At 39.0% G+C, this 118,776-nt stretch overlaps 1 protein-coding gene across 1 annotated transcript; it reads left to right on the plus strand.

Annotated features, from left to right (window-relative positions):
• Positions 1 to 16,000: 16,000 nt before the first annotated feature.
• Positions 16,001 to 79,836, plus strand: LOC139737133 (L-fucose kinase-like). The gene is made up of 26 exons (XM_071647814.1): positions 16,001 to 16,064; positions 19,080 to 19,231; positions 20,208 to 20,258; positions 21,131 to 21,265; positions 28,638 to 28,814; positions 29,141 to 29,250; positions 31,699 to 31,789; positions 48,345 to 48,534; positions 51,397 to 51,533; positions 51,848 to 51,952; positions 53,094 to 53,153; positions 54,403 to 54,525; positions 56,713 to 56,814; positions 58,656 to 58,858; positions 59,419 to 59,555; positions 62,490 to 62,638; positions 63,687 to 63,833; positions 67,299 to 67,495; positions 68,128 to 68,231; positions 69,411 to 69,548; positions 73,266 to 73,360; positions 74,036 to 74,093; positions 75,028 to 75,175; positions 76,452 to 76,564; positions 77,771 to 77,994; positions 79,106 to 79,836. The coding sequence occupies exons 1-26, from the start codon at positions 16,001 to 16,003 to the stop codon at positions 79,175 to 79,177; spliced, it is 3,282 nt and encodes a 1,093-aa protein (XP_071503915.1). The 3' UTR covers positions 79,178 to 79,836.
• Positions 79,837 to 118,776: the final 38,940 nt, after the last annotated feature.

A 118,776-nucleotide genomic window follows, 5' to 3' on the forward strand; every position in this document is an offset into this window, starting at 1 on the left:
GAAGACGGTCTTCTACGAATTCCAAGGTACACACTTTGTCGTGCGACGAAGTGTAAAGCTGTCTATACTATATACGTTTTCTTTACTTTCTTTTCTTGAAGAGAAAATCTCTTACCATCTTGAACACCTGGGCCCCATTTCATAAAAGATGTTACGATGTCAACTCTTGCTGGAATGGCAACTTCCAATAACAACAGCCAATCAGAAAGCTGGATTCTCATCGTTACCATGACAATTGACATTCCAACAAGAGTTGACATCATATCAACTTTTTATGAAATGGGGCCCTGGTCCTTACTGGTGGGCGAGACCACAAGAGCTGTGTGTTCAGTGGTAATGACTTCCACTACATTAGAAATTAGAATCATGAACACAATTCCATCCATGGCCTTAAAGGGGCATTTCAGACGATTTTCATAATTTCATAACATGTAGTACATAAATCGACAGCTCCGTGTATAGATTTGTGGAATTTATTGTGGTCCTTTAGCACAGAAACAATACTCTGAAAAATCTTAAACTAATTACACTGAACAGTGTTGATGACAAAGGAGCCTCACATATTTCAGAAATGTAGCAGTGTAATTCCATTACAATACCAATTGCTTAACAAGGTCACCTGTGTAGAATGTATGCATGCCATCTTCTTTTATTCTGCTTCCCTGAGCACCAACTCATGTATTCTTGAGGTGAGACTGCCATGTCATCATCTTTTCGTGTTCATTGCAATCTTTTTTTTTTTAATTTTGAAAACATTCTTATTCCTCAACCCAATCACAAAATTCTAAAGCTCTAACACCGCAACAGAGCATTACTAGCTGATTAATCTATGTATCCGCTGTTCAAACATTGTATGGAAGGAAGAAGGCTGTGTTTCAAAGAGAAAATCATGTTAGCGTGAAGTTACTGAGCCTGAAAATGAAAGACGCATGAATAAACTGTTTGCAAAACGTGTGTATGGCTATACCTGCCCGTCCCTCATAAGGTGATAATGATTTTTTACCCCGCCAACTCAAACAAGATTCTTTGGGGTATCTTCCTTGATTCTTCCTTGATTAAAAAGAAATAATGACCGCATTCACAAGGCCGTTTGGACCTGGTGATAACGAGATTGAATCCCCTGGTTGTTGTTGTTGTTGTTGTTATCACATTATTTCCTTTCTTTTCCCATTTGTTGACGTGGACTCTGTACAAGCGATGAAAACTATGCGTATCTATATTTCAGTGACAGGCATATATGGTGAATAGAGTTGTCAACACGTTAAAGTCTCATTTATTGTGTGCATTGTTATACATGTATGCAGTCAGCTACATGAAGAAAGCAATATACATGTAACTTACAAAGCTACCAAGTCTCACACATTCTGCGTGAGACTCGAGCATTTAGGGGCCGTCTCACGATCTCACGCATGGCACCCATTTTTCTCACGCATCGGGCGGTCGGGAAGTCTGCAATTTGGGCCTGTAATAATGAGCAAAGCCCAAAAGATTAAAGTGATAGTTGCAATTGAAGGTATATTTTCCTTTTGTCTTTCAAAATAAGTAAAAAATAGTCACTTAAGTATGCACCTGATCGCACCATTAAGAGCTAAGAATTGAAAAAGCTCCCTACCGTGGAAGGCCACAGGGGGAAAAACCCCTCCCACACCCTCGCTCGCGCGCACATTCGCTCGCCGAGATGCCGAGTCATGAAAATCTCACTCATATTTTTTTTTTTTAACTTGGCATTATGCGGTACGCCATTATTTCTGGCTGCACAAGATTGTCCTGAAATCCTTGTAAAAATCTTTATCGAAGTAAACACCACTTTTTTCTCACATTTACCTCACCAGAGAGATAGCTCCATTCTCCGTTATTGGCCCATTAAACAAAATCAACTCCTATTGTTACATATAAACAGAAAAGGGGGAAATAAGATGCACTGATGCATTGGATTGATACCCCTTCGGAAAAAAAAATGAAACTTCGTGGGAAGTGCTAGAGGTGAAATGAGACAAACTCCGAGTTTACTGGTGTCTTATTCTCAATATGATTTCTACGACAAACAACCTTGACTTATCCGATGAATAGCTGATCACGAGGTTCTAATTGAATATAATATAAAAAAGATTTTCTGCAAATATGAACGTCATTCAAAATACTCGAGCGGAATAATTTTGTTAGCAACATAAAACATGAGTATTTCAAAGCGGCGACAAATTCATGCAGAATCGACGCTGGAGATCGATCTCCCAGAACTAATTTCATAATTTCCAGTCAATGAATACAACGTGAGTTTTTCCTCTAGTCAACACTTATTCCAAATCGCACGCGCCGCATTTACCCAACGCGTGCTGCTAACGCTATTCTTTCGATTATGAGCACGCGAATTCAATTACTGCTTTTAATTAACTTGTGGTCAAGGTTGACCCTGCCCTTCCTCGGAGACCAACAATAAGGCATATGACCCTCATCCATTCGCTTCATTCGCGACTTAAATGCCAATTAGTTGCCTTTATTTCTAATAACTCTCCCTATAGCACTCTAACAGCTGTCTTCCTTGGTCTGAAATGATAACGATCTTTATACAAGTTTGATATTAGAAAATGATGATAGAGAAACTCGCGTGGTTTTCACCAACGCTACACGCAACACAATGTGTTTGATTTCGCCTGGATGAATCAGCCACTTGCGATCAGGATGTGCATTAAAAAAAAGAAATTTCACCGTCTGAAATGTATGGATGATTTCTGCAAGATATCATAAAGATGTAGAAGTGAAGTAGGGATGCGGAAGGGGGGGGGGGGGGGAGTACCAACAAATACAGGGGAAAGTCCTGCAAACTGTTAGTAGAGGATGGGGGGGGGGACACTGAAGGCAATGAGATGAATGATGGCTCAGAGGATTATTATCGTTTGTCGGTAGTAGTGGTGACAGTAGTATAGAAGAACTTGAAACAAAAAGTTACAGTGGTAGGAGTAGGCCTTATAGTAGTATTAAACAGCAATAGTAGTAGTAGTAGTAGTAGTAGTAGTAGTATAGAGAGGTCCCTTGTTATAACGATCTGCTTGGGAATATGTACTAAAATGACCTCGCTGTATCGAATATATTGTTATATCCATAAATTAATATATAAACGGAATGTGGACCTACAAGCTTACCTTGTTATAATAGTTATCTTGGTTTTCTTTTTTTGTTGAAAGAAGTCTCACTATCAAAGTGTAATAACTAAAGAGGTATATAGCAGTGGCATGATAACTGGTAATGAAGTAATGTGCAGTTATACCAGGCTAAGAGGTGTTTAATAATCTATAAGCTGTTGTATATTAAAAAAAAATACTTGTAGAACTATATAGAATCAGAACTAACGGATAGTTGTGGTATTGTAAGTATACTTAGTAGTAGCAGGGTCGGCGCAATCGGGGGGGGGGGGGGAGCCCCCCCCCCCCCCCCCACACACACACACACTTTTGTCCAGAAGATATAGGGGTCTGATTCCTTCTTCCCCCTTTTTCTTCTCTTCTTCTTTTGCTGCTTCTCGGGCGATGTAACTAGAGATGTTGCAGCAAAGTGCCCCACCCCCATCCTCCTCCCAGTTCACAATAAAGTCGGCCCTCTATTTAAAAAAAAAAAAGCAAAACAAAACAAAACAAAAACAAAACACGTATTAGCCTCGTCCCTGAGTAGTTGCATAGTAATGGACCTTGTGATACAAATATTGAAAATACAAGTAGTAGCAGTAATTAGTAGTTGTGGTGGTGTAGAGTAGTAGTCAAGTAGTGATGTATAGTTTAGTAGCACTGTAGCAGCCGTAAATAGCAGTTGAAATAATGGCATTAGTTTGTGCAATAGAACAACTAAAGTATGATATCAGTATATGTGGTGGCAATACTAAATGCATAGCAGCAATGGTAGCATATGCAGGCAAGAGTGTAGTAGTAGTAGTAGTAGTAGTAGTAGTAGTAGTAGTAGTGGTAGTGGCCGACAATTGTAGTACATGATAATGGTAACAGTAACTGCATTGTATCTAACTGCAATACTCTATATACAGGGGGCATCATAGCAATGAAAGTTAACAGTATGTATACTGTACCTACTTTACCATCACTGCTGCTGAAGCGTGGTGGTGTGGTAAGTTACATGTAGTAGTAGTAGCAGTAGTAGTAGTAGTGGCAGATTATGTATGATAGTGGAAGTGCAGTGTTGTAACAGTAAATAGTATTTTCATTAGCAGTGATAAATAGTAGTGTAGTGCTAGTACTATGCAAAAAGAGTGTAATAATAGGAGTATTTAAAACTGTACTATAGCTGTACACAAGTCATTGAGTACGAAGTTTGAAGTTTGAAGTTCAAAGTTTATTAACAACAACAACACGCAAATGAGTATATGAATACACGAAAACATGAATGGTTCAAAATACACTTGCACATATAAGTGGATAGCTAGTCAAATACACATGCGTTATTATTACAACTAAACTGGTTTTCATTGGCAAGAACAAATAGAACAAATATTACATACAGAAAAATCAGGAAAAAGATAGAGAAAAATGAAAAGATAAAAAAAACTAATACAAGATCACTATCACAGATGTAGTTGTCAAAGCTATCAGATAGTATACTAAGTATATATAATGGATGTCAGCAATTGCTACTTTTCCGCAAATGGGAAAACCAGTATTGATTGATTGATTGATTAAAAGGTCTTTATTCAAATAAAATCTGAGTCGGCGACTAAAAGTCGAATTACACAGATATACAGAGATTATACAGCAAAACAGATGAAATAATAACATAATCATAATACATAAAAAATACATTACATTCAAACATTCTGTATACACAACTAATACATTTTTAACGCTACAGATTGTTATATAAATACAAAAAGGAAAAAAATGAATGGACATTTTATAAACAGTAGCGGTACACTCCTAATTTTTTTTTTCCACAGAAAAAAAAAAGAAAAGGAAGAAACACTCAGGGCTACTCAACTCATTGTCGAAAGAAGAAGAAAAAAAATGGTTCAAAATACACTTGCACATATAAGTGGATAGTATATACGTAGGCCTACTACTGCATGGAAACCCATTCTCTGATTATCTCCTTACCTTTTTTACATCATTCCTATATGCTGTGACATCAGAAGTTCTATCCTTGTTCAGCGATAACATGGATTTAAGGCATTATTCAACATTTGTATAGATGAAACAAAGGCCCAGCTCGAGTGCTTTAGAATAGTTATGAAATGTGAGTTAGGGATCGAAACAACCAGTGTTAAAAAAAAAAAAAAAAAAAAAAAAAAGATCCATCAGTATTATCAATGTTAAGTGTTGTTGAATATGCAAAATTTGAACAATAGTTAGTTTGTTTGTTTTTTAGAGAGAATTTTACCTAGAATGAACCGTCTGCAGTAATGATTTATTGAAAAAAAAATGATATCTCCTTATATTTCAGGCTTCATTGCGATTTTTTGTATATGGTATATAGGATGTTTTGTGGGGTCTAGGGCAATTACCCCCTGGGCAATTATCCCGCATCCTTCCCCTGGCCCTAATCCTAATCCTAATCCTGAACCTAATCCTATCCCCCCTAACTCATACTCCTAACCCTAACCCTAACCCTAATCTTTACTCTAAGCTTACCACTAACCAGTATTTAGCCAGGGGGTAATTGCCCTCTGGGGGTAATTGCCCTCGCGGATACGTGATATACAAATGATCTATACACAGGCATCAAAATAATGTGATAACTTGAATATTTTTAAAATTACTGTTCCCAATGGTAAATAATACCTTTGACCATAACTTTATGAATTCATGAGTTTTGAAAGAAATGTCCGAACTCCTTTGAACTTCACTGATGTTTTAATCTAATATTTCTGATTTCAGTGAACCCATGCATAAATTTGATTGGGGGTAAATTTTTCTCTGAAATTTCGTTATACCACTACACGACTGTCAAATCGCTTCTTGTACATCTGATGGAGCCATGTATGTATACAACATTCGCCTGCGGTGCTGGAACCAATATGGACGTCTAAATATACGCGATAACTCATTTCGATTATCGAATAAAGATATCTATCTGCGATTGCGGGTCAGCGACATTTCATTTTTTTTTCTTTTTTCGTGCACACTCAAAAAAAAAAAAAATGTTTTCGACGGATGCGGGTTTTGCCGAATACATTCCAATGCAAAGCATCATTCAATTTTAGATGTGACAGATAAGATTTTTAAAGGCACTGATGTTGGGTGAAGCCCGTGTCCAGTCTTCCGAAAAGGTACACCTCCGGTGACGGCGCATATTATAGTCAACTTGCAATACAACTGTGGTACAAGTAATCATCTGCAAGGGTGATCATAGAATGGAGAGCAGCACGAATAGTCGTGTCTTAGCATTGATTGAGCATAGTGCTTATAGTGAACATGCTGCGTATAGTGAGCATGCTACAGTAGCAGTCATATTGTGCACAGGTCCATGTGGGGTTGGGGTGTAACTCATGGAACATAAGCGCATTTGTCGGAACGTACAGATACTAAGTAAATCCTCATGATGAGAGGTGGATTTTTAAGAAAATCATACTTATCATAATGATAGAACTATCCATTTTCTCATGAAATAGCATGCAAGAGAGGTGATGAAATCTTGAAGAAAAAAATCTTACCAAAATGCTTCATCTCTAGGTTTCCCATGTTTTGATGACCAGGATCAATATATATATATATATATATATATATATATATATATATATATATATATATATATATATATATATATATATATATACATGTAAATATATATAGAGTGCACGCAGTTCGGGAATAACTCTGCTATACAGAAGGACTCGAACCTCATGCGATGTGCATGGAAGCTTACCACACGGTCTTAACTTTCCTGATCCTAACTACTCAGCCACGACAGTCCATAATGTGTGCTATTGTAAGATGTAAAGACAGAATAAACTGACCAGAAAGAATATAAATTATTAGTGGAAAAGTGAGCAAAGAAAATGGGATTCCATCGGGATTCGAACCCGAGACCTCCGGATTGCTAGACCGGTGCTCTACCGACTGAGCTATAGAAAGCCCTAGTACAGTGTTCGTCCCAGAAACCCTTAATTCTCAATGCTCGGGTGGTCAGAAGCTATAGCAGTGTGTTTGTGTGTAACACACACTAGTGTGTTTGTGTGTTACACACACGCACACACTAGTGTGTGTTACACACAAACACACTGCTATAGCTTCTGACCACCCGAGCATTGAGAATTAAGGGTTTCTGGGACGAACACTGTACTAGGGCTTTCTATAGCTCAGTCGGTAGAGCACCGGTCTAGCAATCCGGAGGTCTCGGGTTCGAATCCCGATGGAATCCCATTTTCTTTGCTCACTTTTCCACTATTGTAAGATGCTTAGAAATAATGTTTTGATGCAAATATTATAGAAGCCTAACAATGTTGTGCATGTATAGTTGCTATACATAACCAGATCAGCATCTAGGCAGAGTGGCGATAATGTCAAAGTCACAAACCTTGGATAAACTTGCTATACCTGATTATGAATCTTACTGGGATGTTTTACTCGTAGGTGTAGAGCTGGTTTGAAAACACGGAATTAATACAGTGCAGCAATGTTCAGGATGTAGACATTAATAATTAACACAATGGCCCTTCATAAGCATCGAGATAAGAACGGAAATGCCCAAAAGCAATTATTAAAGACTAACTGATGCCTCCATCTCCTTGACTCGTGAAACTAAAATATTCTGCAAGCTGCGGCCCCAATTAAGGTTGTTGATCTGAATTTCTCTTTCTTCTTGTACTGAGCCTCCCTCATTTCATATGAAGTACAATGTACATGTATTTCGGTCTACGGTGAAGCTGAAGTTACATAATAAAAGCTCTCCATGAAAAGATAATGAGGTCAAGTACGCCGGCTCTCTAACATGGAGCTATACATATCTGATATACTTTTTTTCAATTCAATTCAATTCAAATGTTATTTCATTTTTTTTTTTTTTGCAGTTTGCGTATTGTTATTTCATAGCACAGTTTTCATGACAATGTATAATTTTTATGAGGTTCCACATTTATTGATATCCTTCTCAGTTTTCCTTTGATCTGCTTATGAAACCTTATTCTCTGTTACCAAAGAAAGTAGAAAATAATATCTATGTTTTGCTTTGATCTGCTTATGAAACCTTATTCTCTGTTACCAAAGAAAGTAGAACATAATATCTATGTTCTACTTTCTTTGGTAACAGAGAATAAGGTTTCATAAGCAGATCGAAGCAAAACTGAGAAGGATATCAATAAATGTGGAACCTCATAAAAATTATACATTGTCATGAAAACTGTGCTATGAAATAACAATACGCAAACTGCAAAAAAAAAAATGGAGGGACCCACTAAAAGCTAGGTGCTTACTGTAAAACATAGATAGAGATGGTAAGTATAATCGCCAGATAATATCTGGCGTTTTCCCGAGCTAATGTGCTCAATGGAAATTGACGTAAAGCGCACTGACTACCATCATTATTGATACGGCAAAAAGCTGTAAGTGCTAGCCTGGTAAGTAACCTCATGAAAAATACATGCAAGTTGACCTCATTTCTTTGAGGAAATGGTTTGGGCTTCCGGAAGACAACAGAATTTACATGTGACTTCGTGAAGAGTGCTAACAGCCAGTCCATAAAATCTACTGTGGCGAGATTGCTATGAATCGGACATTATTGCAAAAGAAAGCCCTCCGTATCATTTCCAATTCTCCCACTCGTTCACATACAAATGTATTGTTTAACTGTAATAAGCTACTAAAAATTAACGAATTATTTTTATACAACTTAGGCCAATTTATGTATATGTATGATAACAGTTTACTGCCACCTATCTTTGGTTCTATGTTCCAAAAAAATCAATCATTCCATAATTACCCCACCCGACGCTCTAACGAGTTTCATTTACCACTTCTTCGAACGATTTTAGCAAAGAATACACTTATTTACACTGGACCTAATTATTGGAATTCCCTGAACCACGATATAAAATCTGCTCCCTCTATCTACTCCTTTAAAAGGAGATTGAAGTTTTTTCTTTTGCAATCCTATAATGACGACCCCCTGAATCAGATTAGTTCATAGGCTTATTTTGTTTCCCGTCCGCAAAATCTTTATTGCCGTTTTTTTCATTATTGTTACCTTTGCCTTAGCTTTGATTATGATAAGATCTTCTTTAACTTATACCTTGCAGTTGAAGGGTTTGTTGTATATTCTTCTTTTCTTCTTCTTCTCTTTCTTCCTCTAACCTCCGATGATCGTTGTCTCTGTTGCTTACTCCTGTCTATTTTGTTACCTCTTCGTCGCGCTGTAGTCTTGTTTCCTGTCGTGTCGTCGAGTCAGTTTTCTTCCCTATAAGTAGTCTTGTTGCTGTCCCAGTCTTGTCTCATGCTCATTATTTCGTTTGTTATTGTTTTGTGTGTAACTGTTTGTCCGTCTGTCTCTTAGTGGGCTGCTAAACTTTTTATGCCAAACTTTTCGTGCTGCTTTGTTGCTATATTTAGTCAAATTTTGCACCGAGTTTTTAATACAAGAGGGGCCCACACTCTACAAGCATTGTCTTTTTAGTGGGTCCCTCCGTTTTTTCACACAGTGCATATTGACAATTCTTTCATTTTCGTTACTTCTGCAACAATTGCAATGTATTGATACTATTAGTTTTTCTCATTATTGTTGGTTTCTTTGTACGAATTTACATACATTGTATCTGTCACTCAAGAAAGTGAGATTTATGTCTGTATGATTTTATTGTGGAAAAACGAATAAATTCGAACTTGAACTTGAACTTGAACATTACTCAATTCACTCACAAAATATTTTGTCATATAAGATAAACTCTCTCGGATCTTTTGAATAGTGTAGACGTTGTTCCCGATAGGGGTACAACAAATGAAACAGAACGTCTCCCCCCCCCCTTTTTTTTGGGGGGGGGGGGGAGGGGCGTGGGAGCCATTTCCTCTTCGTTTTCTGCTCATTATTTTCCTAATTAGAATATCTTGTTCTGAATGACAGCATTTATTTTGAAATCGGTCAATACGATACAATTATTGAAGAAACGATGATGATGTTGCGGTTCTGCAGAAGAAACGATAGAATTACTATACCGATGGAACGAGGAAATGATGCTTCAAAGTGTTATAACACATTTTATTCACGTTGTCACATGAACGATTTATAAATTCAAAAGCACATAATGTTCAGAAATATCTTCACCCTCCAAGAATGAAACAAACTCTTCATATTCAATACTCTTATATATAGTGCTCAATATCTACAAAAATGATCGTGATATTTAAAATATTGCGCGGATTAATTTGTGTTTACTTTAGGTTCGGTTCCATCTGGCTCGGATGCTGTCAACTTCTTGATGAGGCGTGAAGGTAGAGTTTCATAACTTATTGATATGACAAGTCAATTAAAAAGCTTCTGAAGACCCACATTGTCATCCATTCTTCATAATCTGTCTCTAATCGTTCCACACCGATATCATTATTTGCTCAGCTGCTGAGGTCGGTCCAATAGTTATGATCGTCCTCAATGTGAGAGTGTGCAAGATAGTTTGCTTTTACGGAAACCTGTTCCCCGATTTCTCGAGTTTTTTGTTTATCGGTTTCGATTCGATCGTATCAGCTTTAACATATGAATGTATGTAATTATATATATATATATATAATATGATATATATAATCTAAGTTTATAATAATAATAATGATAATAACAATGATGATAATAGTTATTATTATTATATATTATTATTATTATTGCCATTGTTATTATTATCATTAGCACAGGGAGAGGGGGAGTAGGTGGGGGCGATTAATTGTGTGGTGTTGATAGAATTAAACCTAAAGCTAACCACAGAAAACAATGAGAGACATATAAGTGTGTGTGTACGGATTCATGATATTTGCACTGGTATCATTAAAAAAAGATCGCAAGGAATAGATTAGATTATTTGATTTCATCTAGATGTATGCTCTTTTAAGTTTGTGTGATTTTTCAAAAAGGGTGTTGATCGTAGGACATAGTGGTAGAAAATAAAGCTTGAGTTGAGTTCCTCCTAATGCCCCAGTCACATATAAACACGGATCCTCAAGGATCTACATGATGAACCGGGGAGTTCCTGGATAGTTTCGACCTCGATGGAGCCTCGACGAGCGTTGATATGACTGTATACAGCATCAACACCGCAGCTACACGGATAAGGCCGGAAGAGCGCGTCGTCTATATACACACGGACCAACACGGCATCTACACGGATCAACACGGCAGCTATACACGGCAGCCACACAGACCATCCCGGATTGCTCTGCCAACACGACAGTCCCCGGATGACGCCGGATGTTTTTGACCTCCAAAAAGTTGCCGTGTTGGCCTCCCGGCGTCAACACGGATCTCTCCCCGCAATGAGGTCCCCGGATCACCCCGGATCGATCCGGGGTGGTCCGGGGTGTTCCGGGATGTCTATGTGACTGGGGCATAGGGGGTTTCCTCTCAAATCATTTTGGCCTATCGATCGTGGCCTGGAAGTCACGTTTGCCTTCTCAAATACTATTATTGAGGAAGTGCCCTATAATGATTATGGCTTCGTGTGAGCATCCTCCACGTGTTGTGCTGGGAAATACAAAGGTAAATACTACATTATTTGCATGATTCAATTTTATCGTATGTTATTGTGTTGTATGTATATATATAATTTTTACAGGTATTGAAAAGAAGCAAGTAAAGTGTCAGACTGTAAACCATAATGTTGATTTGGATTTGATCAATCGAAAATCCGTTTACATTGCATCAGACACTGTGTTAAACTATACCGTTACTCCAATTTTTGAAATTAAGCATTTTATTTTCAAATTAGATATTGCTGTTGAGCCAAAGAAATTCCTCGCCAATATTGCAACCCGCAACAAATCCATGTCAAGGATGATGTTTCATAATTTTACAAGAATTTACTGCCCAATATACAGAGCAGTAAAACCTTGTGAAATTATGGTAGGTGTGACAGGAACTTAATGAGGAGAAGTAGAAGAAGAAGAAGAAGGAGACGACGACGATGAAGAAGAAGAAGAAGAAGAAGAAAAAGAAGAAGAAGAAGAAGAAGAAGAAGAAGAAGAAGAAGAAAAAGAAAGAAAGAAAGAAAGAGAAAGGGAAAAATAGTTTGCATTCGAAGATGACAAGTTTGAACAGTAGGTATAGTGGTATTGTGATTAGTGCATTTGATTAGAAAGCGTTCATCATTATATCGAAGACGCTAGCTTAATGGACAGGTAATCCAATAATTAAGAAGGGACAGAAACTGCCTAATCGACTAACCCACGAATGTTACTCTCAGTAGAATTGTAATGGGTCCATTACGTCTCCCTCTCTCCATTACCTCTGACCTCTTGGTGTATGGTTTTGTTTTTGCTCAAAAGCCTGAAAAAAAAGCGCCTTTGTAATCTAGGGGATTGTCCTCTCTCAAATTCTGCTTTCAAATGAGTATTTGTAAGACATTCCACACATTATACATCATGAGACGGTGATGGAAGTTTTATCACGAATAAACAAAAAAGTCGTATGGGTACTAATTGTATTTTGATGGTAATGCTAGCCGCAAGCACTTCGTCTTTTTTTTTTAATCATTGTCTTTCAAGACGTGCAAACTTATACTCGCGCATCTTATCGGCTATCCCGCATACAAGATATCTTACGCATTTAATACTTCGCTGATCAACATGTTATTGTAAAGTATGTATTATTGTTATCAGTCTTATACGAATTTTGAAGGTAAAATAAAAAGAGGTCTTTTCATACTATGAACAGTAATGTACGGATATAGAGTCATAAGATTACTTGATGAAACACTGACATCAATTCTGTTTCAAAGCTCGAAATTGTATCTGAAAATCGACTTTTGTTAAGGAGAATAATCCAATCTACTGGGGGTGGAGGTTATAGTTCCTTTTCACATAATTTTCAGAATAATCATTGGTCTTGCGTTCGCTGCTATATTTTTTTTTCTTATTCATCATCATCAATAGACACGTTCCTAATGTATAGGCAACCGTGCACAACTACTTAACATAGTATGTTCTGTAAGTGTACACCGCGTGTGACAAGGAGCTATGAGTGAAAATGGGTTATGGTAATTTGCCAACTAGTTGGCGCTAAAGGCTATGAATTGGCCTATATCATGACACCACAACCAGAGAATTAAGAATAATAGATAATGGCTTACTTCAGGGAGGCGTATGTTCTCTTTCGAGCACCTCCTTGCTTACAACAATGACTGGATGATACGGTAGATATTAAAGACGTATACAACCTTCAAGAGTAAAGTCCTCATGAGTGGTGATGTGACACAATGGATAAATCTGTTGACTCATTTCACACAGGAGCCCCATTTTGAATCCTGCCAGACGCTTACATCCTTTGTCAAAATGCATGCTGCTTCACCCCAACCCCATAGATGACCCGGGGGGGGGGGGGGGTAACAGGACACATGAATGAGGACTTAATGTGGTAAAGAAATCTAACGGGATTTAGTCATACTAATTGTAGTCTGCAATCTTATATATGGAATCGACCCTCCTCCCGATCGGTAGCTATGTTTACGTATCAGATTTTCAAATAATGATCAATGAATTTAGTTTGTTTTTGGTGTTTTGTTTGAAATTTTGATCAGTAAACATCGTCTTAACTGTTTATTCAAATTTTTCAAGTGTTCTACCCGGAATAAATGTGCACCAGATCGTTTAATTACGATTCTACACAAATGCAAATTAAAGCTCCCTCTTCCGTTGGGAGGGGGATAGGTGCTAGGACCCAATTTAAGTAGTACATGAGAAAATAATGCATCAATTACAGAGTTTAGATTTTTTTTTTTTTTTAGATATAAGTTTGGAAAAAAAAGTGTCGTCTTTTATTTTTATTTATTGACATTTTCCCAAATATTATCGACCCAGAGTGTGAACAGATATGTCAATCTCGGTTCCAGAAATGCAAAAGCTCCCTTATTATGAGTATGTGTGTGTGTGTGTGGGGGGGGGGGGGGGGGGGGAGGAGATACTCCCCCTCCCCCCGCTCCATTGGTCGACTTAGATATCAGATTTCAAATAAAATCTGTAATTTGATCAGTGAATAATATGAGAATATCAGGGAACAATGATATTAGAATATAATTTGTGTAATTTTGGTTCGCCTAGCTATATCTAATAACGTATGTCTTCCTTTTTGATAGGAAATTTTCCAAATATAGGTCTAGGACCTACGCCATCGAAAATGTGCTCCAGATTGTTGAATTCCAATTTTGAAAATGAAAATGAAATGAAAAGATCTTTTTTTTGGGGGGGGGGGGATACGCTCCCTTCCCCAAAAATATTGAGAAAATATGAATATAGATGTTCTGCGCCCCTCTCTCAAGAAATTGCAACGGCCATGCCCCTGTCAGTGTCAGGACCATCCCCTCTGGTCTTCATCTCACTCCCTCTTGGGGTGGGGGTGGAGGTGGGGGTTCACTTTTTCCACGTTGCATCAGGTGTAACCTGTGCATGTGCTAGAGACTAGTAGAGTACTGGTACAATTAACTATATATAGGTACTGCTGGTAGGTGAGGTCCGTTTCACCTCGACTCGAGCTCCATGCACCCTGAGTGATTCCCTTTCAATGAATTTTATTTTATTGCATGTGAATAGTTATAGCACTTTCAAGCACCGTCGGCCGACGTCGTCATCGCTCAGTTCATCCCAGTTCAGCTTTCTCCAAGCTGCTGCAGGGATTACAGTTAATCGGTATCCTTTCAAGGTTCAAAGAACTGCCATAGCGCCACAGCTACCGCACCAAATACAGTACTCTGTACGACGTGCGGCGCCCAGGGCAGGTGCGTCGACAGAGAGTTCTGTTGTGTGATGTGTGGGATGGGCCTAGTGTGTCCGCCGTTTAAAGTCTCCCTGAAGTGCCCGTGGGTTTGACCTGAATATGTGAACTGTAAGTTGTAGGGCCTTATAGGGCCTTGTTGGTTTACGATTCGGTAAAGTGCACAATTGCCTACGATTCAACAAATATTGCATGTGATTGGTCAGCAATGGAATATTTAACTGGGTCAGTAGTGGGACTGGTCGCCGTCTCTAGTTTTGTCGTTTTGGCTAGTCCCATATATAGGATTTTTTTATGGTAGTTCTGCAAAGTTGACGATCACAACAATACGCATCGTGCAAATCGTGTACGCATTAGAGAATAACGCAAAACTTTGTTTTATTTTCTAAAATTTTGTGATTTTTAAAGGGATTGTACAGTATTGGTGGAGATGAGAATTGGGCTTTTAACTTTTTGCGAGATACCAAGAAAACACTTAGGACCTAAATGAAGTACCATTGGTACACTCAGAGTCAGTCAGAGCATACCAATTGCAATTAGACTCTAGAATTTCTACCATTTTAAGTGGAATTCGAAGTTTATTTGATGAAAATTGGGTTTGGAATGACTGAAACATCCAAAAACAAAGTAAAACAAAGCGGTCGTAATAAAATGTGGGTCCCACACTTTATCGGAATTGCTCTGTTTTGAATATCTCAGCCATTTCTCAACCAATTTTCATCAAAAAACATTGAATTCCTCATGGAATTACATGCTTTTTCATATTTCATAAGAGGTTTCTCATTATTTCACCGAAAAATGTGAGAAACCTGAAATTAGGTCTCAACCAAAACTATATAATCCCTTTAATGTGTAAGTATGTTTTTACTTCTGTTTTCTACTTGATGCTGCTACGCAGGCCTACCTGGAAGATCTCTATCAATAAACTATATAAGCCTAAATTTATAGGTTTCCAATCCAGTCAGTTGACAATCCATAGCACCCATACCAAGTCCACAAGGTTCAACCTCCCATGCCAAGGACCAAGGTTCGACCATCTGAATCTGCACAGTTAGTTTGAGTTTGGGAGGCATCAATAACTGCAGGGATCATTTGCGTGTGACAGTCAGCTGATATGGAGTGGACAGCCATTGTGGTAACATGTCGGGATAAGGCAAGTGCCCGAGCTGTACAAGAGGGTAAGGATCAATTTCCATTACTAGCAAGTATTAATATAATGTAGAATCTACAGTGTAGTTCTAAGCATTATGATGATTATTTATGTCTCTTATAGAGTCACAGATAAAATTGAATATATTGAAGGGTGATCTGTTAGTGTTAATCCTGTGCTTAGTTCGATATGATGCTAAGATACAGCTGAACTTTCATGAATAATGAAATCACCACAGATAAGTCACTGCATAAAAGCATTAATGTTTATGTCTTAGAATGTCTGTGGCAAAGAACTCACATGTGTGTGACGCAGTCACAAATCATGTCTGTTTGAAGGCAAAAAACTACACATCAGAAACCAGTGTTAATCATTCACGTTTGATCACTGATGAAATGCTGAGTTAGAGATCATTGTCAGATGCAAATCGCCGCTGGGGCGACAAGACCTCGTATAGAATAACAAAATGTCAAATGTTCAGGAGAGCCAAAAAACATGGCAGCCAAAGCACTATAGCGAATGGGATAGCCTTTCCTTTGACATGCTGTGGTGGCTTCATTTTTGGAGTAAGACAGTTGGGATTTGGACAGGACATCACTTTACCCATTATTTGACTATTAATCAAAAAAAAAAGTCATTTTCACCGAAATTGTCACCCCAGCAGCGAAATGTTACCTGTAGGGTCACTGTCAGTAATGAGGTAAATTGAACTTGAAATCATAATCAAAGTTTGGTCTCTCTGAGGCAAAGAAGAGATATGGTGATATGTCAGTTATATAATAGCTGCAAAAGGGCCTGCTTGTTCAAATGCAATTTTCTCAATTTGACTTGTGATATAAAATATTCAAAGTACAGCAGTGTGCAGTATCAAACATGGTGTGTATACATGTCAATAGAAATTAGAATATCAGGTTTGTGATCATTATTACTGATTCAGTTGCAAGACCAGCATGCCTTTGTTCTTCTCAGAGTATTGCATGTAGTAGTTTGTTGGCGGGCAAGTCCAAGATAACACGCACGTTACGTATGGGACATTCAGAGACTTTTATGCCCTGAAAAATAGTGTTAATGGCCTTTGATCATATTGAACTTTATCATGGCGATTGATATCTAGGAGAAGTATAATCATGTAAAAAATTGAGAAAAATGACCTTTACAATTATATTCTACAAGAGAAAATATGAGCCGTTACGTATGGGACCAGAAAAATTTTGTTTTTTTGAACATTTTGTTCAACCTTAAAACTCTCTGAAAGTATTTCATTCTACAACTTGTAACTCACTGTGATGAAAGTCACAACACTCAAGATTATCACAGGAAAGTTTCATGTCATTAGGCAAAAATCTCTAATTACAGGTTCTAATTAAAGACAGACATGACGTGTTACGTATGGGACAGTTACGTATGGGACACTTTGTCCCCCATTCATTTAGTGTGTGGAGAACCATGTTTATGGGTATTTTGCATAATTATTGAAGTAAAATCAGTTGAAACTACTCAAATACTGCTAATCCAGATTGTCAAGGAAACAATATGCCCCAAATATTCACCATCATAGTCATATTCAATCATATTCTTATATTTTTATGACCAACTTGAGTATGCATGCCCTTTGTCCCCCATTCGTTTAGTGTGTGGAGAACCATGTTTATGGGTGTTTTGCAAAATAATTTTGCAAAATACCCATAAACAAATTTTTGCATAATTATTGAGGTGGAATCAGTTGAAATTACTCAAATACTGATCCAGATTGTCAAGGGAACAATATCCCCCAGATATTAACCATCATAATCATATTCAATCATATTCTATATTTTTTATGACCAATCTGAGTATATGTATGTATGCCCTATTTTTATCAGGATAGTTACTACTAAAAAATTGAATAGTTTAAAGTGTTTACTTCCATTGATGAAGGGCAGTTTGCCATTTAGTTTCAATAAAAAACAACTTGACACAAGAAATATTAATTTCAATAGATGAGCAATACCTGATGCGTGGAATTCCAGTAATCGAGTAGATGTAGTCAGGTCATTGATTTGAGTCACACCTCAGTACTTGTATGTATACCCATGAATTTTGTTGTGGCTACTATTGAAAACTGAATAAGGACAATTTGTGTATCACTTGCAATAAAAAAAAAAAAATCATTTTACTTTTTTTTTAATTGTATGCTCTTTAGTAATTCATATTATTGGTTTCCAGTCATCTCATAAAATGTTGGAAACTGAATCCCCATTTCTACAAAAACTATACCATCCCTTTAATGCTGATTTTCATAAGTGTATTTTGCCATCTTCCCCTCCCCCTTTCTGAAAATTGTTCAGTCAAGTACATGTATTGTTTCAAATGTCTATAACTCAAAAAGTATCTCCAAAGTTGGGATGCTTTCTTCAGGATGATTGACCATTTGTGTACTGAGAGACCTTCCCAGCTAGGTACATGCATTTACATGTAATATATATGAGGATGTCCCATACGTAATGCATTTGTCCCATACGTAACATTATTTCAATGCCTAATAAAAAATATCTCTTTTACTGTTTTTTCTTTTTTCTATGGTATTTAATTTCTCTAAACAACAAATTAGAACTTTCCAAAAGGGCATTCAAATAACCTTAGCAATTTCAGAAAAAACCTAAAAAAATGACCTCATTTTGTTACGTATGGGACATCTCATGATAGGACACGAGCTAATTTGCATAATCATTTGCATAATCCCTAAATTTTCATACCAAGTTAAACTATTTGATGAACTTCTTATGTCTACATATTAATCAAATATCATTTGCTTTCCTTTGAATAAATATGAATTTTTATAAATGTCCCATACGTAACGCTGTGTTTTACATTTATGCAAATGAAGCCCTTGAAATTTGCATAAATTTACATAATATCATTTTTTCCTCCATGGAAATCAAAACTTCAACTCATAAGCTTCAAAATGATACCAAATATGTCAATATAGAGCAAAGATGAAATTTTGCCTTCTGAGGGGACCTTATCTTGGACTTGCCCTGGCCTCTTTCATCATTTTGCTCAGAGCTTGACCTTCGCCAGAAAAAGGGTCACATCGGTGATAATACACTTCTCCTGACCGTGGAGGATCCCCTTTTCAGAGTGGGCAGTGGTGGTGCCACCCTCAACGCCCTCCTTGTCATAGCAGAGCACCTCAGTCAGCAGCAGGGATATTCAGTAAGTTTTCTTTGGTCTCCTACCAACAACTCATTCTTCATGCAGGCATGTACTATAAAAGAAACACCCCCCCCCCCCCCCCTCTCAAAAAAAGAAGAAAAAGGAAATAAACAATTAAAGCAAAACGCTTTAAAAACTCTTAGTGGCTTACGTGTTTGCTCTCCAAGTGGACCAACTTGTTGTTATTCAGTGCCGACATTTCCAACTTTGATTTTTTTTTTTTTTTGCGGGGGGTGGGGGGGGGGGGGGGAGGGGACGGGGAGGGGAGGGGTTGGTTCCTCTTGATTTTGTATCTGAAAGGATGGTTATGGCTGTTGTTATGTTACTCGAGATGTTTATGTGTTCTGTGAACCTGTGCCAATCGAGATACAAGTATATAGTCATACTAGACTGAAGGTAACTGGCCAACATCCAGTGATGTGCTATTGGAATAGGAGTTTGATGTTGTCAACTAGTGACTATTTTTTTTTTTTGTCAGTGGGTTTTGTTGATTCCCATTTTCTTTTTGGTTATTGATCTATTTCATCATTCATTCATTCCTTTCAGATCAATGCTAGGGTTTTGAACAAAGCTGGCCCAAAGGATGCCAATACACTACCCATGGGCAAGGGTATTTCCATGTACATTAATGGGAGATACTTGTAGAAGTCTATGAATACCCCAAGAACAGGATGCTGCTAAATCATAAGTTTCTCACTAAAAGTGGAACCTTCGAAAGTAACGGGGAAAGCATGCTCGAAACCTACGACAGAAACTGTTCCACGAGAGCTAGACCTTTTTGCTCACTTGAGCTCTACAATGTATGTTTAGACAGTGCAGTTTTTCGATAAAAGGGCAAACATGGTGAATGTAGTAAACCCACAAAATCCTAATTTGCAGTCATAGATGGCAATTGTATTGACGTAGCCATCAGTTTTAAGAAGCATGCAGCTACCTTTCAAGTACTCTGTGTTGCTCTGTGTATCTGTGCATCTAGGTTGTCAACAGCGATGTTCTGGTTGATGCCAGGATTTTGATTCTCCATGTGGTAAGCAACTTCCTGAATTGCTGTGATGCAGTCCCAGCAGAAATAGTGGCAATTGTTAGAAAAGGAAGACTTAACAATGTACATGTTTTTAATATTTACAGTTACATTTTATACTCTTGAGTATGACTAGAAAATATTGCACTTATTGATGCAATCAATGTGTATCATGTCTTTTCAAGATGTGTAATGTGATCCTGTTGTTCAGTACAATATCAAATGATTATGACTATACAGAGATAGATAATATCGTAAAAAGGTTAGTTTTTGTGAATGTAATACATAATCAAGAATGTAGTCAACCTTAAATTATTTTACAGAACAAGAAGAAATACATGACGATGTACTGATATACAGATTGAATCGGTCCTGTTTTAGGACCACCATTCACTCCAGAAAGAATCTGGTGCATGGTGTACTGGAAATCACCAAAGTTTAGGGAAAAAATGTGTATGTTGACAAAAATTGATACCTAGAATTCAAATAAAGAGTAACACCCAAGTCCAAAAATTTGTTATACCTATTTGTTACTGTCGCAAGTCTGAGGCATTATGTTGCAGGAGAGGGAAATACTATTTTTGAAGACAAAAAGAGAATGAAGAGAAATGTACTATTTGTGAACTCCCATTTTACCCGTACAGTGGTGCATGAAGTCATGCATTGTGTGCAAAGCAAACATTACTTGTTAATCTTTTATGTGCCCAGACACCTGCCTCATATGGCCAAGCTCTTTTCATCTGCAGTGAGCAATCCCATCTAGCTGTAAGGTTAGCTAGCCAACTCGGGTGTAGCAATATGCCTTAACCCATTGAGGACTGAGAATCCTGAGATACCTATATGATACATATTGACTTCTTTGAATTTCCTTCTCCCAGGGTCCAGCTTTCCCCTTTGACCCCTGTGGGCGGGGCTTCATCACTCTCCCCTGCAAGCACGTAAGCAGCCAGACGATGGGTTATGATGCACTGGTCAGCAACCTGGACTCCATCATCCACACCATTGCAGCCAAGGTCAGCTCCATTTTTTTTGTATCCAAAGTATGAAAAGAGATCCTTCAGAATGAGTCTTCTTTTATAGACCTGTTTGAATTCGGCGCTGTTTTTTCTCTATTAAATGTTGATTTCTATTTTAACCATAACTTGGGGGGGGGGGGGGCTCGAATATTGAAGAGTTGATTTATGCACTGACGTTGTAGCAATGTAGTTCTGTGAGCAGAGCATACACTATTTCAATGTGAAAGCTGTGGGGAAAAAAAAAAAACTTTCTTTTTTTAGGATGGCCCTTGCATTTAAAGTGAGAATTTAATGTAAATTTGTACCTGTCCACTCATCATTTCTTATTCTAGAGGTCATAGAGATTGAAATAATGTGTGATATATAGATACTCTGCAGATGTGGTGGTTATGTTGACACTATTTAGTTCCTGTTATAGGCCTGCATGGTATGTCTAATTTGTATGATTAATAGTGCACTGTTAGTGTGCTGCCCTATGTGTCTGGCAACAATATGTCTGTACCCATTTTGTCTGTTATGTGTATTGTGTGCTGTGTTCCGATATGCACATCCATATCATACCAGCAGGAATTTGCAACAGACATTGCCAAAAGCATTGTGGGAAAAGAGAAAATAATGCAAACCTAGTTGTACCAACACAACCTTACTTGAATGATTGCTGTGCATAATTCAGAATTGCACGGATGGTGCCATTTTATATTATACATGTAAACTAGTATCAGAAGGCTCTGCAATGTTACAAAAACAGCAAGAGTGTTTTGAGTGAGTGATTCTGCTAATTCCAATATTCTTCATTGTTGTGAAGATCAAAATCAAAATCAAATGAGCAGATTAGATCCCAGATCGTGTATGTTTGGAAAATATGTATCTATTTAGGTACACAAAGCCAAATATAATCATTTAACACACAGTGAAAGAAATTTGGGTCACAAGATCAGTTTCTTTATCCCATTCATTTCATTTAGATCCCTCCTTGTGATTGTGCTGAAATGTAAATTGTTCTGTCTGGAATTTTTTTTTTTTTTTTTTTTTGTGATCATTGTTAACAAACTACTCACACTGTTTGCATGTCTATTCAATTAGACCATACTTGATTTTGTGTGTCGACCAACCCCACTGTCATTAATGTATGTGTGTCTTTCACATTGGATTTATACTACCCTGACCTCACCATCAGCGGCTCTGGTATGTTTTGAGTGTGTGTTTGTGTGAGGGCTGGTTCTGATTGTTGTGTTTGTTTGTTTCTTTGGGTGGGGGTTTTTGTTGTCTGTCATTTTTTTTTTTTTTGGGGGGGGGGGGGGGCGGAAACAGCTAAAATTGTTGCGGGGGCTGCACTCCTAGTTTTGCAGCTCCTACTGACTGTACATTTTGTTTACTGGCTGGCGCAGATATTGTACAACCACAGCCAGTAAAGGAAGACTACCGTACGTAATCCACTGAAAAGCACTATTGATTTCACCCTGTTTATTGCTTCGGGGGCCTAAAGTGTCATTGGATGAACTATATACATGCCAACATTTTGATTTGAAAAAAAAAACAAAACACTAGAATCCAGGCAAGGGAGCGAAGCAATCCGGCTGGGGAAGGTTGTGGGGGGTTGTGCAGTTGTTTTGTATGTTATAAACTCATGCTTCAAACAATTTTGCTTGGGAAAAGCAGGCAGTTTTTAAAAGAAAGCTAACATTTTGGCAGAATGATTGTCATTTGTGATCTCAATATTTCACTTTTCTGCAGCTTATTCCAGAGCAAAAAGGGATGGTAATGGTAGAGAATAGGTATATCTTGCCATTAGGTAAGGTCTTATTCGTGTGCGAAAATGTGTGAATCAGCAATCACCCATCTTTTGACACAAAATTTGTCATGTTCTCAGGTTTTGCTGCTCCTCATCATCTGTATTTATTCAAAGACATTTGCTTCTGAGAAAGGCACATCAGCGAAACGAGACTGAAATGAGAGAAACGATTCTTTTTTCAGTGACGATAACATGATCAAGGAATCATTATTGTCCAGACACCTGAATGTACTCATTAAGATGCACATAATCATGTATCGTCGACGATGATTACGTCAAAGAAAGACTGCTGTGAACAGTCCATGTATATTAGGTCCATGGTTCAACCTACATTGTCACTACCAGAGACTTTCAATGTGGATATCATAACATGCAAAGGGGTAGAAAGTACCCAACCATCATCATGATCAATATATACATAATAAAATGTAAATTGTTCTGTCTGGAATTTTTTTTAAAAAAAATCATTGTTAACAAACTGTACTCACACTGTTTGCATGTCTATTCAATTAGACCATACTTGATTTTGTGTGTCGACAAACCCCACTGTCATTAATGTATGTGTGTCTTTCACATTGGATTTATACTACCCTGACCTCACCATTAGCGGCTCTGGTATGTTTTGAGTGTGTGTTTGTGTGAGGGCTGGTTCTGATTGTTGTGTTTGTTTGTTTCTTTGGGTGGGGGTTTTTGTTGTCTGTCATTTTTTTTTTATACCCCCGCCAAACGAAGTTTGAAGGGGGTATATAGGAATCAGCGGACGGTCGGGCGGTCGGGCGGTCGGGCGGTCGGTCGGGCGGTCGGGCGGTCGGGCGGTCGGGCGGTCGGGCCGTTGCAAATCTTGTGTCGCGAACTACTTCCTCAGTTTTCAACCGATTCCCATAAAACTTGGCACAGATGTGTGCCTTGGGTTGTAGATGTGCAAGACGTATTTTTTGACAGTACCCAAAAGTACGTTGCCATGGTAACGGCATATTATGGGCAAAAATGGGTACAAATCTTGCGTCGCGAACTCCTCCCACAGTTTTTGATCAATTTTTGTGAAATTAGGTACAGATGTTCATCTGAATATGTTAATGTGCAAGACACATATTTCCGCAGTGGCAAAAAGTGCGTTGCCATGGTAACGGCATGTTATTGGTAAAATATAGCGCAAAATGCTTCATGGCAAAACTGCTTCATCAGTGTTCTTCCAATTCTCATGGAATTCATATTGAATGTTTGTCTTAGGATATAGGTCAGCATGACACATTTCTTGACAGTGACAAAAAGTATGTTGCCATGGTAACAGCTCACATATTATGAGCCAAAATGATGGAAAATTTTGTGTTGCAAACTACTTCCTCAGTTTTTGCCCAATTTCCATGAAACTTGGTACAGATGTGTGCCTTTGGTTGTAGATGTGCAAGACGTATTTTTCGACAGTACCCGAAAGTACGTTGCCATGGTAACGGCATATCAATGGCAGAAGATCAAGGAAAGATCTTGCGGATTTAACTACTTCCTCAGTTTTTTGACCAAAGCTTATGAAATGTTGTTTTGACCAAAGCTTATGAAATGTTGTTTGGCGGGGGTATAAACAGTCGCTGTAGCGACATTTCTAGTTTTTTTTTTTGGGGGGGGGGGGGGGGGGCGGAAACAGCTAAAATTGTTGCGGGGGCTGCACTCCTAGTTTTGCAGCTCCTACTGACTGTACATTTTGTTTACTGGCTGGCGCAGATATTGTACAACCACAGCCAGTAAAGGAAGACTACCATATACGTAATCCACTGAAAAGCACTATTGATTTCACCCTGTTTATTGCTTCGGGGGCCTAAAGTGTCATTGGATGAACTATATACATGCCAACATTTTGATTTGAAAAAAAAACAAAACACTAGAATCCAGGCAAGGGAGCGAAGCAATCCGGCTGGGGAAGGTTGTGGGGGGTTGTGCAGTTGTTTTGTATGTTATAAACTCATGCTTCAAACAATTTTGCTTGGGAAAAGCAGGCAGTTTTTAAAAGAAAGCTAACATTTTGGCAGAATGATTGTCATTTGTGATCTCAATATTTCACTTTTCTGCAGCTTATTCCAGAGCAAAAAGGGATGGTAATGGTAGAGAATAGGTATATCTTGCCATTAGGCAAGGTCTTATTCGTGTGCGAAAATGTGTGAACCAGCAATCACCCATCTTTTGACACAAAATTTGTCATGTTCTCAGGTTTTGCTGCTCCTCATCATCTGTATTTATTCAGAGACATTTTCTTCTGAGAAAGGCACATCAGCGAAACGAGACTGAAATGAAAGAAACGATTCTTTTTTCAGTGACGATACATGATCAAGGAATCATTATTGTCCAGACACCTGAATGTACTCATTAAGATGCACATAATCATGTGTCGTCGACGATGATTACATCAAAGAAAGACTGCTGTGAACACTCCATGTATATTAGGTCCATGGTTCAACCTACATTTGTCACTGCCAGAGACTTTCAATGTGGATATCATAACATGCAAAGGGGTAGAAAGTACCCAACCATCATCACGGTCAATATGTACATAATATCATCCCATGGTGCTGTTTTGGCTTTGCTCTGTGAGAAGATGACCAGAGGTCATCTTATGAAAAACTCTGATTAAGCCACACTTCATATCCTCAGTACATGGTATACACGCTCTAGCGCTTTAGCCTTTATGCGATATGATAGGGGATGCAAGCACAGCCAACTCAGGCCAGTTTGGAGCCACAAAGCTGCTGTGGCCATACTATATATACAGAGACTCCAACCCCAAGCACATTCTGATCGGGAGATTCTCCTGCCTGAAACCCCTAGCAAACGGGAGACTCCAATTTGGTGTGTGCGAAGCGCACATCACGAGCGCAAAGCGCAAAGTTCCTTTCGGCCAGGTTCCAGGGTCCGCTTTAGGGCCCTGGAAGCTCTAGGGTTCTAGATGCTCTCTCTTGCTATCTAAGGCTTATTTTTCAACATACAATGATATTAAAGTAAGAAATCATTTCAAGCGGGAGACACAGAGCCAGGGTGGGAGAAATTAAATCTCAAGCGGGAGAACGGGAGATTTTGCCAAAATAGGCTTTCGGCGGGAGATCTCCGGTCGAAACGGGAGAGTTGGAGTCTCTGTATATACACTAGCTTGCTTTAACTTTACTTACTTTGCTTATGAATAATCCAACCATGATGTAGGGCAATGCACCCTTTTGCACCTGTGAGCAAGAGTTGGTAGTTTTAGTTGCACGAGGTGTTCGCTATATATACTACATGTTTCTAAATCCTGGAAGCATTTCTCTGTTCACCTACATTGTAGCTTAAAATGCCGACCATGTTGCCTAACCGTATTCCAACATGAGTTGGTCCAACAAAAGCAGCATTGTAATGTATCTGCATCAAGATCCACAAAAGTCCTTACACTTCCTAGAACACTACTAGCTTTCAGGGTTGCTCGGTAAACTTGATCTTAAAAATACAATTCTGAAACTACTAATCGACTCCAAGGTATTTTTCAACGTGAACCTCCTTGAGAGCTACTGTGCATAGTTCTCTTTTCATGATATGATACTCAATAGTATGCATTTCTGTACTTTGTTTCCCGACCTTGAACACAGTACACTTCTTCACAGGATGAAAATGAAGCTGCCACTGTACAGCCCATTCCTTCAGTTTCAAGAAATCGCTTTGATATGCACAACAGAATCTCTTGTCTCAGAGCAAACATATAATTTTGTGTCATCAGCAAATATAACAAGAACATTTGACTAAACTACATTTAGGAGATTTTTGACAAAGATTTTTTAGAAATCGTTCACAAGAATATCAATGTGTGGCTCAGTCTGTAGATTCATGTGTATTTCATCTCAATTTACTCAGTCATTTGATTGGGTAACAGATTAGCCAAAAAACAAGATAAAGAAAACAACAACTGAAATCTCTCAAAAGACATAGTCTACCGCCAAAAGCAGTAGAGTTGGCAAGCATGCAACTAGCTACGCGATTTGTGGAGAATTCTGAAATCAAATGCTTTCAAATCACTCGGAAAGTTAGGGCAAGACTGTCATGGACTGTAGAGTTGACATAAGTTACATTCAGACGACAAGTCTTAACCTCGAGGTTAGGAAACCTCAAGGTTAAGCTTTTAGTTACGGACCGTGTAGACGCACTCGTAGTTAGCTAACCTCGAGGTTAGCTCGACGTTGAGAGCCACGAGATATCTTGGGGTTAGCGCTCTTACCACGGCCCGCGGGGAGTCCCAACTCATAGTTGAGCACCGTGTAGACACAGAAATCAACGCACTCAAAGGGGCAGTCGTGTGGACGCACATTGAAGTAAGGGGGCAAAAGCTTAACCTCGAGGTTAGGGCTTGTCGTCTGAACTTAACCATAGTCTGCTTGTACCTCAGGTTGGCATCAGCCAGCAGTCATCCTCAAACATAGATAGATGCTGGTCTGATGTCATGGGGGTTGGGGATAACATGCAGGTATTAGCCTGTGCAATATATGCAGGCTGTATTTGGCATGGTGCCAGCAGATTGCTTGATGACATTCGTTGGGGAGGGGTCATAGATTTTCTCTTAATTGTTCACAGAATGGAATATGGGTTTGTGATTTCTTTTCTTTTTTTTTTCTTTGAAGATACAATATTCATGTTTTTCTGTGTTGTTGTGTTCTGTTGATGCATCAATTTCTTTGATTGATGTTGACCAATGTGAATGCTTGTGGTAATCAAAGCCATACACACTTATCCAAATCTTTGGTTGATTAGTTACCACTATCAAAGATGTGTGTAATAATAATCTAAGAATATACAGTTTTAAGTGTTTGGAAGAAGTACAAAGTTTATGAATTGTGCCTTTTAATACCCATGAAGCCCTCCAGTTTCCCCCAAAAATCGTTTGGATTTGGGTCATTAGAAGAATGGTGAAAATTCAGAACTACGAGGCCAATGGCATTATGATTAGACACCAGATATAACTTGATATGTGAATGTTACAGTTTTATTTATCCAAAGGGAATGTATAAACGTTGTAGCTTTTTTCATGGGCTGACTTCATTTCAAGCTGTATTCATAGTTGAATTTGAAGTGTATACATCCATGGGGTGATTTCAAATTATTGTCTATCTTTTATAGCAGTTGTTCGACTGACAGGTTTTTATTGCCAAAATAGCAGTGTTTCTTTAGATCTGCTAATATCCTCAAAGAGACAAAGCATTGTCTAGATTTGGGACAGAATACGAGAGGGATTGTGGTCTGTGGACAAGGTCACATTCTTTGCTGTCACTATTTGCACACACAAAAAAGAAGAAAAAAACGTTCAGGAAGTACAGTTTTTGTTTTTATCACGCCATGTCTGTTGAATGATTAAGTGTTTCCTTGACTAGATATTATAAGTATGTGGTAAGCATACACACCTGCCCCCCCCCCCCCCCCCCGACACACATACAAATTAGATAATAGAAAGAAAGATATTAATATTAAGACAGTGATAGTATTGAAATGCAGTGGCAATAGTGCAGTTCATGTGATTTGAAATGTTGTGACATCATAATCATCTTCCCCCCCCCCCCCACTTTTCCCAATCAGCTGAGCAGGGACAGCCCAGCTGGTGTTTGGGTTTCCAGTACAGATATGTTACTGACCGTCCCTGGAATGCCTCCAAAGGTGGACTGGTCAGCCAGCCAGGACAGCGCCTTCATCTTCTCTGTCCCAGCCGATGACCGCTATGCCAAAAACCATGGAATCTTGAAAATTGATGCAGAGGTATGATCAATTTTTTAAAATCCTGTTCCATATAGTGTAGACTGTTAGAAATTTATCCATTTAAAAAAAAAAGAAAAAAAAAGTAATTGCCCAGAAAGAGCAAAAATCCAAATGTTTATGTTTCACTATGTTACTTTTAGTCTGTCAGTAGATTGAATGTAATTTTGGTTATCTGTACTCTAGCCACCTAGACTGTTTCATATATCAGAGCTTTATCAGGGTCCAAGGGAATGTGTGTCATTACAGATATTTGTCCGAGGATTTCATCAGAATTTGCAATGATGTCCTCACTTTGCTTATAACTTCTTTGTTCTCAACTAAACCAGGGTTATGTGGATGACATATTCTACAAGCCAGGGCCAACTAACATGAAGCAGAGTTCCTTACCAGATGGCAGCATCCCACTGATTAGTGGAGTCATATTTTTCCCTGTCAGGTAAAGCTGATAATGAAGAAAAAAAAGTTACCACCTTTAAAAGGGATGATGTAGCATTGGTTGAGGTGAGAATACAGCTTGTAATTTTTTGTGAGATAATTAGAAAGCACTTTATGAAATTTTAAAAAGCACACAATTCTAAGAAAAATTCAAAGTTTATTTGATGAAAATCAGTGCTGAGATATCAAAAAACAAAGGGATCCTAATGAGAGGTGGGTCCCACCTTTTATTAGGATCGCTTTGTTTTTGGATATCTCAGCCATTTTTAAACCATTTTTCATCGAACAAACTTTCAATTCCTTTTTAGAATTATATAGGATCCTCTTTCATATTTCATAAGAGGTTTCTCATTATCTCGAAAAAATCGTAAAAAAAAAATGTTTGAAACCTGAAACTCCATCTCAACCGAAACTGCACCATCCTTTTAACCTGTTGAAGACTTGTGTATGGAGTGGTACCAGGGCAGGTGTCTATGGGAAACATGCATTATAGCAAAATCATATCGTCGTTGGTGGGTTTAATGTGCTTTATTCTCCAATTGGTACAGATGCTGGAGGTGCTTGCTCGGTCAGTTGGCAGAGATACTAGGAAACTAATCATCAATGAAAAGAGATTAAGAGATTACCTAATCCCCCTAATTCCTATTGTGTCAATCACCATGATCTCCCTGTTGGGTTGCGGCACATTACTACATCTGTGTGGGCTTGCTAACTTTACAACTACCATGGTGCCTGGGCATACCAAAAGTCAAGTTCGCATGGATTTCAGAATGCTGATGAAAATGCTTGGCCTGTTAAAGGTCCTGTTTACCTTTGGGAGCAGTGATTTAAAAAAATGTTCAAGATATCACATTTGATGCATATGTGTAGGTCTGTTGTATCGCAAAACATCTAACCTTATGAAAGATTTTCACAATAAAGCATAAAATGAAGGAGATATCAGTATTTTTCCCAATAAACCATAACTTTTGATGGTTTAGTCTAGAGACAATTTTATTATAACTATTGTTCACATTTTGTATATTTAACAATACTTTCGATTATACTGATTCAATTTTATTACAGTGGTTGTTTCTATCCCTAACTCACATTTTAGAACTGTTTTATAGCACTAATGCTGGGTTTCTGTTTCATGTGCAAATGGTAAATTATGCCTTTAAGTGCCAGGGCATACATAAAGGGAAGGAGTCTAACACCTTTTCATATTATGCATTAGGTTCAGTTTCTTTGACATCTTATTCTAAAGGAGGAGGCTCCCATGACAGCAATCAAAAATTTATGCTGTCTCTTCTGATGCTTGCGTTAGGTCAATTTGTGATTTAGGTCATGTGCACATTGGCACATATATATGATGTATTTTTTTTTTTCCTCCATGTTTGTTAATTTGCAGATCAGCAGTTGCAATCTGAACAAATTCAATTTGTAGAGAGAGACAAATTGAAGAAACTTACACCTGAACCTTCACCCCTCTTTATAATATCTTTCTTTCATTTATAACTTGGATATTATTCCTCTTAAAAGCTACTGATGTTAAATCATATGAGATGCCAAAGTGCATTAATTTTGGACACAATTGCTGGTGTGGGTATGCTGATACTTACCTCATCATTTATGCAATAATAAGCATTTTGATGCACACATCGACAGCCATATGTGGCCTGCCACAACAAAAGGATCCAAAAGTTGCCGACGGCTGAGCCGAGAAAATCAAGTTCAAAGTCAAATCATCAAATTGGTCAAAACCATCAAAGTTCTGTTGTTGGCCTTGTAGTTGTAGTTTAATGTTTCGTCTATCATCTGCCAAAATTTCGTACTTGAATGATAAATGGAAAGGCAAGAAATTAGCGTTTTCTGGGCCATGATTTCTTGGCTTTCAACAGAACAGAAACATGCCAACGAGGGAGTGATCTAATTGGTCAGTGCAGGGCATCCTGGTTACTGATTGTTTGTGTGTAAACCGCTGGCGCTATTAAAGCTTGAATGAACATCGCGGAGGTTGCTGTGTGCAGACCTTCTATTTTAAAGAGGTGAAAACTGCCTTTACCTCTCCTTGATCATGATTTCATCACAAAGAAAACTTTAAAGGCGATTTCCTCTAAATGTTGATTTCCTAGACCACTCAGCATGGTCTCATAATATCATCAATATCTCCTCAATTGATTACTTTACGAGTCATGTTATATATGAAATCAAAGCAGATGAGTAAGGGAATAATTTTCAGTCATTTTCAGAAAATCGACCTCCCTTGACTTTCGGATCCTTTTGTTGTAGTGGGTCACATATACCTGTGCATCAAAATGCTTATCTCATCAATGATCAACTGATAATATCTGATAATATCAGGTGATCGCTTGAAGAGCGTGGCAGTAGTTCACAAATCTGTCAGAGCGCATGCCTTTGGCTTCTTGCTTTAGGAAACGCTTCAGTCTAAAATATTTATGCTTTGCAGGTTGGCGGAGAAGTTGCTTGTTTGTCACATGTGCCCGCCTTTGGATGCCTGCACCTACATGGGGCTCGACAGCGGGGTCAAGCCAATGCAGGTCAGGGTACAGACCAGTGTGTCGTTCCATGTATATGTATCGATTAATAATTTAACAGTACCATGTGATGGTCTGCTTTCCTCATTCCTGCTCAAAATCAATGTTAGTTTTAGGCCATCCATTTCTGACATACCGTATGTCCCCAAAAAAATTACAATGGTACTCTCCGAAATGATAACTTTTAAAATTGTTAATCAATCCAAATACAATTTCAGGGTATAGAAATATAACTCATTGCCCACATCTTACAGAAAACCCCATTCGATTTGCTTCAGTGGTCAAAGAGAATTGAGGAATTTTGTAGAGCATGTCAAAAATCTCTTCCCTCCAAGTTCTGTCTATTGTGTTTACACATTGATATGTAGTTCCAAGAGCATCCAAGTGCTAGACTTGGAAGAATCAGACTCATGACATGCTTTACAACAATCCACATTTCTCTGTAACTGCTTATAAAACCAAATTGAATGGGGTTTCCTCGCAAAATAGAGCTAAGGATGTTATATTATTATAAGAATCTGAAGTAGCATTTGGACAGTTTAATCATATTGGGTGTTATTAATGCAAAAAACCCATTGTATTTTTTTTTGGATATACTGTACTGTTATTAATGATGTAATTATGCCCATTAAAGGTGTTAACAAAGTCAATGAAAACACTTTATTCTCTTTAGAAGGTAGTGACAATTCTATCTTTGTCAGTGAAATTAATCTCAAGTTACAGTGCCGACCGCGGGAAACGTCACGCTTTTCCGAGATCTGGACGAGGCCACTGACGCGTATCCCCGCGGGTACCCGCGGGTATACGCGTTCAGTGGACGAGTCCATCCGCCCGCACGGATAATCCATCCTCGGGAATTTGCGTCTCGATTGACGCGGGTTGGACGAGGGTGGACGAGGGTATTCAAGGGCACATTCCCGTTAAGCTTTATTTTGACCGCTCAATCAAAATACATTTCATGGAGTTCCGACTTTGCCCATTTTCATCAAATTCCGATTTCAGGGGCTTCTTTTCGATTTAATCACACTCTGATGTCCACTGCCTTGATTGTTCGCTACTTTCTAAAGAAGTACACCTGCGGAAGTTGTGCACATGCGTTCATCACTCAAGTATCAATAATTATTAGAACATATCGACATCGGTTACGATCATCTCGCTATTCACGACTTTTAACGACCTGCGCCACCAAAATTTCATTGCTGAAAATTCGGTGGCCCAATCGGGCTACAAAAAAAGTCGGATGTTTGCCTTTACTTTTGAAAATGAACAGCGGTAACAGTCGGCTCCGTAAGACGCAAAAATGAATGTCGCATGTTTACTTTTGATTTTAGAAATGAATCACGGTGACATTTGACTCCGTATGATACTGGAATAAATACCGAATGTTTGCTTTGGCGTTCGGAAGTGAATGATAATATTCAACTCCGTAAGACGATAAGATAAATGCCGGATGTTTGCTCTTACGTTCGAAAGTAAATAGCAATAACATTCAGCTCCGGAAGATGCTTGAGTAGGCTATATGTCGAATGATCCCTTTGACGTTCGGAAATGAATAACAAAAATATTCAACTCCGTACGATGATAAAATAAAAGACGGATATTTGCTTTTACTTTCGAAAATAAATAGCAATAACATTCGGCTTCGGAAAATGCTAACATAAATGTCAGATGATTGCTTTTACGTTCGGAAGTGAATAGCAGTAATATTCTGCTCCATACGATGCTAAAATAACTGTTGGATGTTTGCTTTTAGATTTCGAAATGAATAACAGTAACATTCAGGTGCGTTCGGTGGTAAAATTAATGTTCAATGATTGCTTTGATGTTCGGAAATGAATAACAATGACATTCAACTCCGTATATACGTTTATAAAATATACAATGTATATCTGATGTTTGCTTTTACGTTCGGAAGTAAATAGCAATAACATTCAGCTCCCGAAGATGCTAAAGTAAATGTCGAATGATCCCTTTGACGTTCGGAAATAAATAACAAAAATATTCAACTTCTTACGATAATAAAATGAATGACGGATGATTGTCTGTACTTTCGAAAGTAAATAGCAATAGCATTCGGCTCCGGAAGATGACAAAATAGATGTCAGATGATTGCTTTTACGTTCGGAAGTGAATAGCAGTAATATTCTGCTCCATACGATGCTAAAATAAATGTCGGATGTTCGCTTTTAAATTTCGAAATGAATAACAGTAACATTCACCTGCGTTCGATGGTTCGGAAATGAACACAATAATATTCAACTCCGTGTACACGATGATAACATAAATGTCTGATGTTTGCCTTTATGTTCAAGAGTAAATGGCAATAACATTCAGCTCCGGAAGATGCTAAAATAAATGTCGAATGTTTGCTGTGACGTTCGGAAAGTAATAACAAAAATATTCAACTCCGTATATACGATTTTGCGTTCGGAAGTGAATAGCAGTAATGTTCTGCTCCATACGATGCTAAAATAACTGTCGGATGTTCGCTTTTAAATTTCGAAATGAATAACAGTATACATTCAGCTGCGTTCGATGGTTCGGAAATGAACACAATGATATTCAACTCCGTGTATATGATAACATAAATGTCTGATGTTTGCTTTTATGTTCAAGAGTAAATAGCAATAACATTCAGCTCCGGAAGATGCTAAAATAAATAACGCATGTTTGTTGTGACGTTCGGAAATGAATAACCAAAATAACTCCGTATATACGATGATAAAATAAATGTCTGATATTCGGTTTTACGTTCGAAATATAACAATAACAATCAGCTCCCTTCGACTTTCGGAAATGAATGATAATAATATTCAACTCCGTACGATGTTTAAATAAATGTCGGATGCTTGCTTATAATTTATATTGCTATGTACTTTCGCAAATAAATAGCAATAACATTCGGCTCCGGAAGATGCCAAAATGATTAATGTCACATGATTGCTTTTACGTTTGGAAGTGAATAGCAGTTACATTCTGTTCCGTACTATGCTAAAATAAATGTCGGATATTTGCTACATGTGTATTACATTTCGAAATGAATAGTAACATTTGGCTGCGTTTGATGGTAAAAAACAAAACAAAAACAAAACAAAACACACACACACACACAAAACTGTCTGATGTCTGCCTTGACGTTCAAAATTCGGCCCCGTACGATATGATGAAATAATTGTCAGATGACTCATTTCACTTTCGCAAGTGGACAACAGTGACATTCGGCTCCGTACGATGATAAAATAGATGTCGGATGTTTGCTTTTATATTTGGAAATGACTAACTGTTAAATTCTGCTCCGTATACGACAGAGCTGCCAACCTTTCGAAGCACAAATTAGTACTCAGCAGCTCCAAAATTCGTATTTTCCACCAGAATTCGTATTTTTTTCAATCTCCCTCTTTTTGCTATGAGGCCTACAGGCTCTAAACATAACGTTATGACACATGCCGAAGCATCCAGCTGGTCACCAGCACGATAAAGATTCTAAACTACGCAATGTTCAGCGTTGATTGATTGCTTTCTCGCAATGTGTACAAGTGCATTACCTCCAAAATCTTTCTGGGCTGATTATGGAAGCTTCCATTTTCTAGCAGGGGACGGGGAATGCTTGATCTTCTCAAGAGAGCTTCTGTGTGAGCGGATGCAAAACTCTGTTCTGTGTTTCCAATTATGTACTATCAAAACATAATCATGCGTTGTTTTCAGGCTTTTTTCATTTTATTGGATTTTAAACATCAATATTTTTCGAAGTATTCCAATTCCTTTTCCCCTGACTGGAATCGGAAAGTCTGCTATAACGACGATCGCAAAATGCCGCGCTGTGTGTGGAAGCGCCGATGTGGTGCAAACACGTGGCTTCATTTTCAAGTTTAAATGAATGCGCCATGTGCTCCTGCCTATAAGAGGTTACTGCAAGTTCGATGGATCGAATGCGCCATAGCTGAGCTGAGCTGAATGGCTTGTTTACGGTAAACATGCAATTTACGTTCGATATGAAGAAATCATTACGTCTTTCACGAGGGAAAAACACACAAAACAAACAAACAAACAAACAAAATACACCCACGAAAGAATGTTGATAGCCAAAACTTTGAAAAGTAATAAGCAGTTTTGATGCGCGTGAACTGAAATTGTCATTACACGTTGTATTTTGCTGTCTAACCAGGTGATGACTGCATCTCATTGGACCTTCTCGTAGTGAATTTGTCTGGGCATACGAGACCTTTCATGTATTTCTGTGATTGCATTTTTAATTGACTAAATAATCAATCCTTTTGTTATTGTTCAGGGAACATTAGATATTCGATCAAGTACACTATAATCGACTCTTCGATGTTCCCTACTATGCGCCAAAAGAAAGGCTATAGACATAGAACCATGATATCTTTGGAATTTTTCCTTTAATTCAACTAATGAGCTGGTTCTTCGATCGATATTTCCAGGATACTTACACGCTGTTTATTCCAATGCGCGCATTCTTTCGTCTGGCACGCACCTGGGTGTGGCACCTGCTTTTGTGGAAATTTCCACAAGGGAGAGGGGTGGGGTGTCAAGTTTCTTCGAGCCGAAGAGACTGCATACACAATCTCTTCGCTTTTATTTATTGTCATTCGTGTTTTCGCCTTATTCTTTGCTGATATTGAACATTTAGATTTAACTTTACGAAAGTTGCTATAGCACATGGTTCGTTTTGTTGTGAGGTGTACGTAATTTCTTTTTTTTTAATCATTCTTGAGAGGGGAAAGAAGAGTAAGGGGGAAAGAAGACTAGAGGGAAAGGGAAATAAAACAAACGTCACGTACGCTGAGCATTCACAGGAAGCCGTCTTTTTACACCAGTCACCAGCATAGTTATCATCACTATCAGACATCACTCAAGATCATTTTAGCCTTTTCCTATGATCAACATTAAGAAACACGCATAATCCCTCGAGATAAATACCTAGGAAACTCAATAATAAATACAAAGTATCAACACCTCCCAACAACACAAACATTTAGAAAAGACAGCAAATAGCACATCGAAGCGACTGGGATCAAACTCCGTCGCTTCGATTGCAGCGAAGCGGAGAAATCGCCGTTACGAAAATAACAGTGCGAGACACTAAGAGAATTACGTTTAAATACTTCAAAGTATAAAGGGAACAGATAAAGTGATATAAAATGTAAGAAATCGTACTAAACGAGGTGTGAGAAACGACGGAAATAAAACGAAGTTTAGTAGTAAGCTTAGGCCCTAGCAAAAGTTTTGCAGCACCGAAAGCTACGCGAAAATAAACACACATATAAAACTCGGTATTGCGACGAGATCCTATGGGATCAAGTCAATAAACGATACAAAACAAAGGAAATTGATTCATTTTGACGGGAAAATAGTTTGTTATAAGTATTCTGTTATATGAGATCTCCTTTAATAGGCCTAGAAATAATCGAGTTTCCACGATACTCTGGAAAGAAAGTTCGAACGCTTTTCACCTGCACATATACTGCAGAGGGCAGTGCACATCAGTCATCAATACACGAACAGAAACTCACCTCTACAACTTCCTCGCAGAAAATGATGCAATAGCGTTATAAAAAAAAACAGAAACACTCTAAAAATCATTTCGTACTTGGGAGGCAAGGGACAAGAGGATGAAAAGAAGAGAAAAAGAAGCAGACATTGCACAACGGGACGCTTTCACCCCGCCTCATACGGTACTGTAGTGGCAGCTGGCTAATTGGGATACCACGGCGATCCATGTAAACATCCAGGGTCCGTAGGCGACAGGGATTCACGCGCGCGAAGTTCTGTTCGGTGTACACAGTACGCAAGCAGCGATATGCGTGTGCGCACATTTTTCTATTCAGCGCTTTCCACATACGGTGCGTACGCGTTGCATCGATATCCCAGCTGAATACAGATAACATGGCACATGCGACGTGCGTTTGCTATATTTTTACCCATTATTTTGCCCCACTGTGAATTCGTACTTTCTAAGGACGTTTTCATATTGTCGTATTCCCTTCGATTTTTCGTATACGAATTTTTCGGAACGGTTGGCAGCTCTGGTACAATGCTAACATAAATAACAGATTATTGCTTTCACATTTGAAAATGATTAATGGTATACATAGGCTCAGTATGATGCTTAAATAAATAGAGGATGTTTGCTTCACATTAGGAAATCAATAAGGGTAACATTAAGCTCCATAAGATGCTAAAATGAATGTCGGTTGTTTGCTTTTATACAGTGTATTTGAAAATGATTAACGGTAATATTCGGCTCCGTAAGGTTCTAACATACTATAGTAAATGTTGGATGATTGCTTTTACAATCAGAAATGAATAGCGGTAACTTTCGGCTCTTTACAATGCTAAAACAAACAATCTGGAAATGCTCCCACTTTCTCATCCCAAAAGTAAGCTATGACCACCTAATAGCATAGGCATCAACTTTTATAATTATCTATAAGCCTATTTGCTAAATCTTAGAATTCAGAATAATGGTGATTGAGATGATCTACTTTTGTATTCATTTATTTTAGACATGGGTACCTGTCACGTCAGTAATGCTTAATAATTGTTTTTAGTAGGACCGATTTAGTTTTTCCTATGTTTTTCTTGATTTTTTTGGCCACCAAAAAAAAAAAAAATAGAAATCAATGATTTTGGTGGTCAAAAATAAAAATTAGTTTGGAGCCCTGCGATATCATTGGGCTCATCATTACTTAATCTTTCCCATGATACGCTAATATTTATATCATCAATCTGCCGACGTCATCCGACAATTCATGATTCAAACCTTTTTTTTTTTTTCATCGTCCGTAACCCAACTTTGAACACAGACAGGGTATTCTTTCTCATTCTAGAGTAATGAAGGAGCGCACTTTCGGCTGTGATCTAAGTCCTATTATCATTAGTGATCTAAACTTCAGCTTTGCTGAACTGTTCAATGTCTTGAGCAGGAAGCGAAAACAATGGCTGGACTAAGGAACCTTCGTTTTTAAAAGGGGGAAATAAACAACACTGAAACCGAACAAGCTGGCCGAGCATTGTTTAGGTTAACCACGCGTGGTGATAATCGCGCCCATTGATCGCTCTGTCCAGCTGGCTTAACCCTATTCTAACTGGGAGGAGTTTTTTACTGGGGGTGACCCCCCCCCCCCCCTTCAGATCTCGGCCACCGATCGCGCGATCGCTGCGAAATTTTTCCTGAAGATAGAGCTGGATGTCAACTACAAGATTACATGGTCATACAATAGAAAAATATTGCCTTTCTATTATTGTTTTGTTAATTTCTTATGTATTTCATTGATTGTTCGACCTTGTGTTTTCTGTTGTTTTTCAAAATTTGTTGCAGGCACTTTTTCAGGCTTATCTACACTATATAGAATTGATTAATTTCAATGGTTCAAAGATGAAATACTATAATTTATATCAATTTAACCCCAAAAACACAATTTACATTCAATTTGCACACGATATCATGAATTTGAGCTGTTTTCTGGTTGACATGCATTTGCATAACATTACGTAACTTCAGAACGGTGTACTCAGACGTCGCAAATTTGGTCTCAAAATATGCGGAAGACTTCAATGAAAAAAGTTGTGAAACGACGCGGCAAAATCTTTGCGCGTTGCAGAATCGTGACGCGAAACGTGGGGGGGGGTCAATTTGACCCATTTGACCCCCCCCCCCCCACCCAGTTAGAATAGGGTTAAGAGTATGCATATTGACCAAAAATAGTCAGAGGGATGCTAATTTACTCTTACTAGCTATCGCTACTATTTAAGTTGAAAACTGGAACTTTCTGAAAGGTTAAAGATGATCGTAAAATAGTTCTGGCTACAGGATTTTATAATAATTATAATAGCATACAACATGTACCAAGTTTTCATCGTTTACCTGTCTTATCACTCCAAAGCAGTTCAGCTTAACTGTTGGCTTATAGAAGTGATCATCAATCGGTAAGGATTAGTCAGATGAATTCATGAATTCACTTTATGCATCACGGCTAATCGAACTATTCAACATCGTTGAAGTAACCATACTTTTTTATTTTCATAGTTCAAACTATTTCTTAACATTTATATGCAAAACGAAAGTACTCTACACGTTTTTCAAAATGCTCAGATGTAATGAGTCAATTCCACAAAGATTGCATTACAGCAACCTTTACTGACCTAAACAAGTTTTCTATAGAGCTATCAGTTCTATTATAATGGCATTCTGATAACTTCGACTGCGTTTTGAACTCGTACCGAGCACAGCATTCAAAACAACGGGTTCCTCAGGTCCTCTTTAGGTACTGGTATACTTGCTAAAAGCATTCTCTTTAGCTTCCATTGACAACAACATGCCATGGGAGGAGAATGGAAGCGATCAACTTTCTCGGTAAATGAGGCTTTTCGTATATAGCACACATTGCGTGCCTCTTTCTTTTTTTCTGTTTCTGTTGTTTCAAACTACACTGCAGCCGACACACAACACAAACACACCAAAGTTTACATTCAGGCAACCGTATTTTGGTATTGGTTAGAATCGAATTATATCTGTCTTGTGATTGGCTAATTATCTGTAGCAAAAACAAAACAAAACAAAACAAAACAAAAACAAAACAAACAAACACAAAAATGCTGAAAACTGCTTATCGAATATCAGTGGCGTGCCAAAGGAGTAAAATGGAGTCTATACTCTAAGGGGCCTGAGCTTTTGATTCCAGAAGAATCTTCGTCAGAGGCAAAATGATAATCAGGCAGGGAAAGCGATCACATTATAAAGAAGTTCACACAACACGAACAGTCAGGGACAGGCTAGGGACACGGAACAAAGAAAACAAAAGGAGAGGATGGGCGGTCATGGGCAAGGAGGCCAACAGGTGAAGGGAGGGGGATTAAAGCAGGAGGGTGGATAGACAAAAGGCATAGGAGGGTCAGTGATAATCCTGAGTGCCATGGGGGTGCATCCATTTAAGAATGAATTTTCTCACACACCCAAGCTGTCGCCATTTATGTGTGTGCGATGAAGCGTTAACGCCGTCGCTAAGCAGGACTGTTGCATCATGGGGGGGGGGGGGGGGAACGGGTTGTGAGCTTGAACATAACCTGAACTTTAAGGGCGATTTTCTTTTTTTTTTCTTCTTTTATGACTTCTAGGGATGCGGAAAGGGGTTGTTTTATATATTATTGTAAAGATAAAACTATACAATGTATGTAGAATTCAAGTATTTATATATACATGTGTAGACATGCCTAAAATTTCGTTTACTGCGACATACGCATTTCGACCGAGCGCATCACGACCTGTATGGACTACGCACATGTATTCTTTTATCTTGCGCTCTGCTTTTGTGGGAATTTCTTCAAGCATAGGTGTCAGGTTTTCCTACGTTACGTCTGCGGTCATTAATTCCATATTTGTTAGTTTGTCTGCTTTCTTATTCTGTGTTTTATGCATTTTACTTGAACTTAAAGGTCTAGACATTTCGTTTGCTAAATGCACGCGAGTCACGTTGCATTGTATGATGTATTTTCTTTCGTTGACCATTCATGAGAAGCGTTTCTTTGAGCAAACTCTCTTTTCACACCAAAATCACTTATAGAAGGTAGTCATCCACATTGGTTATCAAAATAATAATTCCGTCATTTTCCTTTCGTTCAGAAACAGGAATCAGAATTCTCAACACGTCATCCACATTGGTTATCAAAACAATTCCGTCATTTTCCTTTCGTTCAGAAACAAAAATCTGTTATTCTCAACACGTTATTACAAAAATTACATCTCACAGCGATAATAGGGCCTACTAGAACCAACTCATCGCAGCAAAATGACACATTACGGTTACGAGGACATACACAATGCTTGAACAAATTACTTTGCTTCAAAATGTAGAAACAGATGAAGTGACATAACAAGAGAAAGGGCGCACCGAAAGAGGTACACTGTATCAAGATCAACTAAGATAAACTCTAACAAAAAAGAAGAAGGAGGAAACTATTCCCCCCCACACACACACACGCACACACATACACACAAACGAGTAGATACACAAAGGTCATATGTTTACCTTTGGGAGCAGTGATTTAAAAGATTTTTTAGATATCACATGTGATGCATAATAGGTCCGTTGTGCAAAGCATCCTACATAATTTTTTGTAATAAAGCCTAGAATATAAGGAGATATCAGTATTTCTCTTATAGATTGTAAAGAACCTTCGGAATTAGGACCTTTGTTTCATTTTCGGATTAACGAACCTTCGGCATAACGAACCTTATTTCATTTTTTGATAAATGAACCTTTGGAATAACAAGTTACAAACCTCATATTTTCGGATTAACGAACCTTCGGAATAGCAAACTGTAACCGTTCACATAGTGTACTGTATTTTCGATCATACGGATTCAATTTTTTTTTTTCCAGCGGTTGTTTCTATCCCTATAACTCACATTTCAGAACTATGGGGGTTTTGTTTCATGTACGTGGTGAATTAATACGCCTTTAACGCAAGAGCAAAAACATGGGAAAGTTTGAATGCTTTTCACGTGCACATCGTCACATAAAGAGAATCAGGTGCTGACGGACCATAGAAGTGTCTCAAAATCAATACTGCCATGCAGCTTGCACCAAAATCACAATTCTGATAGGTATTATCCCGTAACAGGGGCGGATCCAGGAATTCCGTAAAGTGGGGCGCGTTTACAAAATTAAAGGGGGGGCGCACGCACCCCTCCCCCATTTTTTTTTTTTTTTACATTTCTTTTGTTTCAACAACAACAACAACAAAAAATAAATAAAGGGGGGGGGGGGGGGCGGGCGCCGGTTGCGGTCCTCCCTGGATCCGCCCCTGCGTAACCAAGTAAGTTTGAGAGAGAAAAGTTTGAGCCAAAAACACAGCGTTGACAAGTACTACCACAAATTGCATTTTAAATATGGTATATAGTACACAGTACGAGAATACAGCACGAGATCTCTAGTTTGATTTTCATTTCGCTTCGAATAGTAGACGGGCAGTGACAATCCGTCAAAGTGCAAACTACAGCTAGGGCCTAGCGGCACAGTTTACAGGTCTACCTTCTGTTCACTGCATGGTACACATAAACAAGAACAAAAGCGTTTTCTTCTTTTGCATGTTAGCATGGGGACGATAGTGAATTAAGTTCACCAAGATTCAATGTTTGTAAACAAGAAAGCAGCGCGTAGCAAAGACCTCAGATCGTTGTTATAGCACACGTGCATCTATTGTGGTAACATTTTAATCAACGCACTAACACCATCTGAACATACTGAACGATCATGCCACACAATCACTGTGAAGGGGAAATGTTCAGCAACAACAAGAGCACGAGTATGTAGCCTACCATATACTGTACGCGCATTCATTCCGTGAGTGCCAAATACAAGCTAGAAACACACGCAATAAAGAAACATTGCAAGTTCATGAACTGAGGGACCTTTTTTTTTTTGTCTTATATCTTAACAAGATAAAGACGTTGTGATTTCGGGTGCTGTTCGTTATTCCGAAGGTTCGTTATTCCGAAGGTTCGTTTATCCGAAACACATAAATTCCCTAAACCATAGAGGTTCGTTAATCCGAAAACGAAAAAAGGTTCGTTAATTCGAACATTTGCGGCGTTATTTCGAAGGTTCGTTAATCCAAAAATGACATATGGTTCGTCATTCCGAAGGTTCGTTAATCCGAAAATGAAATAGGGTTCGTTATCTCGAAGGTTCGTTGATCCGAAATGATATAGGATCCGAAATGATATAGGGTCCGTAACGAACCTTCGAAGTAAGTCGAGCTTTGTTTCATTTTCGGATTAACGAACCTTCGGAATAACGAACCTTATTTCATTTTCGGATTAACAAACCTTCGGACTAAAGAACCTTACTAACGAACCTTCGGAATAACGAGCTGTAACCGTGATTTCATATCCAATTTGTTTAATTGGACCTTTTAAAAGCTATGATTGTATCGAATCATTGAAATGAAATTTAACGGCCTTCTGTCCGCCGTATCAAAAGTGTGATGATAAAGGGGATGTGCGCATTGTCATTCGAAATAATGTAACTACATGTAACTCTACATTTAAGTAATTAGTCTGATTATTATATAGCAACTGATTTTGGGATTGATAGTCACTACTGACAGGATTCTCGTAAACGGCACCTGTCAATCTCACAGGCGTCAAGTCGAAGCACTCACACGTCATGAATTGACCATAACGTAAAAACGACAGAACTCTACACACAAGAGTTCTGTGATAAAAACACGCTGGGCACACAAGATGAGTATGTTGGAACCACATGGCGCACTCACTGCTGGCAGGGCAAGCACGTGCTTTGCTCATCGAACTGATCGTTTTTATAGCGATCATAATATCGCTGCACAGCAGAGATTCGTATTCCAATGCACAGTAGGCCTACTCTCTCTCTCTCTCTCTCTTTCTCTCTCTAAAAAAAAAATGAAAACATTCACACTTGAAGGGGTGGATACATTTAAAACGGAGTCAATTTAGAGTGAAATTGGAGTGAATTTTGAGTGAAAATGTTCATTTTCACTCGGAGTGACCTCCGGGATCACTCGAAGATTTTGGAGTGCTATTGATGTAGCGCGATTCCGCTGCTTAAATGCATTCAGTTTTGCTCATAATCATTAATTTCATCCTTCTTTTTTTTTCTTGGAAAGCAAGCACTCCTTAAAGAGGGAAAACCCCGATTGGACAAATTGCGACGTAAACATGCATTGACATAGTTATGTGATACGTATAAACAATTTATCATGAAAGGAGAGAAAGGTACCTACAGTACATGTATCCAAGATAAACATTATGCATGCACGTGTAGTACCACTTCTCGGGGACTCGAGTGAAGTTAAACGCAGCTTTGTTGATTACATAATGCCACTCTGGTGGTTTCGCCATACCCTTCTCTCTCTCCTACGTTTTCTTTGTTTTCTCCCTCTCTTTGTCTTTTTTTTTTCCCCTACAAATCGTGTACTTTAAGAATAGACAGACGGTGTTAAACTTCAACTCAAGTGGCTTCTTAAGATCTGCGCCTCTTTCATCCATCTTAGGGACCGTGACACTATTGTGAATGACACAATTAAAAGCATCACACAAGGACTTTCACGCCTCGTTAGACCTTTAAGACTCAGATCTTTTTCTTTCTTTTTATGTGTGTGTGTGTAGACGTGGACGCCATTGGGAAATATCAAGCTCGAGACAATAAGTGGCCACTTACAATATAATGACCGACCGATGTTGAAGGTAGATTAAATCAGTAACTAAGTCAGAAATTGGGGAACCAGTAAATAAATAGGCAGCGATCGACACTTCGACGGTTTGCTAATCTAATGTGCAGCGATCGACGTCGAAAGTGTCAATCAAATACGTTATTTACGGTCGACGTCGAAGGTTGATAAAATCAGTAAGCAGCGATCGATGTCGAAGGTTGATAATCGGATGGGTGCTGTTCGTAATATTCCGAAGGTTCGTAATTCCGAAGGGTCGTTAAATTCGAAACACACAAATTCCCTAAACCTACAGGTTCGTTAATTCGAACGTTTGTGGCGTTATTCCGAAGGTTCGTTATTCTGAAGATTCATGAATCCGAAAATGAAATTAACGGAACAATATACCTTCTGAATAACGAATCTTCGGACTAGAGAGCCTTCGGAATAACGAACATCGGAATAATAGCTACCGATGTGTAAGGTTGATGAAATTATTAAATAGCGACCAATGTCCAAAGTTGATTAGGTCATACCGTCCGACGTTAGTGATCGAGAAAACTATAAAGTAGCGGCTGATGTCGAAAGTTGATAAAATAAGGACAATTAAATCAAATAGGTATAGCGTCCATAATGTCGAGATCAAATAAAATTGAGCAGCAACGAAGTGTCGAAGGTTTATGCAATCAACTTGGTATCGCACGACGTCGAATGTTAAGCAAAATTATCTGATTTATCCGACATTTGTTTTAGCATTGTAAAGAGGCTAAAGTTACCGTTATTCATTTCTGATCGCAAAAGCAATCATCCAACATTTACTAGTATTTTGACACCTTACGGAGCCGAATGTTACCGTTAATCATTTTCAAATGTTAAAGCAAACAACCGATATTCATTTTAGCATCTTACGGAGCTGAATGTTATCCTTTTTCATTTCCAAACGTGAAAGCAAACATCCGCTATTTATTTTAGCATCTAACTGAGCCGATTGATACCGTTAATCAGTTCCAAATGTAAAAGCAACAATCTGTTATTTATTTTAGCATCGTTCGGAGCAGAACATTACCGTTATTCATTTCCAAATTTAAAAGCAAACATCCGACAATCATTTTAGCATCGTACGGAGCCGAATGTTACTGTTTTTTCATTTTGAACGTCAAGGCAGACATCAGACATTTACTTTACCATCAAACGCAGCTGAATGTTACTGTTCTTCATTTCGAAATGTAATAGCAAATATCCGACATTTATTTTATTATATGGAGCAGACTGTTACTGCTATTCACCTCCAAACGTAAAAAGCAATCATCTGCCATTTTCTGGGCATCTTCCGGAGCCAAATGTTATTGCTATTTACTTTCGAAAGTAAAAGCAAACACCCGACATCTGTTTAATCATCATACGGAGTTGAATATTAGTGTTATTAATTTCCGAACATCAAAGGGATCATTCGACATTTATTTTAGCATCTTCCGGAGCTGAATGTTATTGTTATTTACTTTTGAACGTAAAAGCAAACATCCGGCATTTATTTTTATCATCGTACAGAGTTGAATATTATTGTTATTCATTTCCGAACGTCAAAGCAAAGATCCGACATTTATTTTAGCATCTTCCGGAGCTGAATGTTATTGTTATTTACTTTAGAACGTAAAAGCAAACATCCGGCATTTATTTTTATCATCGTACAGAGTTGAATATTATTGTTATTCATTTCCGAACGTCAAAGCAAAGATCCGACATTTATTTTAGCATCTTCCGGAGCTGAATGTTATTGTTATTTACTTTTGAACGTAAAAGCAAACATCCGGCATTTATTTTTATCATCGTACAGAGTTGAATATTATTGTTATTCATTTCCGAACGTCAAAGCAAAGATCCGACATTTATTTTAGCATCTTCCGGAGCTGAATGTTATTGTTATTTACTTTTGAACGTAAAAGCAAACATCCGGCATTTATTTTTATCACCGTACAGAGTTGAATATTATTGTTATTCATTTCCGAACGTCAAAGCAAAGATCCGACATTTATTTTAGCATCTTCCGGAGCTGAATGTTATTGTTATTTACTTTTGAACGTAAAAGCAAACATCCGGCATTTATTTTTATCATCGTACAGAGTTGAATATTATTGTTATTCATTTCCGAACGTCAAAGCAAAGATCCGACATTTATTTTAGCATCTTCCGGAGATGAATGTTATTGCTATTTACTTCCGAAAGTAAAAGAAAACATCCGACATTTATTTAATCATCGTACGGAGTATTATTGTTATTCATTTCCAAACGTCAAAGGGATCATTCGACATTTGCTTTAGCATATTCGGGAGCTGAATGTTATGGTTATTATTTTACTTTCGAACGTAAAAGCAAACATCCGGCAAATTACTGATACTTTTCAAAAGATTTTCGCGGATCGATTTCAGCTAATTTCCTTCATGTAGCCGATGGTTGACGGGAGAGTTTGATTTTCATATCATTAATTCCGCGCTGGAGCGCTCGGGCAAATGCGGGTGTTTAGACGAGCGTGAAAGTGCGGGCGACTTCCCTCGTCTGTACGCGTCCAAACGCCCGCGTATTACCTAGTACGCCCGGACGAAAGGGCTTCCCGCATTTGCCCTAGGGGTTTTCGTGACGTTTCCCGCGGTCGGCACTGTACATTAAGAAGTCAAAATTTTTGTAAAGCTTGGGAAAACAAACTTGTATTGCACTGTCTTGTTTTATGTCTGGTCCAAATATTGATACACCTCATGCCATGAAACTGAAATGGGATTCCTAATGTAAGACAAGCAGTGGTATCATCTCCCATTTAATAGATAAATGATGTGAATTTAGATGCTCACTATTTTACACTGTCAATGTGGAAATTCTTACATGAATAATTTTTCATGCCCTGTCTTGGGTAAAATGAAATTTGCATGTCTTTGATTCTGCAGCATTAGAATGACAAAATGTCATTAAATATCATTGCAAGCAAGAATATTTGTGCATATTTTCACACTAGTTTTAATGTTGCGCGGATGTGCAATTAATTTTCAAACCACGAAAATTTCCACTTTTAAAAAAGTGTGTGTAGATTCGGTTATTTTGCTTGTTGTATCTCATTGTATATCTCTGTGTCTTTACCTCTTTATTTCTATCTCTCTCTCTGTCTCTCCCAGTCTCTGTTTCTGATACTCCTTCTCTCCCAAATGATCCTCTAGTTTGCATGCATGTTCCCTGTTCTAGCTTTATTTATGTCAAATTGTCTTTTTCTCTATGTCTGTCAATGTCTATTTCCGTTTTGTTAACATTCTCTCTTTACTTGACTTCCTCTTTCGTGTGTCCTGATTTCTCTCATCGCCAGCTGTCCCTCTTCTTTGACTTCATCCTCCCTATGACTGCCAGCGGCGAGGAGGAGGAGTTCATCTCGGGGGAACGTTGCAAGGCATATGACAATGCCATCGGCCTCCCCGTCTCTGAGACAGAGCAGCGGACAAAGAGGATCGCCAGGAGTGTCCTCTGGCAGCACTTCCGGGGCATCAAACTCAAAGCAGGTGATAAAGGGGGGCTGCCCACAAAATCAGTTTCTTATAGAGCTGGTCATCAAAAAAGTCTATCGTGTCAATATTTTGTTCATTTTGTTGATTTGTCTCAGTAGACAGGCAAGGTTGTACAGCCACAGCCAGTCAAGTGTTTCTTATTGAAGTGCTGTTGAGGTTATTGTAATTCAGATTCAGATTCAGATTCAGATTCAGATCATTTATTGTCATGCACTATGGCATAAAAATCTTTACAACAGTCTCCATTAAAAATTTCACATGTAAAGGAAAATATATGTATACATAACTGAAAGACAAGTAACATAACACTAAACAAAATACAGCAAGTACACATATTGTAATAATCAAAATATTGCACTTGGTCCCTGCACATGTACATGACTTGTCTTATTACACGCAAAAAGCATGCATGGCTCGGGACCCTACCCACCCAACACTCAAAAACAATACACGCAAACCCACACCCACCCACACACATACACACACACACACACACACAAACGCACAAACGCACACACACACAAACACACCCGCACCTACCCACGCCTCATACACGCCCACATCACAAGTGTACAGCTGAACCATAGGGCTACTATAGTAGCTCCGCGGCTGTACATACCCCTACACATATCCACACCCACAGCGTCTGTGTGCGGCTGGGCACCCAAAACACTGACACATATCCACCCACTGCAAAAGCATACCACGTACACCTACCCAAACAGACAACATAGACATACACTTACACACCTTATCAAAGTTCCCGTTTCCATGTCCCGAAACATGTGAGCACATGTCTTTAGTTCAAATCCTCTAAAGTCTCTTCCCTGAACTTGCATCTGGATAGAATTATCATCTGTGTTTCTCATTGTTTTGAAACATGACATTGGAGCTCATGCATCATTTTGTTGTTGTTTTTGTTGTTGTTGTTGTTGTTGTTGTTGTGGTTGTTTTTGTTGTTGTTGTTTCCTGTCTTGTGTCACTAAATTGGAGAGTATGTGCAGTGCTCATCTAAGAATTATATTGTGGTTGAGGACGAAATTGAAATGGGTAAAATGTTAAGGTCCGGTCCCACTGCACTTATGGATGCAAAGAGGATGTAAAACGTAAAAAAAAATCTTGCCATCCATTGGAAAACGCTACGCATCCGCTGTGTACTCATCGCATACGTGTTTCATACGCTCTATCCATCGAGCATCTGTCCACTGTGATTTCATCCGTGCAAAAAGTTTTAAGCTGCTTAAAACTTTTAGAATGGATGAACTTTCCGCCGTGTACGATGTAAATCCGCAACATATGAGCAACAAACGTTGTATGTCCGTTATCATCCCTTAAACGTCCGCTGTATCCTCTCTGCATCCTCTGGGCATCCTCGCAACTCACATCCGCTGCAGCTCAAAACGGAAAGAGGGAGGAAAGATATGGTACATGGAACATCTATACATCGTTGATAGCACAGAAATAGAAAGGATGTAAGCGTATGCATCTCGTAAATAAAGTATTCAGAACGGACAAAGCGTTTGTTTCCGTTAGCCGTACATGATGCATCCGCTTCATCTGCTCTGCATCCGCTCTTTCCGCTATGCGTCCGTTTCGCAATTATCTCCGGTAACCCCTTCGGAGCTGTCATCCACTTCCATCTGCTTTCATCCGCTAGGCTTCCGATGAACATCCATTTAACATCACCGCTACATACTACCCACGTCCGTTCTTTTTCCGTTCTGTTTTTGCCAATTTTCGCCAATTTTGTCAATTTCTGGAGCGGATGAAAGCGGATGGAGCCATCCCCGAAATTTTGCTCGTCCGCTGTGTCCTTTCTGCATACATTTTGTGTCCATTGGCCAGTGGGACCGGGCCTTTAGAGTAGTTTTCTTGTATCGGTGATATCAGTGTGTGGAACGGTTTCTAAAACCACATAAATTTCTCGGTTGCCCCTCATGAATTATTCTTTGAAATCTCCATTATCAATTGGATAAAGTGATGTGACTTTCTCAGTGCATTAACATCCATCCCACACAACTTAAATATTTGAGTTTCTGCACCATGCTTTTGCTGATTTTGCAAATAGAGTATTCGGAATAATCTACCTACCGCCAGTAGCACTTGGAGTTTTTTGTTTGTTTTGTTTGTTTGTTCATTTCCATGTGATAAGATGGCTGGATAGCCCATATTCAGCTACACTAAGCTGGTCTTCATGGGATCCAGTTGGATGTGAGGTGAGACTACTTCACCGGGTTAAACACCCTGCTCTTTGCAATGATCTTTTACGTGCATGAGTTGTGGCTCTCTCATACATGGGTCCTTAGGATCGTGAGGCAGACGCGCTACCGACTGAGCCAACTCACCGCCCTTAAAGGGATCGTATAGTTTTGGTTGAGACCTAATTTCAGGTTTCTCACATTTTTTGGTGAGATAATGAGAAACCTCTTATAAAGTATGAAAGAGCATGTAATTCTATGAGGAATTCAATGTTTATTTGATGAGAATTGGTTTTGAAATGGCTGAGATATCCCAAAAAAAGCAATTCTAATAAAGTGTGGGACCCACACTTTATTACGATCGCTTTGTTTTACTTTGTTTTTGGATGTTTCAGTCATTCCAAACCCGATTTTCATCAAATAAACTTTGAATTCCTCTTAAAATGGTATGTTCTGTACTATATCATAAGTGTTTTCTTGGTATCTTGCAAAAAGTTAAAAGCCCAATTCTCATCTCCACCAATACTCTACCATCCCTTTAAAAAGTTAAAAGGCGCGGGAACATAGAATATGTGCACAACAACTGTATTTGATGGTTTGTTTTCTCTGTGTCTCTGAATCTCTTGTGCCTTGTGTTATACTCTTTACTTGTACCCAGTTGTCCTGGAGAATGGTAGCCATAACTACCAGACCCTTGCTGGTGGGGAGCATCTGAAGCATCTGGTCAGCTGTCCGATGAAGGGAGAGGATGGAGGTCACTTCGCCTGGTCAAATACAACTCACAGCTTCCAAGAGGTAATGTGTTTTTACCGTTCATCAGAATAGCCATAATGATGTTGTAGTTGTTGCTGTTAAATTCACATTTGATTTTTTGCTGTTGCAATAACATATGTACTAGATGAAACACTTGATAAGCGTAGTTTCCTCTATTTTTTTTTTTTTTTTTTTTTGGGGGGGGGGGCATTCCAAAACATTTATGTTTTTCTTTGTCTTCTATCTTTTCTTTCTTATCCTGTCGTTTACTCTTACTGTACATCAAACTGTTAATAACATATTATGATAGATATGTAGTTGGCTCCATTGATATTTTAACTTTTTTTTTTTTACAGGAAGGTGCCCAGCTTAAGGGAGACACCATTGTCATCAACTCCATCCTGGGGTCAGGGGTCGCAGTCACTGGGAAGTCATCGGTCATCGTCCACAGTCACCTTGAGGTAAAATTCATTCGTGCTTGTCAATGCTGTAGCGCATGAATGGTTTATCAAGTAACTTGGAAAGGAAGCAAGATATTTGGTCCAACTGAAAATATGTGACGTCCCTGAGTTTGGGTGACTTTGGTTCAAAGTTTGTGTCATTACAACCAATCTTCATCAAAATATAAATTGATGAAGAGAAGTAGCCTTGCCCAAGCTGCTGTACAAAATTTGATACACAGGAAGTATCAGGTTCTGCATTTCCCAAATTTAACTTTTTCTACGAGAAAGATATCAAGCAGTGTGTAGCATCCACACAAGTTCAAGTGTAAGAAGTATTTCACTAGTGGTACCCCTCTGCTCAAGGTTGCGGTGTCAGAACTATAAAGCTTATTTGAGCTGCAGTTCATTTCAGTTCATTCATTTCATTTCCAGTAACAAAAACAAGAAGTTAACATGCGTATCGCAGCACAAAATTGGTGCAACAATGTTGCAAATGAAAATACTGTGAACTGGCAATAAATACCATTACTCTGACCTTTCTGATTATGCCAAATCGAAATGGTTGCAAAATGGGAGAGGGCTGCTAAAGAACAGAGCTTGTAATTTGCAGTCCCCTTGTAAACCATGACCAATTACAGTAAAAAAGAAAACTATCAAAGGCAGATTACCTTAAAAAAAAGAAACACACACACTAATAAACAAAGAAGAGGCAGCTCTCTTGGAGGAAAAAAAAAAAGATTAGAAGGAAAAAGAAGGTGAGACCAAGGAGAACGGGGGAAAAGGGGCAAATGAAGAAGGGTTGAAAGGTCAATAGTAATGCCTGCAAGGCACAAGATGCAAGGGCTCACTGAGGTATAAAGAGAAGATTTGTGTTTTGAGATGATAAATGATTTTCATTTAGAAGAAAGAAGGGACATGAAATTAGGGTATACAAAAATATGACTCATTCTGGTACATGAGAATTTATGTTGAATATTCTTTAATTTAAAGTAAAAGTATTAAAACTTGCAGCTTCATTTGTACTGTTATCAAGAGAATTCCATGATTAAAGAACAGAAAAAGAGGTTATAGATTTGGAGAAGCTGTGTTTTTTGGAAAATAAGAGAAATGCATAATACAATCTTAGAATGAGATCTTTTCTGACATTCTCCCTCTACAGTGCAAGATGAACATCTCTAAAGATTCCTGTCTTCTGAACATTGATCGGGACGCTTCCAAGGTGAGATTCTGGTATGCAAATATTCAGTGTTTATGAGTGTGATGGTTCCAAATATTATATGAGCATGCAAGTTTAACCATTCTATTCAGCGATGCGAAGCAGAGTTTAATAGAATGGTTAAACTTGCACTAAATGTGATATTTGAACCATCGCACAGTTGATAAAACGTTGAATATTTGTTTAATTCAATATGCCTTTAAGGCATATTATGGCACTTTGAAATGTTATGCCACAAGGTGTCCTAAGATACGCAAATTTTGAGACACATTGCGTGTATGAGGTGCAGCGTTGCACGTACAAGTGTAGCTGGTTATGTGCTTATTGGTTGATGCGAAACAAAAAAAAAACACCAAGAAATTGCTTATGCTTTGAAAGGAAAAAGAAAGAATCAGAATGGAAAGTATGTTTTGCTCTCAATGTACTTTGAAACCAGTTCACGTAATGTAGCAGTTGATGACTCATGGTGTTAAGATTATAGAGACTGTTCTAACCTCAGGGTTTGAAGTGCTCTTTCTGAGTGTCTTTAAGTCTCTTGTCAGTAACCATTCAAACCCTCCAAAATGGACCTGTCTGTCCCTTCCCGCCTGTAATCATATATGTGCTAACCCTTTGTGTGCTGTGACTGCCCATTGGCACAGAAAATCCCATAGTGATGCACACACTGTCCAAAGACCCTGGCAACAGAAAGGGTTAATTTTTTCAAACTGTGTGCAGAGACCCCCAGCTTCCCATTTTAAAGGGGCATTTCAGACAATTTTCATAATTTTACATCCTGTAGTGCATAAATCAACAGCTCCGTGTATCAGATTTGTGGCATTTATTATGGTCCTTGAGCAGAGAAATCATTACTCTTAAAAAAACAAAAACAAATTACACTGAACAAAGATGATGACATAGGAGCCTCACATATTTTAAAAATGTAGCAGTATAATCCATTACCATACTGCTTGATTGACAAGTTCACCTGTGTAGAATGTATGCATACCTTCTTCTTTTGTTCTGCCTCCTTGAGCCCCTACTCATGCATTTTTGTTGTGAGGCTGCCATGTCATCATCCTTGTTCATTGCAATTTGTTACAAAGTTTGAAAACATTCTTATTCCTCATCCCAATCACTAAAATTCTGAAGCTCTGCAACCAGTGTATTAAACTAATTTACAGTTGTTCATATATGTAAAAGTCTGAAAATCATCTGGAGGTCTCCTTTAATACTACATACCACCTCCTCCCTGTGACACCCCACATCCCAGGAGCTGGAGAATGTGAGCCTACCAGAGTGTGTCTTCCTGCAAGGCTTCAACCTCTACCTGGGTCACTACCCGAGGGTCAAGACCAAGATATACACCGTCCTTGGCAAGTTTGACGCCATCATGGTGAGTGCAATCAAGAGTCACTCCATTACATATTCAGGTATCTGCAAGGGTTGTAGACTTGCAGTGATTGCAGGGTTGCCACGATGACAACTTGAATCCTAAAGGTTGTTCCACTGGTCTATGCCTCAGTAACAGCTGATTGTTACAAAACACAATGATTGCAAACCTTGCAGTGCAATGGGTCCCTAGATAAGTCAGTGAGAATGTAGAGAAGCATATGGTGTACAAGATCATGGTAGCATATCAGTGTAGGCTTTGTTTCTTGAGACTAGAGCTTTGGCATCATTTTTGGCACTGCTCTAAATTGAATTACTTTAATTAAAAGTGTCATTATGAATTAAGTAAGAACATTTAAGTACAAACATTACTCCCTTGTAGATAAATAAAAAGATAGGAAAAAGATGGAAAGATTTTATACAAATAATGCACATGAGAGAGTGTTTATGTACATACATACATACATACATATATACAAAGGTAACAAGAGAATAGCGTGACTACTGTGCCCTACATGTTGCTGTTCATCACATATTTTTTATAAAATGGGTTCAAGAATGTAGCCAATTGGAAGCGCTGAAATGAGTCACGTGTGCGTGCATTATTTTCTTCAGGTATGCACTAAGAAGAGTCTCTCTTCCACCTCCCTGGCCTGACGTACGTCACAATGTTTTACACTAGCAGTGCGCACTCAATCAGTTGTTACAAGTGCGTCAGGTGCTACTATACGCGCTGTCAATCCTGTAAACAACTTCTAGTTCGGGCCGCGGGCTGCCACAACAGCCGGCGGCCTTTCTTGTGCATAACAGTACGTGGCGTACGTATACTCTTATACGTACGTACAGTACTTATGTGCGGGATTTCCGAGTGCGACGTGCATAAATGTTTGGGACGAACATCTTCGGACATCTTGACTTTTGAGCGAGTGCTACATGTAGCTGACTGGTATTGACCCACAAAGGTATGTGAATAATGCTGTTAGTTTTCGACCCATTTTATAAAACAAATGATGCACAGGATTATTTCGTGGCGTTAGTGAAGGTGCGGCTCACTCTCGAGTATTGACAACGGTTGCAAACATGCACTCGGCTGCGCCTCGTGCATGTCGCACCATTGTCAATACTCTCGAGCGCGCCGCACCTTCACTAACACACTCTATCCTGTGCATCATTAGTATAATGTAATCCCACAGCCCTAGTACTGTGTTGGGATATCGTGCCCTAACATTGGATGTCTTCACTTTTTGTGTGGCCTCTTTGCACAATCACATAAAAGCATGAAGTGGAAAAGTTTACTAAAAGGTCCAGATGTCAAGCTATTGAAAAAATAAGTGCAATCGTACAATTTCAAACAGTTGAATACTCTGATGATTTGTTCAGATGAAAAGTAAGTGTCAATGTAAAACAATAGAGATTACCTAATCCCCTAATCCCTATCGTGTCACTGTTGCCTTGCTGTTGAACTGAGGCACATTGCTACACCTCAGTGAGGTGCAGTTAGGTCAAAGTTTGGAAGGATTGAGTGGATATATGCTGACAAAAAAGTTTGGCAAGTCATAAACTAGCTAAGAGCCAAGGCACATAAAGGGCTATTCTTCTTTTTAATCCAATGTTTGGATATTATGGAGTTTGGCATATTTGTCTTGCTCTGCAGATGTGCTATGAATGTAATTACATTAATTTAGTGTCTGTGAGGAAGCATTGTTATCCATGTCCTTTGGATCATGCTTGTCAAATGAATGAAATGCTAAAAAATAGTGATTCTTACAATGGTGCTAAATAAGGCAGGACAGACTTTAAGGAAGAAAAGGGCACAAATTCGAAAAGGTGTTCGAAATCAAATATATGGTAAAAATTCAGTCCGTGGACGTGCAAAAAGCATGGAATAGGCATGCCTTGCCATGTGCGTATCAGTGCAAATTGATTATTGGAAGTCTATTTTAACCTGTCGAGGATAATCTCTGCATGAGTCACGAGTATACTTGGACAAGTGTCTATGGTAAATGCATGTTGTAGAAAATCAGCCCGTCCTCAACGTATGGGTTGATGGTGTACAGACAAAAGTTTGCTCAACAAAAAAAAATGTTAAAATCTAAGCCACCTTTGCATATTCCGGCCAGAGAGTGGGTGTGATGAATTCATTGCAAAGACCACTCATACATGCCCTGTATGTGTGTCCTTGCCTGACCAGACTCCATACATTAAGGGCACCAGCTCCTTCTGTAACTCTCCGTGGATGGTGTTCCTGACCAGGACCGGAGTGGACAAGGAAGACCTGTGGCCCACTCATTTGGTACGTAGGATATCATCGTCATTCTACTCTCTCCTGTTGGCTCTCATTGTGCTACGTGGTTGAAGGACAAGTCTGCCTTCATATGCATGTGGATTGAGTGAATGCAGCAATATTAGTAGAACACATCAGTGAAAGTTTGGGAAAAATTGAACAATTCGTTCGAAAATTATGAATCTTTGTACCTGTACAGTCACTGCTGGATGAGAAGACTACTATGGGACAGTGTATGATGTCACATGCATACAAAGATATTAGTAAAATATAAAGAGAATTTCACAAAATTTTACTTTTTGAAAAAAAGTCCACATTTCCTCCACTCGTCACTGATGTACATGTTAAGGGTAGTATTATTCCCCCTGGCCTTCTGAGAGAGGGAAGTCAAGTGTTCTTTTATTATGCGAGAAAAGTAAAAATATCTTGAATTTTCTTTATATTTTCTTTATATCATTGTACACATGTTACATCATGAGCTGCAGTCGTCTCCTCATCCAGCAGTGACTAAGCAGAAACTTCAAAAATTCATAACTATTAGACGGATTGTCAGATTTTCCTCAAACTTTCACTGATGTGTTCCACTAATATTGCTGCATTCACTTAATCCACATGTCTATGAAGGTGCACTTGTCCTTTAAAGGACAAGTTCACCTTCATAAACATAAGGATTGAGAGAATGTAGCAATATTAGTAGAACACATCATTGAAAGTTTGAGGAAAATCAGACAATCCGTTCAAAAGTTATGAATTTTTGAAGTTTTTGTGCAGTACCCGCTGGATGAGAAGACTACTGCAGTGTATGAATAACTTAGATGTCACATGCGTACAACAATATAAGGAAAATATAAAGAGAATTTCACAAAATTCCATCTTTTGAAAAAAGTACACATTCCCCTGACTCGTTACCGATAAATGTTATGGGTAATATTATTCCCCCTGCCTTTAGAAAGAGGCAAGTCAATTGCTCTTTTATTATGCGAAAAAAGTGAAAATATGTTGAATTTTCTTTTATATTTTCTTTATACTGTTGTACGCATATGACTCACAAGCTGTAGTAGTCTCCTCATCCAGCGGTTCCAACACAAAAATTTTAAAAATTCATAACTTTTGCATCGATTGTCCAATTTTCGTCAAACTTTCACTGATGTGTTCTACCAATATTGTTGCATTTTCTCAATCCTTATGTTTATGAAGGTGAACTTGTCCTTTAATATTGCCAAAGGGAATAGTGCCTTCAGAGATAGGATGGTACAGTGGTAGAAAGAGTGTGATGAAGCATTGTATCAGTGCTGACCAGCTTGAACACTCATGTACTACATTCAAAAGTGTTCTACACCTTTGATCTCAAAATACTCCGTAACTACTCATTATCCTAGCAATTTGCATCAGCCAGACAAGTTTCTTCATTATACCCCTGTGATACATTGCCAGCAAATTCCAAATGGTGGAAGATTAATTTTGAGCCCTCTAAGAACTATGGTTATCTATAAAAAACTGTGCAATACAAAACTATAATACACAAATCAAGTGCATTGCACCTTCTCATACTAGAAATTGATATGAGAACTGAGTATAGTTAGGTTAAGACTCATATTAAGTGCAGTAAAGGTGGAAATGTAATAACTTCCTAGCATTTCCTGAAAAAAGGTCAGAGTACCGCAGCACAAGGCTCCTTATCACTAGAAATGGAAAGTGCTTTGGTTGCCTTTAATTGTTATCATTTCAAGCACTGTAACCCATGTGTTTTCAACACAGACTGATTTCAACTGGTGACATCTTCTAGCTTCTCATCATTCATGACATGCTTTTAATATGTGACTTTCTCCTTGCGTATTATTGCATTTTAGTCGGACTATGATCGCACGCTGTACAACGCCAAACTGTTCCCCGTGATGGCGTGCCAGATTTCTATCGGCATAAAGGAGGCCCTCTGGCTGCTGCACGGGGAGAAAGATGAGGAAATGCTTCAACGATGGCGGTCGTCCTGGCGACTGTCATTGGAGGAGATCATGATGAATATTGACCCCTCCACAGAGTTTCAGTGGAGAAGGTGAAGACTTTTAGAGATCATTCTTCTTTTTTGGGCTTTTTGTCCATTCCCCTTTTTTGGCTTCTTCTCCATTCCCCTTTGTCATTCATTCATTGTTGTTCTTCATGAATTGAGGGTGTCATCATTAATTGCTAAAAATGTTTCCTAAAGCAAATGATGTACTACATCTCAATGTACAATAAATCTTTCTGATAAGATTCCGACGTACAGTAATGTGACTATACAATAATACGGTTTAAATAATTCCAGTATTACTTTCTAATGCTGCGAAAACCCGGATTTTACTTTCTATTGAAACATTTGTTAATTTGAATTCCAAGGAGGCCTGTTTGTGAATGGTGTATGAACATTTCATACCCAGCATATAAAAAAAGTGTGATGTTAAACACAAGTAGTATTTATCAATTGATAAACAGTTAATATGGAATGTGACCTTTGCTAATGATCCTTTTATGACTCTACTTTCAGTGAAAAATAGTCTGTGCAATATCTTCTGGTTTGACTGTGATTGAAAGGGAGCCAGGACCTAATTTCTTTATTTGTTTGCTTGGCCCCAATAGGGAGATGTTCATCCAAGTTGGTCTCAAACATGTGGAGGATGTGCTACTCAACAGCAGAAACCAGGGCATCCTCCCCATGCTCAAGTGTGCCGTTGCCGAGGGCTATGCCCAACTGATGCTGGACCGGCTGGATGCGAGTGAGCATTGCGCAGAGGAGTTGATGGAATGATGGTTGTTTGTGGGTCCGGTTGACACATGTGGCTGAGTGAATGAGAATGACTGATGCTATGTATCAGGTTGTACTGCATGTGAAGTGATGGAGTTGCAGTTGTTGGGGAGATTTCTGTGTGCTAAATCTGCTTGATGAACATGTGAGGTTTAGCTTGTGCCATAAATTGTATTATGTATGATATGTTCCATGAAATGACTCTGATAGCAAAATGGTGATCATAGAATGATGTCATGATTATATTGAAAATGATGAGGGTGATGATGATTAGAGTGGTGATGTTATTAGCTCACCTGAGCCAAAGGCTCAAGTGAGCTATTGCGATCGCCCTTCGTCCGGCGTCCGTCGTGCGTCGTGCGTCGTGCGTCGTCCGTCGTCCGTCGTCCGTCGTCCGTCGTGCGTCGTCCGTCGTGCGTCGTGCGTAAACTTTTTACATTTTCATCTTCTTCTTGAAAACCCCATGACCGATTTTCATCAAACTTGGCAGGTAGCATCCCTAGGGGGTTAGGAACTCAATTTGTTAAAATGGGCACCATGCCCCACCCAGGGGGCCCCCAGGGGGGCCCAAACCCCCCAAAATTAAGGAATCTGTAAAAATCTTCTTCTCTAGAACCAGAAGTGATAGAGCGAAGTTAATACTATGAGTTAGTACATTGATGACTGTAGTTTCAAGTTTGTTCATGGCAGAATCAGGGGTGCCCCCCTTGGGACCCAGGGGAGGGGGGGGGGGGGGTGGGGAAGGGTTCTAATGGGGCCTAAATTGTACATTTTCATCTTCTTCTTGAGAACTACATGACCCATTTTCACCAAACTTGGCAGGTAGCATCCCTAGGGGGTTAGGAACTCCATTTGTTAAAATGGGCACCATGACCCACCCAGGGGGCCCCCAGGGGGCCCAAACCCCCCAAAATTAAGGAATCCGCAAAAACCTTCTTCTCTAGAACCAGAAGTGATAGAGCTAGGTTAATACTATGAGTTAGCACATTGATGACTGTAGTTTCAAGTTTGTTCATGGCAGAATCAGGGGTGCCCCCCTTGGGACCCGGGGGGGGGGGGGGGGGGGGGGGTGGGGGTGAGGAGGGGTCCTAATGAGGCCTAAATTGTACATTTTTATCTTCTTCTTGAGAACCCCATGACCCATTTTCACCAAACTTGGCAGGTAGCATTCCTAGGGGGTTAGGATCTCAATTTGTTAAAATGGGCACCATGCCCCGCCCAGGGGGCCCCCAGGGGGCCCAAACCCCCCAAATGAAGGAATCTTTAAAAATCTTCTCTAGAATCAGAAGTTATAGAGCTGAGATAATACTATGAGTGAGTACATTAATGACTGTAGTTTCAAGTTTGTTCATAGGAGATCCAGGGGTGCCCCTCTTGGGGGTAGGGGGGAGGGGGGTGGTTGGAAGGGTCCAAATGGGGGCCTGAATTGTACATTTTCATCTTCTTCCTGGAAACCTCATGATGGATTTTTGTCAAACTTGGCAGGTAGCATCCCTAGGTGGTCAGGATCTCAATTTATCAAACTGGGCACCATGCCCCACCCAGAGGGCCCCAGGGGGCCCCAATTCCCCCAAATTAAGGAATCTTGAAAAAATTGGGCCCTTATTGTACATTTTCATCTTCCACTTGAGAATGCCTCGTCAAATTTTGGTAGAGCTGTGAATAATTTAGATTAGTGACTGCGTGAAAGGTGAACTTGCGATACTCAGGTGAGCGCTAGACCCGCGGGTCTCTTGTTTATGATGAATTATGATGAAGGAGTGCCTTTTATAGTAACTTTAGTGATTTTGATATTGCATTTGAGGATACATAGTGATTGAAGCTCTGCTAAACATGTGAAATTTTTCTTCCATGTAACATGCAGACGACTGGCCCTTCAAATGAACAGAGATATACACATGATAAAGTGTGTTGAAAATTATGTGTGTGATGTTTCAAATGTGACCCTGCACCTCAAAACAAACAAAAAGTCGCCAGACATGAATTTTTAGTTAAGACCATATTCTGAAAGAGCGTACTTTAAGCTTTAAAATGATGTATAATTCGAATCAAATGGACTCTCCTAACCTGTCTAAATATTGGAAAGAAAGCACAAACTCAGGAAAAGTGTGAACTGAGAAAAGAGGCTCTGAAGTACAGTGTCTATTCAAGCGCTTAATCTTTACCAAACCGTTGCTGGCTGTGCGATGAATGGGACAAAAAACAGGAAGTAAACCACCAGAGTAACAACAATGAAGGGATTATTAGATTAAACTGAAATTAAGCATGCCTCATTAACACAATCTGTTCATAATTAATGCCAACTTTCAAAGCAGTAGCGCTATCCTTTCAAAAGTTATTAGAGTTGAAAGTGAAAGAGTGTGGCAAGGTTTTTCAGAAATGAAAAAGGGATTCTAAAGACACACCTGATCACACTATTCTACAAAAAATGTTCGAGATAAACTGCTAAAAAAACACACTTTCCTGCCCATTTTATGATACCAAATTTTAGCATAATGTAAAAGAAGACCCGCTCTTTCAGAAAATATGAAAAAGTCAAGTTCGGCTAGGTTGACCCATTTCACTTATTTTCAGTCCTCACACAAAATCAGTGTGTGCGACTTTATGTTCGTTTTGAGGTGCACGGTCACAAATAATCCCTTTGATGGTACAGATGATAATATTTATGGTGATTCAAGCCCTGCCAAACGTGAAATATTTCTTCCGTATATAGCATGCAGACAACTAACCTACAAATGAACAAAGCTTTACCATACATGTATGTATTTAATAGAGTATGAACAAAACTTGTGTGTATTAGGTTTCAAATCAGATTACCAGTAGTGGAAAATTTTAAAAACTTCACACAGTTGACCTTTTATCTCTTTTCCTTCTGCCTCTGCTTGCCTGTAAAAAAAATGCCCAGTTGCCTGTAAGTGTAACTCTGCTGGCATCGCAGCCCGCTGCCTCGTGTGCATCGCAGACGTCCTGGGAGCCATGGCTGGAGGGAAGGGGGGACTCAGGAGCGGACCAGGGGGCAACAAGACCTGGAATGATGCCTTTCAGCTGCTGGAGGTGAAAAAAAAAACTTCTGGTGCCACTTCCAGGTTTCTTTAGCTGACAAGCAAAAAAAAAAAAAAGAAAAAAAAAGTCTTCAGCTCATCTTTTCTCATTCCACTTCCAAATTTCTTCAGCTGACAAGCAAAAAAAAAAAGGTCTTCAGCCCCCAAAATAAACTTACCGTGCTCACACTTCAAGGTCTCTATCTATTTCTTTCTAGTGCCACTTACGTGCTTCTGGGGGGAAAAAAAGTGGGGTGGGGCCCAAAGTGGTTACACCTTATGTATTCATTTGTATGGTGCAAAAAAGTGCCCCCCCCCTTCCACCAGATATGAGTAGATCTGCTGTATCACAAAACATCGTACCAAATAAAGGTTGAAATATAAGGAGATATCAGTATTTTCCTCAATAAACCATGACTGCAGACGGTTTAGTCACGTAACATTTTTTATATAACTATTGTTCACATTTTGTGTGTTTAGAAATGCTTAACATCGACTATATGGATTAAAATTTTTACAGTGGTTGTTTGTACCCCTAACTGATATTTTAGAACTACTTTGAAGCACTAATGCTGGATTTTAGTTTCATCTGCAAATGGTAAATTATGCCTCTAACCCGTTGAGGACGGTTTGATTTTGCTACAACACGCATTTCCCATAGACGCATGCCCGAGTATACTTGGCACTCGTCCTCACATATTGATTTTTTTTTGTTCTGGTGAAAATACTGTATACGCCACATATTTTGTGAGTCTAAATTTTCTCGAATCAGGACTTTCCGACAATTTCGCGAGTGGTTAAATTTGCGATCATGTGGAGTCCTGTACTGAACGGAGAAATGTATATGTGTGCGTCACATTCATATCAGCACTAGAGTCAATATTTTTATGTGTTTTTTATTTCGCGAATAGCAGCTGACTCGCGAAATTCGAAAAAAATAAAAACCTCGCAAAATATTTGGCGTATACGGTACTTGGTAAGTGAGGAGAAAGTGCATGGGGCCTATCAATGCCTCATGGAGCAGAGAGCTAACCCATGGTGATGGTTTTCTGTCCTATCAGGCAGAGAAAATGCAGGCTGGCATACGCTCCCTAGCCAACCACCGCTCACAGTGGCTGGACCAGCCAGACCGCCTAACCAGGGCCGCTCGTCACTACGAGGGCGCCGCTCAGATTCTCATTCGGCACGCTGTTATGCTGGCACGCAGGGTAAGAAACCTCTTCTTCATTTTGTTGATTGCTGCGTGATAGTCAGTGATCGCAAAAGTGGTTCTGTAGTTGAATGTGTGTCTGGTGTAATGTTGCCTGTACGTTGAATCTGTCTCATACATTTTGTTTTTGAGCTGACAAAATCGGGTGAATCATAATAATTGTTCCCTTTGTCGTATGACTGTGATGTGAGATAGCAGCATGCTGTGCTCTAAAGTTTGTACTCTTTTCATGAATCATCAGATATGATTGGTCCTGTGTTACGCTGAAAAGTTCTTACAAAAGTTTGTCTGGTAGTGTTCAAATGATTCATATCTAAACATGAGTGCTTTAATGAATGTCATCTGACAAAACCACTGGTCTGGTTTATGAAGTGCCTAGGTTCAATTTCAGTTTGATTAAACTCTTGGGCCCAAATTCCCGAAGGTGATGCAAATGAAACCATGGTTTAAACCATGGACAAAAACCATGGAGCGCCAAGTGTTACATGGAATTTGTTGTTACAAAATCAGTCATTTCTTCGATGAAATGATTATTTTGTAACGAAATGACAACATTGCAACTGATTGACAACTTGCCCTACATCGACGTAAATAAGCACTGAATTGATCAGTGTTTAGTAGTAGCCATGATAAAAAATCATGGGCGTACATACTCGAGCAGGATTCGAACCTACGACCTCCTGATCACCGGACAGGTGTCATCTCCACTAGACCACCGAGCTTTCGCCCGACAGCAAGTGTTGGTTCTAATCCTTATAGCATGCAGCGGGTACTGCTTTGTTATTCAAATTCATGAAATTCTTCCGTCGAGATGTTTTCATTGCAACTGATTGACAACTTGCCCTACATCGACGTAAATAAGCACTGAATTGATCAGTGTTTAGTAGTAGCCATGATAAAAAATCATGGGCGTACATACTCGAGCAGGATTCGAACCTACGACCTCCTGATCACCGGACAGGCGTCATCTCCACTAGACCACCGAGCTTTCGCCCGACAGCAAGTGTTGGTTCTAATCCTTATAGCATGCAGCGGGTACTGCTTTGTTATTCAAATTCATGAAATTCTTCCGTCGAGATGTTTTCATTGCAACTGATTGACAACTTGCCCTACATCGACGTAAATAAGCACTGAATTGATCAGTGTTTAGTAGTAGCCATGATAAAAAATCATGGGCGTACATACTCGAGCAGGATTCGAACCTACGACCTCCTGATCACCGGACAGGCGTCATCTCCACTAGACCACCGAGCTTTCGCCCGACAGCAAGTGTTGGTTCTAATCCTTATAGCATGCAGCGGGTACTGCTTTGTTATTCAAATTCATGAAATTCTTCCGTCGAGATGTTTTCATTGCAACTGATTGACAACTTGCCCTACATCGACGTAAATAAGCACTGAATTGATCAGTGTTTAGTAGTAGCCATGATAAAAAATCATGGGCGTACATACTCGAGCAGGATTCGAACCTACGACCTCCTGATCACCGGACAGGCGTCATCTCCACTAGACCACCGAGCTTTTGCCCGACAGCAAGTGTTGGTTCTAATCCTTATAGCATGCAGCGGGTACTGCTTTGTTATTCAAATTCATGAAATTCTTCCGTCGAGATGTTTTCATTGCAACTGATTGACAACTTGCCCTACATCGACGTAAATAAGCACTGAATTGATCAGTGTTTAGTAGTAGCCATGATAAAAAATCATGGGCGTACATACTCGAGCAGGATTCGAACCTACGACCTCCTGATCACCGGACAGGCGTCATCTCCACTAGACCACCGAGCTTTCGCCCGACAGCAAGTGTTGGTTCTAATCCTTATAGCATGCAGCGGGTACTGCTTTGTTATTCAAATTCATGAAATTCTTCCGTCGAGATGAATTTGAATAACAAAGCAGTACCCGCTGCATGCTATAAGGATTAGAACCAACACTTGCTGTCGGGCGAAAGCTCGGTGGTCTAGTGGAGATGACGCCTGTCCGGTGATCAGGAGGTCGTAGGTTCGAATCCTGCTCGAGTACGTACGCCCATGATTTTTTATCATGGCTACTACTAAACACTGATCAATTGAGTGCTTATTTATGTCGATGTAGGGCAAATTGTCAATCAGTTGCAATGAAAACATCTCGACGGAAGAATTTCATGAATTTGAATAACAAAGCAGTACCCGCTGCATGCTATAAGGATTAGAACCAACACCTGCTGTCGGGCGAAAGCTCGGTGGTCTAGTGGAGATGACGCCTGTCCGGTGATCAGGAGGTCGTAGGTTCGAATCCTGCTCGAGTATGTACGCCCATGATTTTTTATCATGGCTACTACTAAACACTGATCAATTCAGTGCTTATTTACGTCGATGTAGGGCAAGTTGTCAATCAGTTGCAATGAAAACATCTCGACGGAAGAATTTCATGAATTTGAATAACAAAGCAGTACCCGCTGCATGCTATAAGGATTAGAACCAACACTTGCTGTCGGGCGAAAGCTCGGTGGTCTAGCGGAGATGACGCCTGTCCGGTGATCAGGAGATCGTAGGTTCGAATCCTGCTCGAGTATGTACGCCCATGATTTTTTATCATGGCTACTACTAAACACTGATCAATTCAGTGCTTATTTACGTCGATGTAGGGCAAGTTGTCAATCAGTTGCAATGAAAACATCTCGACGGAAGAATTTCATGAATTTGAATAACAAAGCAGTACCCGCTGCATGCTATAAGGATTAGAACCAACACTTGCTGTCGGGCGAAAGCTCGGTGGTCTAGTGGAGATGACGCCTGTCCGGTGATCAGGAGGTCGTAGGTTCGAATCCTGCTCGAGTATGTACGCCCATGATTTTTTATCATGGCTACTACTAAACACTGATCAATTCAGTGCTTATTTACGTCGATGTAGGGCAAGTTGTCAATCAGTTGCAATGAAAACATCTCGACGGAAGAATTTCATGAATTTGAATAACAAAGCAGTACCCGCTGCATGCTATAAGGATTAGAACCAACACTTGCTGTCGGGCGAAAGCTCGGTGGTCTAGTGGAGATGACGCCTGTCCGGTGATCAGGAGGTCGTAGGTTCGAATCCTGCTCGAGTATGTACGCCCATGATTTTTTATCATGGCTACTACTAAACACTGATCAATTCAGTGCTTATTTACGTCGATGTAGGGCAAGTTGTCAATCAGTTGCAATGAAAACATCTCGACGGAAGAATTTCATGAATTTGGAGAAATGACAACATTTTGTCCATGAAATGGTAATTTTGTTGTAAACGAAATGGTCATTTTGTCGACGAAATGACCAATTTAGTAACAAATTGTTCCTGCGACACTTGGCGCTCCATGGTTTTTGTCCATGGTTTCATTTGGGCCATGGAGTATGTGTCGTAATATCAATATTTTGGCACAGCAATCTTTTCCCCCAAATGTGGCAAAATGACCTTGACCATTCTGTGGCTTTCATCTCCTACCTGCAGTTCATCACCACCACGCCATGCGATCTGACCGCCATGGAGAAGTGGGTCACCGTCCTCTGTCCCACCCGCATTGACCTCTCCGGCGGCTGGACGGACACGCCGCCCATCACGTACGAGTACGGAGGGGCGGTCATCGACGCCGCCATTCTGCTGGATGGCCAGATGAAGACGGGGGCTAAGGCGAGACGGATTCCAGAGTGAGCTTGTATTCGCTTCTCTGGGAAGAATGCTTGCAGAGACATCAAAATATCACACATTTTTTAGTGCTTTTGTGTCGTGTGCTCCCTCGTGCTCTGAGCTAAAATGATTACGTTTTGTTTTTCTTTCAAGTGCACATTTCTTTGATAATTAGCATATATTAGGAGATTGGAGTCTCAATGGCTGTTTCTTTTTGTGGGGTTTGGATGCCTGATTTTTACTTTTCTGACTGTATTGTTTAGCCATTTAATCTTTATTGCGTTTACAAAGGAAGTCACCCCAGGTGACTAGCAATAGTCAGCAAACGGTATCAAGCAGGTACATTATGCCATTCAAGAAGGAGATCATATAATTGAGAAAACGTAGTGTTTATAGTATCTCCTTACTTTGGACACATGCAAAATGAAGATTACATTATGTTATTGGTTTTGCATTACGATTTAGATATGATTGAAAAATTATGTGAATAATGTGACTAGCAGTGAAATTCACTTTTTCATCAAGAGCAACTGTTTCAATGTAAATGCATTCCTAGCACTGTGTCCCAGTGCCTTTATATTCACATCGATTGTTACTTTCTCATGGGGACAAACAGGATATGTGATATGTCTGTTCCTTTTTTACCATTCAGACCAAAGCTGGTCCTGGTCTTTGGTAAGGATGCTGCAGGAAGACAGGAAGTTGTATGTGAGGGACTAAAGGATCTCTCCAACTACACCAACCCACAGGCACCAGGTAAATAAGCCATCCATGGCCGTATTTTTGTGATTATTAGTAAATGCTGGTTATCCATTCCAAATGGTTGACAAGTGGAATTCTAACCAGGGAATCTTTCAGATTTTGTGCAGTGCAAACATCTCATGACACAATATGTTTACTCAAAATTATTACTGTAACTTGGGTCTGCATGTAAAACTAGAGATCTGGTACTTGGCTATGCTAGGGTAATAGAAAGTGTGATTTTTTAGCAGTGGCATGCCAATTGCCATAGCAACATTTCTAGTTCCCAATCAATTTGAATTTCAGCTGTAAATTTGAATTTACGTGTATTAGAATTGTTATAACAGGTGTGAGGAGTTTTGTAAAAAAATTGCTGTATGTTTCTCAGTTTTGTTTTGTGTGCAGTGAATGGAAAGTGACTTTAGGCAGAGAAAGAAGTATCGAAAGAGTTATAGGCCAAATGGACAAATTTTTTCAAACAGGAATTATGTACTTCTATACAGTTTTACTAACAAGCAGGTTTGTTTCCTTCTATGCTCTGTTGCATATATTATGATGTGAGAGAGAATTATCTCTACCCTGTTCAAATTAATAGACTCATCCCCAAATGAGTGACAAATCACTCTATGTAATTTTTTTTTTTTAATGACATGGATGGAAACATGAAAAATTTGTTTGATTGTAGACAACTTTGAAGTTATATAGCGACCACTGACATTGATTCATAGTCAGATCCCAAAATCTCCAAATACTTTGAGTTTACTTAATGATAATGGAAGTGAATAACACTTAAATAGTGCTTCATACCGATGTTTGTAAGCGCATTAATCCAGAAAAAAAAAATTGAAGTAAGATGCAGCATTATGTACGTATGATAATGATATAACAACAACAACAGCAAAAGCAGAAATTAGGACTGAGTAAATAGATCATGATTTGAACTTATCAACACTTTCAGCATTACGAATATAGAGAGGGAGTTTGCTCCAAAGAGATTGGGAAATAACAGATAAGGCCCTATCACCATAACGGGTACAGGTGCGGGGACCATGTGATAATTGGAGAGTGGACGAAGAATGGAGTGAACGGGTTGAAGTGGAAGAGCGGAAGGAAATCAAATCTTTAAGATAAGATGGGGCAAGATTATTACATTTAGTATGTATGGCACATCTCTTGCATCAAATTCAATCTCAGGTGCACTTCTGAAGGCAGCCTTCTGCTGTGCCGAGGTGGTGACCTACCCAAGCAACAAGAGTCTCAAAGACCAGCTGCAGGAGCGTTACGGTGGGGGCTTTGAGCTCCATGCCTGGTCTGATCTGCCACATGGATCTGGTGAGTGAAACCGTGTCTTTAACCCGTTGAGGACGGACTGATTTTGCCACAACACGCATTTCCCGTAGACCCCTGCCTGAGTATATTTGGGACTCGTCCTCAACGAGTTAATTCCCAAGTCATGTAGCAGTAATAGTAGTTGTAGTGGTAGTAGTGGTAGTGGTACAGCTCTTGCCTGATAATCGCGAATGGCTTTAGCGAGAATCCTGTTTAAGTGCAACAGGATTCGAGGTAACAAATGTTTCATGTTATTTCCATAGATAAATCAGAACCGTAAACTGCTGTATTGGGACAAATTTTTGGATTAAACACATCCATTGTCCATCATTGCTATCTAAAACTGATGAGTAAATCCTTGACTTTGGGATTGACTGGGATTTTATTTGCTTACTAGAAGGGCATATTTTTTAACTAATCCCAGATATTTGATATTTGATATTTTTTATTTCTGCAATTTCATGACAAACGTAACATACAAATACATTTTTCTTTTGTGCATAGATTCTGCCAATTGCACAGTCTATAATTTTTTGGCTATGCATAGGCATCGTGACTTGATATGTGCTGTGAATGCAGAAAAAGGTTAGTTTTGCAATGGATCAAATGAACAAAGACTACTAGTTAATTATTGGACATGGACTGGCTGGTTGATTGTTACGCTGCTGCGAAGGGAGACGATGAGCATTTACGATGTTGACGTGGCTTCAGCGTGCGTGATGTCGAGGAAGTGCACAAACACCTCCTGCACTGTATGGTAGATGTTCTCATTGCGTGCCTCATCAACACCAAAAATCATCAGATTTTGTTTTCTCTGATGCAGCTCCAGCAAGAGAATTTTCTCTTCCAAGTCTCGGTTTTTCACCAAAATTGATTCTTTGATTTCAGGTATCATTTCCTTTTCGATGACTTTTATTTTGTCGTCATTTAGACTCACACATATTTCAAGGTCCTTAATTGCTCGAGTAGTTTCCTTTGATTCGCGTTTTAGTGTGCTGACATCCAGCAAAACAGTATCCAGTTTGTCGATGATTTGCTGACTGAAGTCATCAAATAAGGCTTTCATGTCCACTATGACCTTTTTGTAGGTGAGCATTTCGAGGCTCTGTAGTAGTAGAGTATGAATCAGACTCGCTGTTAGGAATGGGCACGTCGGTCACGTGGTCATTTTTCCCGCTGTCCCCGGTTTGCTGCATTGTCGGAGCGTGAGTTCGGTGCCACAGGCTCCGTGGTTGGGTTTCCTTGGGTGCTGCGTGTGGTGGGTAGCGGCGTATCGGGTTAGGCCGCAAGATGGTGGACCCTGGGAGGAGCTGCACGGTCAGAGTTACCGCCGGGGCTCCCTCTATGGTGTGGTGTGGTTACAGGTTGCATTGAAGAACTGAAAGTCACGTAGTTGACGCTCTTCTTGTGGTTCTCGTTTTTGAGAGGACATTTTTAGCTCACCTGAGCCAAAGGCTCAAGTGAGCTATTGCGATCGCCCTTCGTCCGGCGTCCGTCGTGCGTCGTCCGTCGTCCGTCGTCCGTCGTCCGTCGTCCGTCGTCCGTCGTCCGTCGTCCGTCGTCCGTCGTCCGTCGTCCGTCGTCCGTCGTCCGTCGTGCGTCGTGCGTAAACTTTTTACATTTTCATCTTCTTCTTGAAAACCCCAAGACCGATTTTCATCAAACTTGGCAGGTAGCATCCCTAGGGGGTTAGGAACTCAATTTGTTAAAATGGGCACCATGCCCCACCCAGGGGGCCCCCAGGGGGGCCCAAACCCCCCAAAATTAAGGAATCTGTAAAAATCTTCTTCTCTAGAACCAGAAGTGATAGAGCTAAGTTAATAATATGAGTTAGTACATTGATGACTGTAGTTTCAAGTTTGTTCATGGCAGAATCAGGGGTGCCCCCCTTGGGACCCAGGGGAGGGGGGTGGGGAAGGGTTCTAATGGGGCCTAAATTGTACATTTTCATCTTCTTCTTGAGAACTCCATGACCCATTTTCACCAAACTTGGCAGGTAGCATCCCTAGGGGGTTAGGAACTCCATTTGTTAAAATGGGCACCATGACCCACCCAGGGGGCCCCCAGGGGGCCCAAACCCCCCAAAATTAAGGAATCCGCAAAAATCTTCTTCTCTAGAACCAGAAGTGATAGAGCTAGGTTAATACTATGAGTTAGCACATTGATGACTGTAGTTTCAAGTTTGTTCATGGCAGAATCAGGGGTGCCCCCCTTTGGACCCAGGGGGGGGGGGGGGTGGGGGTGAGGAGGGGTCCTAATGGGGCCTAAATTGTACATTTTTATCTTCTTCTTGAGAACCCCATGACCCATTTTCACCAAACTTGGCAGGTAGCATCCCTAGGGGGTTAGGATCTCAATTTGTTAAAATGGGCACCATGCCCCGCCCAGGGGGCCCCCAGGGGGCCCAAACCCCCCAAATGAAGGAATCTTTAAAAATCTTCTCTAGAATCAGAAGTTATAGAGCTGAGATAATACTATGAGTGAGTACAGTAATGACTGTAGTTTCAAGTTTGTTCATAGGAGATCCAGGGGTGCCCCTCTTGGGGGTGGGGGGAGGGGGTGGTTGGAAGGGTCCAAATGGAGGCCTGAATTGTACATTTTCATCTTCTTCCTGAAAACCTCATGATGGATTTTTGTCAAACTTGGCAGGTAGCATCCCTAGGTGGTCAGGATCTCAATTTATCAAACTGGGCACCATGCCCCACCCAGAGGGCCCCAGGGGGCCCCAATTCCCCCAAATTAAGGAATCTTGAAAAAATTGGGCCCTTATTGTACATTTTCATCTTCCACTTGAGAATGCCTCGTCAAATTTTGGTAGAGCTGTGAATAATTTAGATTAGTGACTGCGTGAAAGGTGAACTTGCGATACTCAGGTGAGCGCTAGACCCGCGGGTCTCTTGTCTCAGTCTGTTTTATCTGGGTGTTGTTGAGCAAATTTATTGGATCTTAGTCGAAGATTGTACAAACGCTAGTGTCTTCAGGTTCTCTCATGCTGCAGCAATGCTAGGGGATTTTAGTCTTTTAAGTAGAGGTGTGTGATGAGTTAGCTTAGGGCCCTTACTGGAAACACGTCTGTTCTTTACACTAGCATGGTTTGGAAACTGATGCATTTGGGTTCTGATGATGCATTCACCCAAACTGTGTAGATTGTGTTATTTTTTATCACCGTTTTGTGTCTGCATTTTGTAACGTGTGTTACCTGTTGCTGTGGATATCATTAGATTTAATAAGTTTGCATGCTTTAGTGTAATACCCACACTCTGGGCTTCATGTTTGGTGGTTTACAAGAGACAAAACCAGTCGCCGATTAATGAAAACTAAAACACAAGTATAAATGTTGATTGAATGAAAGCAGCAAATTTAGTACAGCACATCAGCAAAGTTTGAGGGAAATCAGAGAATCAATCAAATATGAATTTTTAAAGTTTTGTTGTCGTCTTTGTTTGATAAGAAGACTACCACAGTTTATGACATCATGTATGGACAACAATTTAAAGAAAATATAAAGAAAACAATGTATTTTCACTTTTTTAGCAAAATGAAAGAGCATTTGACTTACCTCTTTCAGAAAGCAGCGAGAATAATATTACCCTTCAGTATCAGTAGCATGTCGATTGAAAGTGTACTTCTCATTAGATATGACATTTTCAGGAAATTTCCTTATATTTTCTTTGTATTGTTCCCCCCCCCCCCCCCCCACCCTCTATCTCTGTTTTTAAGGTCTGGGTACAAGCAGCATCCTGGCAGGAGGTGTCATAGCTGCCCTGTGGAAAGTGTCAGGGAAGACCTACGATCAGTCATCCCTCATCTATGCTGTAAGCCAGTTCAACAGATTTTTGTCCAGTTCAGTTTGTGTGGCCAGCCAGTACACCTGTTCTATCTGATGATTGATGGCAATGAGTGAAGAGTTTGATCTCAAAATGACTTACCTGCCATTTTTAAACATTTTCAAATGAGTCCATCATTAGATAGAGCAAAATAAAGCCTTTCCAAAGTGATACCTTGCTTGTTACATAACAAGGAATATTCTCGAAGTTATGATTTATCATTTAATCCATTGAGGACGAGTCCCAAGTATACTCAGGCAGGTGTCTATGGGAAATGTGTGTTGTAGCAAAATCAGATCGTCCTCAATGGGTTAACATATCCCATATTTTCTCAGCATTTCTGATTGCAAATATCTCAAATTAACACAAGTAGAGTTAACTTGTTTTGCAGTCAAACTTTTCGAGCTTTATACATTTATATGATCTTGATAAATACATAATGTACCACCATTTGAAGCAAATAATCTATTTGTGTTTGTGTGTTTATGTTTGCTTGTGTGTGTGTGTGTGTGCTGGTATATACAGTCAAGTCTTCATAGCTTCCTTGTATCTGATTTGATCGATTATTTCTCCATCCTCCCCCTCCTCCTTCTCCTCCTCCTCCTCCTCCCCCTCCTCCTCCTCCCCCCCCCCCCCCCCCAACCCCTTGTTCTCCACCTGTAGGTGCTCCACCTGGAGCAGATGCTGACAACAGGAGGAGGCTGGCAGGATCAAATGGGAGGTACGAGTCTTTCTCTATCGAGGTCCAACTCATCCCTCACTCCCCTTGGACACTTCCTGGGTGCCCTGTGAGTGAGGTGTTGGGTATTATCGGCAACAGGCATTTGGGGAACTTAAACTCTGCTGAGTGATCATCTATGAAGGGGATTTTAGGCTATATGCACTACTGTTACAACATACCACGTAGTGGTTGCAGTCACACACTCCTTGGAATCAATGCAGAAGGGACGGGGTCATTGTCATAGATGAGATGTGCATCAACATCAGTCTGCTGTAAATATCTGTGGGAAGGGCTAGTGCAATCACCAGTGTGGAAGACATTGTTCTCATTTGAATCAGTGTTTGAGAGATGTTGTATTAATAATGTGTAATATTTTTTATCATGGAAAGGCTCACAAATTTCAATCATGAACTGAACTATTTAAACAAGGATGATATTCAAATGTTTTTAGACATCAGATTTTGTTCAAAACAATTTCTCATCTGCAAAATCATACATGTGTAAAGTTCACTGAAGCTGTTTGAAGTGTTCACTCTGTTGTCGTTTCCATTCACAAAATTATAATCCTACAAAATTCATCTTACCTGGCCATGCATGAAAATTTACCCGCACAAAAATTGCCGCTTTGACAGTACATGATAAAACGACCTGTGACAGTGTACACGGTGTTGCTAAATTCCCCATGGGGATTAAAAACTAAAATCTTAACCTGTTGAGGACGGGCTGATATTTGCTACAACACGCATTTCCCATAGACACTTGCCCGAGTGTACTCAGGACTCGTCCTCAACAAGTTCAAGCAGATGATTGAAATCTACTTGTAGCACTGGACCAAGATATTTCAGAACAGTGAATATTTGCATTCTTTGTCCAGGGTGAACAAAATTACAAGTTGACATGCTTTTAGAGCTTTTGATATTGTCTTCTTCGGCAGGTCTCACTCCCAAGGTGAACATAGGAAGGACCAGCCCTGGACTTCCCTGTAAGGTGGACATTGCCCCTGTCCCCATCAGCGAAGAGACCGAGCGGCGCTTCAACCAGCACTTCCTTCTCATCTACACTGGGAAGACCAGACTAGCAAGGTAGTAAATGCATAGAACATCCCAAAACCAATGCCGTATTACCCACGCCTGATAGTTCTACGCAATATCTTACTCTCCAATTACATTCATAGTGTGCCTTGACACTCTGCCTAATTTCTACCCATTTCAATCAGTCCACCCTCAATTAGTCCTTCATGTGCCTAGGCACCCTTTACCCATTTTAAAGGGAAAGGCTAGTAACTGATCAGTGGGAATCAGTGGAAATGCTGGGAGATGATTGTTCCAGTCCTTATGGGATTCATTCAAGAGTACATTATATATCTATTGTTGTGTGAAAATTATTTGCTTCAGAATGGTCTCATATTCAAGTAATGTGCAGTTTAATGTTTCCAGGTTAGCATGCCTGGTTAGTGACGGGGCATTAAGCTGCACATTACTTGAATATGAGACCGTTCTGAAGCAAATAATTTTCACACAACGGTAGATATATAATGTACTCTTAAATGAATCCCACAAGAATTGGAACAATCATCCCCCAGCATTCCCACTGATTCCCACTGATCAGTTACTAGCCTTCCCCTTTAAAGGACGGACTGATTTTGCTACCACACGCATTTCCCATAGATACTTGCCCGAGTATAATTGGGACTTGTCCTCAACGGGTTAAAGTTGCCAAACTTTTTCATCAGCATCCAATGGTCCATCCCAACTTGTCCTACGTTGGTGTAGCTGTAAAGTTAGCAAGCCCATTCAGGTGTAGCAATGAGCCTCAGTCTAAGAGGAAGGCCATGGCAACACAATAGGGATTAGGGGAATTGATTATTCTCTATTCATTGACTATCAGTTTCCAGACATTTATGCCAATTGGCATACATTGCACAGTAAGGGTTAAAGCCAAGGTGAATAGGGAACTTTAGATTTTCGCGACGGGGACGTTCAGAGGAAAAAAAAACCTATTCTGAGCATGCGCAGAAGCGTACGTCAAGTCGATCTATTTTTAACTTGCGTCGTCTGAGTTTTTCACTACGCGTTCTGAGCTATTTTTACGTCAGCACAATTTGCTACAAAGGGAGCTACATGATGCACTGACCATATGGGGGCGCCATTTTATTTTTCATAGGTTGCGTCCCAGTGTAATCTAAAGCCATTTTTCAGCGTAACGCAGGGACGAGGAGAACCTCCAGCTCAAGTGTCCGTGCAGCAAATCTAAAAGCTCCCTATTGTGTTTGTGAAACAGGAGGGAGGTATTGTGACAGTTGAGGATTTTATAGGCTGACCTTTAAATAAGGATCTCCTTCTTTGCCCTGTACTGTAGGAACCACCTCCAGGACGTGATTAGGAACTGGTATGCCAGGCAGCCGCTGATCGTCCAGAACTGTCAGCAGCTGATTGACAACGCCGAGACATGCGCCAAGGCCATGGAAGCAGGTATGGTATTCGCCAGTGGATGATTCAAGGAGAGACACGATCTCGCGAGATAGTGTTGTGACTACCTCAGTTTCGAAATCTGGCCGACACATGAGAGATATGCAGAGTGTTGTCATTGGTGTGTTGCTTCTATGGATCTTTCTTTTATATTCATTGTCATGGTATTATAGATCAAAATAGCAGATAATCCCTTCATTGTTGTTGCTCCAGTGGTTAACATCCTGTTTTTTGTCCCGTTCATTGCACAGCTAGCACGGTTTGATTAAGATTATTCCCTGTTGAGGACGAATCCCGTACATACTCGGGCAAGTGTCTATGGAAAATGAGTGTTGCGGCAAAATCAAACCATCCTTAATGGGTTAAGTGTTTGAAAAGACTCTTTACTTCGGAGCCTCTTTTCTCGGTTCACACTTTTCAGAGTGTGTGTTTCTTTCCAATATTTACCGGTAGATAGGTTTGGGAGAGTCCATTTGAATTGAGTTATACATCATTGTAAAGCTTAGAGTCTGTTCTTTCAGAATCTGCCCTTAAAGGACAAGTTCACCTTCATAGACATGTGGATTGAGTGAAGGCAGCAATATTAGTAGAACACATCAGTGAAAGTTTGGGGATAATCTGACAATCCGTTCAAAAGTTATGAATTTTTTAAATATCTGTGCAATCACTGCTGGAGGAGAAGACTACTACAGTGTATGATGTCACATGCGTACAACGATATAAGGAAAATAAAAAGAGAATTTCACAAAACTTCACTTTTTGAATAAAGTGCACATTTCTTCGACTTGTTACTGACTTATGTTAGGGGTAATATTATTCCCCCTGACTTCTGAAAGAGAGAAGTCGAGTGTTCTTTTATTAAGTGAGAAAAGTGAGAATATCTTGAATTTTCTTTACACTTTCTTTATATAGTTGTACTCATATGACATCACAAGCTATAGTAGTCTTCTCATCCAGCCGTGACTTAGTAGAAACTTCAAAAATTCATAACTTTTGAACGGATTGTCCGATTTTCCTCAAACTCTCATTGATGTGTTCTACTAATATTGTTGCATTCACTCAACCCATATGTCTATGAAGGTGAACTTGTCCTTTAACTAAAAGTCCATGTCTGGCGACTTTTTGTTGGTTTTGTGATGCAGAGTCACATATATTTTGTTTTTCCTCTGGTCTTCTGTCCTGTTCTATCCTCCTTCCCAACCAACGCAGGTGACTTTGAGAGGGTAGGCCAGTGTCTCAACGCCTATTGGTCTCAGAAGAAGGTCATGGCGCCGGGCAGCGAGCCCAAGCTGGTCACCCGCATCATGGCGGCCCTCGAGCCCCACGTCTATGGCCAGGCGCTGGCCGGGGCCGGTGGCGGCGGCTTCATGTACGTCCTCACGCGGGAGCCCAGCGACGCCCCCAGGATCAGGCAGATACTTGCTGAAATGGAGGTGAGCTGCAAGCATTTCTTATTTCACTCTTTTGCCGTTCCCGTATCGTCCAAGAAGTTATCTGGCAAGTTACAGCAAGGGGATGTGGCACTAATTATGAGAATTGATTAACTGGGTATGAATATTGATATAATCTTTTCTCTTTGAAAGCATAGAGTATGGAATCAAGCAAGAAAGGCCCATCTACAGTTTGTAGCATTTTCACCAATAGGCCACAAAATTACTGGATGATATTTATCTTATGATGTTGTGTATTTGATTCACCATGGATAATAGGCACAAGACTGTGATTACAATGAACCTGGGCCCCATTTTATCAAAAGATAAAATCGATTTTAAATTTCCTTACCACACAGGCTGCCATAGACTTACAGTTGAAATCAACTATATAATCAATTTTAACTCTTCATAAAACAGGGCCCTGTACTTGAAAAGTGATATTTGATTATCTGACCTAAAACGTGAGTCAGTCTAAAAATCGCCATTCCATCTTAGAAACGAACAATTTCTCCCTGAGGCTCTTACATAACTTTATATACTGTATACGCCAAATATTTCGCAAGGTTTTTATTTTCGCAAATTTCGCGAGTCGGGTGCTATTTGCGAAATTATAAAGACACACGAAAACATTGACTCTGATCCCGATGTGAATGTGACGTATGCGTGTACTCTTCTCCGTTCAGTACAGGACTCCACGATCGTGAATTTAACCACTCGCGAAATCGTCGAGAATTCCGGATTCGCGAAAATTTAGACTTGCGAAATATATGGCGCATACAGTACACCTTTTAAACTGTGGATTCTGTTGCCAAGCCTTTGCCCCAACATGTTAGTGGCTCCTGTTAAAAGCATGTACATTTTCCAATACAATGATATTTGTTGGAGACACAGTGATGATTTAATATGATGGTATAACGACTACTGCATAATGCTCGATTTGTAGTACTGGTAATTAGGGCCTATGTCTTGGTGAGTGTGTGTATTTGTATTGATCAGAAATAATGCCAGACCACAAACCACACTGTAAAAGGCTGAATAATCCTAGAGAAGTGATTGCTTGTAGGATCATTTATTAAACTTTGTGATCTTCTTTTCTTCCTCCTGCTAACAGAACACACAGGATGTGACTGTACACGAGGTTAAGCTGGCAACAGAAGGTCTGCAAATGCTCGTTGAAGACTAGCCAACCTGAGGCTGAATTGTGTATCAGTGATCCCTCAGTCCCACAAGCAGGGTTTTTTGCTGGTACCAGAAGAGGATCTAGATGACAACTGACCTATGGCTGTGTGGTTGCATATTGTACTAGGTACCTGTTTTTACTGGGAATGAAAATGAGGTGACATGACATTTGCTTCTGCGACACTTGATCCGGTCTTATTTTCTCCTACCTAGGACTTAGGGACTTTGGGTTGTGATGGGTTTTAGGTTTAGTTTGATGTGAGGATTAGGATTAGGGTTAGGGTAATGTTTGTGGGTAGAATTTTTGTATAGCTTTAGTGTGTGTGCAGATATTTCATGGGAGCAATTGTCTCAGGAGCAAATGTCTTGGAACTGATAATGAGGAGTATATGCACATAATTTGTATGTGTGTTCTTGATATTAGCCTACTGGGTTTATGATTTTTGCCTCGGGGAGTTACTGGTGATGGTTCAGATTACATGTGTAATATTTGTGTGTCTGGCGCACAGAATTTTTGGGGAAATGGTCTTGCGCAATGCCAGAGAATGATAACAGTTTACGGTAGGCTGTGAGGTATGATTAAACAAGAATGTGACAGAGTTGTCAATGTGGTATAAAGTGGTAGGGGCCTGCACTTTGTTCGTGCTTGAGAGTTCTAGCAGGCCAGGGGCAAAGTAATATGATTATGATAATGGTTTATAAGAGATAAAGATGTATTCTTCAAGTATTATTGGGTCTAGGGCAATTACCCCAGAGGCTTCCCCTGACCCTAGTCCTAATCCTAATCCTGAACCTAATCATAACCCTAAACCAAACTCTATACCCTAGTATTTAGCCAGAGGGGGTGGATAGTTCCCTGATACAGTATTATTTCATTATAATTGTATCCCCCAGTACATTGTTCTGTGGGATACTTTGGATTCAGCTGTGGTTAGTAGGTATCTCACTGGGCTGGAGACTACTTGGCGACCTGATGGCGACTCAAGTCTCCCTGGTCGCAGAGTGGTCACGGAAACGTCTTGGCGTTGCTTCCTGGAATGTAGTCGAGTTTTTGGGGAGTCCCGTGAGAGTCAAACATAGTCAATTTTTTCAGAGACTCTTTCCAGTCTCCAGTACGCTGAGGAGATGTCTCTGCATCGTCTCTGGGAAGTCTCCTAGTCGCGGCCAATTTTTTGCGAGAGGTCTCCAAGGCGTCTCCGCGACTTTGAAGTGACCTAATGGCGACCTACTGGAGATGTCTCCACGAATGAGAAGACGTCTCAGAGATGTCGCGACTTTCAGACAAATGAATCATCATCTTATTAAAATTATGTGGAGACGTCTCTGAAATTGCCCCAGAGTCTCCTTGGTGAGAGCGCGAGCCATTTCTTGGTCTCGCGAGTTGCACAAGTTGTGGCGACTGATAAGTCGCAGCAGGTGCTGTGAAGTCTCTTCCAGCGAGAGGATATGCCCTTTACACCGCTGCATTGCATTTTGTTCTGGCCACGTTTCTTGACGGACTTTAATTCTAATTCAGTACTGAGGTGTTTTATTGAAAAAGCTAGCCACCTATAACGTTTGCTGGTAGCGCTCTTGTGTGTGCTTTGCTAGCCACATTTCTTCATGGGTATTGTTCAAGTTCTGTACTGAGGTTTTATCATTGTGTAAAATCTGAACCTCTATAATTTTTGCTGATGCTTCCCCCAATGTCCCACCTAGGACCAAAGACAGCCATCATGTTAAATTTCTTGTGTTCACTCTACCTTGCTTACAGTATTTCTAGATTGATTTTCTTCATAACGTGTGCATTATGCAGACTCCCTTTTTAGCCTTTTTTTTGGTGCAAATTTTGTATTAAAGAGGTGCAATACATTTAAATCTACACTCCTCTTGTTTTTGATGATGTTTCCTCCAGCAGTCTGTCCGCTGCTGTCTGACATTTTTGTGTGGACTCTGCGCTGCATTTCTTCATAGATTTCTATAAAATTTCGTATGAAGGTCCACCATATACAGTCAAATCTATGCTAGTATTACTGTATTATTGGTATCCCACCTGTTACAGGGTCAAGTATTATTCAGCTTATAAATGTCTTAGTAAGTGCTCTGTAGACCAGACTTAAACACAGATTTATTTGAAATTACCAAGTATCTGGTGTAGGAGGCTACCTCACCCTAACATAATCTTTTTAATTCATTCTCATGTGGATTGTTCTTTCCACTCTTCTGCTTGTGTAATAAGTCATAAATTTATCATTTAATCCTCAATAAGCAGAGTGTTTTTGCCCCGATCTCACAACTTGTTTGGGGGAAGGGGGGGGGGGGAGTGACTGTTTAGTATTTCATAAAACAACCCTTCTACTTTATTTGAGGTTATTATTGACAGGCAGAGATTTCACAGTGACCTGGAGGATACACTTTCATTGCGTGGAGACAGATATCTCCAGTTCTCTACGTATTTCTCTTGCTATGAAAGCATTTCATGAAAGTGATTATTCGTAGTTTAAATTGCTATTAGAGCAAAGGGGGGGGGGGGGGGATGGGGATAAAGATTAGTATATAAACCTCAATGATAGAGAGCAAGATTAACCCGTTGAGGACGAGTCCTGAGTATACTCAGGCAGGGGTCTATGGAAAATGCATGTTGTAGCAAAATCAGTCCATCCTCAATGGGTTTAGAGGTTTTTATACAACTCAGTGTCACATAAACATTTTGCTATTTGTATAGTAATATAATAATTATTGATGCAGGAGAGATTTGTACCAGTTGCTTGATATATTTTGATTGTTCAAAAGAGTGGTTTGATGGAAATCGAAGGGAAAGAGGAGTAGCAAAGTATTCCATACTGTAAACGCGGACATTTTTGCAGCACATAAAGTTTCGCATGTTTCGCGCTACTTTTGGCTAGCGTAAATTCTGAAACCTGTGAAAAATATCTCCACAATTTTCTCTACGCATTTTAAAAGGATTGACAATTGTGCAGCGTGAATTCAGGAATCTGCGAATAAGTTTTTGAGCCGCCAGGCACGTAAAGTTAATCACCTGAAAATATTTACCTTCACAGTATTCTGAGTAGGAATATAGAACTTGTATAGAGCAAGTCGCTGTCTCACTGAAAATTTTAGATTATACGTTATCTAATTTGCAATTTTTAGCTGTAACCTGTTTTAATTTAATTTTACATATTATGTAGTGAGTGTGTAATCCATTCAGTGGAGATAGAAAGCTATGACAAACAACTCATTGGTTTTACAGAAGCCATCCAGTGCATGGAAATGTATGATTTGAAATACTCTTAACTAGTTTAGTGCAATATATGAATGAGTGAGAAGTGTAATCTACAATAGAATGTGCAGTATGTTTCTTAACCCTTCCGTAATCATAACATGATGTAAGTTTTTGGATTGTGCTAGAGTGCTGTCACACTATTAACTCTTTATGTGCCATGGTGGAAGCCCTGCGTGTGCCACATTATTTTGAGACACCAAAGTAGTCATGCGTTAAGAAAACATTCTGTTTTTCAAATCTATATAACCTTTATAGATTTATGTTAAATTGTAGGCGAAGTAAGCAAAGTTGTAGAGAAAATGCCAAGCTTTGCTTTGATGTAAATTTTATGACAGATCTATGACTACTTTTCTTTCAAACACCCAATGTAGCTACATTGCTGTAAATGCATGGCTTTTGCATACAAATCAGTGACAGATACTTGGAATTTGCAAGCAAATCCAGCATGAAACACTGCCTGTTAGTCAAACACCTCATAAAATGCAAGCTATAGACGAGAGAAACGGAATCGCAAGAACGCTATCATTGTACTGTGGCATTTGGCGATTTATTGATCGGTTTGGGCGGGTTTGTGTGTTTGAGCGGAATATGCGAAGTTGGCATGCTGTCGACTGAATAGCACATGCGAACGTGGCACATAAAGAGTTAAAAGTCATATAGATGCCAAATGTATTTGCCATTGAAAGTGCCTATGAAGCATTGCCCAGCTGTTGAGAAAGGACGGGTCTAAATGTCCAGGAATGATTTGCTGCCCAAGGAGGAAAATCCCCATTGGCCTTCTGTTTGATGTGGTTCCTTGTATGTGGCAATTGGTCTGATAGACTTTTAACACTGGAAGCAAACATATCAAGTACTGTGTGTATGTGTGTGTTTGTGTATGTGTATGTATAGCATCGGAAATTACAAGTATGATCATTCATAAGTTATAACTGTAGAATTGTGATTATAGATCTTTTTAAGTTATAGTTTATTTCCTGTGATATTCTTGTTCTTACAACTCAGCCAGATTTGGATGTCCAAACCTCTGTATCTTTAATCGTCAATGGTAAATGAATAATGCCAATTCATTGCAGTATTCAGATTATGCAAAATTTTTGATGAAGAAAGTGATATGTCAAGCTATGACTCTGTTTAATAATAGAATAGGTTTGATAGTTTGAACAATGAATGAGGTTGTGTTGCACTTTCAATTTTATTTTTAAGATGGCCAAAAAGATATGACTGTATTTATGTGGAATTTTCAAAATACCCACGGTTGGCATATTTTTTTGTTCATATGCATGCAATTCCCAGTGAATGTACAAGTAAGTGATATCATTTAGTACAAAATTTGTTCATTTCAGTGTGTGTAATCTGGAAGTTGCATCATATGAGTAATACAGGCAAAACCTGTTTTAATGAATATGAATACAATAAGATTTCATTAGTACGATAGGATTTTTTTTTTTTTTTTTTTTTTGGGGGGGGGGGTAAGATTGTCAGTATATTCCCAGTTTACTTTATACGTCTAAACAAGATTTTGTTATAATGAGAAAATTCATAGTGTCACATCTGTATTCCAAGCAGCAGAAGCACTTGTAGTGGAAGCATTGGATAATGAGCAGACCCAGTAGTTTTTAACAAATAGTGGAAAAGTCCAGGGATGCCAACATTATATACAGCGGTGCAGTATTCTGAGGGCTAAAAATGCGTATTTATGGAAAATACAATTCTTACCTTTCCTGTGATAGACTTATGTAGTTACAAGTTGTCAAGAATTAGTATTTTCCCTGAAACCTGCAGAACTTTTGGAAAACAGTACTTCAAAATACTGGAAAAAAAGAATTAATAAAGTTACAGTTGGCATCTCTCGAAAACTTATGCAGACTGTGGTAGCATGAAGATCAGAATGAATTGTGGTTTTGATGTCAAATGAGTTTGATATTGTAGTATAAGAATAATTAATGGGGGCACATTGTACCCAGAATTATGAAAATGCCCTGATTATAACCAGTTACATATGCAAATAAGCCTGTATACATATCCTGGAATTAAGTTCTGATTTTGATACTTTCATTTTTTAACTATTAAAGAAAGGTTGCCACCATGAGGAATTATTTCAAATTGTAGAGCATCTCAACACTGCCCTATTTCAAGTGAGTCTATCTCATTCATGAAATAGACCTTTTCCAAAGAAAAAAAAGAGTGATGCTTCTTTTGGAAATAAACTGTAGATGCAAGTTCCAGATTCAATGCCATCTGTAGCTCTGAAAAGTTGTGGATCGTTTTGTTACGCCGAAGAAACAATCATCACGTAGATTATGTCGGAGCAAAATGAAACCCTTCCACAGTGACAGTCTGTGTTGACTTCCTGTGCAGTTTTATGTCTCCTCGTTAAAGGGATCGCATAGTTTTGGTTGAGACCTAATTTCAGGTTTCTTACATTTTTGGTGAGATAATGAGAAACCTCTTATGAATATGAAAGAGCATGCAATTCTATGAGGAATTTGACGTTTATTTGATGAAAATTGGTTTTGAAATGGCTGAGATATCCAATAAAAGAGCGATTCTAAGAAAGTGTGGAACCCACACTTTATTACGATGCTTTGTTTTACTTTATTTTTAGATGTTTCAGTCATTCCAAACCCGACTTTCATCAAATATACTTTGAATTCCTCTTAAAATGGTGTGCTCTGTGCTATATCATAAGTGTTTTCTTGGTGTCTTGCAAAAAGTTAAAAGCCCAATTCTCATCTCCACCAATACTGTACCATCCCTTTAACCCATTCTGTGCCAGGAACCTCCCACAGTGTTGTACAACCCTATTGAGTTTTCTCTGTTGATATGCAATGAAAGCATATGAATTGTTAATGGGACTTTCTCTGAAACTGGCATGCGAAGTTGGTTGTGATGACTAGGTGCATGGCTCCATATTTCATTCTCATGGTCGGGTATACGTCACTTCAGTTATAGCTGAAGAGAAAACAAACAGCTCGTCTGTGCAGAACATGTGCGGAGCTGAAGTATGTATCGGTGTGAATGCTGTGCATGCACAAGCATATACATGTACAGTGTACAAATCTACAAGGTGATACAGACGACATGGCATTGGCATCCGAAATCCTTGATCTACCATTCTTTTACGTAATTTATTAAGAACATTCTTCTTGTGGCCGTCAGAAATGATAAGATGACCTATATCTGACTGTTTCATGGAATTTCAAAGCCAATTATGGAAGAAAAGTAGAACATTTTGCCCCATAAATTTGCTAATCATGTACTTGTTTGTTGTCCCCGCCGAACGAGTTCGAGCAGGGGACTATGAAACGGGCTCCGTACGTGTGTGTGTCCGTCCGTCCGTCCGTCCGTGTGTCCGTCCGTGTGTCCGTGTGTGCGTCCGTGTGTGATCAAAATCTTCAATTTGCTACTTCTCTGTCATTTATGAGCCAATTTTGATTCTGTTTGCTTTATATGATAGCACTACATGGGAGCTTTGAAACTTCTACACAGAATTTCAGTCGTGACCTTTGACCTTGACCTTTGACCTATATTGTACATTTTGCTACAAAATGCTACTCCTTCCCCATTTCTAACCCGATTTCGATTCCGTTTGCTTTATATGATGGCACTAGGTGAGGGCTTCAAAACTCTACACAGAATTTTGACCTTTGACTTCTTTGACCTTTGACCTTGATTTTTGACCTACAGTTCCGCCTGCGATCAACGTCACAGTGATTTTGCGCGCGAATGAGCGCGCGCAAGTTAGCGCAGTTGAGCGCGGTTGAGCTCGCTCATTTGCGCTCACATCGTCGGGCGGGTGAAAGCCGGCAAATGTATCTGCTGCCATCTGCGGCCAAAAAAGGGCATGGTACTGTCGTAGGTGCGTGTATTACTGCAGTGCCGAGTGTGCTGAGCATGTTCTCGCGGAAGGGAAGGGCCGTCCCTTTTCACATCAAAGTTTGATAAATGTGTTTGTGAGTATGTATGTCTGTGCGTGTTTGTCTGTATGTTCGCGCCTCTGTAAAACAGAAAAAAAAAAAGGCGTGAAGGAAATGGATGGAACAAGATTCCGCTGCAAGAATTTGACCATCGCTGGGACCATAACTGCACTACACAAAATTTTACTTTCAGCGTTCATGTTTTAACTTTCATGAAGGAATATTTTCTGGTTATTTCGACTGTCTTTTGTATATAGTTTCCATTAGCGTTTTTTTTTTCCCGCGCAGTACGATAGCCCGCGCAGGCGCGTAATTGCGATCCATGCAATCTCGACAAAATGATAGCAAGGAAACATCAAAGAAATAAAGCAAGATTCCGCTGCAACATTTTAACCATCGCTATGGCCAAAATTGCTTATTTTAAGATTTTACTTTCAGCGTTCTTGTTACTTCCAGTATTCATGGTATTCGGAATATCTGTTGTACTTTCTATCAGCATTCTTTATTGTGCAGTACGAAAGCGAGCAGAGGTGCGCAATTGCGATCTTTGTACTAGTAATTCAGGGCAGATGCGCGCAACATTGCGCTCTCTGCATTTCGAAAACATAATCGTGATCAGAAGAAGATATTTAACAAATTTCCGGAGCAACATCTTAAACCATCTCCCTGCAATGTATTCTTTTCCGCACAATACACAATAGCTAGATAACCAGGTTTAGAAGAAAGCATTAGAACACGATTCCGTAGCAACATTTTGGAACATTGCTCTAACCAAAAATTAATATCGTAAATTATTTTGTCTGACAATATTGCTTTAGGATTTTACATCCAGGGTTCGTGGTATTCTGAATGTCTTTTCTACTAAGCCATGGGTTCTGTTCCGCACATGTACGACAGCGTGCAGGTGCGCGCAATTGCGCTCTCTACATTCTCGACGAGATGTAATCAATTTCAGAAAGCATGAAAGAAAATTGAGCAAGGTTCGGTAGCAATATTCTGAAACATCGCTCTAACTAAGATATGGATCAATTTTATTGACACTTTAATTCTTATTTTACTTTTAGCGTTGATATTTCTGTCACTGTTCATACTAATCTGATGAACCGTTGATCTATCCAATACGTATTCTTAGACGAGCAACAGGATAGCGAGCAGATGCACGCAATTGCGCTCTCTGCATTCCCGACGAGATAATCAGGTTTACAAAAAATAATTTGAACAGCATTCCGTAGCAACAATTTGGAAGATCGCTCTAACCAGATATACTCCTAGTATATCATTTTGTCAGAAAATACAATATTGTTTTACGATATTACATGTAGCGTTCGTGATAGTCTGAATGTCTTTTCCACTTAGCCATGACATTGTGTTCTATTCCGCACAGTTTACGATAGCGAGCAGATGCGCGCAATTGCGCTCTCTGTATTCTCGACGAGATAATCAGTTCAAGATAGCATAAAAGAAATTGAACAAGATTTGGTATAGCAATATTTTAAAACATCGCTCTAACGTAAATAAAGAACAATTTGCTTGTCACTTGTTTAATTATTTTAACTCTTTCGTTGATGGTTCTTTCACTGCTCATGACTGTAATCTGAAGAACGTTGTTCTATCCTATACTAATGAGCATGGCGTATATGTTAGCGAGCACATGCCCGCAATTGCGCTCGCCTCTGCATTTCCAACGAGATAATCAGGATAAGAAGAAGAAAACATTAGATCCCGATTCCGTAGCAAGATCTTTGAACATTGCTCTGACCAAAACATAGTACATCATGTTTTTGTATTACAACATTGTTTTTTGATTTTACATGAAGCGTTCGTGGAATTCTAAATGTCCTTTTGACTTAGCCATGTGTTCTTTTTCGCCCGGTATACGATAGCGTGCATAATATGCGCGCAATTGCGCTCTCTGTATTTTCGACGAGATAATCAGTTTCAGAAAGCATGAAAGAAATTAAAGAACACAATAATTTGTATAACACTTGTGTTAGTATTTTACTTTTAACGTTGATGTTTCTTTCACTGTTCATGTTATTGTGAAGAACCGTTGTTCCCTCCAATACGTATTCTTAGACGAGCAATAGGATAGCGAGCAGATGAACGCAATTGCGCTCGCTGCATTCCCGACGATATAATCAGGTTTACAAAAAAATGATTTGAACAGCATTCCGTAGCAACAATTTGGAAGATCGCTCTAACCAGATATACTCCGAGTAGTATATTATTTTGTCAGAAAATACAATATTGTTTTACGATTTTACATTTAGCGTTCGTGATAGTATGAATGTCTTTTCCACTTAGCCATGACATTGTGTTCTATTCCGCACAGTTTACGATAGCGAGCAGATGCGCGCAATTGCGCTCTCTGTATTCTCGACGAGATAATCAGTTCAAGAAAGTATAAAAGAAATTGAACAAGATTTGGTATAGCAATATTTTAAAACATCGCTCTAACGTAAATAAAGAACAATTTGTTTGTCACTTGTTTAATTATTTTAACTCTTTCGTTGATGGTTCTTTCACTGCTCATGACTGTAATCTGAAGAACGTTGTTCTATCCTATACTAATGAGCATGGCGTATATGTAATCTGAAGAACGTTGTTCTATCCTATACTAATGAGCATGGCGTATATGTTAGCGAGCACATGCCCGCAATTGCGCTCGCCTCTGCATTTCCAACGAGATAATCAGGATAAGAAGAAGAAAACATTAGAACCCGATTCCGTAGCAAGATCTTTGAACATTGCTCTGACCAAAACATAGTACATCATGTTTTTGTATTACAACATTGTTTTTTGATTTTACATGAAGCGTTCGTGGAATTCTAAATGTCCTTTTGACTTAGCCATGTGTTCTTTTTCGCCCGGTATACGATAGCGTGCATAATATGCGCGCAATTGCGCTCTCTGTATTTTCGACGAGATAATCAGTTTCAGAAAGCATGAAAGAAATTAAAGAACACAATAATTTGTATAACACTTGTGTTAGTATTTTACTTTTAACGTTGATGTTTCTTTCACTGTTCATGTTATTGTGAAGAACCGTTGTTCCCTCCAATACGTATTCTTAGACGAGCAATAGGATAGCGAGCAGATGAACGCAATTGCGCTCGCTGCATTCCCGACGAGATAATCAGGTTTACAAAAAAATGATTTGAACAGCATTCCGTAGCAACAATTTGGAAGATCGCTCTAACCAGATATACTCCGAGTAGTATATTATTTTGTCAGAAAATACAATATTGTTTTACGATTTTACATTTAGCGTTCGTGATAGTATGAATGTCTTTTCCACTTAGCCATGACATTGTGTTCTATTCCGCACAGTTTACGATAGCGAGCAGATGCGCGCAATTGCGCTCTCTGTATTCTCGACGAGATAATCAGTTCAAGAAAGTATAAAAGAAATTGAACAAGATTTGGTATAGCAATATTTTAAAACATCGCTCTAACGTAAATAAAGAACAATTTGTTTGTCACTTGTTTAATTATTTTAACTCTTTCGTTGATGGTTCTTTCACTGCTCATGACTGTAATCTGAAGAACGTTGTTCTATCCTATACTAATGAGCATGGCGTATATGTTAGCGAGCACATGCCCGCAATTGCGCTCGCCTCTGCATTTCCAACGAGATAATCAGGATAAGAAGAAGAAAACATTAGAACCCGATTCCGTAGCAAGATCTTTGAACATTGCTCTGACCAAAACATAGTACATCATGTTTTTGTATTACAACATTGTTTTTTGATTTTACATGAAGCGTTCGTGGAATTCTAAATGTCTTTTTGACTTAGCCATGTGTTCTTTTTCGCCCGGTATACGATAGCGTGCATAATATGCGCGCAATTGCGCTCTCTGTATTTTCGACGAGATAATCAGTTTCAGAAAGCATGAAAGAAATTAAAGAACACAATAATTTGTATAACACTTGTGTTAGTATTTTACTTTTAACGTTGATGTTTCTTTCACTGTTCATGTTATTGTGAAGAACCGTTGTTCCCTCCAATACGTATTCTTAGACGAGCAATAGGATAGCGAGCAGATGAACGCAATTGCGCTCGCTGCATTCCCGACGAGATAATCAGGTTTACAAAAAAATGATTTGAACAGCATTCCGTAGCAACAATTTGGAAGATCGCTCTAACCAGATATACTCCGAGTAGTATATTATTTTGTCAGAAAATACAATATTGTTTTACGATTTTACATTTAGCGTTCGTGATAGTATGAATGTCTTTTCCACTTAGCCATGACATTGTGTTCTATTCCGCACAGTTTACGATAGCGAGCAGATGCGCGCAATTGCGCTCTCTGTATTCTCGACGAGATAATCAGTTCAAGAAAGTATAAAAGAAATTGAACAAGATTTGGTATAGCAATATTTTAAAACATCGCTCTAACGTAAATAAAGAACAATTTGTTTGTCACTTGTTTAATTATTTTAACTCTTTCGTTGATGGTTCTTTCACTGCTCATGACTGTAATCTGAAGAACGTTGTTCTATCCTATACTAATGAGCATGGCGTATTATGTTAGCGAGCACATGCCCGCAATTGCGCTCGCCTCTGCATTTCCAACGAGATAATCAGGATAAGAAGAAGAAAACATTAGAACCCGATTCCGTAGCAAGATCTTTGAACATTGCTCTGACCAAAATATAGTACATCATGTTTGTGTATTACAACATTGTTTTTTGATTTTACATGAAGCGTTCGTGGAATTCTAAATGTCCTTTTGACTTAGCCATGTGTTCTTTTTCGCCCGGTATACGATAGCGTGCATAATATGCGCGCAATTGCGCTCTCTGTATTTTCGACGAGATAATCAGTTTCAGAAAGCATGAAAGAAATTAAAGAACACAATAATTTGTATAACACTTGTGTTAGTATTTTACTTTTAACGTTGATGTTTCTTTCACTGTTCATGTTATTGTGAAGAACCGTTGTTCCCTCCAATACGTATTCTTAGACGAGCAATAGGATAGCGAGCAGATGAACGCAATTGCGCTCGCTGCATTCCCGACGAGATAATCAGGTTTACAAAAAAATGATTTGAACAGCATTCCGTAGCAACAATTTGGAAGATCGCTCTAACCAGATATACTCCGAGTAGTATATTATTTTGTCAGAAAATACAATATTGTTTTACGATTTTACATTTAGCGTTCGTGATAGTCTGAATGTCTTTTCCACTTAGCCATGACATTGTGTTCTATTCCGCACAGTTTACGATAGCGAGCAGATGCGCGCAATTGCGCTCTCTGTATTCTCGACGAGATAATCAGTTCAAGAAAGTATAAAAGAAATTGAACAAGATTTGGTATAGCAATATTTTAAAACATCGCTCTAACGTAAATAAAGAACAATTTGTTTGTCACTTGTTTAATTATTTTAACTCTTTCGTTGATGGTTCTTTCACTGCTCATGACTGTAATCTGAAGAACGTTGTTCTATCCTATACTAATGAGCATGGCGTATATGTTAGCGAGCACATGCCCGCAATTGCGCTCGCCTCTGCATTTCCAACGAGATAATCAGGATAAGAAGAAGAAAACATTAGAACCCGATTCCGTAGCAAGATCTTTGAACATTGCTCTGACCAAAATATAGTACATCATGTTTGTGTATTACAACATTGTTTTTTGATTTTACATGAAGCGTTCGTGGAATTCTAAATGTCTTTTTGACTTAGCCATGTGTTCTTTTTCGCCCGGTATACGATAGCGTGCATAATATGCGCGCAATTGCGCTCTCTGTATTTTCGACGAGATAATCAGTTTCAGAAAGCATGAAAGAAATTAAAGAACACAATAATTTGTATAACACTTGTGTTAGTATTTTACTTTTAACGTTGATGTTTCTTTCACTGTTCATGTTATTGTGAAGAACCGTTGTTCCCTCCAATACGTATTCTTAGACGAGCAATAGGATAGCGAGCAGATGAACGCAATTGCGCTCGCTGCATTCCCGACGAGATAATCAGGTTTACAAAAAAATGATTTGAACAGCATTCCGTAGCAACAATTTGGAAGATCGCTCTAACCAGATATACTCCGAGTAGTATATTATTTTGTCAGAAAATACAATATTGTTTTACGATTTTACATTTAGCGTTCGTGATAGTATGAATGTCTTTTCCACTTAGCCATGACATTGTGTTCTATTCCGCACAGTTTACGATAGCGAGCAGATGCGCGCAATTGCGCTCTCTGTATTCTCGACGAGATAATCAGTTCAAGAAAGTATAAAAGAAATTGAACAAGATTTGGTATAGCAATATTTTAAAACATCGCTCTAACGTAAATAAAGAACAATTTGTTTGTCACTTGTTTAATTATTTTAACTCTTTCGTTGATGGTTCTTTCACTGCTCATGACTGTAATCTGAAGAACGTTGTTCTATCCTATACTAATGAGCATGGCGTATTATGGTTAGCGAGCACATGCCCGCAATTGCGCTCGCCTCTGCATTTCCAACGAGATAATCAGGATAAGAAGAAGAAAACATTAGAACCCGATTCCGTAGCAAGATCTTTGAACATTGCTCTGACCAAAATATAGTACATCATGTTTGTGTATTACAACATTGTTTTTTGATTTTACATGAAGCGTTCGTGGAATTCTAAATGTCCTTTTGACTTAGCCATGTGTTCTTTTTCGCCCGGTATACGATAGCGTGCATAATATGCGCGCAATTGCGCTCTCTGTATTTTCGACGAGATAATCAGTTTCAGAAAGCATGAAAGAAATTAAAGAACACAATAATTTGTATAACACTTGTGTTAGTATTTTACTTTTAACGTTGATGTTTCTTTCACTGTTCATGTTATTGTGAAGAACCGTTGTTCCCTCCAATACGTATTCTTAGACGAGCAATAGGATAGCGAGCAGATGAACGCAATTGCGCTCGCTGCATTCCCGACGAGATAATCAGGTTTACAAAAAAAATGATTTGAACAGCATTCCGTAGCAACAATTTGGAAGATCGCTCTAACCAGATATACTCCGAGTAGTATATTATTTTGTCAGAAAATACAATATTGTTTTACGATTTTACATTTAGCGTTCGTGATAGTATGAATGTCTTTTCCACTTAGCCATGACATTGTGTTCTATTCCGCACAGTTTACGATAGCGAGCAGATGCGCGCAATTGCGCTCTCTGTATTCTCGACGAGATAATCAGTTCAAGAAAGTATAAAAGAAATTGAACAAGATTTGGTATAGCAATATTTTAAAACATCGCTCTAACGTAAATAAAGAACAATTTGTTTGTCACTTGTTTAATTATTTTAACTCTTTCGTTGATGGTTCTTTCACTGCTCATGACTGTAATCTGAAGAACGTTGTTCTATCCTATACTAATGAGCATGGCGTATTATGGTTAGCGAGCACATGCCCGCAATTGCGCTCGCCTCTGCATTTCCAACGAGATAATCAGGATAAGAAGAAGAAAACATTAGAACCCGATTCCGTAGCAAGATCTTTGAACATTGCTCTGACCAAAATATAGTACATCATGTTTGTGTATTACAACATTGTTTTTTGATTTTACATGAAGCGTTCGTGGAATTCTAAATGTCTTTTTGACTTAGCCATGTGTTCTTTTTCGCCCGGTATACGATAGCGTGCATAATATGCGCGCAATTGCGCTCTCTGTATTTTCGACGAGATAATCAGTTTCAGAAAGCATGAAAGAAATTAAAGAACACAATAATTTGTATAACACTTGTGTTAGTATTTTACTTTTAACGTTGATGTTTCTTTCACTGTTCATGTTATTGTGAAGAACCGTTGTTCCCTCCAATACGTATTCTTAGACGAGCAATAGGATAGCGAGCAGATGAACGCAATTGCGCTCGCTGCATTCCCGACGAGATAATCAGGTTTACAAAAAAATGATTTGAACAGCATTCCGTAGCAACAATTTGGAAGATCGCTCTAACCAGATATACTCCGAGTAGTATATTATTTTGTCAGAAAATACAATATTGTTTTACGATTTTACATTTAGCGTTCGTAATAGTATGAATGCCTTTTCCACTTAGCCATGACATTGTGTTCTATTCCGCACAGTTTACGATAGCGAGCAGATGCGCGCAATTGCGCTCTCTGTATTCTCGACGAGATAATCAGTTCAAGAAAGTATAAAAGAAATTGAACAAGATTTGGTATAGCAATATTTTAAAACATCGCTCTAACGTAAATAAAGAACAATTTGTTTGTCACTTGTTTAATTATTTTAACTCTTTCGTTGATGGTTCTTTCACTGCTCATGACTGTAATCTGAAGAACGTTGTTCTATCCTATACTAATGAGCATGGCGTATATTATGTTAGCGAGCACATGCCCGCAATTGCGCTCGCCTCTGCATTTCCAACGAGATAATCAGGATAAGAAGAAGAAAACATTAGAACCCGATTCCGTAGCAAGATCTTTGAACATTGCTCTGACCAAAATATAGTACATCATGTTTGTGTATTACAACATTGTTTTTTGATTTTACATGAAGCGTTCGTGGAATTCTAAATGTCCTTTTGACTTAGCCATGTGTTCTTTTTCGCCCGGTATACGATAGCGTGCATAATATGCGCGCAATTGCGCTCTCTGTATTTTCGACGAGATAATCAGTTTCAGAAAGCATGAAAGAAATTAAAGAACACAATAATTTGTATAACACTTGTGTTAGTATTTTACTTTTAACGTTGATGTTTCTTTCACTGTTCATGTTATTGTGAAGAACCGTTGTTCCCTCCAATACGTATTCTTAGACGAGCAATAGGATAGCGAGCAGATGAACGCAATTGCGCTCGCTGCATTCCCGACGAGATAATCAGGTTTACAAAAAAATGATTTGAACAGCATTCCGTAGCAACAATTTGGAAGATCGCTCTAACCAGATATACTCCGAGTAGTATATTATTTTGTCAGAAAATACAATATTGTTTTACGATTTTACATTTAGCGTTCGTGATAGTATGAATGCCTTTTCCACTTAGCCATGACATTGTGTTCTATTCCGCACAGTTTACGATAGCGAGCAGATGCGCGCAATTGCGCTCTCTGTATTCTCGACGAGATAATCAGTTCAAGAAAGTATAAAAGAAATTGAACAAGATTTGGTATAGCAATATTTTAAAACATCGCTCTAACGTAAATAAAGAACAATTTGTTTGTCACTTGTTTAATTATTTTAACTCTTTCGTTGATGGTTCTTTCACTGCTCATGACTGTAATCTGAAGAACGTTGTTCTATCCTATACTAATGAGCATGGCGTATATTATGTTAGCGAGCACATGCCCGCAATTGCGCTCGCCTCTGCATTTCCAACGAGATAATCAGGATAAGAAGAAGAAAACATTAGAACCCGATTCCGTAGCAAGATCTTTGAACATTGCTCTGACCAAAATATAGTACATCATGTTTTTGTATTACAACATTGTTTTTTGATTTTACATGAAGCGTTCGTGGAATTCTAAATGTCCTTTTGACTTAGCCATGTGTTCTTTTCCGCCCGGTATACGATAGCGTGCATAATATGCGCGCAATTGCGCTCTCTGTATTTTCGACGAGATAATCAGTTTCAGAAAGCATGAAAGAAATTAAAGAACACAATAATTTGTATAACACTTGTGTTAGTATTTTACTTTTAACGTTGATGTTTCTTTCACTGTTCATGTTATTGTGAAGAACCGTTGTTCCCTCCAATACGTATTCTTAGACGAGCAATAGGATAGCGAGCAGATGAACGCAATTGCGCTCGCTGCATTCCCGACGAGATAATCAGGTTTACAAAAAAATGATTTGAACAGCATTCCGTAGCAACAATTTGGAAGATCGCTCTAACCAGATATACTCCGAGTAGTATATTATTTTGTCAGAAAATACAATATTGTTTTACGATTTTACATTTAGCGTTCGTAATAGTATGAATGCCTTTTCCACTTAGCCATGACATTGTGTTCTATTCCGCACAGTTTACGATAGCGAGCAGATGCGCGCAATTGCGCTCTCTGTATTCTCGACGAGATAATCAGTTCAAGAAAGTATAAAAGAAATTGAACAAGATTTGGTATAGCAATATTTTAAAACATCGCTCTAACGTAAATAAAGAACAATTTGTTTGTCACTTGTTTAATTATTTTAACTCTTTCGTTGATGGTTCTTTCACTGCTCATGACTGTAATCTGAAGAACGTTGTTCTATCCTATACTAATGAGCATGGCGTATATTATGTTAGCGAGCACATGCCCGCAATTGCGCTCGCCTCTGCATTTCCAACGAGATAATCAGGATAAGAAGAAGAAAAGAAATAGAACCCGATTCCGTAGCAAGATCTTTGAACATTGCTCTGACCAAAATATAGTACATCATGTTTTTGTATTACAACATTGTTTTTTGATTTTACATGAAGCGTTCGTGGAATTCTAAATGTCTTTTTGACTTAGCCATGTGTTCTTTTCCGCCCGGTATACGATAGCGTGCATAATATGCGCGCAATTGCGCTCTCTGTATTTTCGACGAGATAATCAGTTTCAGAAAGCATGAAAGAAATTAAAGAACACAATAATTTGTATAACACTTGTGTTAGTATTTTACTTTTAACGTTGATGTTTCTTTCACTGTTCATGTTATTGTGAAGAACCGTTGTTCCCTCCAATACGTATTCTTAGACGAGCAATAGGATAGCGAGCAGATGAACGCAATTGCGCTCGCTGCATTCACGACGAGATAATCAGGTTTACAAAAAAAATGATTTGAACAGCATTCCGTAGCAACAATTTGGAAGATCACTCTAACCAGATATACTCCGAGTAGTATATTATTTTGTCAGAAAATACAATATTGTTTTGCGATTTTACATTTAGCGTTCGTGATAGTATGAATGTCTTTTCCACTTAGCCATGACATTGTGTTCTATTCCGCACAGTTTACGATAGCGAGCAGATGCGCGCAATTGCGCTCTCTGTATTCTCGACGAGATAATCAGTTCAAGAAAGTATAAAAGAAATTGAACAAGATTTGGTATAGCAATATTTTAAAACATCGCTCTAACGTAAATAAAGTACAATTTGTTTGTCACTTGTTTAATTATTTTAACTCTTTCGTTGATGGTTCTTTCACTGCTCATGACTGTAATCTGCAGAACGTTGTTCTATCCTATACTAATGAGCATGGCGTATATGTTAGCGAGCACATGCCCGCAATTGCGCTCGCCTCTGCATTTTCCAACGAGATAATCAGGATAAGAAGAAGAAAACAGAAATAGAACCCGATTCCGTAGCAAGATCTTTGAACATTGCTCTGACCAAAATATAGTACATCATGTTTTTGTATTACAACATTGTTTTTGATTTTACATGAAGCGTTCGTGGAATTCTAAATGTCTTTTTGACTTAGCCATATGTTCTTTTCCGCCCGGTATACGATAGCGTGCATAATATGCGCGCAATTGCGCACTCTGTATTTTCGACGAGATAATCAGTTTCAGAAAGCATGAAAGAAATTAAAGAACACAATAATTTGTATAACACTTGTGTTAGTATTTTACTTTTAACGTTGATGTTTCTTTCACTGTTCATGTTATTGTGAAAACCGTTGTTCCCTCCAATACGTATTCTTAGACGAGCAATAGGATAGCGAGCAGATGAACGCAATTGCGCTCGCTGCATTCACGACGAGATAATCAGTTTACAAAAAAATGATTTGAACAGCATTCCGTAGCAACAATTTGGAAGATCGCTCTAACCAGATATACTCCGATTTTACATTTAGCGTTCGTGATAGTATGAATGTCTTCTCCACTTAGCCATGACATTGGGTTCTATTCCGCACAGTTTACGATAGCGAGCAGATGCGCGCAATTGCGCTCTCTGTATTCTCGACGAGATAATCAGTTCAAGAAAGTGTAAAAGAAATTGAACAAGACTTGGTATAGCAATATCTTAAAACATCGCCCTAACGTAAATAAAGAACAATATTATTTGTTTGTCACTTGTTCAATTATTTCAACTCTTTCGTTGATGGTTCTTTCACTGTTCATGACTGTAGTCTGTAATCTGAAGAACGTTGTTCTATCAGGCATGAAATTTCTCCGCGGATTTTGAAATTCTGGGGGGAAAATACACAGTCGAGAAACTTTCCGTGATTTTCCTCTTTTTCTTTGTTTTTTGTTTTTTGTTTTTTTTGTTTTTTTTGGGGGGGGGGGGGGGGCAGCCCACATATCTCGCCGTGCATGACGAGTATGTCTAGCGATGTCTAGATCTAGCGATGTCACGATTTCAATTACTGTCGAACACTTACTCAATCCAACACCAACAATCAGCGATTCATAACCATAACCGAAGAAAGTCCATTATATTCCAAAACACAATGTGTGTCTCGCCGAATAATGTGTGATGATAAAGCCAGTATTTTGGCAGCAAAAGTAGCGGCAACAGAAGAAACTCTGCTGTTTTCTGCTCGCGGTAAGCTGCCAGCAGGTGAGTCGAGTGGTGACTTGCTATGCCTGCCTGCTTCCCGTCATGTAACTATACGTGTGTAGAGCACCAGCACAGCGCACACACCAAGTTCACGCAGAAAAAAAAAGAGAAAAATCCCACGATGCCAAGGTGCCAGACTGGGAATGGGAGGGGTGGAGAGAGAGAAACCAATCAACAGAAGAAACCGCGCGTACTGGCGCTTTCTTGGAGGTCATGAACTGTCTGGGGTGTTGGAGATGAACAGGGAAAGAATGTTTAATTACTGAGTACACATAGCTCAAGTCGAAGCCCCATGCAGGGCGAAGACCCAGGATTACAAATGCAACGATTTCATATTTCTTTCATGTAAGCTCCTTAAAATCACTCTCCCGCAATATTTGATGAGCTTAATTTAGGTGTTAGAATGTCAATTTTTCATGAGATTGTAACTTTGTGTAATACAATACTATATACCTATTGATTTATCAATCTGTAAACCACAAATGTGACTACCAGTGACAATAAAAAAGACTTGTATTTTTTTTTCTGCCGAGATTCTTTTTTCTTCATCCTAATACTTCCAAGTTTACATGAAATTTCTGATGTTTTTACTGCAGCATCAACAGTCTAACATAAATTACTGAAATATTGTCTAAATTAATGCATTTGAAATATTGTCAAATTAGAGGATGCAAATCTATGTGGATAATTTGTGACACTCAACTCGTCTTTTTGATGTTTTTCTTTCAGTCCAAAAGGAAGACAAAATAGTATCATGACGTTTGCAATTGTTCAAAAGGTCTGCTGTGATAACTCACAGACTCACAGACTAATCACCAAGGGGCTGTTCACAGGCCCTCTCTCCAGCCAGCTGTCGGAATGTGCTTTGAAGTTGCATGGCAGCCTGGCTGCATGAATGGGTGTCGAGTTTCAATCAATATCTACTGTTGTTTTATTCTTGTACTTGAACATGTCGTTTCACCTGACAGTGACGCGGAAATCGGATGGTGTAGGGGAGAGGGTTTTGTTGTGTTGCAATGTGTGTGTGTGTGTGTGTGTGTATTTTTCCCTCGGTTTTTTCTCCTTTTTTTGAAGGGGGGGGGGGGGGGGGAGGACTGAGGCCAGAGTGGGGAAAGATCAGAGTGAAATGAGTGCTTGCTTCTTGTCTGGATTATTGACTGAAGAAAGATGAATTGGTTGATCCTTTAGTGCTGAATTTTTCAATCTGTTTAGACTTTCTGAAGGAAAGCATCTTGGATATGATGGAACAAAGATGGCGTAGAAACATTTCGAAAAAATTTCTCTTACCAAATTTATCACATTATTTTTTATGACAATATTGTTTAATGATTAAACATAAAGCGTTCGGGGTATTCTGAATGTCTTTTCTAGTGTCCGTGTTCTATTCCGCACAGTATACGATGGCGTGCAGATGCGCGCAATTGCGCTCTCTGCATTCCCGACAAGACAATCAGGTTTAGAAGAAAGCATCTTGGATATAATCGAACAAGATGGCGTAGAAACATTTCGAAAAATTGCTCTTACCAAAATTTATCAAATTTTTTTAATGACAATATTGTTTTATGATGAAACATAAAGCGTTCGGGGTATTCTGAATGTCTTTTCTAGTGTCCGTGTTCTATTCCGCACAATATACGATGGCGTGCAGATGCGCGCAATTGCGCTCTCTGCATTCTTGACGAGATAATCAGTTTCAGAAAGCATGAAAGAAATTAAACAAAACAATTTGTATATGATACTTTTGTTAGTATCTTACTTTTAGCGTTGATGTGTCTTTCACTGTTCATCTTATAAGCCAGTTCGGGGATAGCTCATGTGCACATGGGTACAAATGACCTTTAATTTTTCTCAGTTGGTTTGGCACTTACTCAATTCAAAGCGACATAATGCAGCAGCTTGCCCAACATAGCAATTTATGGAACTCTTTATGGAACTATTCTAACAAAGAATGAGCCTGTGTAGATGAAGTGACCAAAGTCGTTCGTCAATCAACACTTTGGGAAGCATCTATTTCATTGTGCTGTTTTGAATACATTAACAAACTTTTTCTTTTAACATTACCAAATACCAGGCTTGCTGTCAGGTGGATGTACTGGCAGGCACCATTATATAAGGATTCCATAAATAATCATAGCGTTACAGATGCTTATCTCAGCGAAATTAAAAACCAAACTGTCTCTCAGTACAAATGACCTTTTTCTGCTCATGCTCAAACTGGAAATCCGAACTGGCTTATTGTGAAGAACAATGATTGTTCCCTCCAAAACGTATTCGAGCAGTACAGGATAGCGAGCAGATGCACGCAATTGCGCTCTCTGCATTCCCGACGAGATAATCAGGTTTACAAGAAAGAATCTGAAGAGCATTCCATAGCAACAATTTTAAACATTGCTCTATCCAAAATATACTCCGAGTAATACATTATTTTGTCAGAAAATACAATATTGTTTTATGATTTCACATTTAGCGTTCGTGGTATGAAGCGTAAAAGAAATTGAACAAGATTCCTCAGCAGTATTTTGAAACATTGCTCTAACTGAAGTATAGTACAGTAACTGCACTTGTTTTTGTGTTTTACTTTTAGCGTTGATGCTTCTATTACTGTTCATGTCACATTATTCTGAAAAACCGTTGGTGTAATACGAACCGTTTTCTTAGACCAGCTAGTAACACAGTGCGCAGATGCACGCAATTGCGCTCTCTGCATTTCCGACAAGATAAGCAGGTTTAGAAGAAAGCATTTAATATGACTGAACAAGATTGCGTAGAAACATTTTGAAACATTGCTCTTATCAAAATTTATCACATTATTTTGTATGACAATTATTGTTTAATGACTTAACATAAAGCGTTCGTGGTATTCTGAATGTCTTTTCTACTTAGCCATGCGACGAGATAATCAGTTTCAGAAAGCATGAAAAAGATTAAATAAAACAGTTTGTATGCCACTTTTGTTAGTATTTTACTTTCAGCGTTGATGTTTCTTTCACTGTTTATGTTATTGTGAAGAACCGTTGGTCTGTCCCTTACGTATTCTTATAGGCGAGCAGTATAAATTAGGATAGCGAGCAGATGCGCGCAATTGCACTCTCTACATTCTCGACGAGATAGTCAGTTTCAGAAAGCATAAAAGAAATTAAACAAAAAAAAAATTTGTATGACACTTCTGGTAGTATTTTACTTTTAACATTGATGTTTCTTTCACTGTTCATGTTATTCTGAAGAACCGTTGTTCTCTCTGATATACGTATTCTTAGACGAGCAGTATATATTAGATAGCGAGCAGATGTACGCAATAATTGCGCTCTCTATTCCCGAGGAGGCAGGATTAGAAGAATAATAAGCATTAAAGATATTGAAAAATATTCAGTAGCAACATTTTGATACATCGCTCTTATAAAGAAAAATAGTACATTATTTTGTATGACAATATTGTGTCATGATTTTACGTTTAGTGTTCGTGGTATTCTGAATGTCTATTTTACTTAGCCAAGTGTTGTTTTCCGCACAGAATATGTGTAACGTGCAGTTGCGCGCAATTGCGTTCACTGCATTTTCGACGAGATACTTAGTTTCATGGCACAAAATAAGAAATTGAACAAGATTCCGGAGCAAAAAAAAATTAGACATCGGTCTGACCATATAGACTAATATGTTATTAATTGCAGCTCGTTATTCCGAAGGTTCGTTATTCCGAAGATTCGTTATTCCGAAGGTTCGTTAATCCGAAAATGAAACAAAGCTCTTTGTTCCGGAGGTTCGTTACGGACCCTATATAAAACCTTCGGAATAGCGAACCTTCGGAATAACGAACAGCACCCAACAGTTATTTTGTATATGAGACTTGTTTTTGGCTTATATTTTTAGCGTTCGTGCATGTTTCTTTCACTCTTAATATCATTCTGATATAAGGAACCGTTGTTCTGTCGCAATACCATCTTAGACGAGCAGTAGCGAGCAGATGCAAGCAGTTGTGTCCTCTGTATTTCTGACGAGATAATCAGGTTTAGAGATATCTGGCAACCTTTGGAAGCAGAGATTAGTACTCAGCAACCCAAAAAATCGTATTTTTTCGATCAGAATTAGTATTTTCAGTCTTCCTTTTTTTATTATTTCGAAATAAACTTGCCGATGTATGAGGCTTACTGGCTGTAAACATAACATTACGACGTCATGCCGAAGTACCGAGCTGCATAGTCACCAGCACGATAAAGAATCAAAACTATACTCCGTGTTCATCGCATAGTTGATTGATTACTTATTCTCGCAATAAATATGCAGAATGTACCTCCAAAACTTGTTGGGCTGGTTATGGAAACTTCCACTACCTAGCAGGGGAGGGGGAATGTTTTTATCTTCTCATCTTTTAAAGAGAGCTTTTGTCTTAGCGAATACAATATCTTAGTGGATTGGGTGTTTTCTTTCCAATACTATAAAACATAGTCATGCGTTGTTTTGAGGCTTTTTCATCTCATGGGATTTTAAACATCATATTCCAAGCAAGTATTCCAATTCCTTCTCCCTGACTGGAATCGGAAAGGCTGCCGTAACGACGATCGCTAAACCACACTGTGTGTGGCTGTGCCGATGTCACCTGAAGTACGAAGGAAAGCGCCATGTGCTCCCGCCTTTAGAGTCGGATGCGCCAGTGCAGAGCTGAGCGGAGAAAGGGATGGTTAAAGTATTCGAAGAGGTGATAATTGGGCTTTTTTTTTGTACGAGATACCAAGAAAACATGAAATATACAGAGCACATACCATTGTAAGAGGAATTCAAAGCTTATTTGATGAAAATCGGGTTTGGAATGACTGAAACATCCAAACACAAAGTAAAACAAAGCGATCGCGATAAAGTGTGGGTGCTACACGTTATTAGAATTGCTCTTTTGGATATCTCAGCCATTTCAAAACCAATTTTCATCAAATAAACGTTAAATTCCTCATGGAATTACATGCTCTTTCATATTCATAAGAGGTTTCTCATTATCTCGCCCCCAACCAAATCTATACGATCCCTTTAATGACTTGGTTATTGTAAACAGTTTTCGTTCGATACAATCATTAGCTCTTTCAGGAGGAAAAAAAAAAACAAAAAAAAAAATCATGGACCAACAACAAGAAAAAAATCCACGAATGTTGATAGCGAAAAGTTTGAAAAGTCTTTTTTTTTTAAATTTAATGAGCGTGAAATTACTAATGTCATGATTTTGCTGTCTAATCGGGTTTTTGGTGCATCATTATAACTAGTGAATTTGACCAGCACTGGCCATAATACGAGACCTTTCATGTATTTCTGTGATTGCATTTCTAATCGAGTAATCCCTTTTCATTGTTCAGGGAACATACAAAATATCAGATCAAGTACAGTAAAATCTACTGTTTGATGTTTCTTATGCGCCAAAAGAAAGGTCATATGAATCCTGATACCTTTGCAATGATTCCCACGAGCTAGTTATTCGATCGATATTTCCAGGATATTTACACGCTGTTTATTCCAGTGCGCGCATTCTTTCGTCTGGCACGCAACGGGGTCTGGCACGCTAAGAACCAAAGACGTGGATTTCTACTATCTTTGCTCATGAACTGTGGAAATTTCCACGAGTGGAGATGGGCGGGGGTGTCACGCAAAGAGCGCAGCTCGGGGGTGTTTCATCAAGTTCAGCAAAATCCTCGATTTTGATTGGCTGAGAAGCTCTTGTCACTGACTGTTACCATGGTGATTGTCAGAGACTGACAAGTTGTCAGCGCTGCGGACAACTTTCATGAAACTGTCCCCGGGTGTCAAGTTTCTTGGATACAAAGAGACCTCATGTCATAGAGTGTACACCATTATATCTCTTCACTTGTATATCTTTTTTTTTTTTTTTGCTGTTATTCATGTTTTCCCCTTAATGTTTTTGCTGGTAATGAGGACAAGTTATCCTTCATGTATACATTGTGGAATGAGTGAATGTAGCAATATTATTAGAACACATCAATAAAAAAAAATTTGGGAAAATCGCACAATCCGTTCACAAGTTATGAATTTTTTAAATTTTGAATTTTCTTTGTTTTCTTTACATCGTTGTACATGTGACATCACAAGTTGTAGTAGTTTTCTTATCTAGCAGTGACTGAGCAGAAACTTCGAAAATTTATGACTTTTCAACTGGTTGTCCAATTTTCCTCAAACTCTCACTGATGTGTTGCTGCATTCACTCAATCCACATGTTTATTATGAAGGTGGACTTGTCCTTTAACATTACGAAGGTTGCTAACACGTGATTCTTTCTGTTTTGATGTGTATGTATTTTCTTTTTCATCATTCTTGGCAGGGGAAAGAAGAGTAAAAGAGGGAAAACTGAAATAAAACGAAGGGCACGTATATACACAGTATTCACAGCAAGCCGCCTTTTCCAAGCATTGTTCATCATCATCAGGCATCACTACACTTACAAACACGATCACCCTCATCACTCGAGATAAACGACTAGGAAAATGAATCACGAAGTATCAAGTACGAAGTGTAAAAATGTCAGAAGTAAGAATATCAGAGGTAAAAATGTCAAAGATGAAATGTCATTGATCAAGATTTATAGACGTATATAGAAATATAGGATGAGGTGAAAGTGCCAGATATGTTTTTGCAATATGAGTTTACTTTCAGTGTTCATATTTCTTGCACAGTACTTGTTCAATATATTGAATGTTTGTTTACTTACTATAGTATAGGCATGCGTTCTTTTCCTTTTCGCTTTCGAAGCGAATTTGTTCTTTCAGTTTTTACCTGTCATTTATAGTTATTCATAACGGAGGGTTCATACTTTTCTTTACATTTTATTTTGTACTAATCATAACCGCGTTTTACAGTTCCATTGAGACCATACAGTTTGTGTTTCCCAGCTGAAGAGAGTATCATGCTTTTCTGTGAACTTGAGGGAAAAATTGCGTTTTCAAGTGTTTTTGTTAAATGATTTTTCCATCAATTTCACAGAAGGTCCCGGACACAAATTGGTCTCAAATAACCTTATAAGGGACCGAAACTAGTAAGGGAATATAAGAAAGCAAATTATTTCCTTGAAATTAATTTGAGTGTTGTTAACCAATTTCTGTGATTACACATTGTAATAAAAGAAAAATGCACCTCATCAAAATCATACTGAGATAGAACAACAAATCTTGTTTCGTAAAATGTTCCCTTACCAGTACTGGGGACTTGTTCCTCTGTTTACTTTAATTGTTTTTGTTATGTTACAATTACTTACATAACTACTGTACCATAAATCTCGACAAATACAATGTAATAAAGCAGTTGGTACAGTTTGGAGCTGTGACACAATTACTGACAAGCGTAAAACTTCCTGACGTACAAAGTAAGCAAGTAGAGTGGTACATGGTACCAGGAATGAACTTGCTTGGGCGAGCTACTGTACGAGTTCAGTTCGAGTTCAAGTTCGGACGGCCCGCCCGCGCGTCTGCGCGACCCGGCCCGCTTCTTTTCTTCCTCCGTTGTATGGCGCATGGATATGGCCAGAAAAGAAGCTACTACTTAGCTCGCAGTTCACATACACGGCTCCATGCCACACACACAACACACACTACTCGCGCCTTGCTGCTACTCATGCACAGAATGATTTCGATTTGGTATCACACACGTGTTCTTTGCACAGACAGCCTAGCCGCCTGCTGATGTCTTGGCGGCCCAGCGCCCGCCGCTCGACTCTGTGTGTGTGTGTGTGTGTGTGTGTGTGTGTGTGTGTAAATGAAAGGACACGTGCCACCATGCATGCCTGTTGTGTGAAAGAAACCGAGGGGATTTGGGTGAGGCAGAGCTCCTCGAGGAAGTCTGACACACGTGCGTTGTTGTTGTCGATAAAGACGCTTACTAGTACAGTTAGTATACTAGTACGGTGTACGTACTATACTAGATACTACACGGAACCTTTGTGTTGTCCACCAGTGCACCCCACCTCGTTGTTGTCTCGGGTTTAATGCGCATAAAAGTGGCAATGTAGAGTTGGTCCTATTACTCATCTACCGTCTCATTGTTATTTGTCTGATAAGAATATTTAGCACTGATATTAACGTAAAAACTTGACCTACGTGATGGACAAAATCCAGCACTATCATATGCTGTTGATCCCTTTCCAATTCGTAGTTTCAATGCAAAAACAAATACCGACGTCGAACTCGAGTACTGTACCCTCTTTTCAATCAGCTCCCCGCGGTATCGCTCCCTTTTTTTGGATCGACCTCTATTTTTGTATTGACAATGCACACAAACCGAGCTAGCTAGCTGTTTTGACCACCGTGTTGTACGAAGCTTTTAAGAAAATGCATTGACATTACATTAAGTGCCACTAGCTACAAAACAATAAAAACGAACTTACAAGCCAAACTAAACACGTTTCAATTACACATCCGCTCAGTAACGACGCATATATGACTGTGAAATTCACGTGTATTACCTATGGAAAGAGGGGGGCCGATCGTGAGGTACCCTTTCAAGCTTAGACGCGCGAAGAAAATGCATCGCATGCACTAAAATTGCGTTATTTCACTACGGAGATTCAGAATCAAGGTGACGGTCACGACATTCAAAACTGCGGTATTTATGGCATATTTGAGGTAAAAATTAGGCGAATTTGTTTTATACTTTTGGAATAAACAAGCTGCAGATCCTTAGGGTGACGATAGGTGGTACCCTCAATCACACTAGGCGTTCTGCTGTGCGCCAAAAACTAGTGGTCGGTTTCAAAAAGGGTGGTCGATGTGTAGTAGTAGAGTTACCGTACCATGCAAGCAATGATGCAGGCAGTGGAGAGCGCCAGTTTTAAAGGTCCTATTAGGCTGCGTTCACATATAAGAAGTACAAATGTATACTACTAGTATTCGGGTATTCGGGGCTCGTTTTCGAGGGCACGCGAATAGCTTGAATCGAACGATAGGATTTCCTCACACCGGTTCACATATTAAGAGGGCACTATTCGAAAGTACCAAATAGCTGCGAATAGTATAGCAAAGTGGGAATCGAGCTTGTTCGATTTTCTTGCAGCGTATACCGTCTCTCGTTTATGAAATAATGACAATTTTGGTCTGGATTTGCCCTTTAGCAAAAATAAGCATGCAGACTGACATTCTGATGCAGTTTAGAAATTGTTAATAAGATTTGCTGGGATGTGGGATGTAGGAGGAAGAAATCCTCACTGCATGGGATGGTGAGTTGACGGTGCGGGTGATGGTGATGTACTCGGTGCTCGAATAGCGAATACTGTAGCGAATAGCGAATAGCGAATACTTCTATGTGAACGCAGCCTTAGGGACGTCGGGTTCGTTATTCCGAAGGTTCGTTGATCCGAAAATGAAATACAGTAGGGTCCGCAACGAACCTTCCCGGGAATAACGAGCTTTGTTTCATTTTCGGGTTTACGAACCTTCAGAATAACGAACCTTAATTCACTTCGGAATAAGAAACCTTGTTACATTGTAGGATAATTTGAGATTATTGTAGTAATGTAACAATAACAACTAAAGTAAACAGAGGAACGAAGTCCCCAGTACTGGTAAGGGAACAGTATACTAAACAAGATTTGTAGTTCTATCTCAGTATACTTTGGATGAGGTGTGTTTTTCACAATGTGTAACCACAGAAGTTGTGGAAACACTCAAATAATAATTTCAAGGAAATAATTTGCTTTCTTATATTCCCTTACTAGTTTCGGTCCCTTATAAGGTTATTTGAGACCAATTTGTGTCCGGGACCTTCTGTGAAATTGATGGAAAAATTATTTAACAAAAACATTTGAAAACGCAATTTTTCCCTCAAGTTCACAGAAAAGCATGATACTTTCTTCAGCTGGGAAACACAAACTGTATTGTCTCAATAGAACTGTAAAACGCTGGTTATGATTAGTACAAATATGTAAAGAAAACTATGAACCCTCCGTTATGAATAACTAAACAAAATGACAGGTAAAAACTGAAAGAACTGAAATTCGCATTTGATGGCCATGAGGAAACAAAATCAAATCAATGGTCATAAAATAGTTAACATCGGAGTACTTTGGTTGCCTATGTGTTGCCAAAATCTTGTCACCTCCGAAACGATTAAGTCTATCGTATACTGATTGCGCGCGCATCACAATACACTGGGTTAGTGAAACAGACCAGAAACAGTCAGAATAACACAAACAGTGCTAGAAACGGGAACGCTAAAAAGTGTCATACAACCTAAGGTGTACAATGTTGCTACGGATTCTTGTTAAATTAGTCATATTTTCTTCTCAACAAAATCATCTTGTCGCGAATGCAGAGAGCGTAATTGCGTGCTTCTGCTCGCTATCGTATACTTCGCGTCTATAAGTACCGATACGAAATGAAATTAAATGAAATTTATTCACCTAACAAACAAACAAACAAACAAACACCGTGAACAAAGTCACAACAATAGATAATTGAAATATAGTTTAGCAAAAAAGAACTGGCAATAGCGTGCAGGCTATATTCGAGGCCAGTTCTTTCAAAATGATAACGTATGATATAGGATCACAGAAGAATTGTTATACAATGCAAATATGAATATACAACAGATATACAGAACACCATGAACAGTGAAAATTACAAGAACGGTAAAATCAAAATGTGAAAGGAATATGCAGAGTAAAAAAAGAAGATAAAAGGAGAAAAGTACTATTGTATGGCTAGAGCAATGGTTCAGAAAGTTGCTATACGAATCTTGTTAAATTTTCTTAATGTCCTTTTTCAACGTAATAGTTGAGAACACATGGGTTAGTATACGCTATACAACGCAGGTGACCGATATCGACAGGTCGGCTGCCGTTTTGAATTTCAGGACTTGAATCGTATGAAAGATACCGCACGTTATTCTAAAATAAAAAAACAAACAAACAAGAAATAAGTTTGCTTGTGCAGCTATTATATTATTTTATGGGGATTTTTTTTTCAAAATTACTTCTTTTGATGTTTTTTTCGGAGGGGGTTTTGTTGTTGTTGTCACAGTTTTTGCCTACTTCTGTTCTTTTTCAGTATTTTTGATAATTATAACATTTCAGACCGGAGGAACTGCACTGATTCGTACCACCGGTGTACATGAATGGGGTTCACGAATGAGTTTGAGGTTATTGATAATTGTATTGTGCGAAGCTGACGACGTAAGCAACAAGCAATACCCAGACAAGTGCCCAATTATTGTCCCTATTTAAATAGTCGGCATTATAGTCAAATTCTACGATGTTATTGGGAGCTGTCTTTGCCTGTGTGTATAGCATCTATTCATATTAATACCAAAGCCTAAATCTGTTATAGTCAAGTTAGTGGTATAAAGACGGCATTTCACGGCGAAGGTTATAGTGTTGCATTAATTTTGTCAATCATGGCTGTGTGATTGTGACTGAGCTATAAGAACTCGGTAGAATTCACGCAATGAACGTAAAAGCCAACGTATTACTGTCTGATTTAAGGGTTCAGTTATTTTATTTATTTATTTATTTATTTATTTATCTATTATACACTATACGCGTCCTATATTCACCACGGGATGCAAAATGAGTGGCCGCTGGCCGCGTTGTGTATAGGTGACCGCAATAGGGTCTACCCTGGGCCCCGTCTTATAAAGCCTTCAAATCAATCACAAGTCCCCAAATCAATCGCAACTTGCATTGAAGCTCTCAAAAAACTTGCGATTGATTTCTATCACAAGTCTTTATAAGAGAGGCCCTTGGGGTCGTTATACTCATAGAGTTGGATACCAATCCAAGTGGGTCTATACTAGTATATAAAATAATAGCAGCAATTTCGTGCGGGGGATTTTTTTTTTTTTTTTTAGTGGCCGCTATAAGTAGGTGACCACTATCGACAGGTGGCCGCTAAGACAGGTTGTTACTAGATTATGGGCAGAGCGATGGTTCAAATAATATGTTTCTACGGCGGAATCTTATTCAATATCTTTAGGCTTAATGCCTTCTTCTCTAGCTAATTATCTACAATAATAGTTGAGAATTTAAAATGAAAATATGAAAACAACTGTCATATAAAATACAATTGTAATATACTATTGCAATGGTAAATGCGATGGCTGAAAAAAATTCTACGGAATGTTGTTCATTTTCTTTAATGCTTTCTTCTGATAACTTATTACTGTATTCTCAAGCTGATTATCAGTATTGTATAGTCAAAATGCATGCGAGAGCGCAAACGCGCGCATCTGCTCGCTACCGTTACTGCGCGGAAAAAAACACACTGGCCTATTATGGGATAGCAAAACAAAGTCAGAACAACATGAACAGTGAAAGAAACGTGAACGCTAAGAGTGAAATCTAAAAAGAATCAAGTGTCATACAAAACAAGGTGCATGATAATTATATGATCAGAGCGTTGTTGAAAATGTTGCAAGGGATTCTTGTTAAATTACTTCTGTACTTTCTTAACCAAATCATTTTGTCGAGAATGCAGAGAGCGCACATTGCGTTCATCTGCTCGCTATCGTACTTTCGCGTCCAACCGATATCGGTTAGCATATAGCACAACAGATATTCAGAACACAATGAACAGTGAAAGTTACACGAACGTTAAAATCAAAATGTCAAAACAACTATCATATTATGCAGGTATAGTCAGAGCGATAGCTTAGAAAGTTGCTACGGAATATACTTGTTCAATTTCCTAATGTTCTCTTTTCTATACCTGATTATTATCTTGTCGAGAATGCAGATGAATCAGCTCGCTATCGCGTTTGCACTGCACGTCAGAACGGATGCAGTATGACATTCTGAATACCATGAACAGTGAAATTTACACAAACGATAAAATTAAAATCTGAAAACGACTGTTATACAAAATAATAAAGCTATATATATTAAGAGTGATGGCTCAAACTGTTTCTACGGAATCTTGTTCGATTTCTTTAAAGCTTCTCCTCAATCTTACTATTATGTCGGAAATGCAAAGAGCGCCATTGCGTGCATCTGCTCGCTGTCGTAGAACCGTTATGGGTCACTATAGTATACAATGTGTAGTACGGTTACAGTTCGTTATTCCGGAAGGTTCGTTTTTCCGAAAGTTCGTTAATCCGATAATGAAATAAGGTTTGCTATTCCGTATAGGTTCATTCATCTGAAAATGAAATAAGATTCGTTATTTCGAAATTTTGTTTATCCGAAAATAAAATAAGGCTCGTTATTCCGAAGGTTCGTTATGGACTCTATTTAATTTTCGGATTAACGAACCTTCGGAATAACGAACATATGGAATAAAGCCACAAATATTCGGATTAACGAACCCTTTTTCATTTCTAGGCATAGGGACTTTGTGTGTTTCGGATTGACTAACTTTTGGAATAACGATCCTTCGGAATATGAAGGAACAACATCCGGTTAGTACAACAGAATCGGATGTTCAGAACACCATGGACAATGAAAGTATAAACACGAACGTTAAAATGAAAATCTGACTTCGAGTGTCATAATCAAATAGTTTTAAAAAAACCACTATTACATGGTCAGAGCGATGGTTTAAAATACCTTTTTTCTACGAAATCTTGTTCAATATCGTTACAGGCTTAACGTCTCCTTCTCTAGCTGATAGTCCTAGTCGAGAATACAGACTCTAGAGCGCAAACGCGCGCCATCTGCTCGCTATCGTATTTATTGCTTCGCGTCTGAGAACCGATATGGGTTAGTAAACAACATCATGCAGAACATCATGACCAATGAAAGCTACATCAAAATCGCAATATGAAAAACAATTGTCATACAGAATAATATACTATTGTAATAGTAAATACGATAGCTGAAAATGTTTCTACAGAATGTGGGTCATTTTTTATGCTTTATTCTGATAGCTTTTTGTGTCTGCTTTTCAAGCTGATTATCTACTGGAAGTCAAAAATGCAGAGAGCGCAAATGCGCGCATCTTCTCGCTACCGTATAATGCGCGAAAAAAAAGAACACAACATGGCTAAGTGAAACAGACATTCAAAATAACATGAACAGTGAAAGAAACATGAACGCTTGAAGTAAATCGGAAAACACGTGTCACAAAAAATAGTGTAAGGTGTACAATCATGGTCAGAGCAATTTTTGAAAATGTTGCTACGGATTCTCTTTAATTTTTAATACTCTCTTCTCAACCTGATAATTTTGTCGGCCACTGAATGCAGAGAGCGCACTTGCGCGCATCTTCTCGCTGCCGTACTGTGCTACTAACAAAAACAAAACAAACAAAACAAAACAAAACACACACACACACACACACACACACATAGGCCTTTGGGTTAGTAAAACAGCCTACTGGTAGTCAGAACATGAGCAGTGAAAGAAACGTTAACGCTATATAGAAGTCAAATCTAAAAAAAGAATTACGTGTCATAAAATAAGGTGTATAATATTCAATAATGATCAGGGGTCCGCTTCACAAAACTTGTTATCAGTGACATCTGCCACATTTCTATGACAAAATTGCTCTCAGCCAATCAGATGCAAGGATTTCAGTAGCTTGTCACATCTATGACAACTTGTCACTGATGACAAGTTTTATGAAACGGAGCCCAGATTGTTGTTAAAAATGTTGCAACGGATTCTTGTTCAATTACCTTAGTACTTTCTTCTAAACCTAATTATTTTGTCGAGAAATCAGAGAGCGCATTTGCGTGCTTCTGCTCGCTATCGTACTTTGCACAGTGAAAAATACAAGAACTTTAGAATTAAAATCTGAAAACAAGTGTCAGAGTGAAAATGTAGGCCCGACTATCATCGGTTGGGATATAGCCCGATCGGGTTACCAAAATCATTGATTAAGTTTTTGGCGGCCCGAAAGTAAAATCTGGTGGCCCGAAAAAAAAAAATCACGAAAACATAAGAAAAACTAAATCGGTCCTATACTTAACATAATATATACGCTGTAGAAAATAAGTATCCTGAATTGATACAGGTACCCACGTCTAACCGTTCAATCGTATACCGTTTATTCTGAGTTCTAAGATTTAGCAAATAGGCTTATAGATTATTATAAAAGTTGATGCCTTACGATCAAAACTTGCTTTGAAATGAGAAATTGATGGGAACATACTGTGCAGACATTGGTAAACATCCGGCATTTAAATTTTGTTTTAGCATTGTATAAAGAGCCGAAAGTTACCGTTATTCATTTCTGATTGTAAAAGCAATCATCCAACATTTTCTACTATTTTAGCACCTTTACGGAGCCGAATGTTGCCGTTATTCATTTCCGAACGTGAAAGCAAACATCCTCTATTTATTTTAGCATCTATAACTGAGCTGAGTGATATCGCTATTTACTAAAAGCAAACATCCGGCATTTATTTTATCATCGTTCCATACGGAGTATAGTTAGTCATTTCCGAACGTCAAAGGAATCATTCGACATCTTATCTTATTTTAGCATCTTCCGGAGCCGAATGTTATTGCTATTCACTTTAATACATAAAAGCAAACATCCGGCATTCACTTTATCATCGTATATACGGAGTTGAAGTTATTCATTTCCGAACGTCAAAGGGGCATTCGACATATTTTATTTTATTTCATTTTATTTTAGCATCCTCCGAAGCTTAATGTTATTACTATTTATACTTTCGAACATAAAAGCAAACATCCGGCATTTCATCGTACGGAGTTAAATATTATCGTTATTCATTTCCGAACGTCAAACGGACCCACTCGACATTTCGTTATAGCATCTTTGGGAGCTAATGTTATTGCTATTTACTTTCGAACATATATCATCAAAAGCCAACATCAGACATTTATTTTGTTATCGTACGGAGTTGAATAGTATTGCTATTCATTTCCGAACGTCAAAGGGATCGTTCAAAATTTATTTTAGCATCTTCCAGAGCTGAACGATATTGCTCTTTACTTTCGAAAGTAGAAGGAAACATCGGCATTTATTTGATCATCGTACGGAGTTGAATATTTTTGTTATTTATTTCAAAATGCCCCCCCAAAAAAATTTCGACATTCATACGGGGCTGAATGTTATTGCTATTTACGTTCGGCCATAAAAGCAAACATCAGACATTATCATCATACGGAGTTTGAATATTATTGTTATTCATTTCCGAACGTCAAAGCAAATATCAAACATAAAGCAGCTGAATGTTACCGTTATTCATTTCGAAATTTTAAAGCAAACATCTGACAGTTATTTTAACATCGTATGGAGCAGAATATTACTGCTATTCACTTCCGAACGTAAAAGCAATCATCTGACTTGTATTTTGGAATCTTCCGAAGCCGAATGTTATTGCTATTAACTTTCGAAAGTAAAAGCAAACATCCGGCATTTATTTTATCATCTTACGGAGTTGAATATTATCTTTAATCATTTCCGAACGTCAAAGCAAACATTGACATTTATATCAGCATCTTCCGGAGCCGAATGTTATCCTTATTCATTTCCGAACGCAAAATCAAATATCTGACTTTAATTTTAGCACCGTACGGAGTTGAATCTTATCATTATTCGATTTCAAAAGTATAAGCAAACATCCGACATTAATTTTATTTTATTATCATACGGCCGGAATCGAATATTACCGTTATTCATTTCCAAAATTAAAAGCAAACATCTGACATTTATTTTAGGTTCTGACGGAGCCGATTGTTACAGCTGTTCACTTCCAAAAGTAAAGGCAAACATCCGACTATTCTGGGGGAAAATCTTCATTTCCAAAATTTTGGTGGCCCGATGTGCGTTTTTAGCCACCGTTAGTGTCGAGCGCTGCATGGTTATGGTAAGAGCGATGGTTCGAAATGTTGCTACCGAATCTATTATTGTTGCATTTCTGACACGCTTTCTTGTCAATATTACTAGTATTATGATTATCTTGTCGATTTTGCAAAGAGCGTAATTGTGTGTGTGCATCTGCTCGCAATCGTACTGCGAGTGCAAGAACGAAGAAAGTACAATTAACAGACACTGAGAATAACAGCGGTAAAAGTCACACGAACTTTAAAACAACAAGTGAGTACTCTCGCGCCGACTTTAATGCGAGAAAAGGAAGAGGATTTGACCTTCCTTTTTGGTGACAGAAATAATATGAGGTGTAAATTGGCCACCATCAGTTAGCAAAAGTAAAATACAAATCCGAAAGAAAAATGGAAAAGAAGGGGCCAATTGAACGCAAACACACACACACACACACACACACACACACACACACACACACACACACAAATAAAAGCATTCGTGTACTGAAACGCAAGATTATAGAATGACAGTGGACGGACGAATACACGTGTTCGTACACGTACGGAACAAGGGAACAATGTACTACTACTCGCGAGTACGCCAACAGCTGGCGCTCTTACGATTTGTGGCTATGCGATGAAACGCCGTGTTCAAATTTGTAAACAAGGATGAGCGCGCGCGCAAGTGATCGCCACGCACTGAGCGTAATCGAGCGCATATGAGCGCGCTCATCCTGTGATGTTGATCGCAGGCGGAACTGTATATTGTACATTTTGCTACAAAATGCTACTCCTTCGCCATTTCTAACCCGATTTCGATTCCGTTTGCTTTATGTGATGGCACTAGGTGAGGGCTTCAAAACTTCTACACAGAATTTTGACCTTTGCCTTCTTTGACCTTTGACCTTGATTTTTGACCTATATTGTACATTTTGCTACAAAATGCTACTCCTTCGCCATTTCTAACCCGATTTCGATTCCGTTTGCTTTATGTGATGTAACTAGGTGAGGGCTTCAAAACTTCTACACAGAATTTTGACCTTTGCCTTCTTTAACCTTTGACCTTGATTTTTGACCTGTATTGTACATTGGCTACAAAATGCTACTCCTTCGCCATTTCTAACCCGATTTCGATTCCGTTTGCTTTATGTGATGTAACTAGGTGAGGGCTTCAAAACTTCTACACAGAATTTTGACCTTTGCCTTCTTTAACCTTTGACCTTGATTTTTGACCTGTATTGTACATTGGCTACAAAATGCTACTCCTTCGCCATTTCTAACCCGATTTCGATTCCGTTTGCTTTATGTGATGGCACTAGGTGAGGGCTTCAAAACTTTACACAGAATTTTGACCTTTGCCTTCTTTGACCTTTGACCTTGATTTTTGACCTGTATTGTACATTGGCTATAAAATGCTACTCCTTCGCCATTTCTAACCCGATTTTGATTCCGTTCGCTTTATGTGATGGCACTAGTTGAGGGCTTCAAAACTTTTACACAGAATTTTGACCTTTGACTTCTTTGACCTTTGACCTTGATTTTTTACCTATATTGCACATTTCGCTACAAAATGCTACTTCCGGCGGGGACATATATTGCGCACCGCGTAATTTCTACTTTTCCTTGTTTTCACTCCAGTAGCTGCTAAATACCCGGATGTGTGACCTTGAGAATACCCACTGAGCCAAGAAGTCATTAATATTAAAAGTAAATTGCAAGGCCATTGACTTCGGCAGCCACATCTATCATGTGTCAAAATCCATGTAATATTTCTCAGAAATAATGAGTTGTAGAACCCGTGCTGCAATAAACATCGTAAGTTGACTTGTGTGCTTCAGAAATAAAGAAAAAAAATAATAGAATTAAGACAGGTAGTTTTTGTCAGTGTAAATTATGTCTTTTTTTAGATGTTAGATTTTAGTGTTGTTAGACTACTGCTGTTCACCATAAGTATTTTCATATGCAGCTTTTATATCATGTCCATCCACTCTTTTTAAAGAGTGCTTATGTTGTAAAACCAAACATCTCACCATTAGAAGTTGTCTAGTGCAAAAGAACTAGCAGTGTCCAAATCTTGTGTGATATACAAGACAGTTATTTATTATGAAAGATTTTTATGATGATAATTCATATTGCAGACAGTGGTGCTTTGGTTGAGTGTAAGGAGTTGATAATCATTAATGGTAGTACAGTGGAACTTTGAGGTTGGATATTACAAAACCTTCTCTAACTGGGTAATTACGGTTTCCAACTCTTTTTATTTCCTTGTTTTTATACCCTGATATAATGAGAAACTCAGTATAACAAGGCAGTCGTCATAGTTTTTAGGTCCTCGGTATTTAACGAGGTTTCTCTCTATTGTCTTTGCCACAGCAGAACAATTAATGTACTGATAGTACGTCTTTATAGTGTTTTAGAGAAAATGACTGTACATACATGATTGTATTTCATAGGTGAGGTGTTCAATGCAGAAAACTCTGAATAAATTTTGGTATACTGTAAAAGTGGATATTTTCGCGCGACAAATTTTTCGCGCTCGGCGGGGTTAGAAGAGTTTCGCGTGTTTTTAAATCCGCGGAATCAAGACGTCAACTACTGGAACATATGGCAAGCAAAAATATTAGCGTGCTTTTATTTTCGCACTAGTTTCTGGTTGTGCGAAATGCGCGAAAATTTCAACACAGCGAAAATGTCCACTTTTACAGTAGTGCACTATACCATCAACGGGGAGATAAGACATACTTCACCTCCCTGCCATGAATAACATCATAGCAAAACAAAAACAAAAAACCAAAACATTTGATGTGATTAATTTGTCATGCAAGGTCATACTTGGAAAGTACCCTTACCTGTTGACAACCACAAAGTTGTAGTTTCAAGAAGTGCCTGAATCGATATGGCAGCTGGTCTTTACACTTTTCTCCATCAATGTTCCCCTGTGAAATAAATTGGGTTGGTGTGTTTCGATGCTCATCATTACTCTACAGCGGCTGTCTGTAATAAATACAATTGTATGTCTTGTCAAAGTGTTGTCCATTTTCTTTTGTGTTGCGAGTGTTCATCTTCATTGTGCAATCAGTGGGTGTTGAGGATGGAAGATGTGCATGAAGTTGTATGCAGTCTGCCAAACTCAGGGCCGGCGGAGCGTTTTCAAAAGTGGGGGGGGGGGGGGGGCACTTCCAGGTTTCATGAGTTAACAAGCAAAGAAAAAAATGGTCTTCAGCTCACAAGCA

Source organism: Diadema antillarum, unplaced genomic scaffold, assembly GCF_040938485.1.
Source record: "Diadema antillarum isolate AM-2024a unplaced genomic scaffold, OU_Dant_1.0 scf00000028, whole genome shotgun sequence".
Lineage (NCBI taxonomy): Eukaryota > Metazoa > Echinodermata > Echinoidea > Diadematoida > Diadematidae > Diadema > Diadema antillarum.

Excerpts from the sequence above, each read along its gene's own strand:
- LOC139737133 (XM_071647814.1), top strand. The coding sequence starts at position 16,001 with ATGGAGTGGACAGCCATTGTGGTAACATGTCGGGATAAGGCAAGTGCC. Across the intron at positions 63,834-67,298 it reads CTGTTATGCTGGCACGCAGG|TTCATCACCACCACGCCATG; the intron begins GTAAGAAACCTC and ends TCCTACCTGCAG. Across the intron at positions 76,565-77,770 it reads CGCCAAGGCCATGGAAGCAG|GTGACTTTGAGAGGGTAGGC; the intron begins GTATGGTATTCG and ends CAACCAACGCAG.